The sequence below is a fragment of the Phyllobates terribilis genome, unplaced genomic scaffold, assembly GCF_046119375.1.
Source record: "Phyllobates terribilis strain yellow unplaced genomic scaffold, ASM4611937v1 Scaffold_9__5_contigs__length_417890890, whole genome shotgun sequence".
Classification (NCBI taxonomy): Eukaryota; Metazoa; Chordata; class Amphibia; order Anura; family Dendrobatidae; genus Phyllobates; species Phyllobates terribilis.
Window position 1 is genome coordinate 96,378,901 of NW_027362769.1, and position 144,179 is coordinate 96,523,079.

Below are 144,179 nucleotides of genomic sequence, written 5' to 3' on the forward strand. Positions count from 1 at the left end.
TGTAATTAAGTCGTCGAGAGTGGTAGGAATGTCCCGACCGGCGAGTTCATCTTTAATACGGCCGGACAGAACCTCCCAGAAGACGGACACCAGGGCGTCGTTATCCCAGGAAAGCTCCGAAGCAAGGGTACGGAACCGTATGGCATATTGGCCCACGGTGAGACTTCCTTGGCGGAGGCGTAGCAGAGATGAGGCGGATGATGTCCTCCGTCCTGGTTCGTCGTAGACCTTCCGGAAAGCCGAGAGAAAGGCTGGCAGATTGGACACCAGGGGATCTCCTCTCTCCCATAGAGGATTTAGCCAAGCCAGCGCCTCCCCCGTGAGATGGGACATGATGAAGGCTACTTTGGCTCGGTCGGTGGAAAACTGGTGTGCCAACAGTTCGAAGTGCAGAGTGCACAGGTTAATGAAGCCCCGTGCCTGACCAGGATCTCCGCCAAAATGAGGTGGGGCGGTGAGGCGGAGACCGGGAAGAGATGCCATGGAATGGATGGGCAGCGGCACTGCCGGGGTAGGAGTCGTGCGACTGGAAACCGGTCCCGAAGATGTAGTCAGTGTGTCCAGGCGGGAGTTAACACTACGCATGTGGCTCAGGATGGACTCCTGTTGAGACCTCTGACGGGACAGTTCATGGCATAGGTCCGAGAGTGAGGGAGCTTGGGTGCCACCGGGTTCCATGGCCCGAGCAAACTGTAACGGGTCTGGGAGGTGGAACCTCTGAGCAACTATACAAAGGGGCAGTCCTTGTAAGGAAGCGGGTGGCTCCCAGGGAAGGCGGGCAGGTAGTCACGGCAAGTGACAGGGACAGTCTCTGGGTAGAAGGGCAGGAAGTCACAGCAAGTGACGGGGACAGTCTCTTGACAGGCGGATGGTCACGGCAAGTGACAGCAGGGTATGAGTCTCTAGACGGGCAGGTGGTCACGGCAAGTGACAGCAGGGAAGAGTCTCTAGATGGCAGGTGAGCGCTCCCAGGTGAGCGGGCAAGAGTCTCTGGACAGGCAGGTGGTCACGGCAAGTGATGGCAGAGCCTCCAGGTAGGCTAGCAGGCAGGTAGCAGGTGAGCGCTCCCAGGTGAGCGGGCAAGAGTCTCTGGACAGGCAGGTGGTCACGGCAAGTGACGGAAGAGCCTCCAGGTAGGCTAGCAGGCAGGTAGCAGGTGAGCGCTCCCAGGTGAGCGGGCAAGAGTCTCTGGACAGGCAGGTGGTCACAGCAAGTGACGGCTAAGCCTCCAGGTAGGCTAGCAGGTAGGTAACAGGTGAGCGCTCCAAGGTGAGCGAGTAAGAGTCTCTGGACAGGCAGGCAGGTATCAGACAGGTATCTAGCAGGTACTTCCTGGTCCGCAGGCGGACTGATCCATAGACAGACTGGCAGGTGCTGGTAGGCAGACTGTCGGACCACAGGATAGCAGGCAGGTATCAGGCAGGTATCAAGCAGGAATCTGGCAGGTGACTGGCAGGTAACTGGTAACGGGACCTGAGGGCTGAAGCAGAGTTGAAAGGCTTTGCAACAGCATTGCTCGGGCACCTCCATTTTGGAGGAGGTGCCTTATATATGGTGAGGTCCTCCGGCCATTGGCCGGGGACTCCTTAGGACGGCGCGCGCGGCCCCTTTAATAGAGGGGGAACGCGCGCGCGCCCTAAACACAGAGGCCGGGAAGCAGCGCGCGCTGCCAGCAGAACGGGAGGAAGATGCCGGGCACGGAGCGGAGAGGTGAGGGGAACGGCGTCCCTGCCTAGCAGGAGGCAGGAACGCCGACGCTACAGTGACCATCAAGGTCGGTAAGGTTGAACTGCCGGCACAAGGACTGATCATTGTGGACATTGACCGTCGTGAGAGTCACCCAAAAATAACCCTAGGTACTAACGTAATCGAAAACTGTCTTGCAGAGGTGATTCTTATTTTGCAACAGGTTGCCAAGAACGCCAGTTCCAGCCAGCAGCGTGTCCTCCAAAAAGAGATCCGGGCACTGATGAAACGGCAACAGGTGGAACTATCTGGTGGTGAGATTGGTAGCGTGAGAATGTGTGACCCGTTCCCTATTGCCATGCCCCCGAAAAGTGAGATGATGATTTGGTGCCGGGCAGCTATTGGTCTAAGAGGTAGAGACTACCAAGCAATGGTAGAACCCGTCTACTCAGACAGTAGGACCACCATTTTGACAGCACGGGGGGTGGTCGATGTACGCCAAGGGAGGGTGCCCGTCCGCATCATAAATATCGGGGAGAGAGAAGTATACCTGCCCCGGTATGCCACGCTAGCCAAATTGTTCACCATCAACCAGAACTCTGTACAGGCCGTGGAACCCTTGCCTCCATCTCAACCAGAGGAAGGTAACGGCTCAAAGAAACCAATGGACGACTGGTGTCAGCAACTGCATTTGGGTACTGACTCCACTCCCTCACACCAAAAACAGGGAGTCTATCGGGTGGTTCAAGAGTACGAGAGAGTGTTTAGTAAACACCCGCTGGACTTCGCCTGAGTAAAGGGGGTAGAACATCACATCCCCATGGGAGACCATCCTCCCATAAAGGAGAGATACCGACCCGTACCCCCTGCACACTATCAACACGCCAAGGGGATGCTAAAAGACATGAAGGAGGCTGGGGTAATTAGGGACAGCTGTAGCCCCTGGGCAGCTCCACTAGTCCTAGTGAAAAAGAAAGACAACACCATGAGAATGTGTGTAGACTACAGGAAGGTCAACCGTATCACACACAAAGATGCGTACCCGTTACCAAGGATAGAAGAGTCCTTAGCTTCATTAAAATCTGCTAACTTCTTTTCTACTTTGGATCTCACTAGCGGGTACTGGCAGGTTCCTGTAGCAGAGGCGGACCGGGAGAAGACAGCATTCACCACCCCGATGGGACTCAGCGAATTTAACTGCATGCCGTTCGGGCTCTGCAATGCACCAGGAACCTTCCAACAGTTGATGGAATGCTGTCTGGGACACCGGAACTTCGAGACGGTCCTATTATACCTGGACGATGTCATTGTCTATTCCAAGACCTATGAGGACCATCTGGAACACCTGGCAGAAGTGTTTGAAGCCCTGGCAAACTATGGCCTAAAAGTAAAACCCTCAAAGTGTCATCTACTGAAGCCAAAGGTACAGTACCTGGGACACGTGGTGAGTGCTGACGGAGTGGCCCCCGACCCTGACAAGATCACCGTGATTAAGGACTGGCCAAGACCATCCAGCATAAAGGAAGTGCGGCAGTTCCTCGGGTTGGTAGGCTACTACCGAAGATTCATTCCCGGTTTTACCAAGAAGGCAGCTCCTATGCAGGACCTCCTGATAGGCTAGTCCAGGAAGGCCAAAAAACAGAAGCCACCCTTCAGATGGGAAAAGCTGGAAGAGGAGTCATTCCGCCAGCTGAAGATGGCCCTCACGGGGGATGAAATCCTGGCGTACCCTGATTACAGCCAGCCCTTTATCCTCCACACGGACGCAAGTAACATCGGGCTAGGAGCCATACTGTCCCAGATCCAGCAGGGGAGAGAACGGGTAATTGCTTACGCCAGCCGAAAACTGCGACCCATGGAAAGAAACCCTGAGAATTACAGCTCATTCAAGCTAGAGTTCCTGGCAGTGGTGTGAGCGGTAACCGAACGTTTTAAGCATTACCTTGCCTCTTCCAGGTTCACCGTGTACACGGACAACAACCCGTTGACACACCTGGACACTGCAAGACTGGGTGCCCTGGAGCAGAGATGGATGGCCCGCCTGTCCAATTATGAGTTCACGATCAAATACCGGGCAGGACGCTCCAATACCAATGCGGACGCCCTGTCCAGTATGCCAAACCTACCGGACGGAGGGGAAGATCCAGAAGAACTGGAAGAGGTCGAACTCCCTGCATTCCACCGTCATGGGATTACCCAGTATTCCCACCGTTTGAGGGGCCAGCGATCCGCTACGTTCAACCCCTTACCCCACTACAACTGGGCGGAGACGCAAGACAGTGACTCCGCAGTCCGTCTGGTGAAGGAGATGCTGACCCAGGCTGACGCCCGCCTGGACCCAGATGCTCCGGAAGAGACCAAGCAACTGTGGACGGAAAAAAGCAGACTGTTTCTCTACAAGGAGAAGTTGTGCCGCAGAGTGGTCAATTCCCGGACACATGAACTGATCTGGCAGGTTGTGGTACCGAGACGGGACGCAGCTATGGTGCTGGAGGCCTACCACAATGGGGCAGGGCACTTAGGATGGAAGAAGCTGGAGTTCCTGCTGCGTGAACGGTTCTACTGGATAGGCATGAGAGGAGCCATTGAGAGATGGTGTAGAGACTGTGGCCCGTGCAATCTAAGAAGAAGGGACCGTGCCAGCCAGAGGACTCCCCTGCAGCCCATCCTCACCAGGCAGCCGCTGGAACTGGTTGCTCTGGACCATGTTAAACTGGCTCCAAGCAGAAGAGGGTATGTCTACGCCCTAACCATCGTGGATCACTACTCCCGGTTCCTGGTGGTGGTCCCTGTCAAAGACTTGACGGCTCAAACAGCAGCCAGAGCCTTCCAGCTGCACTTCTGCCGCCCACACGGGTACCCGGACCAAGTGCTGACGGACCAAGGACCAGCCTTCGAAGCGGAGGTCTTCCAGGAGTTCTGCAACCTGTATGGCTGCAAGAAGATAAGAACAACGCCCTATCACCCCCAAACCAATGGACTCTGCGAGAAGATGAACCAGGTGGTGATAGATCTGCTAAAAACATTGCCCCTGGAAGAACGCAGTCTGTGGCCTGAGAAACTGCCCAATCTGGTGGACCTGTATAACCACATCCCGGTAGGTTCCACCAACTGTACCCCGGCTTACCTAATGCGAGCAAGACCTGGTAAGCTGCCTGTTGACCTGGATATGGGAGTCCTGACACCCGAGGACACCTCGCCAGAGGCAGACTGGGATACAGAACGGCAGCAGCAGTACTGGAAAGTACAGGAGAGCGTCGAGCGAAGTTTCTGTCAATCAAGAGAAAGGCAGGAGAGGACTTATAACCAACATGCTTCTGCTGTTCCCCTGGTACCTGGGGAGCAGGTCTTGAAAAGAAAAAGGTGGCTCCATAAGTTGGACGACCAGTGGGAGGAGGACCCGTACACCGTACTGCCCTCAAGCCACAATAATCCAAAGGTGTACGTCATCAGCAAGGATGGAGGAGAGACCACAGCCACTGTCTCCAGAGACCACCTGAAAATGTGCCCCGAGAAGTTGCAAAGCACGGATGAAGATCAGGAAGACCCTCAACCCGTAGAGGAAAAGGAGGAAATGATCAGCACCATACTCGGAGACTTTCCCCGGTCCTGGACACAAGTAAACAACGCTATCGTGGTGCCCGTCCTCACCTTTCTCCAGCCAGCTACTCAAGTGCCTACAGAAGACCAGGTAGAGCTGGAAGAGCAGCCGGCCCAGGAGGCAGAAGAGTCCACACCAGCAGCGCAGGAGGATCAACCCTCTGCTAGTAGTGAGCCTGACGTGCCCCTAGTGAGCCAAAGAGTACGCAGACAGCTGCCCAGCTTACCCATAACACCTCCTACACCCTGTAGTGCAGGACCAGTTAGTGAGCTCCGTAGGTACACTAGAGTCACTAGAGGTCAGATGCCCGCTCGCTGGAGAATATAAAGTAATGCACTGTAAATTTACCTGTTTCTTGAAAATGTTTATGGTTTTTGTTGTTGCCTGTTATTAATTATGTTTCTCAGTTACCCTGCAGATTTCTATGGACTAACAGGTTATGGACGCTGGATAACCGGAACAATCTAGTAGATAGTTGCACATTGTGCCTCTTGCGAAGATGGCCGCGGAAGAGAAAACCTGTCTGGCGTGGCCTCCTTGCGGCCTTGCTGCCACGCCCAAGGCCAACGCAAGGGGATTTCTTTGGACAGGTCCCCTACCTCTTTGCTTAAAACTTCACCTTGGGTGATATGGACACCCGGTTACGGAAACGCCGTGACCACAAAATGTACTTTTTCATGTTGTCTTGTTATTGTTATACCCTGTATTTATGTTTCTTTAAAAGTGTGTTTAGTCCCGGAGTACTAAAATTTTACTAGGGGGGAATGTGGCACCCCAGGGGTCTGGTTACCACAGTAATAGAAATATTACGTCTGAGAGCAAGTGGGAGGTTTCTCTGGTCAGGAGCCCTAAGCATGCAACACCGCCCGCCCAGGCCTGGGAGGGGAGGAATCTGCCCTTATAAACTGGGTCTGGGGGGGATTAAGTGAGTCAGAGCCTGGAGACAGTTCCAGACACAGGGAAAGTGTCAGCAAGGAGCTCTGTAGGAGCAGGAGCGAGTGCCAGGGGCTGGAAGCTAGATTGCTCGCCCTGGCTGAAGACATTAAGACCGGACACGGAGTCCGAGGCTGTGGGGACATCCAGGTCCAGCAGCAGAATCCAACCGGCAGGGGATTCCATGTCCTCTGGCCAGAGAAGCCCGGAGGCACGGTCACAAGCAAGGGACCAGCACCGCCATCGTGAAGCGGAGGCTAACAGAAGGGCCCAAGTCACCGGCCGTACGGGTGAGCACCACACGGTATACTCAGGGACGTGGGCTACTTCTACCTGCACACAGAAAGGTAGCCAGGAAAGAGTACAGATAGACGGGGAGGCCTACAACTCCACCTGGCCAGGGGAGATCCTGCTAGCTCTCAGACTGACCAGGCCTCTACTGCTAGCCAGTACTCCCGGGAGGGTCTGCTTTATAACATCAGTAAAGACCCTGAACTGCACTGCACGGACTCTGAGTTATTCCTGCTGCGCTCGTGCACCATCACTCCCATCATCCACACTAACTGCCCTGAGGCTATACTCCTCCCGTGGGGAGTCATCCCGTTCTTAGCTGCACACACATCAGCGGCCTCAGCGGTCTGCCTTGCAGCGGCGGTCCCCACTGACCGCAATCCACGGGTGGCGTAGTCGGACTATTATCTCACTAATAAGACTGCTACTGAATTGACCACCCTGGGCACGGACCGGGTCAGCGCCACGGAGACTACAACCCCCAGCGATCCGGATCCGGGTATTCCCTGCACAACACAGGCCCAGGGGGCGCGTCAATATTATAGTATATTATGTTACAGGGCTTATCCAGGCTTGTGGCTCTGGTCTGCAATCACTTTATGTGACTGTAGACTTCTGAATCCTCAGAACGCACAGTGTGCATGTTGTCAGGATTCTCAAGTAATGACGCAGGGAGCAGGCAAACGAGTGACCACAAGTATCTGATTTGCATACTTCCAGCCACGTTCAGACTAGACGTATCTGGCCTCACTCAATTCACTTGTATTGAGTGAGGCTGGACATGTCTAGTTGGCATGTGACCACATACATGCAAATTGCATACTTGCAGTTATGCACCCACCTGCTCCCGGCACAGACACTGGAGAATCCTGACAGCGAGCTCACACAGAGAGTGACTGTAGACTTGATCCCTAAGTCTGAAACACCCGTTTAAGCATTTTTTTTATATCTGAAAGGGAACCTGTTAAGTCCTCTAAACATTAGAAACCACCACTATATCATTATAATATGCCAAACGCGGCATTCTAATAAAAATAGTCTTTTATGTACCTCAGTAACATTTCCATGTTTTAAAAAATTATTTTTAATCTGCAGCATGTGCAAATGAGTCAGGAATAGTCTGCCGGGGCATTGCTTTCCCCATTCCTATCTCGGATTCTCTAATCATGCCCCTTTGATGTTATTGACATGGTAGATCAGCCAGCTGAGAAGATGTTACACACATGTTCAAGATTTATGGAGGATGTCAGGAGGGCATGATTTAAAGATCCTAGGCACGGTTAGTCTGGGGGAAGTGATAGCTTGCCGGACTAGTCCTGACTTATTTGCATATACCAAATTATAGAACATAGCAGACAGTGTTTGAACAGGTGAGGGATGTAAACTATTCCAACACTTAAAGTGTAACTTTCATTTTAATTTTTATTTCATAAATCAATAGTACACATAAAAATAAGCAACTTTGTAATATATCTTATCAGAGAAGTCGGCTTCGCTCTCTGCCAGTACTGATTATTCAATTTCAAAATTCTCAATTCACAGTTAAAATCTGTATTAAGAGAACACTGATTGTTACATTACTGAGATAGGAAATGACAGTTGGAGCTCATAAAGTTCTACTAGAGGGGAGGGACATGAGGGAGGAGCTAGAGGCAGAGGATTTCCTCCCCTCTACCACATAAAACTTTAGAAGCACCAACTGTCATCTTCTATCTCAGTAATGTAACAATCTGTCTTCACTGAATGCAGATTTTACCGGTGAATTGAGAATTGAGAATTTTGAAAATTAAAGATCAGTCTGGGAGAGGAAAGAAGCAGATCTGTCTGATAAGATATATTATGTTTCATATTTTTACGTGCACTATTGGTCTATGAAATAAAAAATAAAACAATGGTTAATCTGTAACCACTCTAAAAATCAATCATAATTGCATATGAATTTTGGTTTTGTGCTTTATTTAGTTAGTACTTCATTTTAATCTTCCAAAACCTTTTGAATTGAATTTTGGTAAATAATTTACCAAAAATCGACATGCTTGCAAAATATACAAGAATTATAAATGTGTTAATTCAAGGGCTATAAAATATGAAAATGTTGTAGGATGTTAACCTTTTACTTACAGGGGCTGTCAAGGTTTGGTACAAAAGTTAGCAGTAACTCTTTGTGACTGCAGACTGCAAATCATGACAGCGTGTGGTGCGCACACTGTCTGTTATGATTCTTCTGCATTTTCCATGCTAGTTGGCAGTCATATGTCTGCATGTATGTGATTTGCATACTGGCAGTCACATGCCAACCAGACTCATCCAGCTTCTCTAAATAGAAGAGAATGAAAAGAAGCCAAATTAGTCTAGTCGGCATGTGACCGCAAATATATAAATCACATATATGCAGCCACACGACCGCTGACTAGCATTGGGAATATTGGGGAATCAATACAGAGAGTGCACTGCATGCTGTCAAAATTCGGCAGTTTGCAGTCAAATAGAGTAACGGCAGACTTTTCCCATGCCCAGGCAATCCCTTTAAGATACTATTCACAAAAGACTCTGTCCATTTACAAAGCGCTACACGAGCATATAACTGGACTTACATAGGCTCACCTTAAAATCCTATGCCTCCGATTACATATTTCTTCTCAAACCCTAAAGATGACAGCAAGACAGCTGTTACTACTTTATAAATTCAATATGCATATGGCTATTAATAGATTTTTTTGCCTGAAACTTAAAATGGTCTATTCATTAAAACAGCTTTTGTGAAATATCAGTGGAATGAATAATTAATGTACGTAGTCAGTAGTCAGTTATAGTTCTTTATCCCATTTGGTTTAGCAAGCCAGATTTGGCTAAGTTGTGATTAAAAGTGCACCCAATCTTTTAATAGAAACATGGTTTTATTTGTTCATTTATTGAATGTAATCAGGTTTTGTTTTAAACTGACCTTTTAACAACTTTGCATAAATCAGTAGTAAATGTGAATATAAGAAACTTTGTAATATACACTACCGTTCAAAAGTTTGGGGTCATTTAGAAATTTCATTATTTTTGAAAGAAAAGCACATTTTTTTCAATGAAGCTAAGATTAAATGAATCAGAAATATTCTATACATTGTTAATGTGGTAAATGACTATTCTAGCTGCAAACGTCTTGTTTTTATTGCAATATCTACTACCCCTGGCAAAAATTGCCATTTGAAATGACTTTAGTTTTGTGCCATGTCTGTGATCTGCTTTTTTTCAACAACATTAAACAACTGAATAAACATCCTCCGAGCCCGGTGATTCCATAATTTCTGCCAGGGGTTGTACATAGGTGTATAGAGGCCCATTTCGAACAACCACCACTCCAGTGTTTTAATGGTACATTGTGTTTGTTAACTGTGTAAGAAGGCTAATGGATGTTTAGAAAACCCTTGCACAAGTATGTTAGCCCAGCTGAAAATAGTTTGGCTGATTTGAGAAGCTATAAAATTGACCTTCCTTTGAGCTAGTTGAGAATCTGGAGCATTACATTTGTTTGTTCTATGAAACTCTCAAAATGGCCAGAAAAAGAACTTTCATGTGAAACTCGACAGTCTATTCTTGTTCTTAGAAATGAAGGCTATTCCATGCGAGAAATTGCCAAGAAACTGAAGATTTCCTACAATGGTGTGTACTACTCCCTTCAGAGGAGAGCACAAACAGGCTCTAACCAGAGTAGAAAGAGAAGTGGGAGGTCCCGCTGCACAACTGAGCAACAAGACATGTACATTAGAGTCTCTAGTTTGAGAAATCGACGCCTCACAGCTCCTCAACAGGCAGCTTCATTAAATAGTACACGCAAAACGTCAGTGTCAACGTCCACAGTGAAGAGGCGACTGCGGGATGCTGGCCTTCAGGGCAAAGTGGCAAAGAAAAAGCCATATCTGAGACTGGTTAATAAAAGGAAAAGATTAATATGGGCAAAAGAACACAGACATTGGACAGAGGAATATTGGGAAAAAGTTTTATGGACAGACGAATCAAAGTTTGAGGTGTTTGGATCACACAGAAGAACATTTGTGAGACGCAAAACAACTGAAAAGATTCTGGAAGAGTGCCTGACGCCATCTGTCAAGCATGGTGGAGGTAATGTGATGGTCTGCAGTTGCTTTGGTGCTGGTAAAGTGGGAGATTTGTACAAGGTAAATGGGATTTTGAATAAGGAAGGCTATCATTCCATTTTGCAACGCCATGCCATACCCTGTGGACAGCGCTTGATTGGAGCCAATTTCATCCTACAACAGGACAATGACCCAAAGCACACCTCCAAATTATGCATGAACTATTTAGGGAAGAAGCAGGCAGCTGGTATTCTATCTGTAATGGAGTGGCCAGTGCAGTCACCAGATCTCAACCCCATTGAGCTGTTGTGGGAGCAGCTTGACTGTATGGTACGCAAAAAGTGCCCATCAAGCCAATCCAACTTGTGGGAGGGGCTTCAGGAAGCATGGGGGGAAATTTCTCAAGATTACCTCAGCAAATTAACAGCTAGAATGCCAAAGGTCTGCAATGCTGGAATTGCTGCAAAGGGAGCATTCTTTGACGAAAGCAAAGTTTGAAGGAGAAAATTATTCTTTCTAATAAAAATCATTATTTCTAACCTTGTCAATGTCTGGACTATATTTTCTAATCATTTTGCAACTCATTTGATAAATAAAAGGATGAGTTTTCATGGAAAACACAAAATTGTCTGGGTGACCCCAAACTTTTGAACGGTAGTGTATATAGTCAAAGAAATATGCTGCTTTCTCCACTTATTAGTCACTTCTTCTTTTCAGCTGCCTTTTGAACTCATTTACTTTGAAAAATGCTGGAAAAAATGCTTAAATCTATTTTGCTCAACACAAGATGGACTGCCAGCACTGTGAGGTGTCAAGTTTATACAGCATATTGAAATCTATGGAGTGAGAATGCAGAGGAGGAAGGAGTAGGGGAGCCACTGATGCAGACAGAGAAACATATCCTTGCTGAATCTTCTGTAGGCTATGTTCCCATGATCAGTATTTGGTGCGGTTTTGATGTTGCAGATTTTCGGCAGCATTTCTGTATCAATTAGCTAAATTAGGTTATTTGAGTGTATTCAATTCTTGTTTTCAGTGCATTTTTTTTTACATATTTTAAACACATGAATCCAAATTTCAATTATATTCAAAGAGCAACTTTGGCAGCGAAATAATGAAATGAAGAGTTGCTCTAGCATAAAGTGATATTTTAATTCATATCCAACCAATGTGTACAGATAACGTCCGATGTTTCGTCCATGTTGGCATTTATCAAGATATATCTGTGTGAAAACAATGTATACATTGTCAAAAACAGTATATACAAATTATTTACACATCTACACAGGGCTGCCACCAGGAATTTCAGTGCCCCATACTGGCAAAATTTTCGGGCCCCCTTGAGACTCCGCCTCCACCTTAGGTCTGCCTCCACCCCTTGAACCTTCCACAGTCAAACCGCCCACTCTTGGAAAAACTCCACTTCTGCACCACGTTCTCACCAATCACACAATAACAGTTCCCATTGAACACCATATCGCATATATAGCCAGCAGCTTTTGTTTTGGCCAAAAGATTTTTTAAGCCGCCACCACGACATGGTAGACTCCTCTGGCCGGGCCCTACTCTGCTCTAACCTATTAAACATTTCTTATAATACCTAATTTTCTTTTCAGGTATATTTTTATTTATTTTTCTTTAAGGGAATGTGTCACATAATTTTTTAAAATGACCAATAATATCACATAGAAGAGACAAATACCATCACACCATAGCCGGACTACACATATTATCACCACATAGTGACCAAATAATACCACATACAAGGGACAAATACCATCACACCATGATCAGACCACATATTACCACCATATAGTGACAGAATAATACCACATACAAGGAACAAATACTGTCACACCATGACCAGACCACATATTGCCACCACATAGTGACCGAATAATACCACATACAAGGAACAAATACCTCCACCCAGTGACCAGACCATATATTACCACCACAGTGACCGAATACTATAATACTGGTCATTAATAAAAGAACACAATACTAATATTACCATAAGTGCCATTATACACAGGAGTTCTGTATATAATATACAGTGTCAGTGAACAGATAACACACTGACTCACCAGTGACGTCACTAGTTGAAGTCCTTCATCTTCGCTTTTCGCCTTCATCCAGCGCAGACCGCCATCACTTCTTCCAGCCAGGACTCATCTCTGCATAAAATAACTGTTAGAACCTTGCTGTTAGGTTTTTTTTCCTTTGCTGGTCACATGACCTTGTTGACCTATTTAGTCCTGCTCCGCCCTTCTGGCTTTGCTGGACTTCATTGTATATCTACTTTCTAGCTAGCCTGTGCTCTGTATCTAACTCTGTTAGTTTGCTTGGTCTACGGACCTCTATGTTCTATCTATTTTGTTTGTTCGTCTGTCTGCTACTATTTCTGTTAGGAGGTGTCCCATATTCCTCCCAGTCCTTAGTACTTGTAGGGATTCCCTCCCCACATCTATAGGTCTTCGTACAGACTAGATTAGGACTTTAGCAGGTCTGATCGCAGGATCAGGTTCCCTGTTACATCGTAGGGATTCAGCTGAGTCTCATAGTAGGGACAGATCTCCTCTCTTTCCTTAGCTTTGGTAGCAGAACATAACAGTAAGTCCAGCCAGCAAATTCTCTAAGGAAAGATTTTTCTGTTCCATCATGGTGTCGGTTCAGGATTTGGCTCATCGCCTGCAGGGACTCTCTCTGGAGGTGGCCGAGCTCCGTCAGCACGTGAGTAACTGTCCTGGAGCACATTTCTTGGAGCCTAAGGTATGTTTGCCGGATTTGTTTTTTGGTGAACACCGAGAATTTTTTTCATTTAAAAATGCTTGCTTATTGTATTTTCGTTTGAGACCTAAGTCCTCTGGGGATGAATCCCAGCGCGTAGGGTTCATAATGTCACTTTTGCGCAAAGAGCCTCAGGAGTGGGCCTTTTCTTTGCAACCTAGTGATTCATGCTTCAGATCAGTGGATAGTTTTTTTTCTGCTTTGGGACTATTATATGATGATCCTGACCGTGTCGCATCAGCTGAGACTGAGTTGAGACGTCTAAAACAAGGATCGGGTAATGTGGAAAAATATTGTACACATTTTCGTCGTTGGTCCACTCAAACAGGGTGGAACGATTCTGCTCTGAAAAGTCTATTTCTTGCTGGGCTCAGTGAAAGGGTTAAAGACCTGCTAATTGCTTATCCTACACCTGAAGATTTGCAACAGGCTATGCAATTAGCTATACGGGTGGATAGAAGACTGCGTGCTAGGGTTAATGAGAGCAAATCCTCTGCTATGTCAGTTTCTGGTTATGATAATGTGTGTACTAACAGTGGTGAACCGATGGAGATTGGATCGGTGGCACCTCGCTCTCAAGAAAAAGACCGTCGTTTTTCGCAAGGCTTGTGTTTCTACTGCGGAAAATCTGGTCATTTGATTAAAGGCTGTGAGCTTCGTATGAAGAAAGAAAAAAAAATGGTCAGTCACGCCCGTATTGCCTGTTTAAATTCCAAGGGTATATTTTTAGCTGCTTCCACGATTGCTCAGGAAAAATTAATGGAATTTCGGGTGTTTGTTGATTGCGGGTCTACACTGAATGTAATTGATGGGGGATTCGTGGAAAAACTCAATTTAAAACCTGAACCTTTGTCATCCCCCATTGCTGTGGTTTCTGTGGATGGCTCCCCTTTGAAGAATATTACTCTCAAGGTCAGTGAATTTCCTCTCACTATTAATGGTGTTCACCATGAGAAATTGGATTTGGTAGTGTTGAATAATTTGCCTTCTCCAGTAATATTGGGTTTGCCCTGGTTAAAATTTCACAATCCTGTACTGGATTGGTCTACCAGTGAAATTAAATCCTGGAGCCATAAATGTTATGACAAGTGTTGTAACGGGCGTATTGCAGCTTTGGATAGGGGAGAATTGCCTGTTCCTATTCAGGATTTTTGGAGAGTTTTTTCTGAGAAGGAATCGCAGGTTTTGCCTCCCCATAGAGACTATGATTGTTCTATTGAATTTGTCCCTGGAGCGACTCTTCCTAAGAGTCGTTTATTTAACCTTACTATTCCTGAGAGGAAGGCTTTGGAGGAATACATACAGACAAGCTTGGCCGCCGGTCACATTAGGCCCTCTAAGTCTCCTGTGGCGGTTGGATTTTTTTTTGTAAAAAAAAAGGACGGCGGTTTACGTCCTTGTCTGGATTTTCGTGAGATTAACAAAATTACGGTACGCAATCCTTACCCACTGCCATTGATTCCTGATCTGTTTAACCAGTTATTGGGGGCCAAGTGGTTCTCTAAAATTGACCTTAAGGGGGCATACAATCTGTTGCGCATGAAGGAGGGTGATGAATGGAAGACTGCTTTTAACACTCCTGTGGGTCATTTTGAGAATCTGGTTATGCCTTTTGGTCTCACTAATGCTCCTGCATTTTTTCAGAATCTGATTAATGACATCCTTAGACCTTTGATCGGTAAAAATGTGGTTGTGTATTTGGATGACATTTTGATTTATTCGCCAGATCTGGAGTCTCATTGGCGGAGCGTGCGTGAGGTATTACAGTTATTAATGGACAATTCGCTTTTTGCTAAGCTGGAGAAATGTGAGTTCGCTGTACAGAGAATTAGTTTTTTGGGCTACATTATCTCCAGCAAAGGTTTTGAGATGGATCCGGTTAAGGTTCAGGCTGTGCAGGAATGGCCTAGGCCTATTGGTTTGAAATCGATACAGAGGTTTTTGGGTTTCGCCAATTACTATAGAAAGTTCATAAAAAATTTTTCTAGTATTGTCAAACCTCTGACTGATCTCACCAGGAAAGGTGCTGATGCGGTTCAGTGGTCTTCTGAGGCCATTGAAGCTTTTGAGTATCTCAAGGAGAGGTTCACCTCTGCTCCCATCCTTATGCAGCCTGATGTTACTAGGCCGTTTTTGGTTGAGGTTGATGCTTCCTCTGTGGGGGTTGGCGCAGTATTGTCTCAGGATAACGGGGATGGATTACATCCCTGTGCCTTTTTTTCAAAAAAATTTTCGGAGACTGAATTGAATTACGATATTGGTAATCGGGAATTATTGGCTATTAAACTCGCATTTGAACACTGGCGCCACTTCTTGGAAGGTGCGGAATTTCCCGTTCAGGTTCTTACGGATCATAAAAATCTGATATATCTTGATGCTGCCAAGCGCCTGAATGCCCGTCAGGCTAGGTGGGCACTGTTTTTCTCGCGGTTTAATTTCTCCGTTACTTACATCCCTGGTACTAAGAATGTTAAGGCGGATGCCTTGTCTCGCAGTTTTTCTCCCATAGTCGGTGCTGAGAAAGAGGAAAACATTTTACAAGAAGGTGTTGTGATAGCTGCTTTAGACTCCGTTTTGGAAGATGAGATTCTTAAAGCTCAGGAGAATGCCCCATCTAACACTCCTCATGGGAGGTTGTTTGTGCCTGAGACCTTTAGGAGAGATTTGTTTGTTGAGTGTCACGAATCTCGGTTGGCAGGTCATCCCGGAATCTCTGAGACCAAGAGACTGGTGGGTCGCAGTTTTTGGTGGCCTGGATGGCAGAAGGAAGTCATTAAGTGGGTGCGCCAATGTACTATATGTGCTAGATCTAAGTCCTCACATACTCCTGCTGCGGGGTTGCTTTGTCCTTTGGAGGTCCCCAGTGCTCCTTGGACACATTTGGCTATGGACTTTATAACTGACCTTCCCCCCTCTGAGGGTTTTACTGTCATCTGGGTGGTCGTGGACCGCTTTAGCAAAATGTGTCACTTGGTTCCCTTCGTCAAACTGCCCTGCGCTAAAACTCTCGCTAAGGCCTTTGTCAAGGAAATTGTCAGACTTCATGGCGTTCCTACTGACATTGTTTCTGATAGGGGTCCTCAGTTCGTGGCTCGTTTTTGGCGTGCCTTTTGTGACAGGTTGGGAATTCATTTGTCGTTTTCGTCCGGATATCATCCTGAATCTAATGGCCAGACAGAAAGGAAAAACCAGGATGTTGAGCAGTTCTTGCGTTGTTTTGTGGCAGACAATCAAGAGGGGTGGTCTGAGTTTCTGCCACTTGCCGAATTTGCTCTGAACAATCATACATCTTCTTCTGCTGGTTGTTCGCCTTTTTTTTGTTGTTCTGGGAGACATCCGTCGTTTGGGTCGTTCTCCAAGTTGGGATCTGCCGTGCCTGAGGAGGAGAATTTTTCCGGTGATTTGGAAAGAGTTTGGACGGATGTGCGTGGTAATCTTCAGGAGGCCAACAGAAAATCTAAAGACTACTTTGATAGGAAACGACAGGAGGTTTTGTTCGCTGTTGGTGACATGGTTTGGTTGTCCTCTAGGAATCTGCGGTTGAGGATTCCTTCTAAGAAATTGGGTCCCAAGTTTGTAGGGCCCTTTAAGGTGCTTCAGGTTGTCAACCAATCTGCTGTTAGGTTGGAGGTTCCTACCTCCTGGAGAATTAATCCGGTCTTTCATGTCTCTCTGTTAAAAAAAGCTGTTGTGTCGGATGGTGACGCCTCTGCCTCTGTTCCTCCGGTGGTGGAGGACGGGGAATATGAAATTTCTCGCAACCTTGACTCTAGACGGTATAGAGGTAGTTTGCAGTATCTTGTGGCCTGGAAAGGTTTCGGACCCGAGGATAACTCTTGGGTGAGGTCAGATGATGTTTCCGCGTCCAGACTTATCAGAGCGTTTCACAGGAGATTTCCTGATAAGCCTGGTCCTAGGGGATCCGGAGGATCCTCTTAGAAGGGGGGGTACTGTTAGAACCTTGCTGTTAGGTTTTTTTTCCTTTGCTGGTCACATGACCTTGTTGGCCTATTTAGTCCTGCTCCGCCCTTCTGGCTTTGCTGGACTTCATTGTATATCTACTTTCTAGCTAGCCTGTGCTCTGTATCTAACTCTGTTAGTTTGCTTGGTCTACGGACCTCTATGTTCTATCTATTTTGTTTGTTCGTCTGTCTGCTACTATTTCTGTTAGGAGGTGTCCCATATTCCTCCCAGTCCTTAGTACTTGTAGGGATTCCCTCCCCACATCTATAGGTCTTCGTACAGACTAGATTAGGACTTTAGCAGGTCTGATCGCAGGATCAGGTTCCCTGTTACATCGTAGGGATTCAGCTGAGTCTCATAGTAGGGACAGATCTCCTCTCTTTCCTTAGCTTTGGTAGCAGAACATAACAATAACACACAGTTATCTGGAGCATATTCCCCAACTTCTACACTACGCAGCTGAAATTGTAATCCACCACTGCGCCCCCACTAACTGTAAATAGCCACTTTCCTCACCTAATAAATATATAAATTATTTAGAACCTGTACTCTTTCCCCCAATTCATTACCAGTCACACTCTGTCATCCTCAACGGCCCTCTCTCCCAATTCATTATATTTACATGCCCCACTCTGACCCAATTCATTTTGTCATGTCCTCTTTCTCCCACCCCAACTTTATCATCATTTACTCTCCCCCAATTTATCATCATTTGTTGTCCCCCACCCCATTGGTGGATGAGTATTAGCTATTGACTGATGACTCTCAAAAAGGTCAGAATGTGATTGATAGTAGGAATGGTATCCCTGTAGAATAAAAGGAGAGGTAAGTATATTGTTATGTTCTGCTACCAAAGCTAAGGAAAGAGAGGAGATCTGTCCCTACTATAAGACTCAGCTGAATCCCTACGATGTAACAGGGAACCTGATCCTGCGATCAGACCTGCTAATGTCCTAATCTAGTCTGTACGGAGACCTATAGATTTGGGGAGGGAATCCCTACAAGTACTAAGGACTGGGAGGAATATGGGACACCTCCTAACAGAAATAGTAGCAGACAGACGAACAAACAAAATAGATAGAACATAGAGGTCCGTAGACCAAGCAAACTAACAGAGTTAGATACAGAGCACAGGCTAGCTAGAAAGTAGATATACAATGAAGTCCAGCAAAGCCAGAAGGGCGGAGCAGGATTAAATAGGCCAACAAGGTCATGTGACCAGCAAAGGAAAAAAAACCTAACAGCAAGGTTCTAACAGTACCCCCCCTTCTAAGAGGATCCTCCGGATCCCCTAGGACCAGGCTTATCAGGAAATCTCCTGTGAAACGCTCTGATAAGTCTGGACGCGGAAACATCATCTGACCTCACCCAAGAGTTATCCTCGGGTCCGAAACCTTTCCAGGCCACAAGATACTGCAAACTACCTCTATACCGTCTAGAGTCAAGGATGCGAGAAATTTCATATTCCCCGTCCTCCACCACCGGAGGAACAGAGGCAGAGGCGTCACCATCCGACACAACAGCTTTTTTTAACAGAGAGACATGAAAGACCGGATTAATTCTCCAGGAGGTAGGAACCTCCAACCTAACAGCAGATTGGTTGACATTAGCAGGTCTTTAACCTTTTCACTGAGCCCAGCAAGAAATAGACTTTTCAGAGCAGAATCGTTCCACCCTGTTTGAGTGGACCAACGACGAAAATGTGTACAATATTTTTCCATATTACCTGATCCTTGTTTTAAACGTCTCAACTCAGTCTCAGCTGATGCCACACGGTCAGGATCATCATATAATAGTCCTAAAGCAGAAAAAAAACTATCCACTGATCTGAAGCATGTATCACTAGGTTGCAAAGAAAAGGCCCACTCCTGAGGCTCTTTGCGCAAAAGTGACATTATGAACCCTACGCGCTGGGATTCATCCCCAGAGGACTTGGGTCTCAAACGAAAATACAATAAGCAAGCATTTTTAAATGAAAAAAATTCTCGATGTTCACCAAAAAATAAATCCGGCAAACATACCTTAGGCTCCAAGAAATATGCTCCAGGACAGTTACTCACGTGCTGACGGAGCTCGGCCACTTCCAGAGAGAGTCCCTGCAGGTGTTTAGCCAAATCCTGAACCGACACCATGATGGAACAAAAAAAAAAAAAAAATCTTTCCTTAGAGAATTTACGGGCTGGACTTACTGTTATGTTCTGCTACCAAAGCTAAGGAAAGAGAGGAGATCTGTCCCTACTATAAGACTCAGCTGAATCCCTACGATGTAACAGGGAACCTGATCCTGCGATCAGACCTGCTAATGTCCTAATCTAGTCTGTACGGAGACCTATAGATTTGGGGAGGGAATCCCTACAAGTACTAAGGACTGGGAGGAATATGGGACACCTCCTAACAGAAATAGTAGCAGACAGACGAACAAACAAAATAGATAGAACATAGAGGTCCGTAGACCAAGCAAACTAACAGAGTTAGATACAGAGCACAGGCTAGCTAGAAAGTAGATATACAATGAAGTCCAGCAAAGCCAGAAGGGCGGAGCAGGATTAAATAGGCCAACAAGGTCATGTGACCAGCAAAGGAAAAAAAACCTAACAGCAAGGTTCTAACATATATTCTGGAAGAGGTAGGTATCTGAAAAATAAAAAGGAATCAGAATAAATGAAGGTAAAAAATAAATGAAAAATGAGAAAAATGAAAAACTATAAAAATATAACACGAAGAAAGGGAAAAAAGAAAAAAAGGAAAGAAAATTTCAACTCAGATACAGTTGTTTCAGTATTTTTAAGCAACAACTTGTGCTTAAACAGTTGCTATGTATGCTGATAAACACTGTTTTCCAAAAACACGAAGAGTGCATATGGACAAGGATTGTCTGGTTGGAACAACCCTTTTAAAATAGTTTTGAAAATGTTTCCCCTGTTAGTTATCATTGACAATCTACATTTTGAATTTGTGAACAAATTCAATTTTTAATAAATTTTTACAATCCGTAGCACAAATAATTATTACTATTATTTATTATTATAGCGCCATTAACTCCATGGCACTTTACAACATTTTGGTCAATTAGAAGAAATATAATGGGCATACACCGGTCAAAACAAATTTTGTGCTATGTTGGTGAGGAAACTGAATATAATATATGGATATCACGGCACAGAGATAATTTCAAGTGAAGCAAACGTCTGTTGTTTAATCTCTGTAAAAGCCTGCTGTAAAAATTCAATATTAAGAAAAATCTGATCAAATTAACACTTATTAATAATGCTTTCAAACTTATCACAAAAGTCAGTGTTGTCGGAAAACAATGTTGGTCGTAGATTATCTCTGAGGCCTCTAGGAATCCACTGTAGTCTATGCAAGGGTTTAACAACCATAGTCACAGAGGTCATGACTGTGACCGGGCCCGTGCGGGCGAGGGACCCACCGACGCCAGCACAAACTTCAACTGGGTGTGCGTCCTCGTACGCACATTCAATTGAAGTGTATTGTGGTGCAGAGACTGGTCAGGTTCGTCTGCTGCAAAACATGCTGCCAGCCAATCAGAGGCCAGCAGCTGACGTCAGCGTGCACATGACTAGGGGCGCATGGAAGTGACCTCATGTGCTTCCATCGCTTGCACGCTGAAGTCAGCTGCCGGCTTCAGAAGATGAGGTTGTGTGGCAGGGGAGAGGAGGGCAGCTGAGTATAATCATTTATTTTTTTCTATGCATTAAAGAACAGTGACAGAATGGGGGACATATATACCAGGATGGGGGATATATATAGCAGAATGGGGAACATACAGTACATACCAGGATGGGGCTCAGGATAAGAGACATATATACCAGGATGTGCCCAGGATGAGGGATATATATACCAGGATGGGGTACAGGTTAAGGGACATATATACCAGGATATAGGGATATAAGGGATATATATACTAGGATGGGGTCCAGGATAAGGGATATATATGCCAGGATGGGGATATATATATACCAAGATGGAGCCCAGGACAAGAGACATATATACCAGAATGGATGACATTTTTTTAAGCAGTATAAATATACCAGGATGGGGCGAGGATGAAAGACATATATACCAGGATGTAGGGCATATAGTATTGGCACCCCTGCAATTCTGTCAGATAATACTCAGTTTCTTCCAGAAAATGACTGCAATCACAAATTCTTTGGTATTATTATCTTCATTTAATTTGCTTGCTAGGAAAAAACACAAAAGAGAATGAAGCAAAAATCAAATCATTGATCATTTCACACAAAACTCCAAAAATGGGCCAGACAAAAGTATTGGCACCCTCAGCCTAATACTTGGTTGCACAACCTTTAGCCAAAATAACTGCGAACAACCGCTTCCGGTAACCATCAATGAGTTTCTTACAATGCTCTGCTGGAATTGTAGACCATTCTTCTTTGGCAAACTGCTCCAGGTCCCTGATATTTGAAGGGTGCCTTCTCCAAATTGCCATTTTGAGATCGCTCCACAGATGTTCTATGGGATTCAGGTCTGGACTCATTGCTGGCCACCTTAGAAGTCTCCAGTGATTTCTCTCAAACCATTTTATAGTGCTTTTGGAAGTGTGTTTTGGGTCATTGTCCTGCTGGAAGACCCATGACCTCTGAGGGAGACCCAGATTTCTCACACTGGGCCCTACATTATGCTGCAAAATTTGTTGGTAGGCTTCAGACTTCATAATGCCATGCACACGGTCAAGCAGTCCAGTGCCAGAGGCAGCAAAGCAACCCCAAAACATCAGGGAACCTCTGCCATGTTTGACTGTAGGTACCGTGTTCTTTTCTTTGAATGCCTCTTTTTTTTTCCTGTACACTCTATGTTGATGCTTTTTCCCAAAAAGCTCTACTTTTGTCTCATCTGACCAGAGAACATTCTACCAAAATGTTTTAGGCTTTCTCAGGTAAGTTTTGGCAAACTCCAGCCTGGCTTTTTTATGTCTCGGGGTAAGAAGTGGGGTCTTCCTGGGTATCCTACCATACAGTCCCTTTTCATTCAGACGCCTACGGATAGTACGGGTTGACACTGTTGTACCCTCGGACTGCAGGGCAGCTTGAACTTGTTTGGATGTTAGTCGAGGTTCTTTATCCACCATCCGCACAATCTTGCGTTGAAATCTCTCGTCAATTTTTCTTCTCCGTCCACATCTAGGGAGGTTAGCCACAGTGCCATGGGCTTTAAACTTCTTGATGACACTGCGCACGGAAGACACAGGAACATTCAGGTCTTTGGAGATGGACTTGTAGCCTTGAGATTGCTCAAGCTTCCTCACAATTTGGTTTCTCAAGTCCTCAGCCAGTTCTTTGGTCTTCTTTCTTATCTCCATGCTCAATGTGGTACACACAAGGACACAGGACAGAGGTTGAGTCAACTTTAATCCATGTTAACTGGCTGCAAGTGTGATTTAGTTATTGCCAACACCTGTTAAGTGCCACAGGTAAGTTAGAGGTGCTGTTAATTAAACGAATTAGAGAAGCATCACATGATTTTTCAAACAGTGCCAATACTTTTGTCTACCCCCTTTTTTAGGTTTGGTGTGGAATTATATCCAATTTGGCTTTAGGACAATTCTTTTTGTGTTTTTTCATTGAAGACAAATTAAATGAAGATAATAATACCCAAGAATTTGTGATAGCAATCATTTTCAGGAAGAAACTGAGTATTATCTGACAGAATTGCAGGGGTGCCAATACTTTTGGCCAGCACTGTACATATGTACCAGGATGGAGGGCATATATAGATATACCAGGATGAGGGATATATATACCAGGATGGAGGGCATACATATATACCAGGATGGAGGGCATATATATATATATATATATATATATATATATACCAGGATCAGGGACATATATACCAGGATGGTATATATAAATAGATATACATATATGAAGATGGTGGGGGGCCTAATCCAAATTTTGCACCAGGGCCCATCGAACTCTAGTTACGCCACTGAGACTATGATACTCGGCAAGAGTAGAGTAGTGTAATTCATACAATATCAATTTGCAGGAGATTTGCTCCCAATCTCTAGTTTTGAGTTCGTTATTGTTAACATGTAGAAACTCACTTGGTGCAGAGACTTGTGAAAGAATGCGACTTATGGATGAATCATCATAAGAAAAAAACTTGGAGTTGGACGTCATGGAACTGGGTGCTCCAACACAGAAGTAATCAATAGAAGAAATATGGTGGGCATTCACCAGTCAAATTAAATTTAGGGCTACATGATAGAGGAAACTGAATATAATATATGGATACCATGGCACAGAGATATTTTTAAGTGAAGCAATTAGGTCAATTATACTTTCCTATACATGGAAAATGTATAAAGCAGAGAGAAACAGAATAAACATCTCAGCAGTACAGTGACCACCATCGCTATTGAGCTAATGGTTTAATTGACCAATACGTCATTATTTGCACTACGGATTGGAAAAATGAATAATGATTACATTTTTTTTTCACCTGTCTACAAGCGCTGGATTTCTTTACATTGATACAAATTGGGTTGGGCCCTAACAGACCAGCGGAAAAAAAATCCACGAGTGCCTTATTTGCTATTCATTTTAATTTTGATAAGTATAGTATATATCAGATTGAAATAATCTAAGCTGATTTATGATCAAATCAAAGTAGAAAAAGTGCTGTGTTTAAAAGCAAGCTTAGAATTATTCAGAAGAGAGTTAATGGTAACAGGTTCTTCCGTCAACGTGAGTTCATTGATGAATTTGACTGTTAACCCGTTCTACTGCCTTCTACCAAATGTACTGTGCTACACGGAGCCTGTAGAAGCCAATATTCCAAATTTGTTAATGAAACCCTTTTACAGAAATCCTTTATAGGCAAAAAATATATGCATTTAAGCAAAAATAAATGCCTCATAATATATCCATATTCACATCCTCCTCCTTTTGCTTAGTGGATGAAAAATTAGAGGGTACTCTACAATTATAGTTTGCCTAATGCTAATAATGCTAAGATACTGGAAAGCAGAATATTTCATGTCAACTTACTTTAAAATTTAGACAAAGTCTTTTTTATTTATACAAAAAAAATAACAAATCGAGCAAAAAATATTGAGAACTGTCTACTGAGAACTTTCTGTTCTTAATGACCTGTGTCTTAAATTACCATTGCAATCATTATGAAGAATATGCTGAAGTTAGTTTTTAGTGATGTCTCCAAAAATACAGCTGTTGTGTTTTTAGGGAGTATTTATCATGCGCGCAAAAAGAAAAACAAGAGAAAATTGAATTGCATCTCTTGTGTATCTTAAAGGGGTTTTCCCACGAACAAAAGTTCATTTTAATCAATGGCTGTGTCTGATCATGTACGGAACATGGTCTGCTCATACCACAGCTCCTGGGCAGGGAGGAAGCAAAAGAGTATACAGATAGGACAGCAGGGGATCACAGAGGATTCATTTTGTGAGGTAAAATATTGTTTAAAAACAGGCAGTGAAATGTTTTACCTCACAAAATGAATCCTCTGTGATCCCCTGCTGTAAGGTCTGTATACTCTTTTGCTTCCTGCCCTGCCCAGGAGATGTGGTATGATTAGTAATGAGCGAGTGTATTCGTTACTATTCGCTATTCGCACGGACAGTACGGTATTCGGGTTATATTGCTAGTATTTGTGTACTCGCCTCGCTATATTTGGATGTCCCGCCTTGCAGTTTTGGTGCCTTCTTTGCAGCCACTAAACATTCTGGGCTTCTTAACCAACCACAGTAATGCCTCAGACATCTTGGTTGTGGCATTACTATGATTGGCTGGCTGCCCAGCGTCATAGGGTCTATTTAATCCCTGCCGCTGCCATTTTGTGCACATTGCGTCTGGAGCCTGCATTCTACAAGCATAGGGAGAGATCGCTGAGCTGCTAGGGAGAGTGTTTAGGCCTCTTGATAAAGCAAAAGCCCTTTTCAGGGCTACCTGCAGTGTATACTAGTTCAGTGTACAGTAGGGAGGGAGAGAAACTCCAGCAGGGACAGTTTAAAGGAGCGGCTCACTGGCTCCATAATACCACCAAAAAATAGCTCTTTTCAGAGCTGAAGACACACAACAAAGTCAGAGTACAGGGAGGGAGAGATTGTGTATTAGGTAGGGAGAGGTTAAAGTGTTCTTCCAGTGTCCATCTTAAAACAGCTATTGTCAGAGGCAAAGCAATATTTCTCCAGCACACAGAGTAGTAGCATTTTGTGCTGCCTTTTTTTTTAAAGCACCGGTCTATTTTCCCTGCTGTTTTTGGGGTGACAGCCTGCCTTCTTTCCACTTTAATCCACTTAAAAAGGCGTTTAGTGCCCTACGCAAAGCTGTAGCCCAAACATTTCCTACTGCCTGCTACAAAGCACGCACCAGGCCATTTTACTCACTGTTTTTGGGTTGACAGCCTGCCTTCTGTCCACATTAGTCCACTTAAAAAGGCGTTTAGTGCCCTATGCAAAGCAGTAGTCCAAACATTTCCTACTGTCAGCTACATAGCACGCACCAGGTCATTTTCCCAGCTGTTTTTAGGGTGACAGCCTGCCTTCTGTCCACATTAGTCCACTTAAAAAGGCGTTTAGTGCCCTACGCAAAGCAGTAGTCCAAACATTTCCTACTGCCTGCTACAAAGCATGCACCAGACCATTTTACCCACTGTTTTTGGGGTGACAGCCTGCCTTCTTTCCACATTAATCCACTTAAAAAGGCGTTTAGTGCCTTAAGCAAAGCAGTAGTCCAAATATTTCCTACTGCCTGCTACAAAGCACGCACCAGACCATTTTACCTACTGTATTTGGGATGACAGCCTGCGTTCTGTCCACATTAGTCCACTTAAAAAGGCGTTTAGTGCCCTATGCAAAGCAGTAGTCCAAACATTTCCTACTGCCTGCTACATAGCACGCACCAGGCCATTTTCCCTGCTGTTTTTGGAGTGACAGCCTGCCTTCTGTCCACATTAGTCCACTTAAAAAGGCATTTAGTGCCCTACGCAAAGCAGTAGTCCAAACATTTCCTACTGCCTGCTACATAGCACGCACCAGGCCATTTCCCCTGCTGTTTTTGGGGTGACAGCCTGCCTTCTGTCCACATTAGTCCACTTAAAAAGGCGTTTAGTGCCCTATGCAAAGCAGTAGTCCAAACATTTCCTACAGCCTGCTACAAAGCACGCACCAGGCCATTTTACCTGCTGTTCTTGGGGTGACAGCCTGCCTTCTGTCCACATTAGTCCACTTAAAAAAGCGTTTAGTGCCCTACGCAAAGCAGTAGTCCAAACATTTCCTACTGCCTGCTACAAAGCACGCACCAGGCCATTTTACCCGCTGTTTTTGGGGTGACAGCCTGCCTTCTGTCCACATTAGTCCACTTAATAAGGCGTTTAGTGCCCTATGCAAAGCAGTCGTCCAAACATTTCCTACTGCCTGCTACAAAGCACGCACCAGGCCATTTTACCCGCTGTTTTTGGGGTGATAGCCTGCCTTCTGTCCACATTAGTCCACTTAAAAAGGCGTTTAGTGCCCTATGCAAAGCAGTAGTCCAAACATTTCCTACTGTCAGCTACATAGCACGCACCAGGTCATTTTCCCAGCTGTTTTTGGGGTGACAGCCTGTCTACTGTCCACATTAGTCCACTTAAAAAGGCGTTTAGTGCCCTACGCAAAGCAGTAGTCCAAACATTTCCTACTGCCTGCTACAAAGCATGCACCAGACCATTTTACCCACTGCTTTTGGGGTGACAGCCTGCCTTCTTTCCACATTAATCCACTTAAAAAGGCGTTTAGTGCCCTATGCAAAGCAGTAGTCCAAATATTTCCTACTGCCTGCTACAAAGCATGCACCAGACCATTTTACCTACTGTATTTGGGTTGACAGCCTGCGTTCTGTCCACATTAGTCCACTTAAAAAGGCGTTTAGTGCCCTACGCAAAGCAGTAGTCCAAACATTTCCTGCTGCCTGCTACATAGCATGCACCAGGCCATTTTCCATGCTGTTTTTGGGATGACAGCCTGCCTTCTGTCCACATTAGTCCACTTCAAAAGGCATTTAGTGCCCTACGCAAAGCAGTAGTCCAAACATTTCCTACTGCCTGCTACATAGCACGCACCAGGCCATTTCCCCTGCTGTTTTTGGGGTGACAGCCTGCCTTCTGTCCACATTAGTCCACTTAAAAAGGCGTTTAGTGCCCTATGCAAAGCAGTAGTCCAAACATTTCCTACTGCCTGCTACAAAGCACGCACCAGGCCATTTTACCCGCTGTTCTTGGGGTGACAGCCTGCCTTCTGTCCACATTAGTCCACTTAAAAAAAGCGTTTAGTGCCCTACGCAAAGCTGTAGTCCAAACATTTCCTACTGCCTGCTACAAAGCATGCACCAGACCATTTTACCCACTGTTTTTGGGGTGACAGCCTGCCTTCTTTCCACATTAATCCACTTAAAAAGGCGTTTAGTGCCCTACGCAAAGCAGTAGTCCAAACATTTCCTACTGCCTGCTACAAAGCACGCACCAGGCCATTTTACCCGCTGTTTTTGGGGTGACAGCCTGCCTTCTGTCCACATTAGTCCACTTAATAAGGCGTTTAGTGCCCTATGCAAAGCAGTCGTCCAAATATTTCCTACTGCCTGCTACAAAGCATGCACCAGACCATTTTACCTACTGTATTTGGGTTGACAGCCTGCGTTCTGTCCACATTAGTCCACTTAAAAAGTCGTTTAGTGCCCTACGCAAAGCTGTAGTCCAAACATTTCCTACTGCCTGCTACAAAGCATGCACCAGACCATTTTACCCACTGTTTTTGGGGTGACAGCCTGCCTTCTTTCCACATTAATCCACTTAAAAAGGCGTTTAGTGCCCTACGCAAAGCAGTAGTCCAAACATTTCCTACTGCCTGCTACAAAGCACGCACCAGGCCATTTTACCCGCTGTTTTTGGGGTGACAGCCTGCCTTCTGTCCACATTAGTCCACTTAATAAGGCGTTTAGTGCCCTATGCAAAGCAGTAGTCCAAATATTTCCTACTGCCTGCTACAAAGCATGCACCAGACCATTTTACCTACTGTATTTGGGTTGACAGCCTGCGTTCTGTCCACATTAGTCCACTTAAAAAGGCGTTTAGTGCCCTACGCAAAGCAGTAGTCCAAACATTTCCTGCTGCCTGCTACATAGCATGCACCAGGCCATTTTCCATGCTGTTTTTGGGATGACAGCCTGCCTTCTGTCCACATTAGTCCACTTAAAAAGGCATTTAGTGCCCTACACAAAGCAGTAGTCCAAACATTTCCTACTGCCTGCTACATAGCACGCACCAGGCCATTTCCCCTGCTGTTTTTGGGGTGACAGCCTGCCTTCTGTCCACATTAGTCCACTTAAAAAGGCGTTTAGTGCCCTATGCAAAGCAGTAGTCCAAACATTTCCTACTGCCTGCTACAAAGCACGCACCAGGCCATTTTACCCGCTGTTCTTGGGGTGACAGCCTGCCTTCTGTCCACATTAGTCCACTTAAAAAAAGCGTTTAGTGCCCTACGCAAAGCTGTAGTCCAAACATTTCCTACTGCCTGCTACAAAGCATGCACCAGACCATTTTACCCACTGTTTTTGGGGTGACAGCCTGCCTTCTTTCCACATTAATCCACTTAAAAAGGCGTTTAGTGCCTTATGCAAAGCAGTAGTCCAAATATTTCCTACTGCCTGCTACAAAGCATGCACCAGACCATTTTACCTACTGTATTTGGGTTGACAGCCTGCGTTCTGTCCACATTAGTCCACTTAAAAAGGCATTTAGTGCCCTACGCAAAGCAGTAGTCCAAACATTTCCTACTGCCTGCTACATAGCACGCACCAGGCCATTTTCCCTGTTGTTTTTGGGGTGACAGCCTGCCTTCTGTCCACATTAGTCCACTTAAAAAGGCATTTAGTGCCCTACGCAAAGCAGTAGTCCAAACATTTCCTACTGCCTGCTACATAGCATGCACCAGGCCATTTCCCCTGCTGTTTTTGGGGTGACAGCCTGCCTTCTGTCCACATTAGTCCACTTAAAAAGGCGTTTAGTGCCCTATGCAAAGCAGTAGTCCAAACATTTCCTACAGCCTGCTACAAAGCACGCACCAGGCCATTTCCCCTGCTGTTTTTGGGGTGACAGCCTGCCTTCTGTCCACATTAGTCCACTTAATAAGGTGTTTAGTGCCCTATGCAAAGCAGTCGTCCAAACATTTCCTACTGCCTGCTACAAAGCACGCACCAGGCCATTTTACCCGCTGTTTTTGGGGTGACAGCCTGCCTTCTGTCCACATTAGTCCACTTAAAAAGGCGTTTAGTGCCCTATGCAAAGCAGTAGTCCAAACATTTCCTACTGTCAGCTACATAGCACGCACCAGGTCATTTTCCCAGCTGTTTTTGGGGTGACAGCCTGTCTACTGTCCACATTAGTCCACTTAAAAAGGCGTTTAGTGCCCTACGCAAAGCAGTAGTCCAAACATTTCCTACTGCCTGCTACAAAGCATGCACCAGACCATTTTACCCACTGTTTTTGGGGTGACAGCCTGCCTTCTTTCCACATTAATCCACTTAAAAAGGCGTTTAGTGCCCTATGCAAAGCAGTAGTCCAAATATTTCCTACTGCCTGCTACAAAGCATGCACCAGACCATTTTACCTACTGTATTTGGGTTGACAGCCTGCGTTCTGTCCACATTAGTCCACTTAAAAAGGCGTTTAGTGCCCTACGCAAAGCAGTAGTCCAAACATTTCCTACTGCCTGCTACATAGCACGCACCAGGCCATTTTCCATGCTGTTTTTGGGATGACAGCCTGCCTTCTGTCCACATTAGTCCACTTAAAAAGGCATTTAGTGCCCTACGCAAAGCAGTAGTCCAAACATTTCCTACTGCCTGCTACATAGCACGCACCAGGCCATTTCCCCTGCTGTTTTTGGGGTGACAGCCTGCCTTCTGTCCACATTAGTCCACTTAAAAAGGCGTTTAGTGCCCTATGCAAAGCAGTAGTCCAAACATTTCCTACTGCCTGCTACAAAGCACGCACCAGGCCATTTTACCCGCTGTTCTTGGGGTGACAGCCTGCCTTCTGTCCACATTAGTCCACTTAAAAAAAGCGTTTAGTGCCCTATGCAAAGCAGTAGTCCAAACATTTCCTACTGCCTGCTACAAAGCACGCACCAGGCCATTTTACCCGCTGTTTTTGGGGTGAGAGCCTGCCTTCTGTCCACATTAGTCCACTTAATGAGGCGTTTAGTGCCCTATGCAAAGCAGTAGTCCAAACATTTCCTACTGCCTGCTACAAAGCACGCACCAGGCCATTTTACCCGCTGTTTTTGGGGTGACAGCCTGCCTTCTTTCCACATTAATCCACTTAAAAAGGTGTTTAGTGCCCTACGCAAAGCAGTAGTCCAAACATTTCCTACTGCCTGCTACAAAGGCCGCACCAGGCCATTTTACCCACAGTTTTTGGGGTGACAACCTGCCTTCTGTCCACATTAGTCCACTTAAAAAGGCATTTAGTGCCCTATGCAAAGCAGTAGTCCAAACATTTCCTACTGCCTGCTACAAAGCATGCACCAGACCATTTTACCCACTGTTTTTGGGGTGACAGCCTGCCTTCTTTCCACATTAATCCACTTAAAAAGGCGTTTAGTGCCCTATGCAAAGCAGTAGTCCAAATATTTCCTACTGCCTGCTACAAAGCATGCACCAGACCATTTTACCTACTGTATTTGGGTTGACAGCCTGCGTTCTGTCCACATTAGTCCACTTAAAAAGGCGTTTAGTGCCCTACGCAAAGCAGTAGTCCAAACATTTCCTACTGCCTGCTACATAGCACGCACCAGGCCATTTTCCATGCTGTTTTTGGGATGACAGCCTGCCTTCTGTCCACATTAGTCCACTTAAAAAGGCATTTAGTGCCCTACGCAAAGCAGTAGTCCAAACATTTCCTACTGCCTGCTACATAGCACGCACCAGGCCATTTCCCCTGCTGTTTTTGGGGTGACAGCCTGCCTTCTGTCCACATTAGTCCACTTAAAAAGGCGTTTAGTGCCCTATGCAAAGCAGTAGTCCAAACATTTCCTACTGCCTGCTACAAAGCACGCACCAGGCCATTTTACCCGCTGTTCTTGGGGTGACAGCCTGCCTTCTGTCCACATTAGTCCACTTAAAAAAAGCGTTTAGTGCCCTATGCAAAGCAGTAGTCCAAACATTTCCTACTGCCTGCTACAAAGCACGCACCAGGCCATTTTACCCGCTGTTTTTGGGGTGAGAGCCTGCCTTCTGTCCACATTAGTCCACTTAATGAGGCGTTTAGTGCCCTATGCAAAGCAGTAGTCCAAACATTTCCTACTGCCTGCTGCAAAGCACGCACCAGGCCATTTTACCCGCTGTTTTTGGGGTGACAGCCTGCCTTCTTTCCACATTAATCCACTTAAAAAGGTGTTTAGTGCCCTACGCAAAGCAGTAGTCCAAACATTTCCTACTGCCTGCTACAAAGGCCGCACCAGGCCATTTTACCCACAGTTTTTGGGGTGACAACCTGCCTTCTGTCCACATTAGTCCACTTAAAAAGGCATTTAGTGCCCTATGCAAAGCAGTAGTCCAAACATTTCCTACTGCCTGCTACCAGGCATGCACCAGGCTATTTTACTCACTATTTTGACTGTAAGAGCTAGCTTAGCTTGTGCCATCAACATCTGAAAATCTGTCAACAAAACCCAAAATGCCAAAAAATCATGTTGTTAAGGGACAGGGATGTGGATGTGGTGTTGTCAGTGGTGCGTGAGAAGACACTCAGTCTGTGTCAGGTCAGAAGAAGCTTGATGCATCCACTATGTTCCTGGAAAAATTTCCCGGTCTGGAACGTAAACGTGTGTGGGAGCTAGAAGAGCGAGAGCAGATTCTGTCTAGGATAGCAGACAAGGCCTCTACGCATTTGTCAAGCAGCAACAAATCTTCCAAGACCACAGAGTCTACTGTCGATACACAGAAGGCTGGCCCATCCAATCCTAAAGCTAGTTCTCCTTCCTCCTGCCATTATCAGTCACAGGAAACATATGACCCCAAGCTTGGCCACTCCGAGGATCTGTTTGGTATGTATCCTTTGGTTGGCTCTGGCCTATCACCGTGCAGCATTGAAGAGAGACAAGAGGAGGTGGCGTGCATTGATGCTCAAGTATTTGAGGACCTACGGCCGGAAGAAAGCCACTTGTAGGAATGTCATTTACTATCTCCAGAGGTGGAGGCTGATGATAATAAAACACAGTTGCCAACAGATCAGCCTTCAATGTCAACTGGGAAGGAGGATGAGATCAAAGACGAGGTGATCGATGATGAATCCACTGATCCGACCTGGACCATTGGCACGCACAGCCATGACAGCAACACAGAGGAAGATGGATATGTAGCACCAATACAGGCACCAAGGGGCCATGGTTTTCCCAAAGTGAGAACTGGGTCAACTGTTCCCAAGAGCACCCCCGCTGTGCGCCAAGTCAGGGTGACGCGCCCCCTGGGCCATATTCTTTAGGGGGAATATCCGGAGCCGGATCGGATGGGGGTTGTAGTCTTCCGAGTGGCTGTGACCCGGTCCGTGCCCAGGGTGTCAAACTGAGTTGTATGTGGCAGTCCTACAGATGTTACTAAGTTCTTAATGTCGACTACGCCACCCGTTGTGTTGCGGTCACTGTGGCCGCCGCTGCAGCAGGGTCCGCTGAGGCTGGTGGTGTAGGTGCAGCTTTGGTGATATAACCCCCAACGGGTGGGGTATAGCCTCAGGGGGATCAGGTGCAGAGGATGGGAGTTGTGGTGATGCAGTGTAGACGGCAATCAGAGACAGAGTCGGGTTATGCAGTTTAGGATGTTTACTCACTGCTGATGTTCTGGTCACTCCAGCTTCGAGTGACCTCCCGAGCCGTGCTGCGTCCACCAGGTTCTGGATCCAGCCAACTCCCAAATAAGTCCGGAGCGTGACCCTGAGCTCTCCTTCTGTCCTTTCTCTGGCCGTCCCCACTATTGATCCACCCAGGTCCAGCTCCCTCGGGCCTTCTGTTGGGAGACCCTTGGCCTTGGGTTCCCTGACCCTCCACGTGGTATGCCTTCGTGGTGGATGTGGTGGGTGACCGTGGCAAACGCTGCCCACGGTCTCCGGTCTCTGGCTGGGGAGTGTTTTTGCCCCCACCAGTTTGGGTTCCAGTACCCTGTGCCGACTCTTCACCCTGGGATTTAAGTTGGGTTCTTGGAGTCCTTTTCTTCTGTTCCCCCTCTGGGTCTCTCTTTCTCCTCTCTCACTCTGGGTCTCTCTTCTCCTCTGCTCGCTGACTTTCTCTCTGCAACTGACCCTGTTCTTAGTTGGTGCCCACCTTATATACACCCTCTATGTGTGAGCTCAGGTGACCAGCACCCAATGAGCTCCTATCTTTACCCAGGCTGCTCCCCCTATCTGCCCCTACACTACTTGGGATGTACCACCCCCCTCCCACTCCAGCCAGGAACAGACTCGGTCGTACCTGCACATTTCTAAGTGGGAGTACCGTCGGTCTGCTCCTCGGAAATGGGATGTGTGTAGTGCATGCAGCCTACCGAGCTCAGTTCCACACTCCATCCTTACCCGGGAGTGGAATATCACACCTCTGGGTTGAGGTGCAATACCCCTGTAGCAGCCGAATCCTCAGGGTGCTACATTCCTCCCTGGTAAATCACAGCACGTCCTCGGGCTGTAAGACATAAACAACACATAACATGCAAAATTTTTCATAAACATATAAAATATATAAAACATTATATATATAAAACTTTCTCGTCGCCTCTGGCTCCTCCTCCGGTCACTGTGCAACGTGTGACCGGGTACAGTGCGACAGTCTTTCTAGAAAACTGGTTTTCCTATAAAACCGGTAGGGGGCGCTTTAGGACGCGCAACTATATACAAGGGACAGTGTGGCCGCTCTCAGTCCTCGGCCAGGTAAGGAGGGAAAGGGAATGGCTGCTCACAGTCCTCAGCCTGTGGGATTAAGGTAAACGGGTAAACAGTTCACATCAGCTGGTCCCAACGGGGACTATTTTTGCAGTAACAGTTTCTTTATACCCCGATCGGGTAACTATTTACAGCACCTGCTCCGCTGTACTCAACAACGTCTTCCTCCTGCTCCTTCTTTGGGGATCTCAGCTTCAGACCCGTCCGGATCCTCTTGCTCTTCCTCCTCACATCGCAGCTCCTCCTCTGTCAGGCGATGCACATGGAGGGCGTAAGGTCCTTTGGCACACTTGTGCCGGGTAAAGGTGACCTCGTCCCCGATATAAAGGTCACGACCTCTGTGCCCCTCCGGCAGATGGGACTCCACATCTCTGCGCGTGACAAAGACGTCGCCGGGGGTGTTGTGGTCTCTGATGAAGCCCCACCCATGCTGCATGTTAAACTTTATTACAGTCCCGGTGGTGCGGGGACTGTGCGCTGCACGGGGGTCCCTCCTGGTTCGGCTCTTCTGCTCGGCGCTCCTTATTTGGGCCTGTTGTTCCCGGACCCGCCTCTCTCTCCGCTCCCTCGCAAACTCCTCGAGCTGCTGTCGGCAACACTCAGCACGCTCCGCTGCAGCTGCCCTGGTTTCCTGAGTGAACCCCATTAGGTCTTCTCCGGTGGGGTCCCACTCAAATTGGGTCTCTTCAAGCGGGGGCGAGATCCTTATCACGGGCTTCGGAGCCGGAATCAGGGGTGCACACATGGCCCCAACTCTCCTCTGGTGCTCCAGTTCATAATACCTCTGGGGCCAGATGAAAGGCTGCCCGTCCGGCCACGTGTGCTGGGCAAACAAGTCCTCTCCCAGACGCGGCACCCTTGGTTTTACGGGTGCGGGCGCGGTGGTGGTGGCGCCCGGGCTGCCCAGGCCTTGCGGCCAGGCCTGGGGCACCTGGAAGGTGAAGGGCACCGTTAGGACGGCGGCGCCCTGGGCTACCTGGCCTTGCGGCCAGGCCGGAGGCTCCGCGGAGGTAGGGGGCGCCGTTGGTGCTGCGACGCCCGGGAATTCTAGGCCCTGCGACCAGGCTGGTGTTACTTCCTGTTTTGCCACGCTCGGGGTCGTTGCGCATGGCGTCACAGGGGTCGCGGCGGCGGCTTCCGGTTGGGGCCTAGTCTGCGTCGGTGACATGGCGTTTTCGGGCACAGCAGGGGGACTTTCGGGCTCTGCGACGGGGAGCTGGGGCAGGTAAGCGGTGTCCTGGTTTGAGGTATAGACGTCCCCTTTACCTGCCTCCATGCGTTCGGCTCCCTTCTCGGCGCCGTCTCCGGCCTTGGGTCCTCCCGCGCCGTCCTCAGAGGCGGTCTGTCTCCTCATCTTGGCTGGCGTGCTCCGGGTCTTGGTTTGCTGGGCCATCTCTCGGCTCCACTCCGCCAATGTCTCTCGCTGTACCCGGGCCATCCTCCGTGCGAGGCCCTCCAGGGCAGTCTGTGCACACTCCCGGTCTCGGGGGAGTTGTGCAAGGACCTCCACTAGGCCTAGTGGGGTCGTGGTTTCCAGCAGGCTCCTGACCAACGGGTCGGTGCTGCTCTGCTCTTCTTCCAGCAGGCTCCTGGCCAGCGGGCCGGTGCTGCTCTGCTCTCTCGCCATCTCCGGGTGAGCTTCTCTGCTACTCTTCTCCAGGCTTCCTGCCTCCGGGTGCGCTCGCTCCAGACTCCTCCAGGCGGCACCCATCTTCCTTCTTTTCTTTCGTCTCCTCCCACTTCGAGGGCGGTCCCGGGGCCACTGGGTGACTGTCAGCTCCAGGGGCGGTTCTTTCACGCTGACAGACACCTCTAGCATCACAGTCTCTGTTGGTGGGGGCGGTTTCCACTTTTGGCGCCATTTTCGGTCCTGGCCCACGATGGGAGGTGGCCTCTCGCCACCCTCTGGCACGCCCATAATGGCGTCCGCTCTTCCAAGGCGGGAAACCTTTGGAAATGGCGGGAATCGCTTCCCAGTGGCGGGAAACTCTGCAGATGGCGGGAAAAAGTTGTTAATGGCGGACAACCGGCGGGAATCGATCTGTGATGGAGTCCGGTGGCGGGGACCCTCCGGAACCGGCAGGAGACTTCTTCTTGAGGTAAACTCGCACTTTCCTTCAGGCACGCAGTACCCGGTTGTTGTGGGCACGTAATCCTGCCGACTACGCCAAAGTTGACGCGCCCCCTGGGCCATATTCTTTAGGGGGAATATCCGGAGCCGGATCGGATGGGGGTTGTAGTCTTCCGAGTGGCTGTGACCCGGTCCGTGCCCAGGGTGTCAAACTGAGTTGTATGTGGCAGTCCTACAGATGTTACTAAGTTCTTATTGTCGACTACGCCACCCGTTGTGTTGCGGTCACTGTGGCCGCCGCTGCAGCAGGGTCCGCTGAGGCTGGTGGTGTAGGTGCAGCTTTGGTGATATAACCCCCAACGGGTGGGGTATAGCCTCAGGGGGATCAGGTGCAGAGGATGGGAGTTGTGGTGATGCAGTGTAGACGGCAATCAGAGACAGAGTCGGGTTATGCAGTTTAGGATGTTTACTCACTGCTGATGTTCTGGTCACTCCAGCTTCGAGTGACCTCCCGAGCCGTGCTGCGTCCACCAGGTTCTGGATCCAGCCAACTCCCAAATAAGTCCGGAGCGTGACCCTGAGCTCTCCTTCTGTCCTTTCTCTGGCCGTCCCCACTATTGATCCACCCAGGTCCAGCTCCCTCGGGCCTTCTGTTGGGAGACCCTTGGCCTTGGGTTCCCTGACCCTCCACGTGGTATGCCTTCGTGGTGGATGTGGTGGGTGACCGTGGCAAACGCTGCCCACGGTCTCCGGTCTCTGGCTGGGGAGTGTTTTTGCCCCCACCAGTTTGGGTTCCGGTACCCTGTGCCGACTCTTCACCCTGGGATTTAAGTTGGGTTCTTGGAGTCCTTTTCTTCTGTTCCCCCTCTGGGTCTCTCTTTCTCCTCTCTCACTCTGGGTCTCTCTTCTCCTCTGCTCGCTGACTTTCTCTCTGCAACTGACCCTGTTCTTAGTTGGTGCCCACCTTATATACACCCTCTATGTGTGAGCTCAGGTGACCAGCACCCAATGAGCTCCTATCTTTACCCAGGCTGCTCCCCCTATCTGCCCCTACACTACTTGGGATGTACCACCCCCCTCCCACTCCAGCCAGGAACAGACTCGGTCGTACCTGCACATTTCTAAGTGGGAGTACCGTCGGTCTGCTCCTCGGAAATGGGATGTGTGTAGTGCATGCAGCCTACCGAGCTCAGTTCCACACTCCATCCTTACCCGGGAGTGGAATATCACACCTCTGGGTTGAGGTGCAATACCCCTGTAGCAGCCGAATCCTCAGGGTGCTACAAGGGCATGGGGGCGTTCAGCTGCTGTGTGGAATTTTTTTCTGAAAGTCCTTCAGACAAAAACTTTGTAGTCTGTAGCATCTATCATACCAAGTTGAGCAGAGGCCAGGGCAAAGGCAACCTGAGCACCACCAGTATGCAAAACCACATGGCAGCTAAGCACTCCAGTAGGTGGGCAGAATACCAGGGTACCAAATCTTCGTCTGCAGGTCAAACCAATGCCATGTCGCCTGGGCTATTTTCTTCAGAATCTGCTGTTCAGCAAGCAGCTGCTCATATCTCCTGCCCACAAGCTGCAGTTGTTCACACACAAAGAAAATCAACCACATCCACTTCCTTGTCCCAGCGAAGCGTCCAATTGTACATGCCTGAGAGCTTGGAAAGAAAGCGTAAATACCCAGCCACGCACAGACAGGCACAAATACTAAACTCGCACATTGGCAAATTGATAGCTGTGGAGATGTTGCCATTTAGGCTTGTGGGACCACAGTCTTTCTGTGATCTCTTGGCTGTGGCTGCCCCACGATACAGTGTTCCCAGCCGTCACTATTTTGCCCGGTGTGCCGTCCCTGCATTACACAAGCACGTGTTAAACAATCTAAACTGCTCTCACCAACGCCGTAACCGGGAAGGTCCACCTAACAACAGACACCTGGACAAGTTGTTGTGGACAGATACATTTCTGTCATGGCGCACTGGGTGAACCTGGTGGAGGGTGGGACAAAGGCGCAAACTGGACCATCACACATCCTACCCATGCCAAGAATAGCAGGCCCAACTTCTGTCAGGGTTTCCGCCTCTTCATATTCAACTTCCTCTCTCCCCTCCTCCTGCTCCTCATCCTCTGCTGAATTACCCTCCACATCACTGCCAAGCTGGGACCTGTGCAGCAGCTGATCTGTTTAGGTCAGAAAGAACACACTGCAGCAGAGCTGTGGCAAGCTTTAAAACAACAGACCGATTAGTGGCTCTCCCCACTGCACCTCCAACCTGGTCTAGTCGTCTGCGATAATGGGTGTAACCTGGTGGCAGCTTCAAAGGTCATAGAGCTGGTACACGTGCCATGCATGGCTCACGTGCTGAACCCAGTTGTTCAGAAATTTCTGAAAACTTACCCTGACTTGCTGTACCCACTTGAGAAGGTGCGCCGTATTAGCGCCCATTTCCACCATACCGCTACCGCTTTTGCTGCTCTTACAGTGCTGCAAAAGCGCTTGAATATGCCAAGTCACTGACTCATTTGCGACCTGCCCACGCGGTGGAACTCAACCTATCATATGTTGCCGAGGATTAGTGAACAGCAGAGGGCAGTAGATGAATACCTGCTTCAACATGCCCGTCAGACAGAGAGTCAGTCACCACACAAGTGAGCAGATGTGGATCGCTGACATTTGTGAAGTTCTTGAGAACTTTGAGTACTGCACCAACCTCGTGAGATGTGATCAGGCTATTATCAGCGTAACAATCCCGCTGCTGTGTCTCTTGAAACAATCACTGCATAATCTCAAAGAGGAAGCTTTGAGTGCCCAGCATGTTGGTATGGAGCCAGGTTTCCCAATGGGTGATACTACCCAGCCCAGCCAATATTCTGAAGGAACATTGATTGATGAGGAGGAAAAAGAGGAGGATGAGGAGGGAGAGGACTTGTTTTTCTGTGCTACCGAGGGGACTCATAATGCTACAGAAGTGACACCCAACCCAAGCTTCATGTCTGTCCAGCCTGGATGGAGGTGGAGGAGAAGGAGGTGAGTTAGTGTGAGGAGAGGATGGGTACTGTTTCTACTGTTGGGGACACAGAACATTTGTCTTTTTGCGGCTTGGCCCACATGGCACAGTTCATGTGTAAGTGTCTGTGGCAAGACCCTCGCGTGATACACATTTTATCCAACAACCTATACTGGTTGGCCACCTTTCTCGATCCACGGTACAACAAGAAATTTCCTTCTCTCCTTTTGGAGTCACCAAAGAGTTTTACAATGGAATCGTTCAAGATCAGTTGTTGAAAATATCACCCTCAGTCAATGCTTGTGGCAGAGGTACCGGCTCTTTTCAACACCAAGGGATAATGGGGAGAGACACGAACACCAGCTCCAACAGAGGTAGGGGGAAAATGTGCCTAAATTGGGCAATTTTCAATAAACCAGCACAACATCAAGGGCTATCTGTGCCTGTAACAATGCCAAGGAGGGATAAGTTGCAGAACATGGTCAAGGGGTACCTAAGTGACCATACGTGCGTCCTTTCTGACACTTCAGTTCCCTTTAATTATTGGGTGTCTAAGCTGAACACTTGGCCCGACCTCTCCTTATATGCCTTACAGGTGCTTGCCTGCCAGGCTTCTAGTGTGATTTCAGAGCGTGTTTTCAGTTCCGCTGGGGCAATCATCACTGACAGGCGCACACCCCTCTCCACGGAAAATGCAGACAGACTTACTCTGTTTAGATTCAACAAGGTCTGGATATCTCCACAGTTTGTAATCCCTCCAGATGACAGCAAGCCAACCTAAATTCACAAAAAATGCAGATTCATGCTACTGCTATTAACGTCACCCCATTCCCATAGAAACCTGTTTCCTTCATTCATCAACCATGACTGAGCCCATAGGGCTAATTTTTACAAACCCTATGCAGATTGTGCAGTGGACAAATATGAAATGTACAGTGGTCCTACCAAACTAATATTTGTTATTGGAGGCCCTTGTCACAGGTTGTGCCACATTGTGACTGAGATAGGGGATACATATTCAATAGAAATTTACACTGACTGTTGATGACCGACTGATGGCCCTCTGAAAACTTGAATTGAGGGCCACAACTACTACAGTACTGCATTGTAGATAATGTTTGTCAAGGGAGGCCCTTGTCATGAAATCTTCCTGCACCTATGACACAGCCCCCAGGAGTAATGTTTGGAAATACGATGCACATTCTGCACTGGACCAAGTAGTACAGTATCAAGAAGTCTTCTCTTCCTATATAATCCTGGGAATATTGACAATCAAAATCTCTGAGCCATTTGGGGAAGCTTCTCCAACCCATCCTGGAGGGGGCAACATATATCCTTTGTCCATTGACTTGCACGAGTGATATATTTGAGCTTGTCATCCAGCTGACTAGTGCAGCTTTATTTTTCCGGTTCACAGAGTTAAGCCAAACCTGAGGATCGCAGGCCGCACTCACTGCTACCTTCTAGTACTCCATGTCTCTTGGCCTTTTTCTCTGAAGTCTCTGCCCTTAAATGAGTTAAATAATAGAGTGAGGGCCCTACAATATGAATGTGAGGGCACTCTCAAATGTACACAAGTGGGACCTCCAAAATCTCTAGAGGAGGGCACTTCAAAATGTATGTTTCAGGGCCACACGAGAGCTCTCACAAAACTCAGCTTTCCTGCCTACTGCAGGCCCTCTGAACATTTAAATGTAGGGCCGCAGTATCATATGGTGATGGAGGAGGAGGAGGGTCAAGCCCAACGCTACAATGGGCACATAGGAAAATGCTATGGAATATGTATTCCACTAGCTGAGTGTCAATGATGGAGGGACCGCCCAAATGTCTAAGTAACAGCTGTCCATCCAAAACTCATGTTACAGAGCCACCTGAGGCCTCTCAGGTCAAAGATCAACATATCTACTAGTACGTTCTAGCTGTGCTTGTAAAGTGCTGGGGAATAGTGAACTAAAAATGATGTATGACAGAGGGACCTACAAAATGTATAAGTCAGGGCCCTCCCAATTGTAAAAGGCGAAAAAAAGCCACACCAGTATGTGTGAACAAAGGCTAAAAGGGATATTTTTGGGGTTTCTCTGGTTTATTTAGCCTTATATATAAGTGATTGTGCAGGAAAAGCTGTTTCTTAACCTTTTTGGCCTGTTAAATGCAATTTAGGTTAGGTTTGGTAGTTGTTCTTGTGTGTCTGTAAAAGTGGTGTAATACTGCGACAAACTTATTCCCAAAAACCATATGTGAGTCAGAAATGTATGCAGGCATATTCTCCAGGCTCTTCCCATTTGGTTTCATCACTTTCCCATCCATTTCAGCCTTTTCCTCAGGCCCCCAGACCCCTTTGTAGGGTCCAGCAGAAAATTACTCGCATTTCCCATTGACTTACATTGTACTCGCTATTCGGAACGAATTCGCGATTATTGCAAAGTACTCGTTACGAGCATAGCGATTACGAATATTACAGTACTCGCTCATCACTAGCTATGATCAGACCATGTTCCTGTACCGTCAGATACAACCATTACACAGTACACAGCAGGGGCACATTTATAAGATTATCTCAGCACAGGAACATTTTATTTAACCCTGCTGTTCTGTTCGCATTTACTATACACTTGTAGTGTTCCGGGTCACTATGACCCGGCTTATTAAACCTTGATTTTAGACACTCTAACTCAATTTTTTTTATACTTTTTGCTTACTAGACTGTTTGTGAACATGTTTGGTAGTAAAAAAAAAAGAAAAATGAAATAGAAATGTTTTTTTTTTTTTTTATTCAGAAAAAACAGAGCAATGAGCAAAACGAAAATAGAAAACTACGCATATTTTGTAAAAAAAAAAAAAAAAACAATCAAATCAAACATTTTGTGATAAAAAATTAAAGATAATAAACATTACAATGTGAATATATTTACATGATCATATAAATTTACGGATTCTTGCATGAAAAACAATACACATGTTTTTTGCATAGAAATGTTTTACAGCCAGAACATGTTATACTCGTCTTGTTGTCACAAGTAGAAGGGCAATAGCTGCATCTTTTTCTTTTGATGCCGGAAGAGGCCATGGGGGTTGAAGCGTTTGTGGAGGCCATGGCTTCACTGTCCTGGGCATGTTGATGGATGCTTTGTACCTGGCCTGCTGCTGCTTCTGTTTTGGTGTAACTTTTCTGTTCTCAATATAAGGCCTAACCAGTGACTTCCCCAGTTCATCTATAAATAGTCTTCTTTTATGGAGTTTGTTGGGGTTCCAATTGGGATTGATTTCCCACCACAACACAAAAGAATTATAGGCTGACAAATCCAGAATGTTGTAAAAGAGAATCATTGGCCACCGATTTGATTTTCTTTTGCAGGAATATGTACCAATGAGTTGGTCTAATGTGTCTACACCACCTTTGGTTGCATTGTAGTCCAAGATCATATTTGGTTTTCTATCTTCCCGTGTACTTACTTCATTATCATGGTGGTTAGTACTCATTAGTATGACGTTTTTATTTTTTTTTGCCACATAAACAACAACTGTTGTATTTGGAGTAAAGTAAAACATAGAGCTATGTACACTTCTTTTCCCCAAAATACCTTGTGGTAGTTCAGGCTTGTTTCTTCTGATCGTACCCAACATGGTAAGTTGTCGCTTTAGTAACATTTGCCCTAGTTGGTATGAAGTAAAAAAATTATCACAAGTTACATTTTGACCTTTGAGACCATTCATCAAATCAAGGACAACTCTCATCCCCTGATTTTTTTCAACTCTTTGTCCTGGTGTTTTGCCAGTATACACCTGTGCATTATAAAGGTAAGAGCTTGTGCTGTCACATAATGCCCATATTTTTATCCCGTACTTCGCCGGCTTGCTTGGTATATACTGACGAAATGGGCACCTACCACGAAATGAAACTAGTTGCTCATCAACGGTTACTGCTTCCCCAACGCTGTACAAATGTCTGTGCTAGCATATGTGTACTGATAAGAGCAGAGAAGATAAGAACCCATCTGAAAACAAGCAGATAAGCCAGGAAGACAGACTTACTTAGCAAAAAAAAATTATTTGCAAGACTTTACAGCTCAGCTTTACAAAAAAAAAACGTCTTAGACAGCGCGTTCTGAGCAGTCCGTTCTGCGCATAATATACACGTGTAGTGCACACCTAGTGATCTCTCCGGATGCACTCTACATTTTAGAATAGACTGTGCACCAAAAATAATCAATATAAAGCCATTTTTATGGTGCGCAGATCTCAATGCATACCCCCGGTAGAGCGCGTGTACGACCCCATTGAAATAATTTAGGAAAAAAATCAATTGATATTCAATAGTAGATGCAATAAATAGACCCAACTGAGGTTATAACTCCTTTATTTCACTGAAAATATGGCCTCACAGCTGTAAAAAACGATGTTGGGTCACTATGACCCGAACACAACAAGTGTAACTTTTTGCGTGTAGCAAAAAGTAAACGAAAAAAAAAAAAAAAAAAAAAAATACTCATAGGTAGGTCCCCCCAAATGAGGAAAAGTCAAGGAGTCTGAATTTTTAGAGACTTACAGAAAAAAATCTACAGGGTCGCAAAAAGTCTGTTCGGGTCACTATGACCCGAACAGTACAGCAGGGTTAAATACATCCAATTGTGGAAGTTATTAGTATGCCAAGAACTATTGATTACAATTAAATTTTGTTCTTGGGAAAACCCCTTTAAGTCATTTAAATTGGAGGAACTATCATGGTTTGGAACTGGACTACACATCCTTGATAAATACGGTGGTTACTTGTAGTTTTGTTTTTCTAAGAAAGTGGTCCAGCAGTTTTTTAAACATTGAAAACTTAAAATACAAATTTGCCAGTGACCAGAGTTTTTTTCTTTATACGAACTTTAACTCAAACGCAATGATATCTGAAAGCAAATTACTTTGCAATGTACCTGCATTATGGAAAGTTACCACACAGTAATGTGATTTCGGCCCAATGGAAAATTTCAACTACCATGGATGCACTGCTCATCTTCTGTCAGTTCACCCTTTACGCAGACTAATTTGTAGGACACATCCATTCCCTGAGCATGCATGGTTCAATCGAAACCACAAAGTTTGCACCACTCATTCTCATATTTGATTAAGCCTGAGAGGATTAAAGAAGCACTGCCATCGAAGTTTTTATCCTCTTAAGATATTGCAGTCATCATATTATATAGCATTTTGTAATTATAATTGCTCATTTTGCCTTTCTACCCAGGTAATTATTCTCTTTTCTTTTTTTTCTTTCTGCTGTGTGTAGAAATAGGAAGTCTCCTTTCCCTACATGAATCACCAACCTCTTCAACTTTTGACCCGGCTGCTTTGCTACTTCCCCTGCCAGGAACTTTTGCAATCATGACTCAAGGAGGAAAAAGACATTTACTATTTCTACATAGAGCTTAAAAGGATTCAGTTAGTCAGTTTTTATTCCCCAGATTTCATAAACCTAATGGAAAAGAGAAGAATTAGCTGAGTAGAAAGGCAAAATGAGTAAGTACACAGTGTTATATAATATGATGATTGCAATATATTAAGAGGATGAAAATTTTGATGGGAGGATGAGTGCGTCTTTAAGTGGGCTTGCAAGGAACTGTTCCAGGATCATCAGCTGGCTTAGATGACCACGCTATCCAGTGTGGAAACTGCAAGCTATGGTGCCCGGACACAGTCATGGACTGTATGGTAAAAATATGAATAAAATGAAGGAAGACAAAAAAAATATCAAATTACTTAAAAAGGTATTTGAGCATTGTAAGAGTGTTTGGTGGGTGCTTTATTACACAACATGTTAGCTGTTCAGACCACTTTTAAATGTATGGACCTCAGGAAAAAATCTCATCATATCTATATAAATCCTTGTGAATTTGGCATAAGAACAGTATTTTTTTTAATTGTGGTTGGATGTCAAAATGCAACTCCTATTCTACCAAAGGATTGTAGTAACCTATGACCACGATGCTAGACTTTCAGGTGTTTCAAGCTCCCTCTGATACCTCTATATATTTTTCAACAGTCTTCAGCTCAATCTCAAACAATGACGACTTGATGGATAAAATATCTTAGGGTCTTCTCTGCTTAATAGTATCAAGTCATCAGGTTGCTGGTCTTCCTCTTCACCTTTTTCCTTCTATTCTTCCGATCATGATGTCCTTCTCCAGTAATTGCCACCTTCGAATGATGTGTTCAAAGTAGGCAAGTCGTAACTTTGTGATCTTTGCTTCGAGTGACATGTCTGGCTTGATTTCTTCCAAAATGTATTTGTTTGTTCTTCTTGCCATCCACAGTATTGATATCATCCTTCTCCAGCACCACTTTTCAAAAGTATTGATTTTTCTTCTTTCTTGTTTCTTTATCGTCCAGGTTTTGCATCCATACAGTATGTTACCACAAAGAAGATCAAACTAAGTACGAGCAGTGTCTTCAACGCCAGTGAAATGTTCCTTGATTTGCTTCCATCTTTTACCCAACTATAATTGAGAGCTTGACTCTGGTACGATAGGAACTAGACACATCTTATATTCATTTGGGCAACTCCTAAAGAATTTTTTTCAGTTATTTTAGATTTCTATTTTGCAAGTAGATCTCTTTTCTCTCAGTGCAATTGTTCTTCCTTTTTCTTTTTCCCTTTTGAAATACTGACATTCAGTGCATGTTCACTGAACTATTTGGTTGGTCTCAATGGCCCATGGGAAATTTCAATCACATGAAAACAAGGTCTTGACTAGACTGAATTGCTCAAAGAGGTGTAATAAGGGAGGAGGTGGCCTGATGTCACAAACATGATGATAGTGGCCATTGATTCTCTATGATAAATATAGATGTACGCTACAAAGCCAAGTGAAAAAAGACTTTAACCATCAACCCCAATGGTGCAAAAATGGGCTCCTAGTCCCTGAGGTGGTCTTAGGCTTCAGCCTAGTCAGCATTATGAATAATACATCCATGTTCTAACCCTAACTTTTCAATAATTGAAAATGTTTATACCAGATGACTCCTGTTTTGACTGCCATTAATACAGGTAACGTACAAACCCGGGAGACAATCACAGGAATCTGACAGTTTCCTGTTAAGACTAGGAAAAGCCCTTCTTTGACCCTAGTCTGTCCCTGTCTCACCGCGGAGGTTGGCACCCTAAGATAATGCAATGGCACCTAGGATTGCTAGACTAGCAGTTCCCTAAAAAGTAAAGGAATCACACCCAAAATAACTGCAACCAACACAAACTACAGCAAAGTGAATGAATCCAACAAAGTCTATCACCAGCAGGAAACACCAGTAGGGGAAGGTATTTAAAGCTGCACCCGAAAGGTGATAGGACAGACAAACAGAGTAAATTAAAAACAAACAAAAGCAAATATAACAGAACTAAAACACCAAAAAGAAAATGTGTATCTATTGTGGCTCAACGGAAAGAAAAAACAAAATCAAGATTCCACAAGCATGACAACTCCATTGTGATTTTAACTTCTAGAAACATCAAATCAATTCCTTATTTAAGTTTTTTTCAGTTTATTTTGTTGGTTTCATTTTCTATAAGCGAATTGTCTCATTAAAACATCATTGATGTGGTTGATCTGCTCAGGACCACTTTCTATTAGCCAGAATATAAAGAGCACTTTCAAATAGCAACTTTCCCGCTTGTGAACCTGACCCTCCCATGTCTCACATGAACACTTTGAATTTGGATATTCAGTATTAAAAATTATGTTTTTCCTTATCTTTATAGGTTTCGGAAGCCACACTCAGGATGACCAGCCTCAGTATAAATTATAGATGTTGCTATAAGGTAACTACTATAAATTATATATTTTCATCTAATAATTTACCAAGTGTTTAATAGTAATTTGTGTGGTAGATCAGTAAAGATCACCAATGATGGTGCTTTAAAGGGGTTGTCCGAACTTCTAAATCCTTACAGTGTGCACACTGCACACTATCAGGATTCTTCAGTGTTGCTGGTTTCCCGGAGAAAACGGGCAATCATGTGACTGCAAGCATGCAATTTGCATACATGCGGTCACATACTGAATAGACGTGCTCAGCCTCATTCAATACAAGTGAATTAAGTGAGGCCAAGCACATCTAGTCTGAATGTGCCCGGGGTATGCAAAACACATACTTGTGGTTACATGATCACCCACTCTCACCGGCAACACCAAAGAATTCTGATAGCGTGAGGTTCGCCCGCTGTAAGGATTCAGATTTCTGCAATCACATAGACAGACTGCTGTCTTTTTGCACAACACCGGAAAACCCCTTTTAAGAGGGATGTGAATACAAAATGCACTCATGTAAAGTACCAGAACACCTCAATGTATCTATAGGAAAAGTGAATATTTATAAATGTCAAAAAAACTCAGATCCCCTGAGTACTTAATTATTCTTCATATATTGTGTAACATATCTTACTTATGAAGATGTGTAAAAATTAATGATAATGAAATAGAAGAACAATGTTTTCTTTATTATGTGAATAACATCTGTGGTATATGTGACTCTGAACTGAATATCTTAGACATATGGAATGTATTGGGAACTAAGAAGCTTCTCTTCACTAAATCGTTCCCACCAAGAGATAAATCCAAATTTCAAGTGCTTCCTGTATAAGATGCCATGATGACTAGTCACAGAGCAAACACAGGAGCAGGCAATGGAGACATGTGCTTGGTTTAAATCTCAAAAATGTAACATAAATTAAGTCCAGAGTCAAGGAAAATAGATTTATTAAGTGAGAAATGCCTGGAAGGTTTTTTTAAGGAGCAAATGGGTTAAATAAAGGAGCAATAATCACCAAATTCTCACAGTGGTTGACTGCAGCAGTCATGTCCCAGGGATGGGACATCATCACTGCAGTCAGAAGTAGAGACTGGCAGGGCGCTCTGAGCTACACAGGATTTGGGGAAGTAAGTATTGGTCCTTTTTTCTGAAAAAAAAGCTCACTCCAAAAAAAACTCCTTACTTGTCAACGTAAGTAATATATAAAACCTACATAAATAATAATGATTAACAATGGAAGGGAGGCAGTTTTTAGGCCTTTGGACTTTCATACTGTACTCCCACATGACAATGGTGCAATAACACAAGTAGATTCTATTCTGGGTCAAACTAACAGAAACTTTACTCCAAGAGTGTGATAAAGCTTAATGATTACAAAAATATATGTGGAAAAATTCAGGATACCACTGCACTGTAAGCAATGCAATAATTTCCAAATGGTGAGTGCATAAAATCCTCGAACAATCAACGAAATAGTAAAGGTGTGAAAGGTAAGGGGAAACTTCCATTGCTGGTGTCATTCACTCTGCTTCTATCGCCGCCCCCAATGACATCATTTTTCACAATAAGAGGCTGTGATTGGTGGAGACAGAAGCAGAGTATGGCGTTTTGGTAACTTCTCCCACTTCTGTCATTGCCATGGAGTCAGAACATCTTCAGAGGGCGGCAGTGAAAGAATTGTAGTAAGTGACTGTAGTACCACCCCCTGATGTACTGTCCCATGCAGGTTGATAGACACTGCGGGAAAGCGAGTGCAGCCCCAGCCTCCTGACGCCACCTTGCAATAGGGCATTTAATAATAAAACAAATTACAGAAATACTTGGGGTGTAAAAATAGATACTGTATATGTAAAGGACATCTTAGGTATCAGACCACTCCTTTAACTTTAAACATTCCTCATCCTGTGAATCAAAACATGGTAACGGAACATTACACATAAAAAAATAATCACACAATATCGGCAAGTGACCCATTTACATAAGAATAATGTCCATTTAAGTTTCATTGGTGTCAAACATTCAGATCAGTGCACATTGGTGGTGTGTTCTGGATACATGCACTGTTGTAATGGATTAGCTACGCACAAGATGTAATGTGTATTTAGTGGCTTTAAAATGTGAATTGCTTCTCTGCATGAGGAGAAAATAAAGCTGTTTGAGTTTAGTTTAAACCATAAGCCTGTTCTTTAGACTGAAATTTTTGATGTTCCTGAGATTGCCCAACCCAAGAGACAGCAATGCAGTGAGCTAATGCCTTCTGAAAATGCCAAAGTCTGTACAGAACTTAATTCTGAGTCAGTGTAAGTAACATGATTAATGTCAGAGCTGACTGATAACATGATCTCATAGGGGCTTCCTACTGAAATAATAATTACATATAGTATTAGGTACTGAAGAAATTATTTTGCAGCATGTCTGGCAATTTCCGAGTTGAATTAGGCCTTGATTACTAACACTGGGTTCATGTCAAGGCCATAAAGATTACAATATCATGTCAATTGCTACTTAAATGGTGGCAATGTTATCTCACAGAGTTTTCTGAACCTCTGTCGGTTGTGGTATAATTTTTAAGGAGATGTTTAAAAGGGAATCTCTCAGCCGGTTTTTGCTATGTAATGTGAAGACAGCAGGAGATCGAGGCTGAAACACAGAATTCAGGGATGAGTCACTTGTCAAAGTGCCTGTTATTGTTTACTAACTGTGAAGGATTTATCACTAAGAGATTAACATTGCCCCTCACTGTTTATGCACTTTGTATATACAGAGTCTGGTGTGGGCGGGGTTAGCTGTGGTGGGGGCGGGGTTAGCTTTCTTAGCTCTGCTTCATTCTAAATCTAAAAGCTCTAATTGTGTCACAACGGCTGCACCCAATAATCTAAGTGATACATCCTTGGATTCAGCTTCTCTTTGCCTACATTATGCTGCTCTCAGATGAGGTAGTAAAAACCTGCTGACAGATTCCCTTTAAGCTCTTCTTGCACCATTGCAGGAATATCAATTGTGCCATACATCATCAGAAGCCATATAAACTTTTGTTTTCTTTCTCCATAGGGTATCATACGAATTCCATTTTTCTCCCGTGTAATATTGTCAAAGAAGAATAAGTAGGAGCATAATACAGAAATATAAGCTGAGTAGAACAGTCTGCACATCTGTATGGAGTGTTGATTGGTACCAATTTTTCATATGGATGTGTAGTGTATGTGAAGCTTAAATGGTTCCAATCTCAAAGATCCTATCCCAATATGTGGTAGGTATAATAATAATAATATTACCAAATACTTCCTATCAGCAATGTAGTATAGTTCTTCTGATGTACTATGTTGCTTACCCATGTGAAGGGCATTGCAGTAGCTTAGGTATCCATTGTTATGACCGCTGATATATTGACAGTTAGTTAGTTGTTAATGGTTGTAGCTATGGATACCTGAACTACTGCAATGCCCAGAACATGGGGTAAGCAACATAGCGAATCAGAAGAACTATACTACATTGCTGATTGGAAGTATTTGGTAATATTATTATTATTACACCTAGTAGATATTGTGATAGGATCTTGGAGACGGGAATACATTTTTAAGTATACATTCACATTAACAGTAGTCAGTAAAAGGCCTAATGCACACGGCTAAATTACAGCATGCACCATTTGTAAGATGTGCATTATCATAATACAGCAGTGATAATATAATTTCACTATTGTATCATGTTCATGAGAAAGCAACAAAACAGCATTAAATGTAAATAAAGCCTCATTCACACGTCCATTTTCATGTGCAACTTCTATCTGTATTTTTCACAGATATAACATGTATGCATTATATTCTATGGCCATGTTTACATGTCTATATTATGCAGAGGTAATGTCCTCATAAAATAAAATGAAGGCATGTCTGTTTTTGATCTGATTTTTGGATTAACCTCACCCCTTCAGGTAAAAGGGTTGGTCAAAAGTGGATAACACTCAGATGCTGTCTGTGTGTCATCCTAGTGCATTGTTTAAATGGAATCTGTCACCAGGTGTTTGCTACCCCATCTGAGAACAGCATAATGAAGAGACAGAGACCCTGATTCCAGCGATGTGTCATTTACTGGGCTGCTTGCTGCAGTTTTGATAAAATCACTGTTTGATTTGCTTCAGATCTAGAAGTTCTCTGAATGCTGAGCTCTGTATAACCCCCCCCCCCACACACACACACACACACCACTGATTGGCAACTTTCTGTGTATACTGTGAATAGGCAGAAAGCTGCCAATCAGTGGTGGGGGGCGGAGTTATACAGTGCTCATGACTATTGATGACTACTTGGCAGCAGATTTACTAGGCCTCTACTCTCCTATTGATAAAACAGGATTTTTATCAAAACTACAGTAAGCAGCCCAGTAAGTGACTCATCGTTGGAATCAGGGTCTCTGTCCCTACATTATGCTGCTCTCTGATTAGGTGGCAAAAACCTGGTGATAGATTCTCTTTAGTGGATAGGAGAAACTTGAATTTTTTTTTAATTTTTGCAAACTAGTAAAAAGTATGCCACTGATGGTAAAAACAGACACATGGACCAAAAAAGGACGAAAATTGAATCCAGCACAGTGATATTCATATGCAAAAAGAAATGTGCAGTGTGTCTGAGGCCTAATTAAGTTATTTTATGATGATGAAGGTATTGTGGCTCGATCAATACTTGTAGGTTTAATACTACACTGTGGGACTTCTTGGTCCTCTATATACAGCTACATAGAGAATGTATGGTGTCCAACTCTACATTCACTTTACTCCAGCAAGGCATAACAGCACAGCATTGATAGAAAGATCTACAGTTCCCTCTGTCACGTATCAATGGCGCATTTTCCCAGTATGGAGCACTATTAGTATAGAGATGATATGAAAGTAAACCTATTAATAGACATTAAAGCATAATGTTTATTTCCGGCTTTCCATTGTGTTTGAATATCCGCTCCTCGTGCCATCGATACCTATAGAAAAAGAAGTTAATAATAGAAAATGTTTTCTTGCGAATGAAAAAAAAAAAGTTTAACAAAACATTTTAATGTTTCATTACATTAGAGAGGATCATTAATAAAAAGCAGCAGATTAACAGAAATTAACAGAGAGAGAAGAGCTAATTTTCAGAAATTCCTACACAGACTCCGCCAGACTGACAATTAACTACAGATCAGAGAGATCTAGTTACACATCCTGTTAGGAGTCATCTCCCTCCATGGGTTACAGATCACAGTTGGCCATCCTGTTCAGCAGAGTCTCTCATGCAACATTTAATACAGTCATTATTCCCAGAAAATTGTCTTATTTGCAACTCATTGTTAAGAAAGGAAAATAAATGTCTAGAGGATTAAACACAGATATTTTTAGATCAGTTTGCACTGTGACTTTAAAAACAATTCTCATTGTCAGTGAATTTACGTCTGAGCTTTGGAAACCTTATGCAGAACATCATGCCGAGTCACCAATGTCATTTCCTATGTATTTGCATGAAAAAAAAAAAAGATTTTTGACTGTAATTCATAAAACGCTATAATCTTGGTGAAAAACCTTGAAATATATATTTGGTGTGTTTGCTTTTAAAAAGGATGTCTTTGCATGTTTCAATTGTTATCGCACAGGTAATTTATTCAGTATAATGATTGTGACTGGTTGCCAACACTTAAAGGGGTTGTCCGGTCTAAAATGATAAGTCTGCAGTCACTCTGTGTGACTGCAGACTTTTAAATCCCCACGGCACACGAATTGTGTGCTGCAAGGATTCACTGGTTTCTGAGCCGTTATACATACTCCCTGCCAGAACCCGACTAGTGGGCGTAGCCTTGCTCCATACACTTGTATGGAGCGAGGCCACGCCCACTGGACGGCCTAGTCACTAGATGGGGTGCGCCCTTATCACCAGACGGGGCGCGGCTTCGCTCAATATAAGTGTATGAAGCGAGGCCGAACCCACTAGTTGGGAGTATGCATAGCGCATACATACCTGCAGGTCCCGACTAAGAAACCGGCGAATCCTCGCAGCGCACAGTGCGTGTGCTTGGATTTATTCATAAGTCTGCAGTCACACAGAGTAAATACAGACTTATCATTTTAGACCGGACAACCCCTATAAAGGAGTTGTCCCTTTCTGAATAGTTTTTCCTAAAAGTTCCCTTCCCAATGGAGGGCTCATACCAAAATGCAGTGGTGTGCTGATAAGAGGAATAATGTACTGCAAGATGGGCTATATATATATATGGATCTGAAAGGAGAAATATACTTTAGTAGAAGGCTCTGTGAGAATAGTTGAGTTGTGATTGTTGCCTTCTGCTGAAGACCAGTGATATGAAACTTGAAATGCCACTCTATTGAAGCCTATGACAGAGGATAATCTTCTTTCATATGCATCAGCGAGGCAGCATTTGCAGTTTCACATCACTGATCTGTCAGCAGCAGGCAATAAAAAGAATTCGACACTGCTGTTATGGAGCTATGCAAAGAGTTCACCTCTGCTATGACCAGTTAATGATATTAACACTCACAGGCTGCTCTACCTATGTATATAGCACAAGATAATCATTTGCCATATGCATCATTAGAGCAACATCAGAAGTTTCAAATCACTGATCTGTCAGCAGCAGGCAACAAACATAGCTCAACTCTGGACTGTCTAGTTATTATGAGCTCCATTGTGGAGAAGTGCAGGACAGTTGAGCTCTGCTATAAAACAGCTTACCGTGCTGTAAAACAACAATGCAGCTACACTGATGTAGATGAATAAACAGTGACTGTGAAGGTAGAAGCGCACAATAGGGTAAAACCCTAATATAGGAGACAATAAAAGCAATAGGTTTGCTCACCTTGGGCGGTTGTGTGAAGTCACAACCACTATAAGGTTAAGTGCCCACATAGCATTTTTATAGCGTTTATGCGGCGTTTTTACGGCTGCGAAAACGCTTGTAGAACAGTCTGCCATGCAAAGCAATGTGAATTCGGATGTGCTGTGCACATGATGCCCTAATTTGCGCGCCGAATTCGCATTGCGTTGCAAAACGCAGCATGACCATTTCTACCGCGATTACGCTGCAAATTCGCAGCCATTGAGGAACATTGAAACGCAGCAAACCCGCAGGTATATGTGGATTTGCTGCGTTTCAATTAAATTCAATGGCCGCGAATTTGCAGCGTAATCGCGGTGCGTGTGGTACCCAGGATGAAGAAGAGGAGACTACAACTCCTCTTCATCCCGGCTACCACGCGGTGAAAAAAAGAAATAAAAAAGTTAAAAATAAACAAAACCTGTATATTCACCTTTCCGGCGTCCCCCGGTCTGCTCTCCAGTCTCCTCCAGTCTGCTCCCGGCCATGTCCTCTCTCCTTGGCGTCCCGCGATGTACTGTCAGGACCTGCAGTGACGTCATTTAGTCACCTGATGGTCACGCGACCGCTGACGTCGGCGGTCAGGTGATGGTCGCGTGACCATCAGCTGACTAAATGACGTCACCGCAGGTCCTGACAGTACATCGCGGGACGCCGAAGAGAGAGGACCGCAGGATCGCCGCCGGGAGGAAACTGGAGGAGACCGGAGAGGTGAGGTTTTTTTTTTATTTTTATTGTTTTAATTCTCTTTTTTTTTACTATAGATGCTGCATTTAAAGCATCAGTTGTTCACACATTATAAATCCATGCCGGTTGCATGGATTTATATAGTGTGACCAACTTGTCAAGCACTTATCCAAGTGATGCTCAAAATCGCTTGGAAAACTGCTTGAAAAAACGCATGCGAAAACGCATGTAAAAACACTTCTCTCTGGCAGAAAAAACGCATGTAAATCTGCATGCATTTTTTTCTGCCAGAGAGAGGCAAAAACGCTCTGCATCAAACATGTTTAAAAATTGGCCGCGTTGCTGGAAGTAAGTCTCTTGCTGCGATATTCATTAAAAGGTTCTTTAATGTCCACTACATGTTTCAATGCCGAACTGGAATCTTTATCAAGTGTAAAAAAACCAACAAGTTTTTAAAACGTGTTTTTACTCTGTTTTGGTAAACACTGATGTAGATAGCACAAAATAAGATTGGTCAGACAGGAGACTGTGCAGGAGCAGAGAGTGCACAGAAGCACATGTTGAATTCTATACTTAGATCAGCTTAAACATTATGCGGAGAGGTGCAGCCCGGGAGCATCACACAAGAGAGGTAGGGGTCTGCAGCACCGAGGAGAAGCAAATGCTGGGAAATGTAGCTTTAGCAGATTAGAATAGCACCATCCATTCAGTTATGTGATGCTGGATACACAGAGAGGCATATAGAGATGAAAAAGACAGGTACAAGAAATAATCTTTATGTTGAGCTTAGTCTATATATTAACAATAAGTATGCATTTATTGTGCTTTGGGAAAAATAATGTGATTCTGGGGAAAAAAAAACCTTAAACAAGAATTGTAGTCAGCTTTACTTTAAAGTAAGAAGAAAAGAAAAATACACCTTTCTATATATTTATAATGATATCATGTCTTCATATTTAAAAAGAAAAATCTGTTAGGAGTTGATATTAGATACAATAGAAACAGTGCCATCTACAGGTGACAGAGTCAAACACTTGAGAGGAAGTCCATTAACCTTGTCAAAACTTCTGTCTGAGAATTTTTTTCTTAAAGAAATTGTCTAGACAAAACTAATATATTACGCCTGATTTTACTGCTGGGCCTGAAATGGCAAACTATGATACAGGGAGTTAAAAAACAATAAAATCCCTGTGTCACGCTCCTTCTCCACCCAAGACCCTGTACTCAGCATTGCACGGTGTATAAATTATGCTTAGTTTTGCTTTAATGACCAGATATGGTTTAGAAACTTTACGTTGTGCTGTTTTAAAGATAACAATTCAATAGTGATGTTTGTACATTTGTTGGAGCTGATGGTGCTGAGATCCTCGATATACCCCATTAAGGATGACAGCAGAAAAGCAGTCGTAGCTTATCAATACCCGTTATCTATGCAAAAATTTTAAAAGGTTTGAACATAATATAGAAACATAATTTACACATGAGGCACAGGTTGCAATATATAGAAGGCACTGTTGCTGGAGATCATAGTAAAGACTCAAATTTGTAATGGTTACACTGTTAGAGGCACATGTGCTAGGTGATTAAAACACAGAAACAATGACAATAGCGCAGAGTTGCCAGTTCCTAAACAGTTAGTAAAAACAGGGCATTTTTTTCAACTGTCCGTGAAAAAAAAACTTGATGAGTCCATGATTTTTTTTTGCAGATGAAGGAGCGCGTACAGATTATTATGACTATAATTATCATTTTACAGTTGACCGTAAATGCTACAATTTTTTTTTCATATCAGCATTTGAAGCTTTAAACATACATTGCTTATACAGTGGGTAAAAAAATATTTAGTAAGCCTCCAATTGTGCAAGTTCTCCCACTTAAAAAGATGAGAGAGGCCTGTAATTGACATCATAGGTAGACCTCAACTATGAGAGACAAAATGAAACTAAGTATTTTGTCAATTACAAAAGTTCATCTCAATACTTTGTTATATATCCTTTGTTGGCAATGACAGAGGTCAAACGATTTCTGTAATTCTTCACAATGTGGGCACATACTGTTGCTGGTATGTTGGCCCATTCCTCCATGCAGATCTCCTCTAGAGCAGTGATGTTTTGGGGCAGTCGCTGGGCAACACGGACTTTCAACTCCCTCCAAAGGTTTTCTATAGTGTTTAGATCTGGAGATTGGCTAGGCCACTCCAGGACCTTGAAATGCTTCTTAAGCCCCCGTCTCACATAGCGAGATCGCTAGCGAGATCGCTGCTGTGTCACGGTTTTGGTGACGCAACAGCGACCTCACCAGCGATGTCGCTATGTGTGACACTTTGCAGCGATCAGGCCCCTGCTGTGAGGTCGCTGATCGCTGCAAAGTGTCCTGGACCATTTTTTGGTCGTTGCCCTCCCGCTGGTCAGCACACATCGCTTTGTGTGACCAGCGGGAGCAGCGATCTGGCTGGTAACCATGATAAACATCGGGTTACTAGGGGCACACGCGCACCTAGTAACCCGTTGTTTATCATGGTTACTAGCCTGCTAAAGTGAGCGGTAACCTCCCGCTCACCGTAGCAGAGTGGTAACCATGATAAACAACGGGTTACAAGGTGCGCGTGTGCCCCTAGTAACCAGATGTTTATCATGGTTACCAGCCTGCTCCTGCTTCAGCAGGCTGGTAACCGGAGCAGGACATCGTGGAAAGATTCTTTCCACGATGTCACTGCTCCCCTGATCGTTGGTGAGCCTGCTTGTTTGACAGCTCACCAGCGACCACATAGCGACGCAGCAAAGATCCCTGACAGGTCGTATCGTTGTCGGGATCGTTGCAGCGTCGCTAAGTGTGACGGGGCCTTTACAAAGCCACTCCTTCTTTGCGCTGGTGGTGTGCTTGGGATCATTGTCATGCTGAAAGACCCAGCCACGTTTCATCTTCAATGCCCTTGCTGATGGAAGGAGGTTTGCACTCAAAATCTCAAGATACATGGACCCATGAAACCAGTTCTACTTTAGTTTCATCTGACCATATGACATTCTCCCAATACTCTTCTGGATCATCCAAATGCTCTCTAGCAAACTTCAGACTGGCCCGGACATGTAATGGCTTAAGGAGGGGTACAAGTCTGGCACTGCAGGATCTGAGTCCCTGGCAGCATAGTGTGTTACTGATGGTAGCCTGTGTAACGTTTGTCCCAGCTGTCTGCAGGTCATTCACTAGGTCCCCCCGTGTGGTTCTGGGATTTTTGCTCACCGTTCTTGAGATCATTTTGACCCCACGGGGTGATATCTTGTGTGGAGCCCCAGATCGATGGAGATTATCAGTGGTCTTGTATGTCTTCCATTTTCTAATTATTACTCCCACAGTTGATTTCTTCACACCAAGCTGCTTGTCTATTGCAGATTCAGTCTTCCCAGCCTGGTGCAGGGCTACAATTTTGTTTCTGGTGTCCTTCGACAGCTCTTTGGTCTTCACCATAGTGGAGTTTGGAGTGTGACTGTTTGAGGTTGCGGACAGGTGTCTTTTGTAATGATAACAAGTTCAAACAGGTGCAAGTACTACAGGTAATGAGTGAAGGACAGAGGAGCCTCTTAAAGAAGAAGTTACAGGTCTGTGAGAGCCAGAAATCTTGCTTGTTTGTAATTGACCAAATACTTATTTTCCACCAAAATTTGAAAAAAAAATTCTTTCCAAATCAGACAATGTGATTTTCAGGATTTGTTTTCTCATTTTGTCTCTCATAGTTGAGGTCTACCTATGATGTCAATTACAGGCCTCTCTCATCTTTTTAAGTGGGAGAACTTGCACAATTGGTGGCTGACCAAATACTTTTTTCCCCACTGTATTTGTAATGAAGTATTATGATTTCCCAATGTATCCATATAAAATCTAGGTAGATTGTGAATTTTTAATAAGTTGTCCAGAAAAGTTGAAAAATCAAGTTGACTACCCTGCAATAAAGCAACAACGTGGAGGTACCTGATATTGGTCTTTGCTTGTGTTCCAGAAGATAGATCCTCCACTTACTATTAGCCAAATAATCACATTTGCTGGAGGTATTTCACTCTCTAATCTCTCCCCTGCAACAACTAAAAGTCCCTTCTTTGGCCTTTTTACATCGGCATTGGCATTGCACGGCCTCTCTGACCCCACTCCTGCTCACTTATTATCTCCAGCTTCTACTTCTTTATCTCTAACTCTTCTGTCTCACTGTCACAGTAGATCATATCGCAAAAAAATACTTAGATATTAACAGTTAAGTTTTGCTTACCAAAGATTCCTCCCCAATCATGTTGTGGTGCAACATTCAGCACCACACAGCTATTAACGCTGCTGTTTCTGTGTGTTATCGCACTCCGGCAACAAAGTACCTGATTGTCTAATCAAGTTTGTTGTGTCGGTCCTCTCCACAAATTTGTCTCTGCTTCTTCTAATTCTTCCAACTACTTTCCTGCATATCCAGCTCTACTGGTCCTTGCTAATCCACGTGCAGTCTGGCAAGTCCAGCTCTGCTGTATCAATGCCTCCAGTCCGTGATGCTCACCCTATCCTGTGGCTCAATGAATCCACGTCACCAGTTGAGTCCATAACAATTACATTTGTCATTGCTTTGTAATTTTTTACGTTATATTGTACTACAATAAAACATATTTGCTATTTTAAATTCTTGAAGCTATGTGGCTTAATCCTTAACTACATCTGCCAAAAAATAATGCAATAAGAAACTCTCTACTTCTTGCTGTGCAAGTATATTTTAGATTGTGCAATATAATACTGTAATTGTATACACTGCATATATAGTCGTGGCCAAACGTTTTGAGACTGACACAAATTTTGGTTTTCACAATATGCCATAGGAGCAGACGTAAGGTCTGACTAGTCTGCTGAGCCATTTGACATGGGTGTCCCTAATGTGAGAGGAGACCAAGTCAGAGGATAGCATGATCTTAAACAGCTAGAGAGAAAGAGAAGGGACTGAAGGACAGAGTGATCAACGGGAGACAGGTTGTGAAATAGGATGCCTAGCAGTATGGCCCCAAGTTTATAAGTCAGAGAGGTAACGGGCCAGGATGGAATAGAGACCATGAGATAAAGAGAGTTCCCCAGGGGAAAGTTCCAAGGTGTCAGCAAGCAGAGAAGCTAAGTACTGGCCATATTGGCAAACTAGTTCCTTTAAGAGCAAGAGAAGATGCAGAACCGTAAGTTCAGAATAGGACTCTCACTTACTGGACTGTACTGGGTAGTGGTGAAGATATAGGATGGAGTGAGATAGTACTGAGTCATTCTCAGAAGGACAGGGAGAGTTAACGTCAAGTTGTTGAATATGCTCCATGTGTTAAAGGAAATGTTCATGAAGTATTGTATCCACTATCTACTGTACATAGTTCCTACCAAGTTTCTGTTTAATAGAAGAAATGTTTATTTTTGAGTCATCGTCTCCCTCATTGAAGTCCTCAACATCTGGTCCTGGCCAATCAAAGTTATCGGTAACATGCGGCCTGCAATGGCGTAGCTCCCCCATAAACGAAGTCCACAAACTCAGCCAGGACCCCCACATTCATGTAACATGCTGAGATGAGTACCTTGCCCATGACTACTGCGCAGTGCTAGAAGACCCCTTTTATATCATATCATCATTTACCACACTCATTTGATTTGTGAATCTTACTTGACTCATCTCAGTGATGATAAATATTTGACAAGGAAGTCTCTCAACTAGATGAGCAAATTTTATGAAGTACGAATTTGCCAGCATCACCAATTTTTTCAAAAAAAATTCAATATGCGGCAAGTCAATTTGCGCCAAATGGACAGTACTCCAAAGCCTTCAATTACCCCGAAAATACATTTACTCTATAGCACATAAACTATAAATAGTCATGCTGTTTGTTGTGCTCACAGACTGCACAATGGAAAAAAAATACAGACGTATTAACAATGTGTTTGAAACACTCAGATCCATAAAGCCTTTAATATTTCTTATTTTATTCTACCTGGGCTGCCCAGTATTAAATAATTTTTCATGTGATTGATGATTAGTTTTATAAAAGTATGTGTTTTTATTAAAAGTACCCTACAATGGACGAAATGACACATGAACTACAGTACAAACATATCTGGTCGTGCAAACATCTGTAAATCAATGGAGCATTTTTCGGTCATCCATATTCCCATCAACCTCATATTGCCAAGAATTGCTACAAATTACTATTGTTCTACAACTGATATTTAATGTTAATAATAGGCTCATAGGAGGACTGTTTGCCTTCCATGTCTCGGAGACCTTTAGTTGTTTTCCTAAGGAGTATGTCCTCCATATGTTGGAACAGGTGGTGGGGAAAAGGAAGCTGTGCAGCGCCAATTACAAGAATCACTGCAGGAACAAGGAGTGTTCTGGTCAGAAGTCCCACTATCTGACACTTTGTTAAATTAAAAAAATATGTTTACTGTAGAAGATCATGTATTCTTGCTTTAAGAATCTACATAATATTAGTTTGACAGAATTTCAGAATTGCACTTCAGATGAGCAGCAAAAATGGAATTATTATTTAGTACTCTTTAAACCTGAATTTTAAAGAGTACCTAAAACAAGAGAGCTTATAAATAGGAACTTGTGTCTGTTATGTATTATATGTAGGCAACATTTTCCATTTTACGAACTTTGTGCTAGTTGCTTACATTTTTTCTGTGTCAGCCTTAAGATCTCTGCTTGCTATCATTCATTTATTCAACAGGGATCAAAATCTATTCAGGTCATGAGATGAAAACTGAAGAAATGTGAAAGGAGCAGTACAGGAAGTTTATAGCTCGGCGCAAAGATTTCAAAGCGTAGAGTCTAGTGTTGATCGAGCACTAAAATGCTCGGGTGCTCGAAGCTCGGGCCGAGCTCGCCGTGATACTCGGGTGCTCGACCCGAGCAACGACCCCAATGTTAGTCTATGGGAGACCCGAGCATTTTTGCGGTGGCACCCCCGGCAGTCTTTTAAAAGCCTAACAAATGCCCAAAACGATAGTGACAGTACTCAAATGACATGGGGACAGCATGGGGATCGCCCCAGGAAGCTTTTCTGACCCCTAGGTCACTGCTGTCAACAACGTGGTCAGAGGTATTAAGCCACTTTTACGGGCTCACAATAAAACATTCAAAAACAAAACTGAAACTTTTTTCCTGTGAAGTATGTTAAGGAATTTCTTTTCCAGGGTAAAGACTTGTGTATAAGGTAAAATAAATAACCAAAAACAAAAATTCTCCTCCACACCTTGGGCTATGTTCACAAGTAGCATTTTTTATGCGTTTTTGCACTTTTGTATTGCTTTCAACTGTGACAAATGCATTCACCGGGAAATGTCATTTTAACATTTTACAACCTTATCTGGCCATGTGCTGTGTCACACATGCATAAAGTGCTGAAAAGACATGGGAACAGCATGGGGAAGACCCCTGGAAGCATCTCTGACACCCAGGTCACTGTCTAAAAGTGTGCCCATCATAAGTGATCCTTGCCGCATCAGAAGATGCAGACTTGCAACTATCCCCGTGCAAGTTCTAGTCCCAGGGCAGTGTTCAATTGTACCTCCCCCATTCCTTACAATACAAGCGCAAGTATGCAGCCTGCCACCCACCCACCCCCAGGCTGCAATACTATACTGCTTGCTTGCACTTGAAATTGGGCCTTTTAGGCATGTGGAGGCGGAATCTGGCCACCACGTTATGGCTGCGTTGGCGGCCTGGAATCCATACTCAGTCCCCAGCCGCCCGGCGGCCGGGTGTCCATGCTCGGTCCCCAGCCGCCCCGAGGCCGGGTGTCCACACACGGTTCCCAGCCGCCTGGGGGCAGCCGGGTGTCCATAAACGGTCCCCAGCCGCCCCTATTTCTCCTTGGAACATCCCCCCACACACTTTTCTTAGCCCGGCTTGCTTTAGGGCAGCATTGGACGAGCCCACCAGAGAACCAGACTTCTCCGGTGGGCCCTGGCTTCTCCATCAGGGGAGTTGAGAGTGCCAAGGTGAGGAGCATGATGATGATGACAGAAGTTAGCATCTGCTTTGTTTTCTTTTAATGCAAGTGTAAGTGTGCAGCCTGCCACCCACCCACCCCCAGACTGCAATGCCATACTGCTAGCTTGCACTTGAAATGGGGCCTTTTAGTTTGGAGGAGGCCGAAGCTGGCCACTACCTCATGGCTGCTTTGGCAGCGAGGTATCCATACTCAGTCCCCAGCCGCCCCTATTTGTCCTGGTGTGCCTTATACATAAGATTAAGCGCGTATGCCAAAACATTACCTGGGGCCTCCCCAGTGCATTTAGTGGGAAGGAGAGCCTATTCCGCTGTAGTGTGTGCATGCCAAACCCCTGTTCATGGTACATGCGAAGATGCCTCCCACCTTGCACCTGTCGTTGCAGACTTGCAACTATCCCCGTTCAAGTCCTTGTCCCAGGGCAGTGTTCAATTGTACCTCTCCCATTCCTTGCAATGCAAGCGCAAGTATGCAGCCTGCCACCCACCCACCCCCAGAGTTCAATACCATACTGCTTGCTTGCTTGCACTTTAAATTGGGCCTTTTAGGCATGTGGAGGCGGAATCTGGCCACCACGCCATGACTGCGTCGGCGGCCTGGCATCCATACTCAGTCCCCAGCTGCCCGGTGGCCGGATGTCCCCTCTTGCTCCCCAGCCTCCAGGGGGCGGCCGGGTGTCCATACTCGGTCCCCAGCCACCCCTATTTGTCAGGGTAACCTTTCCCACACTTTTGTTAGCCTGGCCTGCTTTAGGGAAGCATTGGCCGAGCCCACCAGACAACCAGACTCCCCCGGTGGGCCCTGGCTTCTCCATCAGGGGAGTTGAGAGTGCCAAGGTGAGGAGCATGATGAGGATGATAGAAGTTAGCATCTGCTTTGTTTTGTTGGAATGCAAGCGCATGTATGTAGTAGCGGCTAGGCCTGAGGTGGTCAGCGTTTTGGCGCATATCCTACCTCCTCCGAGGATTGCTGGATGTTTTCCTGCTACTATCCAAGTTCTATGACTCCCGTTAAAACAAAGCTTCAGGTGATAAATGATGGATGAGGTAGTGGCAAAAGAGAAAGAGCAGGAGGAACAGGGACCATTCACATCAATATCAGGCCAGTCAACCAGATATGTCTTGTAGGATATGTTTCTGTAACAAAAGGAGCGGTTCGGCTACACAGTTATAGGGCATACAGTGAGTGCAATGCCTACCAAAAATTTCGAGGAACTCCAATGCCCCTTGTAAATGACATGGAGGTCAGAGGGCCTTAACTAAACCTTTTTTTCCATTTATAGCAACTGGGTCTCCTGTGCACTGTTGGCCTAAGCAGTGAATGGAAGGCTTTCCAAAAATTATGAGGAACTGCAATGCCCCTTACAAGAGCCATGCAGTACAGCATATTACAAACATAAGTCCCATTATTGGGGAGTGGGTCTCCCATAGGATTTGCTTATGCCTTCCAAGCAAAAGCTTCCAAAAATTAGGACGGAGCAACTTGCAATGCCCCTTACAAGAGCCATGCAGTACAGCATATTACAAACATAAGTCCCATTATTGGGGAGTGGGTCTCCCATAGGATTTGCTTATGCCTTCCAAGCAAAAGCTTCCAAAAATTAGGATGGAGCAACTTGCAATGCCCCTTACAAGAGCCATGCAGTACAGCATATTACAAACATAAGTCCCAGTATTGGGGAGTGGGTCTCCCACAGTCTTTGATTATGCCTTCCAAGCAAAAGCTGACAAAAATAAGGACGGAGGAGCTTGCAATGCTGGCACCCTGGTGGTATAGTGGTGGTGGAGGCTGAGGATAAGGAGAAGAACATAAAATGAGGAAGCGTATACCCATGTGTGGGTGTGAAGCGGTGCATGTGAATACACCTCCCGAAATAACACAGTGGATTTGACTTTATGTTACTCTGCTGTCATTTGGTGGTGATGAGAAGCCTGGCCCAATCCAGCCCTTGTTCATTTTGATAAGGGTCAGCTTGTCAGCATTGTCAGTTGACAGGCGAGTGCGCTTATCAGTTATAATTCCCCCAGTGGCACTAAAAACACGCTCCAATAACACGCTAGCGGCAGGGCAGGCCAGGACCTCCAAGGCGTACAGAGCGAGTTCATTCCAAGTGTCCAGCTTGGATACCCAATAATTAATAGGCACAGAGGAATCACGGAGGACGCTGGTACGGTCGGCAAGGAACTCCCTCACCATCTTTTGAAACTTTCCACTCCTTGTGAGAGTACCCCGCGCCTCAGGGCCTGTAAGCTGGGCGGGTGTCAGAAATCTGTCCCAGAACGTTGACAGTGTTCCCCTGCTGGATTGGAGTTGCATCTCTCTCGCCTGTACGCCTTGGTTGAGCAACGAACTGTGACCTCTGCCGCTAGCGTGTTCAGATGGGAATTTTTTTAAGAGTTCTGCAGCAAGGGCCTTCTGGTACTGCCCCATTTTTGTAGACCTCTCCACCTCAGGAATAAGAGAGTGAAAGTTCTCCTTGTAACGGGGGTCTAAAAGTGTAACCAACCAGTAATGACTGTCACCCAACATTTTGACAACGCGAGGGTCACGGTTAAGGCAGCGTAACATAAAGTCAGCCATGCGTGCCAGACTGGTAACGGGCAAGATTTCCGTGTCCTCACCAAGATGACGACTGACCATGCTCTCCTCCTCCTCCTCCTCCTCCCCCCTGTCCTCAGGCCACCCACGCTGAACTGACGGTATGACACTTGTACAGGTACTACCGTCTACAGCGTATGATAGCAGCTCCTGTTTTTCCTCCTCCTCCTCCTCCTCCTCCTCTACCTCATTGTCCCCCAATGCACGTTGGGATGAGATGAGGCTGGGCTGTGTGTAATCGCCCACTACGGCTTCTTGATCCATCTGATCATACTCTGGCTGCAATGCCTCCTCTTTAATTCTCTGCAGAGAGCGTTGCAAAAGACAGACAAGTGGGATGCTGACACTAATGATGGCGTCATCGCCACTCACCATCTTGGTGGCCTCCTCAAAGTTTGTCAGGATGGTACATATGTCAGACATCCAGGTCCACTCCTGAGGTCTTATGTGTGGAGTCTGACCTGAATATGGACGGCCTTGTTGCATCTGGTACTCCACAACTGCTCTCTTCTGCTCACAAATCCTTTGCAACATGTGGAGGGTAGAGTTCCAACGTGTGGGGAGACGGGACATCACACACCAGTCGGTGTGCCGGAAGCAGCAAACGCTGCTGCAACACAGCAAGGGCGGCGGAAGCTGTAGCCGACTTGCGAAAATGAACTCACAGGTGGCGTACTTTCACGAGCAGATCTGGCAACTCGGGGTACGATTTAAGAAACCGCTGAACCACGAGGTTAAGCACATGAGCCAGGCATGGTACGTGTGTGATCTCACCTCGCCTCAGAGCCGCCACCAGGTTACGGCCATTGTCACACACGACCATGCTGGGATGTAGGTTCAGCGGTCTCAGCCACAGATCTGCCTGCTCTTTCACAGCTGTCCACAACTCACAAGCAGTGTGAGGTTTATCACCTAAGCTTATGAGTTTCAGCACAGCCTGTTGCCGCTTGGCGGAGGCAGTACTGCAGTGCTTCCAGCTTGTAACTGATGTGGTGATATCTGAGATGGAGGCTGAACATGAGGAGGAGGAGGAGGATGATGCGCAGGAGCTATACACTGTGGGGGCATCTATGACTGATATAGGGCCCGCAATCCTCGGTGTGGGGAGGACGTGTTCCGTCCCAAGGTCCGACTGGGTCCCGGCTTCCACTATGTTTACCCAGTGTGCTGTCAGAGAGATGTACCATCCCTGGCCACAAGCACTTGTCCACGTGTCCGTTGTCAGGTGGACTCTCCCAGTAACTGCGTTATTGAGGGCACGGCAGATGCTTTGGGACACGTGCTTGTGTAGTGCGGGGATGGCACACCGGGCAAAATAGTGTCGGCTGGGGACCGAGTACCGAGAGACGGCCACTGCCATAAGATTGCGGAAGGATTCCGTCTCCACCAGCCTAAAAGGCAGCATTTCCAACGCAAGCAGTCGTGAAATGTGCGAATTTAGGACTGTGGCCTGTGGGGCGTTAGCTGTGAATTTCCGCTTTCGTTCAAAGGTCTGGGATATGGACAATTGAACGCTGCGGTGGGACGTGGACGTGGACGTTGATGCTGTTTCTTGAGAAACTGCCATAACAAGTGAAGACTGAGAGGAGGGGGCATCTTTACATGCAGTATGGACAGGGGATTGCCTTGCACACACAACAGGGGGTTCTATTGCACGCACAACAGTGGAAGAAGCAGTGGTGACACCCGCTGACACTGGTCGTGGACCCTGGGTTTCGCCCCACAAAGTCGGGTGCTTTGCTGCCATGTGCCTGGTCATGCTGGTGGTGGTCAGGCTGGTAGTTTTGTCACCCATGCTGATGCTGGCATGGCAGGTGGAACATATGGCCTTTTTGGGGTTATCAGCAGAGTCTTTAAAAAAATTCCAGGCTCTGGAAGATCTACCGCTTGTACTGGCAACGTCCCTCGTGTTGGTGTTACGGGGGAACGGTTTCCCGCCTTCTGTCTGCGGCCACCACACTGCTTCTTCCTGCCTGTTGGGGTACTCTGCCTCCCTCCCCCTGTGTGCTGCTGGCCTCACTCTGCATGTCCTCCTGCCATGTTGGGTCAGTTACTAGATCATCCACCACCTCCTCCTCTTCCACTTGCGCACCATGATGCTCCTCCTCACTTCCTGGCAATTGTGTCTCGTCATCGTCCACCTCTTGTGACAAATTGTCAGCGTCGACTTCCTGTGGCCGTGGCTGTTCAAATATTTGGGCATCGCTACATGGGATCTCCTCTTCCACCACTTCAAGCGTATCAGGTGAGGGGTACAAATATGGAAATGGACCAGTGAACAGCTCTTCAGAGTGTCCAAGTGTGGGATCAATTGCTGTCTGACGACACTCGGCATGGTGGGAGGAAGGAGCATCAGGGTGAGGAGGAGTATGCGGTCGAGACTCACAGCTACTAAGAGTTGACCGTGTGGAAGACCGACCGGAGGTGGTGGTGCCCAGGTAACTGGAAGTATTATCTGCTATCCAATTAATAACCTGTTCACACTGATCAGTTCTCAATACTGGTGTTGTTCTGTGTTTCCCTAGTAATTCGGTCAAGAAGTGGGAGCGAGAAGATGTGGCTGTTGGTTGTGGCACATTTTCACCTTGGCCACGGCCCCGTCCTCTGCACGAACCATCACCAGAACGTCCACTTCCACGTCCATTGCCACGCGCCTTGCCCATTGTAAAGGAAGTAAAATAGCTTACACTTGCACTATCAATTTCTCTGGCCTACACCCGACTCTTTTAAACAATCTGAACAATCAGGGAGAAACTATTACTGTTTTTCTTTACGTAAAAAATAACAAAACCTGAATAATAGCGATTTTTTACCGTGGGATGGTAAAACTACAGTTATTGTTTACTGGGGTATACCAGACTTTTTTAAATATATAGATTTGCGGCTGAACAGTGAGTGACACACTCAAACTGTTTTTTTTTTAGATACCAAAGGCCCAAAACTGGATAGTACAGAGATTTGACCCGTGGAACTGCAAAACCACACTGGGATTTGTCGAGCCTACACCAGACTATTTTCAACAGATATATTTTTGTGTCACAACAGTCAGGAGACACTACTGTTTTTCTTTACGGAAAATATACCAAAACCTGAATAATAGAGATTTTTTACCGTGGGATGGCAAAACCACAGTTATTGTTTACTGGGGTATACCAGACTTTTTTAAATATATAGATTTGCGGCTGAACAGTGAGCGACACACTCAAACTGTGTTTTTTTAGATACCAAAGATACAAATGGCCCAAAAGTGGATAATACAGAGGTTTGAACCGTGGAAGTGCAAAACAACACTTCTGTTTCTCTAGCCTACACCTGACTATTTTCAACAGATATATTTGTGTCTGAAAAATCAGAGACATGCTTTTTTTTTGGGGGGGGGGCACCAAAAGGTTAATAAGACGGGTATTTGTACAGTGTGAAGGAGGAAAAAAAAGAGGATTTAGATGAAAAAAAAAGGATTTTTTCTGTCCCCTGAGACCTGGAGCTAAGTCCAGCAATTTCAGCAACAGGAGCAGCACACAGGGCTGTAATGCAGCGTTTGCTGGTATAACCACTCCTATACAGCCTGCCTGCCTGATATCTGGGATGGATATTAGTCCTAAGAAGGACTGTTTGTTTGATCTGGCAGCCTTTACAGACCCTACACTAACTATTTCACAGTTTATTTCTCTCCCTAAATCAGCAGCGCTGTCCCTACACTGTCTGATCCGGAGCGACTGTGTCCAAGATGGCGGCGCCCGGTTTTAAATACTCGAGGTGACGCTGTGCTGCCAGCCAATCACTGTAATGCCCACAACCAACATGACTGCGGCATTACAGTGACTGGCTGGCAATCCCTGCATGTTCATTGGCTCTGTAAAGAGCGCTAAACATGCAGGGCGGAGACCCGAGCTCCCGCCCGAGTAACCCGGAAATGCTCGGTGCTCGCCGAACATCCCGAGTAGCGTGATGCTCGGGCGAGTACCGAGCAGTGTCGAGCATGTTCACTCAACACTAGTAGAGTCCAAAGGATCAGGCAAATAAAGTGAAAAAATGTAGATATGTTTCACCCATATTCTTCATGCAAAGTTTCAGCTCCGCATTGAAAATGGCTCCAATGTCACACCTTTTTCTAAGGCTAGCTTATACACTAGCAGATGCCCTTAAGGCTATGTGCCCACAATACAGATATGCTCCGGATTCTTCCTGAGGGTGTGTGCATCTCTCTGGCAGTAAAAACGCATGCGGATTGTACATGCGTTTTTTCAGCCAGGGACAAGCGTATATCACTCGTTTTGCACATACAATTTCGCATGCGGGTTGTCAAGCGATTTTATTATCACTTGGAAAAGTGCTTGATAACTTGGTCACACTATAGAAATCCATGCGACCGGCATGGATTTATATAGTGTGAACAATTTAATAGTTAAAAAAAGAATAAAAATGGTAAAAAAAATATATATATGCTCTCCTTCTGATGGCCCCTGGTCTCCTTCTCTGGTGCGTCCGGTGTCTTGGGTGGCTCGCGGTGGTGTAAAAGGACCTTCCATGACCGCTGGCATTAGCGGTCACGTGACCTGTCACATGACTAAATGATGTCATGGAAGGTCCTTTTACACCATCGCGAGCCACCGGGGAGCCAGGACACACGGGAGAGAAGACTGGGGGCCATCAGAAGGTGAGTATAATGGTTTTCTATTTTAAATTCTTTTTTTTTACAGGTACTATGGTACCCGGGTCTGGATGAGAGTCTCCTCTTCTCCAGACCCGGGTACCATCTGCACATTGAATCGCAGAATATCCGCATGTGCACATGTAGTCATGCGGATATTAAGCGATTCAATGCAAGTCAATGGCCGCGATTACGCAAAATTAATGGTAGTACTGCGGATTTTTCCACAATGGCAATCCGCAGCGGAAATTTCCGTAGCATGTGCACAGCACATGCGGATTATCATTGGGGAACATTGCAGATCTTCTACCAAGCGTTTTTCAAGCGTTTCCGCGGCAGAATTGCCGTTGCGGAAACGCTTAAAAAACGCATTGTGGGCACGCAGCCTTATCGTCAGCATATATCCCTGTCACAATTTCCAACCTTGGAATCAACCAAAAAAATATATGCTTTAACGCCTTAGGTGCCATCTTCACAGGTGCACAGGTTCCATGTTCAGTACCAAAAGCTCTTTGGAAGGAACACTCCCCTGCTTTTTCAAACTGATATGAGTGATGGCTGCTTCATTTAACCAGGAGACCCTATAGCCATTACGAAAAACAAAGGGGAGAGGCTACGCACTGAATATTAAAGGGGTTGTCCAATACTTGGAGATGGGCTCTCCCAGCAGCCACATGACATTTTTATGCCATGTTAATGCTGTAGCCAATCAGCCACAGCTTATGGGCAGTTTCCCTAACGCTTCCATTGTATGTTGGAGTTTCATCCAAGAGAAGTGTGACCACTTCTGCCCATCAGCACTCACTGACGCACTGCAGCAATCACGTGGCATAAAAATGTTATGTGAGTGCAGGGACACCCTGCACTGACATCGCTGGAACGGAGCCTTGGAACTAGTGCAGTGCTTGGATGAGCAATATATTAAAGAATTACTCCTTTTAAACAATTTATTGGCTAAACCAGAAAATGTATATGTAGTGTAGATGCATTAATATACTCATTAATCTCTGTCTTCAGTGGTTGCTCTGGTCCTCTTCTGTGTCATGTGACTTCTCTTCCAATTTGCTGGCTCACACTGGTGTGTATTTATGAGTCAGAAGTTGCTTTTAGGTTAGGTGCACACCACCGTAGGTTCCGTCATCTGAGAGACTTGGGCCGATTATGCAAATCATGCTCTGATCAAACTCTGATCAGAGTTTGATCAAAGTGTGATCAGAGTGTGATCCGATTTTCTCGGATGTGGAGAAAAAAAAAGTTTCTCCATCTTTTACATGCAGAATGTTTGTGAAAATCGGTGTCATTTGAGTGCAGTTCGATGTTTTCCACGGACCCATAGACATGAATGACCATCTTCTTATCGGAAGCAACTCGGTCATGCTGTTATATTTTTCTTAGAACGGATCGGTCCTATGAAAAAATCGGATATGTGCACTGCCTCATTAAATAAGATGGGGACAAGTGTTGTCTATCAAAACAACAGATAGCACTTGTCTGATTATAACGGTCGTGTGAATGAGCCCTTACAGTGTAAGTTAATGGAGTGTCAGAACGAGGCTCCGTAGGCGTACATTGTAAAAACTACTTCTGTCTCACACATAGAATCAGAGTGAGTTGAAAAGTCAGAAAAGAAGTCACGTGAGTAAAAAGAGGACCGAAGCGGTTATCCAATAAAAATAATAATAAATAAAAATAAAATTATTCATTAAAGTGTTTATTTAAGTTTGCACCCAAGATTTGTTTTAAATTACATGTTATCTAAGTATTGTGAAAATTCTGTAAGTGTGGCATAGGGAATATTGATGATGAAAATTATAGTAAAATGTAGATAACAAAAATAGAAATTCATAGCTTAAAGCGTTGTGAGAAACTGTGGTCAGGAAATGGATGACAGTCGGATAATATCTCCACTTTTGCAAATAAGCTAGAGATATAAAAGAAAGAAAGAGGAAGTATATTGAGTCTCTGCAAATACTCTCACAATGAAATTTTCCTGCACTGCAACTTACCAAAATCATTAAAGGAGTTCTCTAGCATATAAAACAGGTGCCTGTGAGCATATGCAGTATGAAGATTCACCCCTGCTCACTTCATGTGTAGGAAGATGTTCTTCTCCCAGCAGATATTTGGATTTAACATTAGAGATATTAAGGGTAATGAAGTAAGAGGAGGCCGCTTACACTGCTGTCCACCCTGTCATTATGTTATAATACTGGTGATACCAGGAGTGCTGAGGTAAGAAGAGGCTGCTCACACTGCTGTCCATCCTGTCATTATGTTATAATACTGGTGATACCAGGAGTGCTGAGGTAAGAAGAGGCTGCTCACACTGCTGTCCACCCTGTCATTATGATATAATACTGGTGATGCCAGGAGTGCTGAGGTAAGAAGAGGCTGCTCACACTGCTGTCCACCCTGTCATTATGTTATAATACTGGTGATACCAGGAGTGCTGAGGTAAGAAGAGGCTGCTCACACTGCTGTCCATCCTGTCATTATGTTATAATACTGGTGATACCAGGAGTGCTGAGGTAAGAAGAGGCTGCTCACACTGCTGTACATCCTGTCATTATGTTATAATACTAGTGATACCAGGAGTGCTGAGGTAAGAAGAGGCTGCTCACGCTGCTGTCCACCCTGTCATTATGTTATAATACTGGTGATACCAGGAGTGCTGAGGTAAGAAGAGGCTGCTCACACTGCTGTCCACCCTGTCGTTCTGACCAAATGCTATAGATACTTTGAGTGCTGAGGTAAGAGGGAGGACAGTATTGGGAACAGACTATTCTAACATCAGCACCCTGGTATCTCTAGTATTAGATCATATAGACAGTGAGGACAGCAGTGTGAGCAGCATGTTGCTTATATGATCTAATGCTGATGATATAAAGAGTGCTTTTTCAAAAAGAGCCTACTCTCACACTGTGTCCTAATCTATCTGATAAAATACTGGAGATACCAGAGCCGGTATCCAAGGCAGGAGGCCTAGCAAGATGGTCCCAAGATTGCAAGCCAGAGAGGTAACAGAAAGCATCAGAGCAGAAAACACAAGATGAAGAGAGTGCCCAGTGAGGTAGTTCCAAGGCATCGGCAAGCAGAGAAGCTAAGTAATGGCCATAGTGGAATAAGTAGCTCACCTAAGGGGAAAAGGACACAGAACTGCAGGTTGAAGTACAACCTTGCATACTGGACTGTAGTGTCATTGTGGGGGACAAGGGAAGATCCTGAAGCACTATGCTGGGCTGTGGTGAAGGCAGAGGAACTTACTGAGTGAGTTTAGGAAGGAGAGAGAGAGAATGTGTATGAAGATATTCTATATATTTAAGAGGAACGTCCATGAAGATTTGCACCCGCTACCCTTCCTTACGTTGTTGTTCAGTAAAAGACAGTTTATTTCTGAGTGGTGGTCTCCCTGATTCAAGTTGACAACATCTGGTCCTGGCCAGCCGAAGTCACCGGCATCATGCGGGCTGCAAGGGTGTAGCGCCCTCCGTAGAGAAAGTCCACATACCCAGCCAGTACCCCCATTTTCATGTAGCGTGCTGGGATGTGGAAGACTGGTACCTCGCCCACGGCTATCGCCCCACGCCACGTTACACTTGCATGGCCCTCTTTAAGACTTGTGTACAAGATGCTAGTCTCAATCAATCGGGGCCTTGGTGCTTTTTTTATGTAACTATCTGCATGCAAAAAAAAACAAAAAAAACTAATGCTGGCCAATAGAGCAGTCACACTTGCCATTTTTCTGTTGCTCACTTGTTAGTAGTGATGGGCAGTACGGCTCTTCTTAGTGATCTGGGTCTCTTGACTCCGCTCACCAAAAGATCCTAAATGGATCCCTGTTACATATGTGCTCACCTCAGATGAATAAAAATTTAAGATGAAGTCAACATGGCTGAAATCCCTCCCACCCGCGGCTGAAACCCAAACCGTGCTTTCAAGTAGGCGCGGTTTCAGCCACCGAACTCCATCATTTTTCGCTCAGTGAGAGCCATTTAGAGAATTTAGTGGCTCTCACTGGGGTGCCGGCTCCCATCATTACAAGCAGGGAGACGATTCTTTGTCTCAGCTTGGTTGTGAAAGACCCATCACTAATTGTTAGCTCTATTATATAGACTAGACCAGAAAGAGCAGATGTAGATCATTATTGTTATGTAAAGAACCACCAGGGAACTGTAGTGGTCACTGTGGGTATTCAGGTAAAGTGTCAAATGATGAAATTCTAAGTCATAGACGGCCAAGACAAATCCAATCAGAACAGGATCAGATAGAGATCGTTTAAAATGTAATGGCCTTTTTCACTAGTTTTTTCCTCAGAGGCACGTAGTCTTAATCAGGGGTGGACACGAACAGAAGAGGGCTCCTGTGCAAGAACAATATATGGGACCTTTGCAGTCCAATAGCTCATCATAACGCACAATTCCACCTGCTTTAGAGGTGGATATGGGCCCCCTTACATCTTGGGCCTCTATGCAGATGCACAGGTTGCACCAATGATATGCTTGTCCCTGGTCTTAATGATTACACTTTTAAAGCAGCACTAAAAGAACAGGGATTATATATCTGAAGAGGTACAATTTCTCAGGCATAACTTTTGCTTTCTCTTAGTCCTCTCTGTCAAGCGTCGAGACTCAATTATCTGACCTAGTGGGCCTCACAATCAGCATGCAGGGAGATTTGCTTCTACATATGTCTACCCTCTAAGTGTCACAGAGTGCATCTTCTTACAGTCACCGCTGTACTTACGAGAGCTTCAATCAGCAATATATCTTGAGTAAACAGTATTTACTTCATACTGGTTAAACATGAGATACAATTCAGTGTCACACAGTCCGTGTGCTGCTGACATAACACATTCAGGAAAGGAAAAAAAAACCACAGGAAGTAAAAACAACCAACAATTGAGAGCTTTTCTCCCCTCATTACAGCAAGCATATAACTTTACACTATCGCCATCTGCTGTCTGGTTAGTATAAAGTCCTCCTTTCACTTATAATAAGTCATAATCTGTTGTATATGCCAACACACTTTCTCAACAGTGAGGACTTATTCAATCAAACCCAACATTTTTATTAGTCTCTGGTGTTTATCAGCATTCAACGCCTTCGTGAAGATGTCTGCTATCATTTCTTCAGTAGAACAATACTCTAACTTCAAGACTCCTTGTTCCTGATGATCTCTCAAGAAATGATATTTCACATCAATATGCTTGGTTCTTGGATTGACTCTTTCCATCTGAGCAAGAACAAGACGTCCTTGATTGTCCTCTTTCAATTTTGTTGGTTCCAACTGTGGTTGTCCTAATTCTGTCAACAATTGTCTTAACCACAGTACTTCTTGACTTGCATGTGCTGCGGCAACATATTCTGCTTCTGTTGAAGACAGTGTCACAATTGACTGTTTCTTACTTGTCCAACTTATTGGTCCACCTGAGAGAAAAAAAATATGTCCACTGGTAGATCTTCTGTCAGTTGGATCTCCAGCCCAATCTGCATCAACATATCCTGTTAAAATGCAATTATCACTTGTGAGTAATTTCAGCTTAACATTGCTAGTTCCTTTCAAATAACACATTACTCTCTTCACGGCATTCCAATCAGCTTTATTTGGTTTTGATACCTTTCTACTCAGGATTCCTACTGCTGCTGCGATGTCTGGTCTTGTAACAGTCGCTAGATACAGTAGTTTTCCTATTGCTGTTCTGTATTCTTCATTATTTGGTAGAATTGTACTGTTTTACATTTCCCAAGTCTTTGATTTCGAAATGTTGCTTCAGAATTTTTAGAATGTTTTCTTTATCCCTTTCTTGTTTAAAAAAATCAAAATGTCGTCTACATATATGAGTACATAAATCCATCTATTAATCAGCCTTTTTGTGTACAAGCATGGATCAGCTTTGCTTCTTTGAAATTTTTCATTTGTAAGTACTTCCGTGATTTTGTCATTCCATGCTTTAGCTGCTTGCTTTAAACCATATATGTTTTTCTGTAGTTTGCAAACTTTGTTTGGATTTCTTTCATCTTTGAATCCTGGAGGTTGTTCCATGTAAATGTCTTCTGTTAAATCTCCATTCAGAAAAGCTGTCTTTACATCCAGATGTCTCAGTTCCATCTGTTTCATTGCTGCAACTGTAAGTAAAGATCTTATTGTAGTGTGTTTGACAACTGGAGCAAATGTCTCATCATAGTCTTCTCCATATTTTTGAGAATACCCTTTAGCTACGAGTCTTGCTCGGTATCTTTCAGCTGTGCCATCTGTTTGGTATTTTACTTTAAAAATCCATTTACATCCTATGGCTTTTCTTCCTTCTGGCAAATCTGTTAGTGTCCATGTATTTGAATCATGCATGGATTTAATTTCTGTTTCTGTTGCTTCTATCTATTTATTAGCTTCTTCTTCAGGAAGAAGGTAGGCTCATAGATTTTTCTTATGCTTGTCTTGAATGAGAGACGTTTTGGTGGTTTTGTTCTCTCTCATTGAACGCCTTGGTTCTGTGTCTGTTTGTAGTTGTGATTCTTCACTTTCAGTATTTTGTTCTTCATTAATTTCTACTTATTTCGCATCAGATATTTCGTCAGTTATGTCACTATTGTTTTTTCATTTTTTGTTTCAACTGAAATCATAATGTCTTCATTTAAATCTTCAATGAATGTCACACTGTTACTCACCGTAACTCTGTCTGTTTTGGGATCTAGGATTCTATATCCTTTACAATTTTCACTATATCCAATGAATATTCCTTCCATGGATCTGTTTTGAAGTTTGGAACGTTTTTCCATTGGAATGAATATAAAAACTTTACATCCAAAAACTTTTAAATGATTGACACTTGGTTTCATACCTTGCCACAGTTCATATGAAGTTTTCGTCAGGTTTCTGGAAAAAAGTCGGTTCTGTAGATATGTAGCTGTCATTGCTGCCTAACCCCAATATTTCTCTGGTAGTTTGGAATCCGTCAGTATACATCTTATCATTTCTGTTAGAGTTCTGTTTTTCCTTTCTGCTACTCCATTTTGTTCAAGTGTGTATGGAACAGTTTTCTGGTGTTCTATTCCATTTTGTCTTAAGTAGTCTTCTATTCTGTGACCTGTAAATTCACCTCCATTATCACTTCTGATGACAATTGGCTTCCTTTGAAATTTGTTACTTGATCTTGTTACATAGTCTACAAGTTTATCAAAAACTTCACTTTAGTTCTTAATTAAGTATGTGACTGTGTATCTTGAGTAGTCGTCTATAAAAGTCAACATGTATCTATTGCCTCCTGATGTAGTCACTTTCATGGGTCCACATACATCAGTATGCACCAAATCAAGTGGTCTTTCGCTTTTCATCTCACTTTCTTTTGGAATAGATATCCTTGTGGCTTTGGATTTTATACAACATTCACATCTTACAGTAATTGAGCAATCTGATATCTTTAAATCTTTTGTCAATTCTTTTCTCTGCAGTTCCCTTATACTGTCAGGGTGTCTATGTCCTAGATGTCTATTCCACATGTGAATACAGTTTTTGTGATCATGTGTACATACCTTCATCTGTTCCTTTGGTGTGTCAAAATGATATAATTGTTCATCTGCCTTGACTTTGGTTATCACCTTGTTTCCTGCAATAATTGCACACTCATTGTCTTTAAATTTTACTGTAAGTTCTTTTGCTGTTAAACGTTTCACAGATAATAATCCGTCTTCCAGTTTTGGAACATACAACACATCCTGTACAAGTATCTTTGAATCTTGTCCGAACTTGTTTGAACAATTTAGCATACCTTGTCCGATACCTTCTGCAGTTATTTTGCTTCCATCTGCAAGATAAATGGCTTCTTTCTTATCTAAATCAAGATCAGTAAAGAAATTCTTGTCACTTGTCATTTGACTCGTTGTTCCTGAATCAATAAACCAACCAAGTGATGATTTCTTGTCTGTTACTTTAAATGTGCTATTCCAATTATTCTCACATGAATCGGAAATTGTGTTTTTTACTTTCTGTGTATGCTTTTTATGTTGTCATTTTTGTTGTTCTGCTTTCCATATGGTACAGTTTTTCTTTAAATGACCTTTTTTCTTACATCTGAAGCATTCTCTTGTCTCTTTATTATAGGGTTTTTTAAATTCTGTAGCTTTAAGAGCGTTTTCACTGTCCTTTTCAGTAGAAGAATAATTTCTTTGTTCTTTTCTTCTCTGATATTCATCTATTAGTCTTGTTTTCACAAAATCTAATGTAATGTCAGTTTCTGGTCTTGTCTCAAGGGCATTTATCAAGGCTGTATACGAATCTGGTAAACTGCACAATAATATAGCTGCTACATGACTATCTTTAATGTCTTCACCAATAGATCTTAGCTGTGATATCACTTCCATCATTGAGAATATGTGCTTCTGCATGTCGTCATTTGCACTCAATCTCATACTGTAAAGCTTTCTTAATAAAAATAACTTGTGATTCAAGCTAGGTCTTTCATACAGTTTTCTTAATTCTTCCCACATTCCTTTAGCTGTTTCTTCATTTCTTATATGTATTAATTGAGCATCATCCACTAATAAGCTAATGGTGGCTCTCGCTTGTCTATTCTTCTTATCCCATGTCTGATTATCTTGATCTGGTCTTTCCGTAACAATTACTTCCCATAAATCATCCTTAGATAACAACATCTCTACTTTGAATTTCCATAACTGATAATTTTCACTATTCAGTTTAGCTACTGTGAATTTCAGTTCTGTGTTACTCATCATCTTTATATAGTCTTACTTGTTTAGAGAGTTGTACTGAAGATATTTTCCTGTTTTTTTTTTCTTTCTTGCTGATAGTTCCTGTATGTCCTGCCTATGTTGAATTCTCTGTAATTATATCCAGCTCCTGAGATCATGAATTCCTCTGTCACTCTGTATCTGGATTTATTTCCTTCTGTTTACAGAGCTTATCTGTATGCTGCGTTATCTGGGGTTATAAACCAGGATCCTGCTGCCTGGGCTTGTAATGTCTGGGCTCCGGCCTGGGCCCATAACCTGTCGCAGAGTGCATCTTCTTACAGTCACCGCTGTACTTACGAGAGCTTCAATCAGCCAGATATCTTGAGTAAACAGTAAAAACAACCAACAATTGAGAGCTTTTCTCCCCTCATTACAGCAAGCATATAACTTTATACACTATCGCCATCTGCTGTCTGGTTAGTATAAAGTCCTCCTTTCACTTATAATAAGTCCTAATCTGTTGTATATGCCAACACTAAGCACCAGGGCCCTACTAATTCAACATGATGATCTCTATTCTCTACATAATTAAGTTGCACTTGTAGTTGTCTTCCCATGCTACATGGGAACCTGTGTTTTTTTTTAGATCTCTGAAGAAGGTGCTCAACAACAAGGGATCACATCACACTACAGGATAATGCCCAAATCTACTTTTGCATGCTAGCCAGTGTGTGTCTAACTGGCCCTATATAGTGTCATTAATCCCAATATCCCAGGGCTAGGCTACAATGGATCACTTCTTAGAAACATATGAACTCAGTAATCTCAAGTAATATAGCATCAGGGCAACTTCTCAAACGTGCCATGTGACATATTACAATAAGACCACCATGATCACCACTTAAGCATTTTCCTAATTCATCGATTGGTCGCTGGCCCATGGTAATCAGCCTGTGTAAATCCAGCTTTACACAGGAGCCCTCCATAATTGATATCTCTAACTGAACTGCATATCACTAATATTGCCATTTTTTTCTATCATAGCCTTTCAAGTCCCCAAAAATGGTTCCACTGCCCCTTGACGGTCTTCATTTACTCAACTGTATCAATGATTTCTCAACAAACAGATGACCATAGTAGTACACTGGCCCTGGAGTTGATATCAGTGGAGAAAAGGAGACATAAATCCAGCCCAGTTAGTATTGACGGGACTATGGAAACATTGGTGCAAGAGGTACATTTGTGACTAATTTTTGTTTACAGTGAAATCCTGAATATGCTCTATAGAGCTGTCAGAAAAACTCTTTGCAATATATCTATGTCTTGCGGCGATGTATTAACATTTACATTTCAAAAGCAATCTGTAAGTAGACAGAATGATACAACTGTATGAGTACAGTCAGTAGGATTATTGGCAAGTAAATTGGCAGACGTATGTGCTGTTCTGGATACGAGGATGACAAGAGGGTGCCTGTTGCCAAAGGTACTCTCTGCGCTTGTCCAATCTGTCTATTTTCATGCTTTCCAAGCAATTTCCTTTAGTTTCAGTGTTTTAGTTTAAAAAATGGTTTATAATAGAAAGATTCTCAAAGTCAAAGAAAGCAAATCAAGGATTTGTTCTAATAAAATTAATGGAAAGACAGCAAAGAGGAAGCTATAAAGCCAATAAAAACTTTAAGTTCTGATCCACCTTGGGAAGTACTTCAAAATATATTGAAAACTTACATAAACGGCTGTTTGTCATGCCATACTTATGAAATTGTTTTCTTGGAAGTGTTCGAATGTAACATACAGAGTTGAAGAGCGTTTTTACATTTTTCCACAGTTGCCTTCAGGAGACACACATATCCTCCAGTAGTCTGATATTGCAGTTTACAATCTTTAATGAGGATCTGGTCCCGGCTTTGATGCCAGTCATTCTGTATTTTCTACTTATGTGGCTAACGTGTGGGGTACCATTGGCTCACATATCCTGATTATCTGTTGGGTTGTATTGTTACATAAGTCCTGCTTTCCATCACAACTACGCTGACAAATGTACCTTCAACCTAAGTTTCACATGGATCTGGTAAATGCTAGTAGGTTTGCTATGCAGGTCAGCACTAGAGATGAGCGTTGTTCTACTCGAACTGTTCGCCAATCTCAAATTCGAGCTGTTTTGGGCGGTGTTCGAGCCGTTCGGCGAACACGAACAATTTGATAAAAATTCGGCTGTTCGAGGTTATGTTCGATAACTGTTCGTGCACCAAAATCATAACTGGATTTTTTCTCAGTAATGATGAAAATTAATGTTAATACGCAGTTTGAGTGTACAGCGGGGTGGGGGGAGGGGCAGGGGATGGATCTCTGCAGGAACAATGAAGATCTCCATTTTTTTTTCTCTTTCCCGCATTTGCAGTGGGGAGGTGCAATCTGTCAGCCTATCAGCAGCGCACACACGGAGCGAAGTGCTTTTTTTCACACAAGCAAGGGCATGTGTCATTGGCAGTGTATGTCACATGTCCTTGCCCTATAAGACCAAGCCATTTTCCCCGTCGCCACCATTTTCTCACTGCTGCAGCTGCGTGTTAGACGGCACCGCTGTTGCTGTGTGCGCTATACCTTGTTAATTTCAAGCCAATTTTCGCACAAATATACAGATAGCTTGGGAGTAGGGAATAGTTGTGATTGCAGTCCTTTTAAGGACTAGGTTACAGCATTTCCTACGACTTTTATCAGGGAGGTCTGTGCTCTTAAATAGATAGGTTGTGGGAGTAAAGACTAATTGTAATTGGAGTCCTTTTCAGGACTAGGTTACATCAGTTCCTATCAGTTTTTGCCAGGCAGGTCTGTGCCAGTGCTGTGCAAGTTTTTTTCACAGCATTTGGCTGAATCTAGCAAAGCTAATCCTTTTTGGCCTATTGCAGAGTGTGTTAGTCAGTGGAGTAGCCTATCTGTGCTGCAAGATATACCACCTGTGTATAGAATACCAATTTTGTTACTGCACCTAGTGAAGTAAAATCTTTTGGGCATAGCATCATTCTATTAGTCCATCTATACTGACCTCCATCAGGTTGCAAATTAAAACTAATTTTTATCTGCATCTACAGTACCTCTGAAAAAATATTTGGGCTTCTAGCTGTGTGTGGGACTTGTTCTATTAGTCCATCTATACTGACCTCCATCAGGTTGCAAACTGAATATATTTTTTTCTGCATCTACCTCTGAAAAAATATTTGGGCTTCTAGCTGTGTGTGGGTCTTGTTCTATTAATCCATTTATACTGACCTCCATCAGGTTGCAAACTGAATATAATTTTTTTCTGCATCTAGCTCTGAAAAAATATTTGGCCTTCTAGCAGTGTGTCGGACTTTCTCTATTAGTCCATCTATACTGACCTCCATCAGGTTGCAAATTAAAAATAATTTGTATCTGCATCTACAGTACCTCTGAAAAAATATTTGGGCTTCTAGCTGTGTGTGGGACTTGTTGTATTAGTCCATCTATACTGACCTCCATCAGGTTGCAAATTAAAAATAATTTTTATCTGCATCTACAGTACCTCTGAAAAAATATTTGGGGTTCTAGCTGTGTGTGGGACTTGTTGTATTAGTCCATCTATACTGACCTCCATCAGGTTGCAAACTGAATATATTTTTTTCTGCATCTACCTCTGAAAAAATATTTGGGCTTCTAGCTGTGTGTGGGACTTGTTGTATTAGTCCATCTATACTGACCTCCATCAGGTTGCAAATTAAAAATAATTTGTATCTGCATCTACAGTACCTCTGAAAAAATATTTGGGCTTCTAGCTGTGTGTGGGACTTGTTGTATTAGTCCATCTATACTGACCTCCATCAGGTTGCAAATTAAAAATAATTTTTATCTGCATCTACAGTACCTCTGAAAAAATATTTGGGCTTCTAGCTGTGTGTGGGACTTGTTGTATTAGTCCATCTATACTGACCTCCATCAGGTTGCAAACTGAATATATTTTTTTCTGCATCTACCTCTGAAAAAATATTGGGCTTCTAGCTGTGTGTGGGTCTTGTTCTATTAATCCATCTATACTGACCTCCATCAGGTTGCAAACTGAATATAATTTTTTTCTGCATCTAGCTCTGAAAAAATATTTGGCCTTCTAGCAGTGTGTCGGACTTTCTCTATTAGTCCATCTATACTGACCTCCATCAGGTTGCAAATTAAAAATAATTTTTATCTGCATCTACAGTACCTCTGAAAAAATATTTGGGCTTCTAGCTGTGTGTGGGACTTGTTGTATTAGTCCATCTATACTGACCTCCATCAGGTTGCAAATTAAAAATAATTTGTATCTGCATCTACAGTACCTCTGAAAAAATATTTGGGCTTCTAGCTGTGTGTGGGACTTGTTGTATTAGTCCATCTATACTGACCTCCATCAGGTTGCAAACTGAATATATTTTTTTCTGCATCTACCTCTGAAAAAATATTTGGGCTTCTAGCTGTGTGTGGGACTTGTTGTATTAGTCCATCTATACTGACCTCCATCAGGTTGCAAATTAAAAATAATTTGTATCTGCATCTACTGTACCTCTGAAAAAATATTTGGGCTTCTAGCGGTGTGTGGGACTTGGTCTATTAGTCCATCTATACTGACCTCCATCAGGTTGCAAATTAAAAATAATTTTTATCTGCATCTACAGTACCTCTGAAAAAATATTTGGGCTTCTAGCTGTGTGTGGGACTTGTTGTATTAGTCCATCTATACTGACCTCCATCAGGTTGCAAACTGAATATATTTTTTTCTGCATCTACCTCTGAAAAAATATTGGGCTTCTAGCTGTGTGTGGGTCTTGTTCTATTAATCCATCTATACTGACCTCCATCAGGTTGCAAACTGAATATAATTTTTTTCTGCATCTAGCTCTGAAAAAATATTTGGCCTTCTAGCAGTGTGTCGGACTTTCTCTATTAGTCCATCTATACTGACCTCCATCAGGTTGCAAATTAAAAATAATTTTTATCTGCATCTACAGTACCTCTGAAAAAATATTTGGGCTTCTAGCTGTGTGTGGGACTTGTTGTATTAGTCCATCTATACTGACCTCCATCAGGTTGCAAATTAAAAATAATTTGTATCTGCATCTACAGTACCTCTGAAAAAATATTTGGGCTTCTAGCTGTGTGTGGGACTTGTTGTATTAGTCCATCTATACTGACCTCCATCAGGTTGCAAACTGAATATATTTTTTTCTGCATCTACCTCTGAAAAAATATTGGGCTTCTAGCTGTGTGTGGGACTTGTTGTATTAGTCCATCTATACTGACCTCCATCAGGTTGCAAACTGAATATATTTTTTTCTGCATCTACCTCTGAAAAAATATTGGGCTTCTAGCTGTGTGTGGGTCTTGTTCTATTAATCCATCTATACAGACCTCCATCAGGTTGCAAACTGAATATAATATTTTTCTGCATCTACCTCTGAAAAAATATTTGGCCTTGTAGCAGTGTGTCGGACTTTCTCTATTAGTCCATCTATACTGACCTCCATCAGGTTGCAAACTGAATATATTTTTTTCTGCATCTAACCCAGCCAATAGTTTTGGCCTAATACCACAGTTTGGCCACTCAGCTCTTCTCGGTTACCATCCATTGTTTTCTTGTGCAAACAACTCCAGAGTTGTGAATTAGTTAACCACCAAAATGAGTGGAAAAAGGCCTGCTGCTGGTGGAAAGGGGAATAGGCGTGTTGGGAAGGGGAAAAAAGGTTGTGTCCGTGGGGTAGGTGTTAAAGCAACAGTAACATCTGCAGAAGAAAGACCATCTTCCAGCCAAACTAAAATGTCTACTTCTTTTAGCGGACAATGTGATAAGATCCCTTTCTTACGGCCACGCCAATCGCTACAAATTCCAGATGAGGCACAAAAACAGCAGGTGCTTCAACGGATATCAAGTGCTCCTTTAAGTGGGCTCTCCTCCACATCAACTTCAACATCACAAATACTCCAGTCCTCAAAGGTGTCACCCAAATCGCACTTGCTTCCTCACAGCTCCCAAATCTCCAGCTGCCCGTCTGAGTATGAGGTAGAACAGATGGTTGAGTCTGCAGAGCTGTTTACTCATACTATAGCCTGGGAATCAGAGGTCGACTCCAGCGCTTCTGTGAATCCAGACGAGGAAATGATCTGCACTGATGCCCAGAATCTTTATGAGTCGGATCCAGGACCAGACGCAGAAGGTTCTGACCATAATGTAGACCCTCATTCCCAAACTGTAACTCCTGTTGGTGGAGACAATGAGGAAGACGATGATAAGACTCAAATACCTGATTGGAGCGACAACTTTAGTTTTTTGTCAGGGCAGGAACAGGTTGGCTCTGAGGACGACGGGTGTGATAACACACAGAGTGATGATGATGAGGTTGGAGATCCCACTTACTGTCAACCCACAGTCAGCCAAGAGATGAGGTCAGCAGAGGAGGTGGAGGAAGATGCTAGTGACGACGAGGTCAGGTTGCGCCTTCCTGGACAGAGACGTAGTACTGGAAGCACGTCAACAACTGCATCCTCAAACACAACTCTGCCTCTCACCACAAGTCGTGGTGGCTCTTCAGGTCGCATGGGTGCTAAGCCGTGCATAGCCTGGGCATTTTTTCAGATCGATAAAGATGACCCAACTCGTGTTATCTGTAACATTTGTCAGCAAAAGCTAAGTAGAGGCCAAAAAATACATAGTTTAAGTACTTCATGCATGAACCGGCACATGGACATGAAGCATAAGTTGCAGTGGGAAGCTCAGTGTGCTACAATGCGGCCTAGCCGGCCGGGCCAACCACCGTCTGCCATATCTTGTGCATCCGCGGCCTCTTCATCCTCTGTGACTGGGGGGACAGCAGTCACACCTGTTTTGGGGCGCAGACCTGCCACCTCTTTACCCGCAACAGCCAGCGTGATTGGCAGGTCATCATTTTCTTTGGAGGTGGTAACAGCAGCTGGTGTTGAGCGCTGTCCGACATCGATAGCACCACCTTTGGATCAAGGCAACCTAACATGTCCGCCTGCATCTTCCTCACAGACCGGCAGTTTGCCGGGGACACCCTTACCAACCCCGTCTAAGCACAATAGCCAGCCCTCGGTCCCTCAGATGTGGACAAGTAAAAGACCATTTCCTCCTAGCCATGAGAAAGCTAAGAGGTTGAATTTCACCATCTGCAAGCTTTTGGCAACAGAAATGCTGCCTTTCCGCCTGGTGGACACAGAGGATTTTCGAGACCTTATGTCCGTCGCAGTGCCCCAGTACCAGATGCCCAGTCGGCACTACTTCTCAAAGAAAGGTGTGCCTGCGCTCCACCAGCATGTCGCACACAACATCACCGCTTCTTTGAGAAACTCTGTGTGTGACAGGGTGCATTTCACCACAGACACTTGGATGAGTAGGCATGGACAGGGGCGTTACATGTCGCTGACTGGGCACTGGGTAACTATGGTGACAGCAGGACAAGGGGCTGCTGTCCAAGTCTTGCCGTCCCCACGAGTTGTGCGTCAATCCTCTTTATGTCAAAGTTCCTCCACTGCTTCTGCCTCCTCAACCTCCTCTGGGTCTTCCACCTGCACCCAAAGCCTGTCTGGTCATGCCACAAGCTTTCTAACTGCGCAGAAGGGATCCTGCACACCTCCTTACTATGCTGGCAGTAGGGCTCAACGTCATCAGGCGGTTTTTACATTGAAATGTCTGGGAAATGTGAGACACACAGCTGAGGAGTTGTGGTCAGCTCTGGAGAACCAATTTCATGAATGGTTGTCTCCACTGGACCTGAAACCAGGGAAGGCCGTGTGCGACAATGCTGCAAACCTGGGTGCGGCCCTTCGCAGGGGCAATGTCACACACGTGCCTTGTATGGCTCACGTGTTGAACCTGGTTGTCCAGCAATTTTTAGCCCACTATCCCAGACTAGATGGCCTTCTGCAGAGGGCACGGTCGCTGTGTGCTCACTTCTGCCGTTCGCATCCCGCAGCTCAGCGACTTACATCTCTACAGAAGTCGTTGGGCCTGCCACTTCACCGGCTAAAATGCGATGTGCCTACCCGGTGGAATTCAACTCTGCACATGTTGCAGCGACTGTGGCAGCACCGACAAGCCCTGGTGCAATACGTTCTGACGTATAGCCTGGGCCAACGAGATTCAGAGGTGGGGCAAATCACGCTGGAGGAGTGGTCTCAGATCAGGGACCTATGCACCCTTCTGCACAGTTTTGAAATGGCGACGAAGATGTTTAGTGCTGACGATGCCATTATCAGCATGACTATTCCGGTGATTTACATGCTGGAGCACATGTTAAACAGAATTCGGAGTCAGGTGGTGGCACAAGAGGAGGTGGAGGAAGTAGAGGAGTAGGAGTTGTATGCGGAAGGGCTAACATCTGCAAGGTCCAGACGGTCGGCAGCACCAAGGCGCTAGGCATGTGAGGGTGGGGGAGATGGTTTTACCAGGGCGCATGGTAGCAGCCAAACTAGTGAGGAAGGTGCAGGAGCCCAGGAAGAAGTGGAGGACGAACTGATGGAAGACTCATCAGATGAGGGAGACCTTGATCACATTTCTGTTGTGCGAGGTTGGGGGGAGAGGACAGAGGAAGGAAGCATGATTGTTACCTCGCCACCAACACAACAGGGACTTGGTGCTCCTGGATGCGCAACACACATGAGTGCCTTCTTGCTGCACTACCTGCAACATGACCCTCGAATTGTGAGAATTAGAAATAATCCTGACTACTGGGTTGCCACACTGTTAGATCCCCGGTACAAAAGTAAATTTGCAGAAATTATTCCTGCCATAGAAAGGGATGCACGCATGCAGGAGTATCAGCAGAGACTGTTGCAGAATCTTACATGTGCTTTTCCACAAAATACCAGTGGTGCACATAGTGAATCTCACAGTTCCAACTTGCCAACCGTGGGACCGTCAAGTGTTCAGCACTCAAACCGTAACAGAACCACAGTATCTGGTGGTAACATCAATTTTGCGGAATCATTTCACCACTTTTTTAGCCCATCCTTTGCAAGGCCACAGGAGACAAGAAGTCTGACACATAGTCAACGCCTAGAGACGATGGTACAGGAGTATCTCCAAGTAAACATTGAAGCCACGACTGTGTCACTGGACCCTTGCTCTTTTTGGGCTTCCAATCTGGATAAATGGCCGGAGCTAGCCACTTATGCCTTGGAGATCTTGTCATGCCCCGCAGCCAGCGTTCTGTCTGAACGTGTGTTCAGCGCTGCTGGTGGTGTGCTGACAGATAAGCGCACGCGGCTCTCCACTGATAATGTAGACAGACTCACGTTCATAAAGATGAACAAATCATGGATCCAAAACGACTTTTCTACCCCTGTGTCATCCTGGGGAGAGTAAAAGCTTGATGATTGTTTAAAATCACCCTACCAACCATTTTAAGCTTTCAAATTACTAATCATGTTTATCTGTATCTTGACTGGAAAATAATTTGGGCTTTGTAGCAGTGTGCAGCACTGATCCTATTAGGCCATCTATAATAAGCTCCACCAGATTTAAAATTAAAAATAATTTTTAGCTGCATCTAGCCCGGAAAATAATTTTGGGGCTCCGAGATGCGCAAGACACATAAGTGCCTTCTTGCTGCACTACCTGCAGCATGACCCTCATATTGTCAGAATTCGAAGTAATCATGACTACTGGGTTGCCACACTCTTAGATCCCCCAAACTTTTCGATCAACCTTTTCATTTTAATAAAGACCAAAAAAATGGTCATTTTTGAAATTATAAGCATTAGCAGGTTGTTAGAAACTGAAATCAAACAGTTTTCAACTCAAAACTTTATTCTAGGTGATGTTACATTTTCACATAGGACCCCTTGTTCGAAAGGAGCTTCTGAACTCTCTCGTCCATTGAATTTGTCAGGTTTTGGATGGTTTCTGCTTCAATTGTTTTGCATGAGGACAGAATACCCTCCCAGAGCTGTTGCTTATATGTGAACTGCCTCCCGCCATCATAGACACTCCTTTTAATGATGCTCCAAAGGTTCTGAATGGGGTAGAGGTCAGGGGAGCATGGGGGTCACACCATAAGTTTGTCCCCTTTTATGCCCATATCAGCCAGAGATGCAGATGTTTTATGTGCAGCATGAGATGGTGCATTATCATGCAGAAAAATGATCTTGCTGTGAAATACACGGTTCTTCTTCTTGAACCATGGCAGGAAGTGCTGTTTGAGAAAATCCACATACATTATGGAGTTCATCTTTAGCGCCTTCAGGGATCCTAAAGGGGCCGACAATCTCTCTCCCCATGATTCCAGCCCAAAACATTACTCCACCTCCTCCTTGTTGACGCTGTAGCCGTGTTTGCGTGGGGTGTCCATCAACCAGCCATCCTCCACTCCATCCATCTGGACCATCGAGCGCTGCACGGGACTCATCCGTGAACAAAACAGTTTTGAAATCAGTCTTCATGTAATGTTTGGCCCACTGGAGCTGTTTCTGCTTGTGTGAAGTGGATAGAGGAGGTCGACAGGATGGCGTATGCACAGCTGCAAACCTCTGAAGGACCCTGCATCTTGTTGTTCGGGGGACGTTGGAGGCACAAGCAGCTTCAAAAACTTGTCTGCTGCTATGACAAGGCTTTTTTGCCGCTGCTCTTTCAACCTGACGTAATTGCCTGTAGGAAAGAGTCCTCAATTTGCCCTTATCAGCACGCACACGTGTGTACTGTGAATCAGCTACATACTTCTTGATTGCCAAGACACTTCATCCTGATCATCGCACCATGTTGATTGTAGTCATGCCTTGACCTAAACACTCCACAATTTGTTGCTTCTCAGCAGCCGACACATCCTTTTTCTTTCCCATTTTGGCAGAAAATGTAGGCTGCTGAATAATGTGAGAGAGCCTTCTTAAGTAGTCTTGCCTTTCATTGGACACACCTGACAAACTAATTAGCACTGGTGTCTGCAATTGCTTACAGTGATATAAAGAGCCCTGACACACATCACCATCAATGAGTTTAACTGACAAACAAACAAATTCTTCCCTTATCACTCCTAAACACTTTTTGCATAATAATTTGGAACACAGTGTACATGTGCTTTTCCACAAAACACCAGTGGTTCACGTAGTGAATCTTACAGTTCTAACTTGCCAACCGTGGTCTGTATGGAGTTGTTCAATAAAGGGCCCAAAATTAAGATAACATAGATGGGAGAGGTCTCTATGAATAGGAATTCCTAAGTATTTGATACCCTGTGAGGGCCAGGCAAAGGGAAAGTTGGACTGGATGGAATCCTATATTGATTTGGGGAGGGAGACATCGAGGGCCTCAGACTTCGCTGCATTGATTTTAAAATTTGACCATGTAACAAAGTGATCTATTTCAGCCATAACAGCATGGATGGATATATGTGATTGAGTGATATATACTAGGACATCATCAGCAAATAGAGAGCACTTGTACTCGGTGCCTCCCACCTCAATCCACCTAATATTGGGGTTATGGCGAATTGATGAGAGCAGGTGCTCCGTCACTAGGATGTATAAGAGAGGGGACAGAGAACATCCCTGCCTTGTCCCATTGGTGATTGTGAAAGGTGATGAAAATGTTCTGACGTGCCCCCTGGGCCTTGGGACACCCGGAGCCGGACCCTTTTTGGTGGATGCTGGTGGTTGTAGTCTCCGTGGCGGCAACCCGGTTCCGTGGCTCAGGGCGGTCAAACCAGTGGCGGAACTATTTATGTGGTTTTGATGTTTAAATGTCCGACTACGCCACCCGTGGATTGCGGTCAGAGTGAACCGCCGCTCCAGGGCAGACCGCTGAGGCTGGTGTTGTGGGTGCAGCAGAGCATAGCATAACTCCCCACGGGAGGAGTATAGCCTCAGGGCAGTGTATGCGGAGGATGGGGGTGATGGTGCAGGGCAGCAGCAGTTATGACACGGAGTCAGTGATGCAGTCCAGGGCCTTTACTCACAGTTCTTATTATCCAGACCATGTCTGCAGGTAACGGCTGCCCACGTCGTACTGTGCTCACCAGGTGAGGGGCTCAGACAACTCCCAGATAACTTTGGAGCGCTTCACAGGACCCCCTTTGTGTGTCCTTTGTCTGGCCTTTCTTACCAACCCTTCTGTCCGGCTGCCTCGGGCCTCCTCTTGGTAAACTTGGCGCCAGTTTCCCTGACCCTATGTGGTGCCTTCCTAGCGGGTGTAGTGAGGGGCTGCGCCACATAAAATGTCACAGCCTCCTGTTTCTAGCTGAGGGTCGTTTCCTGCCTCCATTAGTTTCGGGGACCGGTCTCCCCCTTTGGCCTGACCCCTCCACGCAGGTGGATTCTGGCGTGCGGTGGCGACTCGCCCGTCCGCACCCCTGAGATCCCTTCGTTCCTCGTTCCTGGAGCCTTCTCCGCTCCTCTTCCTTCCTTCTCCCTCTTCAAGGCCTGGGCCTCTGTTACTAGGCCCGCCTCCGGAGCAGAGCTCATGCAGAGCCCCTGCTCCCTGCCACTTCTGCTCAGACTTCTCTGCACTGAACTAAGATGGTGCCCACCTTTTATACTCCCTTCTCAATGCACCCAGGAACTGCTTCCTCCCTGCTCCTGCACTACAGGGTTCCCCTTCCTCAGTGTTCCCTCCCCTCACTCCAGCCAGGGACAGGGACTGTCGTGCCCATCTCAGGGGCATATTGGTCGCCCTGCCCCACGGCAATGTGGTGTAATGCATGCAGGTGTCGGGTCCTGATCCACACTACATCCTTACCTGAGAGTGAGATATCACACCTCTGGGTGAGGTGCAATACGTCTGTAGCAACCGAGCCCTCAGGGTGCTACAGTTCCATTTATCTTCAGCCTAGGTGACGTATTGCGATACAGGGCCGTGATTTTGGCTATAAAAGGGTCCCCTAGACCCCTACCCCAAGCTTTTTAAGAGAATCATATATGGCGTGCCAGGAGACTCTATGGAATGCTTTCTCAGCATTCAATGAGAGTATCTAATTACAAATTTTTAACTGCATCTAGCCCAGGAAATACTTTGTGCCTAGTAGCAGGGTCTGCTAGTCAGCGGATTATCCTGGCTGTTAAGCAAGCTACACCACCTGTAGTTTGGACACTTCATTTTTTCAAAGGAAATGCTTCGGGACCACGGGATACTCAGTGAAGAGCATCAGGAGGCACCCCAAGGCATAGGGGCTGGGACTGGCAGTAGGATGCCTTGCGGTGGACAGCCGAGCTCGATCCTTATAAAAGCTTTTTAACTGCAGCAGCTTTAGTGGACGCTACTGGAGCTGGAATTACGCGGCTGCTGGCATGAGACTTGCCCTCCAATAGATCCTTGTAAATGGATTTAAAGTGTATTCATTCAAATTAGAGAGACAATTTAAATTAAAAAGCTTAGAGCTGCCTCCACCACAGGGGGGCGCGCTCGACCCACCAGCGGACAGGCACCAGTATTGGGAGAGGGGGGCTGGCCATCAGGGTTCACCGCGGCTCTGGCACAAACCCGGCGACACGGAGGTGGCACGGGCAGGAGCGGACTGGCCGTGTCGGCTTCTCACTTTTTGGATTTTAGAAGGGCATGACATGCCTATATCTGTGTCTCCCCCTCCTTTTACTCCTCCACCTCTTTTATTTTCGCATGACTATATGTACTTGTCACTTTTCCATGTGTTAGTTATGTCTTCTGAGCAGTTTGTCAGCTTTTGGACACCTTTGAAGGTGTTTTCTATGTGTTTCTATGTGTTTTTGTTTGCCTGCCATTGGTTTTAACGGTGTTCGAAGGTGTTCGTCGAACAGTTCGACGAACAGTTCGGCGAACACACGGGTGTTCGACGAACCGAACCGAACTCGAACACTACGGGGGTGGCTCAACACTAGTCAGCACTTTCTTGTTTAAGGCGTTGTCCGGTTCTTTTAAAAAAATGCCAGTGTGTTTTAATGATAAATACAACCTTCTTTCTAATTACCTTGCGCTGCTGATACTGCCTGTGAGTGGCGCTATCGGTGGCCTGTCACAGGCCTGTCACGCTGAAATAACAAGTGAGGCGTGACTCAGCGCTGGGGTCCCCGCGGTGGCTGCTGGATCCACCGCACGCTTTCCCAGTGAATGAGGACAGGGAGAGCGCACGGTGGATGCCGGGTGTGACGCAGGGGAATAACTCCACCCACAACCCAGCAGCCCCTGGTGGAATGCCGAAGAGGGACTTCCGGCTGCAGCCACAACTTGTTGTGACGTCAGCGGATGTCAGAGCCGGCTGCAGCTGGGGGTCATGTGCTGCCTGTGAGCGGCCACCGATAGCGCAGCTCACAGGCAGTATCAGCAGTGCAAGGTAATTAGAAAGAAGGTTGCATTTATCATTAAAACACACTGGCATTTTTTTAAAAGTACCGGACAACCCCTTTAAGCCTATGGCTAAATTGTGCAAAAATATATTTTAAACCTTCTCAAAAATATCATACTCTTTTATTTTAAAAGAAAAACTCAATAGCATGTTCTGTTGGACAGAGATATTTGACTTTATTAATGCATATAATACATAGTTTTGACACTGCTTCAAAAAGCAGAACTTTATTATCTTGGATTTGCGTGGTTATTCCTGTACTTGTTTTATAGCAGTCCACACCCTATAGATTTATCATTTCAGATGTCTTAATTCTCAAAGTTAAAGAAACAAACCACATTGTTTTTCAACTATTTCCATTACAAATTTTCACTAATGTGAAAACCTGTGCATCTGACTAAGGGATATAAAATCCTTTAGTGATTGATAAGATAGATGAGATGTACGCGTACCAGCAGAACCACAAATGCAAAATATATGAGAAGGAAATCCCTGCCTTCACCCTTTAACCTCGGTACAGGAATCTAGACTTACAAAGGGGTTCTCTGCGTTGCTTCCACAGAGTGGCTGCTGCCTGGAGGAGCAAGCCTGAGGCAAGAGAAGTCTTACTAGGTGGGAAAGTAACAGGAGTGACAAGATAAAGGGCAGAAACATAAATAAAAAGCTGAAGTCAGAGGAATACCCAGTTCAAATGCCAGATAATCAAAAAGAATGTGAACAATCAAGTCTTGGTCAGGATAGGAAAAAGAACATATTCAGAAGAGATCAGGTAACAATCCAAGTCTATATCAAGATTCAGAACACTAAAACACCAATTTCCAGGGAGCTTCCAGGCAAAGCATATGGTAACTACATCAAAAAGCTGGGAGTTTAAATAGGGTGTGGTACTGACCCATTGATCACAATAGGGAGAGGATTATACCCTCTGGGTTGCTGGATAGTACACGCCCTTTATCCTGGTTGAGCAGAACCTCAAATGTCAGCCAGACTAATCCCTGGTGTCCAGAGATACTGACTATAATGTTTCTGGTAATTGAAGTAGATGCAGATGCCGCAGATAAGAGTAGAGATAGTTTTTGTACTGCACAAGACAGGTAATGTAGTGAATTGATGAAGTTACTAAACTTTTCTATACAGTATATATATATATATATATATATATATATATATATAAATTCTATGAATTAAATACAAATGCAGACACTTTTCATAGACAGTTTTAATGAGGGCTGGTTAAATCATATTTTTTGTTAACTCATAACCCAGTCTGATCATCATAACCCAATTAATTGCAATGACATATTAGAAAGACCCAGAAGGAAAAACTATTTTATGCCTTGTAAGACTACATATTCCCTGCAGTGATGGTTGAGTAGCTGCTCAGAGAGTTAAGATATCCATATACATTGGAATAAAGTTGTCGAAAGTGACACTTTCAACTATTATAGCCTTTCATGGAATTTTAACAATAATTGTTTTAGCTGACCGTTGACACACTGTCATCATCTGGAGCGAAGGAAGATGAGTGAAATTTTCTATGAACACAAGATTGTTCCTTCAAAAATATTTTGTGTGAAAAATATTTTATCTTTCTATAATGAGCATTATTTTACGCGATACATAAGTCATCAATTGCTTGGTGACAGTATTATATGGCTGCTGTGAACAACTCTTGGCCAGCGGCCAATATTAATCAATATCAGCATGATTGGCCAACAGTCTAATGTGTATGAGGCCCTCCAGACTCTCCCTGAGATAAGTGACTCGCCCCTAGGACCGTGGGGTACTCGGCAGCCTGGCCTATGGATGCCAGTGGGGGAAATATCACGGTGGCTGGCCCGGTCCGTTTCCCAGGGCGGTCACCAAGAAGGGGGGCTATTTACAGGGGATTTGTGAAGTGTTCGTGATGCCACCTGTGGAATGCGGCTGAAGGGAGCCGTCGCTGCGGAGCAGTCCTCTGAGGCAGATGTTAGGGCAGCTTACGATGGAACGGCTCCCCACAGGTGGAGCGGGCCTCAAGGCAGCATGGGGGTGATGGATGGGGAGAGACGGCCAGGATGGTTCAGGAAGAAATGACAGACACTCACACGGGGGTGCGCTTCGGTACCTTTACTGGTGTAGATGCAGGTATGGTCCAGGGTACTCGGTAGGCAGGGTGCACTTCTGGACTCTCCCCAGTGAGTGTGTATAGGGCCTCCTGATCCGTTGCTTCCACTTGCTAAGCTTCTGACCTGCCTGGAGCTAGCCCTGGCTTAATTACTGTCTCTCTCTCTTGCACCTGCTAACCTGGTGGTAGGGCTTTCTCTTGGAGATCACTCTCCCTGGACGCTGGGGCCTCCATGACTCCTAGCCCTGGTACTGTAGTCAGCGTTGGTCGACCTGGGACCTGTAGTCCTTCAGGTGTCCGGTGGTCCCTACTGGGTATTAAGGGACCCAGTAGGCGTGGACCCGGTGTTCGGTGTATATTTCGGGGTGAGCCTGGTACGCTCCTCTGCCCCCTCTCTACTCCTCTCTCGTGCTGTAGGCCTTGGCTCGCCTAAGCACAGCAGCCAGCGTGCTGCCTCTTCACTGGTCTAAGCGCCAGCACACTCTCCAACAACTAACCACTATCTGAGCTGCATGGCTCCACCCTCTATATATATATCCCTAACGGGCTCCCTCTGGTGGTCTGAGGTGGTAGGGTGGAGGTGTGTGAATGTGTGAGGGCCTCTTGTGGAGGAGTCCATCAATGCACCCTACTGGGTTCTGTGGCACCTGTGCGTAGCAGGGCGCCACATAAGCAGCCCGGAGTCAGGCAACAACTTGCTCATAGAGAATACTAGAGTGCTCAGTGGAGTGTGGAGGAGTCAGGAGAGATAATGGCCGGACAAACGATTGCCCAAACCATCATTCGGCTGGCAGCTACTTATTGTGTATAGGAAGGGGGCTTTAACCCGGTGTTGACCTGTTGAGTGTTTTCATTGTAAAAATTTCTTAAACCAAACAAAACAAGTTGAGTATCTGTATAGAGTATGGAAGCCTTGTGACATTCTCCCAACAAACGATGTTAGTTGAAACAAAAATCAGTAATGGAGAATGATAACAGAGATGTTTTCCATCTCCCCTTTAAGAATTAAGAACACATACACTTCCTTCAATCAAATGTGCATATGTATAGTGAAGTCAGGAGAAATAGCTGTTGAATGAACAAGAGTTTAACAAACATTTGTTGAAAGTGAATGGACACCTTAAAAAGAGATTGTCAAATAGGACATACCCTTTATTATCTGAATTTTAGTACTTTGTTATAGATAACTCTTTTAGGGGTTTTCTGTTCTGGGGTTTACCATTTTCCCAACAATCTCTTTTTCCTGGTCAGCTCATTCTATCTTCCCAAAACAGATTACATGTGTGAGTGCGTTATAAGGACACTAGTTGCGCAAATTGCCTCTACAGAGAGGAAGAAGGCTAGAACTCTAGTGCCACTTATCGGAAGTAGCAATCCTCTTTATCGAGTCTTGCCACATGATTTAGGATAAATGCCAAACCAGAATCTCAATTTGCAGACACATGTTTCAAGGTGTTGCCCTTCAACAGTGTAAAGTATGAAATCTGGTTTGGCAAGGTGAGAGGCATCTGACTGGGATCCAAGGGGTTACGTTTCTCCTTGTAAAGAGTGACATGCCTAGCCATTTATGCCAATGTGAACACAAGTTAACCCATACCATTATTAAAAACGATGCTCTGTTGCAGAGGTATCCACTCTAGAAGTGAAATGCAAACAAGTCTGCAAGTGCTTTGGGAGGGACGGAGTTCTTCCACTGCCTCCACCTCCAGCTCCATTCTCAGCCTAAGAGCTCATTCAAACTTCCATGCCAATTGGTCCAAGCTCGGACCTCCAATGTGCTGACTGGTCGCAGCTCTCCCTACCTGAGCGTAACAGCTTCATATAATTATATTAAGCTGTCATGAACGGGTTGACAGACCCATGGCCAGTCCATGCATTGCGGTCCGATCTCAGACTGATCTGCACAGAAGTCTGAATGAGCCCTAATTCCACCTTTCACTAGATGATTGACATGCTGCAAGAGTACTTGCTATCTGACAATTCATACTGCTGTGGTTTAATAACAGTACTTTCAAATAACTATTGTAGAGGCTATCCTTAAGATAGGTCATCAATATCTGATCGTTCGGGGTCCGACACCCAGCTCCCCCACCGATCAGTTGTTCTCGGTGGCGGCAACGGCCAGAACAGTTCAATTTCGGAGCTGCTCCATCTTCTGATAATGGCTGCAGCTGGGTACTGCACATACGTCTCCTACTCAAATCAATAGGAGGTGGATGTGCAGTACCCTGCCGTGGCCACTATCAGAAGATGGAGCAGCTCGGCAATTGAGCATTTCCGGCCAGCAAGCACCGCCACCGACACTGGGAACAGCTGATCGACGGGGTGCTGTGTTTTAAACACCGACCGATCAGACATTGATGACTTTTCGAGAGGATAGGTCATTACTGATAGAGTAGCGGACAACCTCTTTAATACCAACCCTTACCCCTCCCATTTCTCCTCTCATAGTGTCCCCCTGAGCAAGTATGTGATCAGTTTTTTCATCAGACCTTTACAACAAATAGTTAAAACTTACAGCCCCTTTAACAACTATTATAGACTGGATAACAATTGGCTGAAATTTTTCACCTTTGTCATGAACTATATGTTTAAAAGGATCGTTTGCAAATGTTCCCATCCTTTGCTTTAATTAAAATAACTAATTAATTAGACTTAGTCAAAGGAAATAATTAGTTCTAATCTAATTTTAATTAAATCAATTACTTAATGAATCACTTTTAATTAAGAAAGACATGACAAGGTGCATGAGAAAACAGTGTATAAAAGAGATGCTTTTTTATTTTATAAAATAGTTAAACTCTAAATTCAAATTTTTATTGAAAGAAATACAAACTGGATATTCTGTATTTATTAATTTGGATCCTGTATAATTCAGTTAATTATGAAAGAGAGACACAGAATTGGCCTAGTACAGAACATTGGCATTCTTCCATTCATAGTGGACTGGCATCTATGTGGACTGACTCTACTTGATTATTGATGTCATTTTTCCAGAAACACATATAACACAATTTTTCTAGCTACTTGCTTGTTTCTCTGGTTATTTTTGCATAAAATGAGGAATCTGAGATTTCTTTGTGAAAACAAAATACTTTTAATGAAAGAAATTGACTTAATGTTGAAATGTGTGATTGCTTCAGGCATTATTTCATCACATAAAATCGGGTTTTCACTGACGCATTAATGGAATTTAGTTTTATTTTTACCACTTCATACATCTGTTTGCAATAATGATTTTTTTATAGGCCCTCACTGATATAGCAAATGGTTTCTGTAAGGCCTAAGCCCTCTATATACTTTAGATAGCTGTCAGCTTAACGATGGCTCAGCCGATCATTTATCCGGCAGATATCTTGCCCAACTCATACACAGGAGCACTCTCTCTTCCGAGTGCTCCTGTCTTCTCTATGAAAGCCGTTGCCAGACATCTGTCTTATTTTTCTTATATTTAAATAAGTTGTTATGATCTATGGGCTGGACAATGATCTGCATGAGAATCCGCCAGAGCTTATTTTATATAAAAGGGGTCATTACTAGTGTGATGTGTAATGGCCGCTCTCCGCTCTCCTGATCTCACTGCAGAGCTGTGTGTTATTATACCTGACACATCTGCAGGTTCCTCTCAGCTTCAGCTTCCAGCTCACAGGCAGACAGGGGTGCAGTACAGCAGATCCGTGAGAGCTGCAGCAAATGTGTTTGTAAGGAGACAAAGTTCAGTTCTCCTGTTCCTGTCCGGCCCATAGCTTTTAACAGCTCATTTATATGTAAGAAAAACATGTATGTGTGTGTATGAGTATGTCTTTATGGGAGTATGTGTATGTGTGTTTATTTATTGGATTAAGTTTTTAGTTACTTGTGCTACCTGGTATATGAGCATTGTGTAGCACAATCTGCAATTAGTGACCAAGCGCTCATGTGTCTTTTATATGTCCAAATGATAATCCGCAAACTTTTTCTGGAAAAAAAGTACTCCCTTTATTCTCACCCTAAACACCCGCTTTAGTTTGATTGTCAAACAATATTTTTTGGTATATACAGTTGTGCTCAAAAGTTTACATACCCCGGCAGAATTTTTCCTGTCTTGGCCTTGTTTCAGAGAATATGAATGATTACAAATAAACTTTTTCTCCACTCACGGTTTTTGGTTGGGTTTTTTTATTTATTGTCAAACTACTGTGTTTTCTCTTTTTAAATCTTAATGACAACCAAAAACATCGAAATGACCCTGATCAAAAGTTCACATACCCTGGTGATTTTGGCCTGACAACATGCACAGAATTTGACACAAATGGGTTTGAATGGCTACTAAAGGTAACATCCTCACCAGTGACCTGTTTGCTTGTAATCAATGTGTGTGTATAAAAGCTGAGTGACTTTCTGGGATCCAGACAGATTCTTGCATCTTTCATCCAGCCACTGACATTTGTGGAATGTGAGTCATGGGGAAAGCAAAAGAATTGTCAACGGATCTACGGGAAAAGGTAGTTGAACTATTTAACACAGGAAAGGGATACAAAAAGATATCCAAGGAATTGATAATGCCAGTCAGCAGCGTTCAAACTGTGATTAACAAGTGGAAAATCAGGGGCTATGTAAAAAGCAAGCCACGGTCAGGTAGACCAACAGAAATTTCTGCCACAACTGCCAGGAAAATTGTTCGGGATGCAAAGAAAAACCCACAAATAACATCAGCTGAAATTCAGGACTCTCTGAAAACTAGCAGTGTGGCTGTTTCAAGATGCACAATAAGGAGGCACTTGAAGAAAAATGGACTGCATGGTCGAGTCGCCAGAAGAAAGCCCTTACTACGCAAATGCCATAAAGTATCTCAACTACAATAGGCCAAACAGCACAGAGACAAGCCTCAGAACTTCTGGAACAAGGTAATTTGGAGTGATGAGACCAAAATTGAATTTTTTGGCCACAACCATAAACATTACATTTGGAAAGCGGTCAACAAGGCCTATGATGAAAAGAACACCATTCCTACTGTAAAGCACGGAGGTGGATTGCTGATGTTTTGGGGATGTGTGAGCTACAAAGGCACAGGTAACTTGGTAAAAGTTGAAGGAAAGATGAATGCAGCATGTTATCAGCAAATACTGGAGGCAAATTTGCACTCATCAGCCCGGAAGCTGCGCATGGGAAGTATTTGGACGTTCCAACATGACAACGATCCAAAACACAAGGCCAAGTCGACCTGTCATTGGCTACAGCAGAACAAAGGAAAGGTTCTGGATTGGCCATCTCAGTCTCCTGACCTCAAGATCATTGAGCCACTCTGGGGAGATCTCAAGCATGCAGTTCATGGTAGACAGCCCAGGAATTTACAGGAACTGGAGGCTTTTTGCCAAGAAGAATGGGCAGCTTTACCATCTGAGAAAATAAAGAACCACAAACTACCACAAAAGACTTCAAGCTGTCATTGATGTTAGAGGGGGCAATACATGGTATTAAGAACTGGGGTATGTGAACTTTTGATGAGGGTCATTTAGATGTTTTTGGTTGCCATTAAAATTTCAAAAGACAAAACACAGTAGTTTCACAAGTGGAGAAAAAGTTTTTTTTGTCATCATTCATATTCTCTGAAACAAGGCTAAGAGAGCAAAAATTCTGCCGGGGTATGTAAACTTTTGAGCACAATTCTATGTTAAAATCATATAAGCATAAACAAGAGTTTACCTTGTTCCTAATGCCCCTTAAAGGGGTATTTATATACTTTATTTTCATTTATGGCACATCTACAAGACAGTAGCCTATATTATTTTCTGAATGTCTATAAAAGTATCATCATCACAGACTGTGATTATTTACTTTACAAGCAGTGAGACTGTGGAACTCTCTGCCTTACAATGTTGTATACATTGAACACATTCAAGGTGGGCCTGGATGACTTTTTTTTTTTAAAAAAAGTATATTATGACATTATGGGTACTAGATTTCTTTGATGGGACTCTGATCCAGGAATTAGTCAGATTGCAATATTTGGAGTCGGGAAGGAATTCTTTGCCTAATATGGGGCAATTCACATCTGCCTCACTGGGCTTTTGCTTTTCTCGGGATCAACATATTAGGCTATAGGTTGAACTTCATTGACCTGTACTTTTTTTCAATCTTAATAATTAAAAAAGTAAGAATAAATAAAATAGCTGCACATCAGCAGCCACCTCTCCAGTAACAGCAGCTGCTTCACCAGGGTTTGGGGGACCCTTGTTCTGAAGATATATGTTGCTTCCAAAGGAGAGACACACATTTGTCAGATATTGGTGGCATATCCTGTGGACTTTGTGGTATGGTTGGGATCATTGTCCTGTCAAGTTAGAAGGTAGATATACCATAAATGTCCAAGACAGGAATACCCCTTTAAAATTTTGCTCTACATTTCCATCTCAACTCCTCCATAATGACATTTTGTCTGCTTCAACAATGTCCTTTACAAGCCTTATGTACAACTTACAATAACATAGCAAGCTATGCAAATGCTAGAAAGAGCGGCCAAATATCCCATTGTTTACTGAAATAAATCAACTTCAAAGGAGACTTTTTGTTTATAGTTACAATAACAAGCCAAAGTCTGAATGCAAAAATGACGGAAAATATGAAACAGTGCATGGCCCAGGATGACTGCATCAAGTATTCTTCTTGAAATGGAAATGTTCTGAGCTTTGCTTAATGGGTAAGGTCTGCTTGTTCTTCTCCCACTTGTCATTATCGAATTCTAGTCAGAAGAGCTCTTTGTCGATCCTAACCTTTTCAGGTGTTTGTCATGTTCGCGAGATTCCAGAACAAGGAGATCTTCACACTTCTGCTAAACCTTGTTGATTTTTCTGTTTAATTAAAGTCTATGTTAATAGTATCATTTTTAAAAAAAGGTTACATTGCAGTTTAGCTCATTTGCACTTTAAACAAGTCTTTTTATTGCTTCCAATTTTCACCTCTTATGAAAGCCTTCCAGATAATTTGTTAGATGAGCCCCTGTGTTAAACGAAGGTGTTATTAAGTTTGAACCTGAGAAACAAGTTACTATTTTGTGCTTTTCTGGAAAACAAGCAATATGTTTAAACTTCTGAAGAAGACATATTACTGTATTTTGTTATTATACAAACTGCATCCTAAAAATGATTTAAAATACAGTATTTCTCAATGTATGACCCCTGTATCTACTAATCAATTGACTGGAAGGTAAATAGCAGTAGCTGGCACTGGCCACAAAAGGGGTTTGCTTTATCTGCCCCTATTATTGCTTTTATCCAGCTGATGGTAGAGCAGATTTTAATTGATGAGTGGGAGTGTTGTATTTTGGACCCCCATGGATAAGTCATCAGTTGCTACAGGGAAACTATCATCAGAAAATGACATATTATTTAAAACAAGTTTATGTATTGTATATATTTTAATAAAAAATAAAATTGGACATTTGTTTTTTATTATGATGATCGGTATTAAAATCAAAACAAAATTAGTAATCTTGCCAATTTCACACTTGCCACTGGGGATTTTTTAGACCCATACTTAATGTCCTTCAGGAAGAGTTTTCAGCAAGGTTCCTTATCATCAGAGGCAGGGTTATAATAACAGATAATAGCTCTATACACAGCTGATAACATAGGATCCACCATTCACAATAGGCGAGGTCACAGTTTACATTGGTCCCCTTGGTACCATTGTGGCTATGTACATGTATTGTTTCCTGACACAAGTTTGTTCATGTATTGTTTCCTGAAACAGGAAATTTGAAACTAAAAGAGCCCAGCGGCCAGTGTGAAAATTGCAAGATTTCAAATTTTTTTTCAATACAGTTGATAAAAAAAACATTGTCAAATATTTGTAAAAAAATAATTTAACATAAAAACCTGTTTTAATCCATATGATATTTTCTGATCATCGCTTCCCTCTAAGTCCAACACAACCCTTTAATCTATTCTTCAGTATATCATGTATTAATACAAATCTAACTAGCTCTAAGTGGACTAAAAAATATGTTAAAAATTATATGTTTCTAGTTTCATAAGTGGGAATAGATTATTATAAAATGAAATTACTTTGTGGATATCATTGATTAAATATATCATACAATTTGGCGTATACAGCTCCTATGTAGACCTACTGTATGTGCATCTGGTTGATTCTGTGGTTTCTCTTTGATTACAGGCTATGAACAAGCTCTATGCAGAGCTTAATCTCGGAGGTGTCACATCTGTCAGAAGCCACAGGCTCAAAAAGGCTATCTCAGACAGACTTGGCACAGGCCACAGACTTGGCACAGGCCACTCACTCTGGCAGATTCCAGAGGAACCTCAACCTTCACTCTTTAACCCTTGTACATGGATCTGGTCTTACAATAGTGTCCAGTGGATTGTTTCCACGGAACGACTGCTGTACGGAAGAGTGAACCAGAAGTAGGAAGGGTCACCAAGCAGGGTCCAATCCAAGAGGTCAAATCAGGAAGAGAATAGTCAAGATTCAAGCCAAGGTCAGAAAACAGGAGGAATCAGGAAAACAATACAATAAATGACTAGCAGAAGCCAGGTGGCAAAAGTAATTGAATGTCAGTGGAAGTCAGAGACCCAGAAGTTTTAAAAATCAAAGAACCCTGTCCAATGCTCTCACGAAAAGAGCAATGAAGACCAAACAGTTAACCCCATAGTTCCTTGATAAAGTGGCACCAAAATTCCCAGCAATAAAATCAGACCGATGGTGTCAAGCATCACCTGCAATAAAGGCTACCTGTCCGCCGGAGCTGAAACCAGCACAGATGTTACAGCAGGCATGTCTTACTACCTTGCTTCTTGCTAACCTCCTCCTGGACATTGTGGAGACATGAGTGGAAACACTGCACTTCACCCTGAAAACACCACTGTGAAGACACGGGGTCTTCCATGGGCATAATACTACTCAGACAACACAGGGTGAGGGTAAAACAGTGTGGCAATATAGTATTGAACCACCAAACAGACAATAAACATAAAGAACAGCCCCAGAAAATACCCAAGATGGTGCAAGTTTACACAGTCTCGCCCTTCTGCTGGCCTGCCTAGAATAGATCAGCTGCGACTTTGGGACTTCCAGGGCCAACTGCCTCAACCAGTGGCACCCCATTTTGGGTGGACAACTTAGTGGTTGTTTTAAGAGCAGTTTTTAGACTTAATGGTTACAGTTCTATTTAGACGTACTAGGTTTGATGATTTACCACTAAAGTCACATGCCTGGCTGTTAACCCCTTCACGACACATGGCGTAAACTTACGTCATATGTCGTGTACCTGCTTTCGAGGTGGGCACACCGGAGTGCTACTTGTAGCTGTTAACCTGTTAATTCCCGTTGTTAATCTCTGAGGCTTGGTGCCCACGTAGCGTTTTTCAAGCATTTATGCTGCGGAATTTCCGCAGCGGAAACGCTTGTGAAACGCTAGGTAATCCGCACCCCATGGTCCCCAAGGGGATTCCGCATGTTCTATGCACATGCTGCGGATTTTTCCGCAGCGTTTATGCTGCGTACAAAAATCCGCAGCATGTCATTTAATTTTGCGGAAGCGCAGCGGAACTCCCGCCATTGACTTGCATTGAAACGCATGGAAACCGCGACTGTACATTCGTACAAGCGGCTTCTATGCGTCTCTATGTGCGGATGGTACCCAGTTCTGGAGGAGAGGAGACTCTCATTCAGACCTGGGTACCATTGTACCTGTAAAAAAAGAATAAAATAACAAATAAAGTTTATACTCACCTTTCCGAAGGCTTTTCTCTGAATGCCGGCATCGCTTGAGGACCTGCGGTGACGTCACAGTCATGTGACCGCAGGCCCTTCACCGCTCTGTCTCGCGATATGCCGGCAGCCGGGAACCAGACAGGAACGAGCGCTGCTGCACACACCGGGGCCTCGGGGGTGAGTATAGCTTTATTTGTTTTAATTTTTACGGTTCACACTGTATAAATCCATGCCGTTTGCATGGATTTATATAGTGTGACCTAGTTGTCAAGCACTTTCCAAGTGATGCTATCGCCTGGAAAGCGCTTGTCAATCTGCATGCGGAAAAGCATGTGAATCCGCATGTGGATCCGCATGTATTCTGCAGGAAAAACGCATGCACAATCTGCATGCGTTTTTTCTGCCAGGGAGATGCAGAAATGCTGCAGAAATTTTCTGCTTCATTTCTGCATCGTGGGCACATAGCCTGACAGCGGCATTTAACACGTGCTGGCAGGGGGGGTGTGTCATTCCACGCTCTCATAGTCATGCCCTTGAGGTGATCGCAGGGTGCCGATGTTTGGCTATGACAGCCGGGGGTCTGCTGAAGACCCCTGTGCCTGTCATTATGATACTCCTGTGAAAGTCAGTGTTTCACTTTACATAGCAGTGCACCAGTATCAGACGATTGCAGCTTGAAGTCCCCTAAGAGGACTATTAAATACAGTAAAAAGTGAATTTAAAAGAAAAAAAAATTAAAAAAATGTAAAAACAGAAAAGTATCATAAGCCGAGTTTTTCAGCACATTTTTTGTGCTGAAAAAGCCCCCCTCGGCTTATACTCGGGTATATCCGAGTATACAGAGATTCCGTTGGTGGATAGCGCTACTAAAGTGAATGCATATTTTATCCTCTCCACGCACATGGTCCCGGCATGGGGAGGAGTGAATATGCAGGCAGCAGCAGCTCACATCAGTGTCTGAGAGCGTGCGCTGCACCTCAGATACTGACATGAGCTGCTGCAGACAGAACACAGCGCTGGAGCAGAGGTGAGGAAAGAAGGTGAGTATAAGTGTTTATTTGTTTTAATGTGCTGTGATGGGGCCACACATACCAGGATTGGGGGATGAGGGGGTCATGCATACTATGATTGGGGGATGAGGAGGCCATACATACCAGGATTGGGGGATGAGGAGGCCATGCATACTAGGATTGGGGGATGAGGGGGCCATGCATACCAGGATTGGGGGATGAGGAGGCCTTACATACCAGGATTGGGAATGAAGTGGCCATGCATACCAGGATTGGGGGAGAGGAGGCCATGCATACCAGGATTGGGGGATGAGGGGTTCTATGCATACCAGGATTGGGGGGATGAGGGGGGCATGCATACCAGGATTAGGGGATGAGGGGGGCATGCATACCAGGATTGGGGGATGAGAGGTCCTATACATACCAGGATTGGGGGTGAGGGGTCCATGCATAAAAGGATTGGAGGATGGGGGGTCCTATACATACCAGGATTGGGGGTGAAGGGGTCATGCATACCAGGATTGGTGGATGAGAGGTGCCATACATACCAGGATTATGGGATGAGGGGGCCAAACATACCAGAATTGTGGGATGAGGGGGCCATACATACCAGGATAAGGGATGAGGGGGCCATGCATACCAGGATTGTGAGATGAAGGGGCCATGCATACCAGGATTGGGGATGAGTGGGCAATGCTTACCAGGATGGGGAAATTTACCAGTAGCTGCTGCATTTCCCACCCTTGGCTTATGCTCGAGTCAATAAGTTTTCCCAGTATTTTACGGGAAAATTAGGTACCTCGGCTTATACTCGGGTCGGCTTATACTCGAGTATATATGGTAATTTTTATTAGCACAAACAACAAAAAGGATAAAAATACTAATAAGTCACAAAGGACATAAATAACGTTAGCCCGTAATGAGGCTTAAAACCGCCAAATTAGCAGCCATGTAAATCAAACCAACAAAAGCACCATAAATCTATAATTGTATTTGCATGTGTGATTGTGGCTGGAAAAAATTGGACCAAAATACAATACACTGGTTATGATATAGTGGTCTGGTCTTGTAATAAAAAGTACTCAAAGAAGTAAGTATATCAACATGCACAAAGTATATAGGTCCCGTTCATTACGTGATGCCCTCTTCACATTTTTTGTTGTCCAGAGGGATTAGCTACAGTGCCATGGGTTGTAAACTTCTTCATTGTGTTGCACACCGTGGACAAAGGAACATCAAGGTCTCTGGAGATGGACTTGTAACCTTGAGATTATTTACATTATTCAACCATTTTGGTTCTCATGTCCTCAGACAGTTCTCTTCTCCTCTTTCTGTTCTCCATGCTTAGCGTGGCACACACAGACACTCAATGCAAAGATTCTGCAAAGTCAACTTCTCTTTTTATCTGGTTGCAGGTATGATTTTCATATTGCCCACACCTGTTACTTGTCACAAGGGACTTTGAACGAGCATCACATGCTTGAAACAAAGTTGTTTACCCACAATTTTGGAAAGGGGCCAACAATTTTGTCTGGCCCATTTTGGGGGTTTTGTGTGAAATTTAGTCCGATTTGCCTTTTTTTCCCTGTTTGTTTTGTGTTGTTACAATACACACAAATAAAATAAACATGTGAAAAACAAAATATGTGCAATTACAATAATAATTTTCTAGAAGAAATACTTCATTTTCTGGAGCAATTTTAAGGGTGTCAACACTTTTGGCCATGAAAAGAGAGGAAGAGAGAGACAGAGAGAGAGATAGAGAGAGAGAGTTGTGTATGTTTGCATTCCGTTTTCTTTAAACAATAGTTAATTGGTACCTGCATTTATTGTCTTATGAAACAGAGAGCTTCATTTATCATTAAGAGAATTGTGCTACAGATGTTGAAATATTGCACTTGGCATCATTTTCTTTTGTGCTTCGCTATTTCATCTAGTACATTTGCATTACATAATTATAAGGTCTGCACTATCAAAATGATACAATTGCAAGAAAGTCAGAGAACAAAAAAACATAAAGGGCAGATGGTATGCTAGCATTACACAGCACTTAACCATTCTTCAAAGATGTGTTTACCAGCTCAGGTTTTATTAAAGAATGAACACTGTGCAGGAACACATATGGTTCTCTTCATGCCTTGGAAACAATGCTGAGCTTCTATTTTATTTGTGTTATACTTATTATTATATGTTTGATTATATTAGATTAGTGATGCTGAACAGATCAGGTATGAACTTAAAATGGAATCTGTATTGGGAATATGTTAGTCTTCCATTCATCATTAATCATGCCATGTAGCCCAGAGTATACAATAACCTTGCCAAGTTCATTTAATAAGAGAAATATGTTACTTATGAACGACTACTTCTCCCCCCTCTGCCTTCTGATCTCATCAACTGGACATGATGGCGTGCCAGTTCACTGAGGGAGCAGATCACAGCTACCTACTGAAACTTTGGATAGGTGTCACGGGTGTGTCGCCACGAAGATCGTCACGATTACACAGCCTGACTTCTCGCAGCTGACTTTTTGGTGCTTTGTGTTTTCGGCAGTGAGGGAGTTAATTCTCTCTCTCTCTGTGCTAGACGAGGTCCAGCCTCGCCCAGCTGCAATCAATGCTGCTGTAGTGAGTCTCCTTCAAATGCCTGCTGGTCTGTTTGGGAAGTGTCGGTGAAAGCATTTCATACAGACTTACAGAGCGGATGGTGGTATTTGGAGTTTCTGAGATAAGTGTATTTGGAGTGTTTTTTCCCTTCCTCGCTTTATCATTTATCTCCTTTCCCGTTGGTGTTCCCTCTGTTGTAGTTGTGTAGTTTTTGTATGCAAGGTGGTTTTGGTTTTTCCCTTGTACTGTCTCGTTCGTCTAAGTACTGTGTGTGGGCATATTATTACTTGTCCTCTTTTGTTGTGATCGGGGTCCTTCTCAGGACTAGATTACTTAGGTGCAGGGATCCTCAGGAGGTAGGGGTTACGCTGGCGGCCTGGACCTCTGTACCTTTAACAGTACCTCCAGGTTGAGGGATTAGTCAGGGCCCCAGCTTAGGGTCAGCTTAGGCCCCCTACCTCCAGTATACAGAGACAGCGTGACAATAGGCAAGGAGAAGAGTAAGAGAAAGATTGGCCTACAGCTTTCTAGTAAGTGTTTTATGTCATTCCAGAGCTGGATTCCTAACTACACTGCTCCGTAGTGCTGTATGATGTTCTCCATACTGTTTCTGAAATTTGCTAATGAGAGACAAGGGTGCAGAAAGCCCTAATTTCTGGGAATGCAGTCAATGGAAGATAACACAGTAGCTAGTCTTCACCCACTGGCTCAGAGATAACTGTATATTTGAAATAGAACATGACTCGCCCCCTGGGCCGTAGGGCACCCGGAACCGGGCTTCTATGCGATGCTGGGGGTAGTAGTGGCAACCCAATCCCGTGGCTCAAGGTGGTCAGACCAAATTGTGGCAGTCTATTTATCAGTGTTTTGAATGTCCGACTACGCCACCCGTGGACTGCGGTCAGGGATGACCGCCGCTGCAAGGCAGACCACTGAGGCTGGGGTTGGTGTGCAGCATAGGGATAGGATAACTCCCCACGGGAAGAGTGTAGCCTCAGGGCAGTGTAGTTGAATGCTGGGGGTGATAGTGCAAGCCGCAATAGTAAGAGTTCAGAGTCCGCTTCAAACAGTCCAGGGTCTTTATTGCAGATGTTATTACTGACCCAGCAGGAGTACCAGTTAGGAGTGGGCCTGGGTATCTGAGAGCATTCGGGCGAGCCCCACTGGTCAGGGTGAGTGTGTAGGCCTACCGTTCTCTCTATGCTCTTTCTGACTATCCCCCTCTTCGTGGTGTAATAGCCCACGTCCCTGAGCTGGCCGTGTACTTTGCCTGTATGGCTTGCGACTCAGGCCTTAGGTACCTTTTGCTTTCTCCTGTTGTACTGGTCCCTCTGTGTGGCGGAGCCTCCAGGCTTCTTAGGCCAAGGGACCTGAAATCCCTCGCGGGTTGGTTCTCTGCTGCTGGGCTTGCAACCCTGACAGCCTCGGACCCCAATGTCCGGTGGTGATTCTCTCAGCCAGGACCGGCTCTCGTCGCCTCTGTCCCTGGCTCGCAGTCTCTCCTCTGCCTCACGGACTCCTCAGCTGCTGCTGACCTGTCCCTTCCTCTAAGGAACCCTTCTGGTCACTTCAGAAGTGGGTTCTGGTCTCTCTAACCCTTCCCCAGTTCCAGCTTTTATAGGGGCAGCCTGCTCCCCCTACTGGTCTGGGACAGGAGGTGCTGCATGCTAATGGTCCCTGACCAGGGAACCTCCCTCCTGCTCTCAGACACAGCCTTTAATATTTGTGGCATCCAGGCCTGGGGTGACACAGAACATACATAGAGGAAAACTAATGGAAAATACAGGATACAAGTCATGTCCTGGTGTTATTCCTCATATACACACATATGATAGCTTATTCTGAAAAGTCACCTAATATATGTACGATTTAAAGAGAACTTGTCATGTCAAAAAATGCTGTTAATCTGCAGATATGGGATTAATCTGCAGGTTAATAGTGTTCTAAAACTGAGTGGCCTCCAAACTGAAAGCTTGGCTATCAGGAGAAAATTAAATTTATTTCTCCCAGCAGCCTCTGGCTTTCAGTCACCACTCAGGGAGCAGTAGCTGTAACTGTGCCCCAGCACTGACTGACAGCTGGCTCAGCACTGATTAGCTGCTAAGCCGGCCGTAAGTCTGTGTCGGAGCTTGGTTATAGCCACTGCTCACAATATATGGAGCATTGACTGAAGACGCACCTCTATGACTGAAGACAGAAAGACAGAGGTTGCCGAGAGTATTAAAGTTAATTTCCTCTTGGTAGCCAGGCATTCAGTGTGGCAGTTGCACTGTTCTATTATTTGCAGATTAACTCTATATCTGCAGGTTAATAGTGTATTTTGACATGAGACTTGCCTTTTAGAGGGGTTGTCTGGGAATTTGTAAAAAAAAAAAGTGCCTAAGTGCCTAAGCACTAACAGGCAAGTATTTGCTACCTGCCTATTGTGCCCGGCACCATTCTTCACCAGCAGACAGAGGCCACAGAAAGCCCCTTCTGGGGATTCAGCTGCCTCTGCTGACATCACATCGACAGAGTGGTGGCTTTTTTTCGGCTCTGCTCTGTTGACAGGACGTGACTGCCGAGGTCATGCTGACAGTTCAGTTAGGCAGCGAGGAGCCGGCTGTCAGTCAGTGTGATGCCGGCAGTCCCGCCCTGTTAACAGAAGCAGCTGAACATCCGGCAGGAGTGGTCTGTGACTGCTCTGTTCTGGTGAATAAAGCGTCTGGGCACAACAGGCAGGTAGGGAGAACCACCTGCCTGTTAGTGCTTAGGCCATTTTTTTTACAAAGTACCAGATATCCCCTTTAAGTCTTTCAATCATTAAAAAGCTAAAAGTTCAGTTTTGGTGAGATTTTTTCTTTAAAACTGTGTTCCCAAAAGTCTTCTAACCAGGAAGGAACACCAGCAATAGCCAATGTCCCCAATTTATCAAAACCAATGTTGTTCACGCCAGTGTTGATGAGGGAGCTTGCTGGAGTCAGATGCTTCTGATTTATTTTGTGAACCTGACGCGCCCCCTGGGCCGTGGGGTACTCGGTAGCTGGGCCGGTCGTTGCTGGGGGATGTCACAGTGGCAGTGACCCGGTCAGTGACCCAGGGAGGTCAATAAAAGGGGAAAAATAAAAGGGGAATATAGTTTTTAAAGATAATGTTTGTGACGCCACCTGTGGTATGCGGCTATATGGGGCCGCCGCTGCGGTGCAGATCCTCTGGAGCTGATGGTGACGTAGCAGAGTTGATTCAGCTCTCCACAGGCGCAGCTAAGCCCCAGGGCAGGAAATAGCGATGTGATGAGGTAGATGTTGCTGGTGCTGTGTAGTGCAGGGGTGGTGATGGCGCAGCAATAATTCTAGGACACAGTGGGGTGCAGTCTCCAGATTTTACTCACAGTTGTTCAAGACTCCAGGTTACCAGAGTCAATGTGTAACCTCCCACGTCGTCCTGTGTTCACCAAGGAAGGGGTTCAGCAATCTCTCAAGTATCTCAGGAGTACTTTAACGGGACCCCGTTCTATGTGCCTTCCTCGGTCATCTTCTGAGCTGGCTCTCACCTTCCTGCCCTGCGCCTCACAATCAGTGTCCCAAGCCAGTAGCCTCGGATCTTGTCGGGCGACGTGCAGCCCCCTGAATCCTATGCTGCCACCTTTTCAGCGATATAATTGTGGTTTTGGGCAGCTGCACCTTGAAAGTACAGTAACCTCCGGTTATCTAGCTGAGCCTTGTAGTTCTCCACTAGTTAAGGGCCGGTCCCCTCTGCGGCCTGATCCCTCCACGTCCGTGTAGATTCGGGCGCACGGGTGGCTTCCTGCACTTACCATGCCCCTGGGATCCCCTCTGTTCCTCTTGGAGCCTTCCCTCTGCTCCCAACTCTCTCTCTGTCACTCTCTCCTCAGACTGAACTGACTCCTTCAAGATGGTTCCCTTCTTATACTCCTACTGACAGTGCTCGCCTGATCTACTTCCTCCACCCACACCCACTACATGGTTCCCCCTCTCTTGGTTCCCCCCCTTCCAGCCAGGGGACAGGGCTCAGCATTGTACGCGTGCATCTCGCCCTGACTGCTGGTCTGGAATGGTGTAGTGCTGGATGCAGGTGGGTGGGTCCCGGGCAGTACACCATCTTTACCTGAGAGTGGGGCACCACACCTCTGGTTGAGATGCAGTACCTCTGTGGCGACTGAACCTGCAGGGGCACCACAAACCTAGCAACAAATCCTACTCTAGTCAGGGACAGGAATAAAGCCCCCGTCTCACATAGCGAGATCGCTAGCGAGATTGCTGCTGAGTCACGGTTTTGGTGACGCAACAGCGACCTCACCAGCGATGTCGCTGTGTGTGACACTTTGCAGCAATCAGGCTCCTGCTGTGAGGTCGCTGATCGCTGCAAAATGTCCTGGACCATTTTTTGGTCGTTGCCCTCCCGCTTGTCAGCACACATTGCTGTGTGTGACCAGCGGGACCAGCGATCAGGCTGGTACCCATGATAAACAGTGCGTTACTAGCGGCACACGCGCACCTAGTAACCCGCTGTTTATCATGATTACCACTCTGCTACGGTGAGAGGTAACCTCCCGCTCACCGTAGCAGAGTGGTAACCATGATAAACAGCGGGTTTCTAAGTGCGCGTGTGCCCCTAGTAACGCGCTGTTTATCATGGTTACCAGCCTGCTCCTGCTTCAGCAGGCTGGTAACCAGGAGCAGGACATCGTGGAAAGATTCTTTCCACGATGTCGCTGCTCCCCTGATCGCTGGTGAGCCTGCCTGTTTGACAGCTCACCAGCGATCACATAGCGACGCAGCAACGAGCCCTGACAGGTCGTATCGTTGTCGAGATCGCTGTAGCGTCGCTATGTGTGACGGGGCATTAAGATTTCTCATGTAAGGAATGCGACAAGTTGTCCTGAATTATACGAGCTGTGGCGTCCCACCCCTGTTTTGCCCCATCCCGTCCATTTTGGTGGAACTGGGTGAAACTGGCGCAAAAATCTCAATAGTCGCAGGTTTTTTGCACAACTCCATGTTGCAAACATTTTGTAACTTTTCAAAGTAATTTAGGCCAGAATTCTGGTGTAATCGCTTTGATGAATCAGGGGCAATGTTTACCTGTCTGCTCTTGTTGTACAACTTGTGCTACAGAGAATAAAAGAAGTAAAATTGATTTGACATCCCTAGAACACAATGGAATTATAAGATACCAATATATAAATTGTCCGTTTCGGCACTATGTATAAAAGAAACTTGTACTGTTGAGTGTTGTATGCTAATTACTGTTGAAGAGTCATTGGGGTAGGGCTATTACCCACAAGAGTCACTTAGTCCAGACCTTAATCCCTCTCTTCCAGACTTGATTGACATTCTTTTTGCCACACTACTAGCTTTCTCCAAGTTTCACAAATGCCTTCAGCATGCCTAGTACAGAAAGGTGTATCTCCCAGGCATGCGAGGTGCAGCAATGAAATCAGGCAGAATACACATCTGTGCTTTGCGCATGACCACTATAGCAATAAAGCTGGGGAGAGTAAACCTTGCTGCACTGTGCATACCTGGGGAGTGTACGGCAAAAATTAATCTTCAAGAATTAGAAGAGGTTGGAAGCTGCCAACAGGATGTCAATCAATAATCAAGCCTGAAGATATGAAAACCAGAAGGCATGAATGTTGGGGCAAGAGGCACCGCCCCAATGACTCTTCAACATTAATTAGCATATAATGAGTACAACATTCTAAATTTATCATATTATATACAAGGAAAAAAAATAGACAAATTCTAAAGGGACATCTTTATAAAACTATTAACACTGTGATAGCTGTTTAGAGGGCCTCAAAACAAGTGACAGATTCCCTTTAACATCTTTCTCTTCCTCTAAATTACTTTTCAATTACGTACAAAAAAAGGAGAATTCATTCTCCACAACCTCACAAACAATTAGTCTGATGAGAATGGCAGCAAAAAGCTAAATCCTTTCAAACAGATGTTGTCAGATTTTGACTAGGACAGTTGAGGAGCTTATACAAATTGGACAATGTATTTTTGTTACAAACATCCCTAAGCAATATTTGGTAGCAATCCTGCAGCTGGTGTCACCAACCAATCGGGTGTAGTCTGGAGGAATTGGCATAGCTTGGGGAGGGCCACACGGATGGTTGCTCCAGGTGCAAAATCTATGGGGGTGTAAAATTTTGAGCCCACTTCAACTTTACTGCAAAATGGTACAGGAGGTCTTCCGATGTAGATGAGATGTGCTGGTAGAGGTGCTTACACAGTGAGTGCCCATCCGGCAGTCAGCAAGTTGGATAAGACAAGTAGTTGCTTTGTCATCTGGGTCACTGCAGATAATTTCTAGGCAGACTTTGTCATGATGGCTGTGCTCTGCATAGGCAGCAAACAAGATGACCATGCTCTTAGTATAATGAAGTGTGCTTTGTCATCTCAGTTGCTGTCAATGCAGAGTGCGGCAGCCGATGACAAACTTGATTTGACTTCTGCACTCTGCATAGGCAAAGACCAATAAGACAGAGGTTGAGCTACCAATGAATCCTGTGTATTGCACTTGGAATTTTGTCAGAGAAGAGGCAGAGACTTGCTGGGAGAGCTGTTCCAAGTTTAAAAAAAGTGGAAAAACTGTTCTCTTTAAAAAAACAAAAAAACACTAACATTATAATAAATTTGATGTGTTTTCACCTTTTCTTTTAAACCTTAACTAGTGTTAGGGCTAAAGTTAGTGTTAACCCTAGAGTAATAAAAAAGTTATATAACAAAAAAAAAACACAAAAAAGTAAGAAAAATATATAGAGATGTAAACATTTTTATTTTTAAATTGTTATCTTCGATTTCAACAATAAGGAGAAAAAAACTACAGGGCCAAAGGCAAACTATAATTAAATCAGTAGTTTATTAAAATACAGTATATGTACTTATGAGATAAGTACCCAGCAGATTGGACCGGTCTGATAGTAAACACTCTTCCAAACAAATCTAATACCCAAAAAGAAAAGGAAGTAAAAGCGACTAAGTAAAATATAACAAATCTTTATTGAGAATCAATGTTAATAAATAAAATCCATAAAAGGATTAATCACAAGTAGTGATGAGCGAATATGTTTGAAATCCGATCTCAAATGTTAAGTTCGACACGAATGTGGCACATTCGGATTCGTGATAGGAAAGGCGAGCAAAATTTGTTAAATTCGGTAACGTTTGGCGAATTTACGTAGTTACGCGATTGCGGGCAAACTGCAGTGTTTTTTACAGTTTTGCTAGCATAGTGCTTGTGTATGATGAGCGGAGAGATGAGGCAGATGAGTGATAGCTTGTGATAGCTCTCTTCTTCCTGTAGGCTGTAACTTTAAGTCAGGAAAACGCGGCTAGCCAATCAGAGTGCAGGAAGCATCCACAGTGTCCTAGACACAAGGGCTTCTGCAATTGGCTGCTGAAATCACATGTCCTCCCTATATAAAAAGGGGCCATGTTCCCTCAGCACCATTTTATGCATGTCATTGAAGGAGATAGATGCTGCTCAGTGTTTTGTGTCCTGTGTAATGAGAGATATTAGCTAGATAGATGGGCGCTTCTGTGGAAGTCAGATAGTATAGATAAGTCCTGTGCTGTGTACCTGTTCAATCGACCTTGCAGCCCTTTTTTTGGTGTTTTTGTGCAATTACTGAGATTCTGACACAAACGGCAGAGTCTATGGCTCAGAACAGTGCTGTGCACTGGTTGTACTGTCTGTGCTCAATGCAGACCTTCAATCTATTTTTGCATTTGCTAATGTGATAAAGCAAGCAAGCCATTGTAGGCCAATTTTTGTTTTCGTGGGTTTGAAATTCAGCTATCTGCAGAGCTTGTTAGTGCAGTGCTTGTGAGTAGTGTTGAGCGAATTTGTTCGTCATTTCAAATTCGGGTTCGTGTTCGGAGTTCCGGCTTGTTCGCGCCAAAAAATCGGCTCCGCCCATGAACATCCCTGATTTGCCATGCTTTCTGCATGACAGCATGGCAAATCAGGGATGTTCATGGGCAGAGCCGATTTTTGGCGCGAACAAGCCGGAACTCCGAACACGAACCCGAATTTGAAATGACGAACAAATTCGCTCAACACTACTTGTGAGTGCAGAGCACAGAAAACTTTTTTTTTCAGTTGCTAATATGATAGTAAAAGCTGAGTTAGCCCAGTTTGTCATTTTTTTGGTGGATGAACTTCCGCTTTATGCACAGTAAAACAAATATTTTTTTTCTGTTGCTAGCCACAGTTCACCAAATATTTGTTTGTGTCGCAGACGTGTTACACTCTGCTATAAGCTACCTATTGCTTTTAGTGGCGGTGAAATTCATCTGTTTTTTGAGTAAAAAAATAGATTTTTTTCTGTTGCTAGCCAGTGCCACAGTTCACCAAAGATTTTTTTGTGTTGCAGACGTCATACACTCTGCTATACCTCAGCTACTACGTTAGTGGAGGTGAACTTCAGCTGTTTTCAGAGTAAAGTAAAAAAAAAAAAATTTTCTTTCGCAAACGTGTTGCACTCTGCTATAAGCCACCTAGTCCTTTTAGTGGTGGTGAAATTCAGCTGTATTCAGAGCTTGTGCAGTCAAAAAAATCAATTTTTTTGCTGTTGCTAATGTTATACAGCAGCCTAGATCTGAGTTTGAAATAGTTTGGAGAAAATCTCCTATGTTATACAGGCCTCATCCACAGTTAAAAAATACTTTGTTCGGTTAATAAGGTTATACAGCAGGGACATCTCAATTTGAAATAGTTTGGAGAATATCTCAGATGTTATACAGGCGTCATCCCCAGTAAAAAAAAAAAATACTTTGTTCGGTTTTTAACACTATACAGCAGGAACATCTCAGTTTGTAATAGTTTGGAGAAAATCTCCTACAGTGCTGGCCAAAAGTATTGGCACCCCTGCAATTCTGTCAGATAATACTCAGTTTCTTCCTGAAAATGATTGCAATCACAAATTCTTTGGCATTATTCTTTTCATTTAATTTGCTTGCAAGGAAAAAACACAAAAGAGAATGAAGCAAAAATCAAATCATTGATCATTTCTCACAAAACTCCAAAAAAGGGCCGGACAAAAGTATTGGCACCCTCAGCCTAATACTTGGTTGCACAACCTTTAGCCAAAATAACTGCGAACAACCGCTTCCGGTAACCATCAATGAGTTTCTTACAATGCTCTGCTGGAATTGTAGACCATTCTTCTTTGGCAAAATGCTCCAGGTCCCTGATATTTGAAGGGTGCCTTCTCCAAACTGCCATTTTGAGATCTCCCCACAGGTGTTCTATGGGATTCAGGTCTGGACTCATTGCTGGCCACCTTAGTAGTCTCCAGTGCTTTCTCTAAAACCATTTTATAGTGCTTTTGGAAGTGTGTTTTGGGTCATTGTCCTGCTGGAAGACCCATGACCTCTGAGGGAGACCCAGCTATCCCACACTGGGCCCTACATTATGCTGCAAAATTTGTTGGTAGTCTTCAGACTTCATAATGCCATGCACACGGTCAAGCAGTCCAGTGCCAGAGGCAGCAAAGCAACCCCAAAACATCAGGGAACCTCCGCCATGTTTGACTGTAGGGACCGTGTTCTTTTCTTTGAATGCCTCTTTTTTTTTCCTGCACACTCTATGTTGATGCTTTTTCCCAAAAAGCTCTACTTTTGTCTCATCTGACCAGAGAACATTCTTCCAAAACGTTTTAGGCTTTCTCAGGTAAGTTTTGGCAAACTCCAGCCTGGCTTTTTTATGTCTTGGGGTAAGAAGTGGGGTCTTCCTGGGTATCCTACCATACAGTCCCTTTTCATTCAGACGCCGAAGAATAGTACAGGTTGACACTGTTGTACCCTCGGACTGCAGGGCAGCTTGAACTTGTTTGGATGTTAGTCGAGGGTCTTTATCCACCATCCGCACAATCTTGCGTTGAAATCTCTCGTCAATTTTTTATTTTCCGTCCACATCTAGGGAGGTTAGCCACAGTGCCATGGGCTTTAAACTTCTTGATGACACTGCGCACCGAAGACACAGGAACATTCAGGTCTTTGGAGATGGACTTGTAGCCTTCAGATTGCTCATGCTTCCTCACAATTTGGTTTCTCAAGTCCTCAGACAGTTCTTTGGTCTTCTTTCTTTTCTCCATGCTCAATGTGGTACACACAAGGACACAGGACAGAGGTTGAGTCAACTTTAATCCATGGTAACTGGCTGCAAGTGTGATTTAGTGATTGCCAACACCTGTTAGGTGCCACAGGTAAGTTACAGGTGCTGTTAATTACACGAATTAGAGAAGCATCACATGATTTTTCAAAGGGTGCCAATACTTTTGTCCACCCCCTTTTTTAGGTTTGGTGTGGAATTATATCCAATTTGGCTTTAGGACAATTATTTTTGTGTTTTTTTCATTGAAGACAAATTAAATGAAGAGAATAATACCAAATAATTTGTGATTGCAATAATTTTCAGGAAGAAACTGAGTATTATCTGACAGAATTGCAGGGGTGCCAATACTTTTGGCCAGCACTGTGTGTCATATAGGCGTCATCCACAGTAAAAAAAATACTTTGTTCGGTTATTAATGTTATACTGCAAGCCATATTTTACCTTGTCATTTAGTGCCGCTGAAATTCAGGTGTGTGCAGAGCTGTTGCAGAGGAAAAAAATCTAATTTTGTTTTGCTAATAGTGTGCTCCTACTACAGTATCTCAGCAAGATGAGTGGGAAAAAGAGAGGTCGTGGTGGAAGGGGGAATAGGCATGGTGTTCAAGGTATACATGGGGTTGGTGGTAATGTTAGGGAACTAGTGAACCAACACCGTTATGTCTAATCCAAAGACAACTGACAACTCTTGTTACTGGACGGGCTACTCCATTTCCTTTCTTTGGCAGCCGCACAGCGATACGCCTTGTTGATAAGGGCCAGAAAGAGCAGGTGCTCCAGTGGATGGCAAACACTGCTTCAAGTGGTCTCTCCTCTTCTTCCTCCACCTCAACATCACACACAGTACAGTCCACAGAGGTGGCACCCCAATTACCCTTGCTTCCCCCTGTGTCACAACTGTCTAAGCACCCAACTGACCGTAGCGAACCACAGATGGGTGATTCTGTAGAATTGTTCACCCATTCTTTACCATGGGCATCAGAAGTGTACTCCAAACATTCACAGAGTCAAGAAGAGGAGGAAAGCATCTGCACCGACGCCCAAATTTTTTTTACGTTGGATTCGGGGCAGGACGGAGTAGGATCCGAGCAGGTTCCTGACCCTTGTCACCAGATGTTGACCATCGCGGAGGGAGGTGATCCTGATGAGACTCAGATACCTGAGGCTCATGCGGACTGTACTGTGCTGTCAGGACAACAAGAGGAGAAGGGTCACTCTGAGGGTGAGGAATGAGATAACATAATGGATGATGGCGAGGTTGAAGATCCTACTTGGTGTGAACCCAGAGTCACGCAGCCAAGTAGCTCCTCTGAGGAGGTGGAGGAGGACGACAAGGAGGCTACCTTCCACCCTACGGAGCAGACACGTAGTGATGCAAGCATGGGGAGCACTGCATCCTTAGTCACAACCGTGGTTGTGGACTGCAGCAGTCGTGGGTCTGCAGCTCGCAGGGGTGTCAAGGGTTGCCTAGCCTGGGCCTTTTTTGAGGCCGCAAAGGATAAGCCAACTCACTTTATTTGCACACATTGCAATAAAAAAACTCAGTAGAGGGAAAAAGTGCAATAATTTGACTACTACATGCATGAACCTTCACATGCGTACACAACATGTGTTATTCTGGGAATCTCATTGCGATAAAATGCAGACCAGCGCACCTCAACAACCATCAGCTGCCCCATCAACCACATCCGCTGCTTCTTCCTCCTCCTCTGTTACCGTGCCAAGTATTGGCATGCAGATCTCCCACCGCAAAACTTCTGGTTCTCTACCCGCTTCAGTCAGGCTGAGTGAGAGCCCGTCAGCTGTAACGGAAGCGGACATGTATGCTGTGTTTGTTTCACCAAACACACCAAATGTTTCTCAATCCACCGTAACATCTGCGCCTGCACCTCACTCACAGTCCAGCAGTTTGTCCATTTCACCATACTTTGCCCTCTCTCAGCAGCGCAGCCAGCCTTTGGGCCCGCAGTTGTGGTCACGTAAAAGATTGCTTCATCCTACGCATGACAAAGCTAAGAGGTTGAACTCCACCATCTCCAATCTGTTAGCCACGAAAATACTGCCTTTCCGCCTGGTAGATACAGACAGTTTCTAAAAACTGATGGCCATCGCAGTCCCCCAGTACCAGTTGCCCAGTTGCCATTACTTCTCTAAGAAAGCTGTACCTGCGCTACACCAGCATGTCGCAGACAACATCACCCGTTCCTTGACTAAATATAAGTCTGCCAGGGTGCATTTCACCACACATACCTGGACGAGTAAGCATGGCCAAGGGCGTTACATCTCGCTGACTGGGCACTGGGTGACTCTGATGGCTGTGGGAACAGGTGGGGAAGGGGATGCTCCACAAATCTTGAAATCTCCAAGGCTTGCAGAACAAACCTCTGTATTTCACACTTCCTCCACTGCTTCTGCGTCCTCCACCTCCTCTAGAGCCTCCACTTGCGCAATCAACCTCTGCCTTAACGAGGCACACGTTCCAACAGTGCAGAGCGAATCCACACCACCTCCGGACTGCACTGCCAGGGCTCACAGCAGTCTTCAAATTAATATGCCTTGGAGATCGCAGTCATACAGCTAAAGAGTTGTGGACAACTCTCCAGGCTCAGTTTCAGCAATGACAATCTCCGCTGAACCTGAAGCCAGGGAAGGCCGTGTGTGATAATGGTGCGAACATGTTGGCGGCCCTACGACGAGGTGAACTCACACACGTGCCTTGCATGGCTCATGTCCTCAACCTGGTGGTACAGCGATTTCTCCGCCACTATCCTGGCCTGGATGAGCTGCTTCAGAAAGTATGGAAGCTGTTGGCTGTAGGGGAAGAGTTGTCGTTCATAATTGTACAATTTCGACTGTACTGAAATTGATGGCACTTTGTTGGTGTCTGCCAGTAATTTTTGGAAATGTGGGGAATCCTGATTGGGTCGCCATCTACTGGGTTGGCTGTAGTGGAAGAGGTGTCGATCCCCATTATACTACTTAAACTCTAGTGATATTGATGCCACTTTGGTGGTTTTAGGCCTAAATGTTTTTAAATGGGAACAGTCCTGATTGGATCTCCATCTTTTGGATTAGCTGTAGGGGAAGAGGTGTCGTTCCTAATTGTACAATTTCTACTGTACTGAAATTGATGCCACTTTGTTGGTGTCTGCCAGTAATTTTTAGAGTTGTGGAGAATCCTGAATGGCTCTCCATCTATTGGGTTGGCTGTAGTGGAAGAGGTGTCGCTCCCCATTATACTACTTATACTCTAGTGAAATTGATGCCACTTTGGTGGTTTTAGGCCCAAATATTTTCAAATGGGAACAGTCTTGATTGAGTCTCCATCTACTGTGTAGGCTGTAGGGGAAGAGGGGTCATTCCTAATTGTACAATTTCTACTGTACTGAAATTGATGCCACTTTGTTGGTGTCTGCCGCTAATTTTTGGAAATGTGGGGAATCCTGATAGGGTATCCATCTACTTGGTTGGCTGCAGTGGAAGAGGTTTTGGTGGTATTAGGCCATAATTTAGGGAAATGTGAACACTCCTGATTGGGTCTCCATGTGCTGGGTTGGCTGCAGTGGAAGAGGTTTTGGTCTCCTTTACAATAGTTATACTCTAGCGAAAATAATTTTTTGGTGCAGGTATTGTTCTCCACACAGGGGTACACAGACCTGATAAACTCAACATAGGTATATAAAGCAGACTGCATCTCAGCTTAAAATTGTTTGGGGCAGATATTGTTCTCCATACAGGGAAAAAAAAAAAGATTGGGTCTGAGAAGATTCCTGATCCTCGACTGTACTGTGCTGTCAGGGCAAGAAGAAGAGGAGGGTGACTCTGAGGGTGAGGAATGGGATAACACATTGGATGATGATGAGATTACACATCCAACTTGGTGTGAACCCAGAGGCACGCAGCTGAGTAGCTCATCTGAGGAGGTGGAGGAGTGACAGTGACCCATCAGTGGTCTCGGGTCTGCAGCTTGCAGGAGCAGCAAAGGTTGCCTAGCCTTGGCCTTTTTTGAGACCGCAAAGGATGAGCCAGGTCACGTGTCTGCAAACTTTGCGATAAAAAACTCAGTAGAGGGAAAAAGTGCAATAATTTGACTACTACATGCATGAACCTTCACATGCGCAATCAACATGCGTTACTCTGGCAATCTCACTGAGATAAAATGCGGACCAGCGGACCTCAACAACCATCAGCTGCCCCATCAACCGCATCCGCTGCTTTTTCCCCCCTCCACTGTTACCATGCCAAGTATTGGCACGCAGGTCTCCCACTGCAGAACCTAGGCTTCTCTACCTGCTCCAGTCGGGCTGAGTGAGAGCCCCCTGTCAGCTGTAATGGAAGTGGACATGCATGCTGTGTTTGTTTCACCGAGCACACCAAATGTTTCTCAATCCACTGCAACATGTCCCCCTGCACCTCACTCACAGTCCAGCAGTTTGTCCATTTCACCATACTCCGCCCTCTCTCAGCACCGCAGCCAACCCTTTTTGACCATTTGTGGTCACGTAAAAGATTGTTTCCTTCCACACATGACAAAGCTAAGAGGTTGAAATCTACCATCTCCAATCTGTATGGCTGCTTTTTTACTGAGGAGGTAACCATAGAACCTGGTGGTGGTGCACGTTTTGCGTTAGCTTCTTCAGGGGGGCATTTGTTTATGAGATAAGGCGTGCTCACAGGAAACTGGTATCGGGGGCACAAAATACTTATGTTGCTCGAGGCGATGGTAAGCCATGCTATGCGTCTATCTGGAGGGTAATACAGCAGTAAGACTTTAATCTCCCTGCAGCAATACTACAGGTGATTCACCTTTTTGGCTGAAATAATAATAGTCTTTCAGAACCAAAGATAAAAGGATCCATATCTGTGATGTAAACCTGCATCACATGGAACAATACTGAGATAATAAGTGACAGTCATTTTTAATTATTGCCAATGTTACATCCTTAACTGCAATGTTCTAGTAGCTGAAAGCTAATTGAAACTTGTTGATATTATTTTATCATCTCAAGTATAAAAAAAAGAATGATGTACAAGGATTTACAACAATCATATCTTGAATACAATGAAAGCTAATTGAATAAATGAATTGTTTTGTATAAGGTAATTAAATCTCACAATCCTGAGAACAGAAGACAGAAAATTATAGAGTATGATTTGTGGCTAGTTTTTGCTCTCATTTTATTTCTGCTACTCCCCTGAGTTTTTCTTTTTTATAAATCTGCCATATGGTTCAAGAGATATGGGCCTTTTTACAAAGTGCAAATTTGTATGGTCTCTATCAAGGGGGTGTGGTTCAAAGGGTAATAATGCAGAGCAACTTAACATCCCCCACCCCCAGAGGATCACACCTTCTTCGTAAAGACCAGAGATGCCAATATTTGGGGAATCATATAGAGGATTAATAATAAAAATAAAAAATGGAATTCTCAGCAGAGCATGATGAATAAAATTATTATTATTTATTATTATAGTGCCATTTATTCCATGGCGCTTTACATGTGAAAGGGGGTGTACATACAAAAATAATTACAATAATCTTGAACAAAACGTGACGGCGACTGGTACAGGAGGAGCGAGGACCCTGCCTACGAGGGCTCACAGTCTACAAGGGATGGGTGAGGATACAGTAGGTGAGGGTAGAGCTAGTCGTACAACGGTATTGTGGAGCGAGGATTACTGCAGGTTGTAGACTTGTCGGAAGAGGTGGGTCTTCAGGTTCCTTTTGCAGGTTTCCACAGTAGGCGAGAGTCTGATATGTTGGGGTAAAGAGTTCCAGAGTAGGGGGGATGCACGGGAGAAATCTTGTATGCGATTGTGGAAGAAGGGGAGTAGAGCAGGAGGTCTTGTGAGGATCGGAGGTTGCGTGCAGGTATGATAAGAGAATATAAGAGAAAATAAGAGAAAAAAATGGCCACTTTTGACCTGATGATACAGACTCCTCTTTAAAGGGAGTCTGTTGAAAGTGTCCTATATGAAGCTGCACCTTCCACACACAAAACAACTTGACACAGACTTCAGCTACCCTGACACATGCTGCAAAAGTTTTCTCCAGCAGTTCTCCAGGAACGCAGAGCATCTGTAGAGAAAATCCTTTTTGGCCGAAGATTTTATCCATTATATGTTTATGCTTAAAACATATAACTCAGCACTTCACCTCTCGATAAAACATCTCTTGGTCAGAACTGCACTGCTAACTACAGACCTGTCTCTAGTCTCCCCTTCATTTATAAACTCCTGAAGTTTATCTCTCTGATAACGCTTTTCTTGACCCTTTACAATCCGATTTCCGTTATTACACTCTAAAGAAACTGCCCTTACTAAAGTCTCTAACAATCTAATAAAAGCAAAATCTAATAGACACTTGTCCCTGCTGATTCTCCTAGATCTCTCTGCAGCATTCGACACTGTGGATGACCTGCTCCTCCTCAGTATGCTCCACTCTATCGGCCTCAATTATTCCGCTCTCTCTTAGTTCCCCTCCTACCTCTCTGACTGCTCCTTCAATGTATCAATTGCTGGCTCTTTTTACTCTCCCCCTTACTGTTGGGGTTCCTCAGGGCTAAGTCCCCTCCTCTTCTCTCTGTATATTGCCCCTATTGGACAAGCCATCAGTAGATTTGCTTTTCAGTACCATCTCTATGCTGATGACACCCAATTATACACATCACATCACCCCCACATTCAGGGCTGCCATCAGGGCATTACTGCCTTTATTGGTGTGTTGGGCCCAGTGAGCAGAAGCAAAGAGGTGGAGGGCTTACCAATTCTGGGCCCCCTCTTCTTTTGCTTCTGCTCACCGGTCCCCAGGGACAGGGGTGGGTTGCGGTGCACATCTTGGCGGAGGGAGCATACCTGGAGCTCCACAGCCGTCAAATCAGAATGGCCTCCGCCTCTTCTATGACGTGCTGTGATGGCGCCTACGCGATGACGTTATCGCGCAGGCAACAGCACCTACATGTACGAGCGCTGGATACAGGAAGAGGAGCTGCAGGGGATCGTATGAGAGGTAAGTATGAAAAACTTTTTTTTGTTTTTGTTTTAATAAAATAAATTAAATGGGTGTGGGGGGGAGCAAGTGATGATGAATTTAGGGTGGGGGTGGAAGACGGTAAATGATGATGTATTGAGGTGTGGAGAGCAAATAATGATGAATTTGGTATGGGGGGAGCAAAAGATGATGAATTGTGGTTCGGGGGAGCAAATGATGCTATATTGAAGGTGGGGGTGGGGAAGAGCAAATGATGCTATATTGAAGGTGGGGTGGGGAAGAGCAAATTATGCTATATTAAAGGTGGGAGTGGGGAAGAGCAAATTAATTGAAGGTGGGGGGTGGGGAGAGCAAATTAATTGAGTGAGAGCAAATAATGATGAATTGAGGGTGGGTGAGGACAAATAATGATGAACTGGGAGTGGAGGAGAGTAAATGATGATCAATTGAGACTGGTGGATGGTGTACAGCAAATGATGATGAATTGAGACTGGGGCATGGGGGAGAGCAAATAATGATGACTTGAGGGTGAGGTGTGGGGGAGAGCAAATGATGATGAATTGAGAGTGGGGGAGGGCAAATGATGAATTGAGGAGGGGTCTTACTGTGCAGGGCGGCACTGTGTCACTTTTTTCTTCATCTGGCCTAGTGTAGAAGTTGGGGGAAAAGTGGGAAATGTGCTCTGGAAGTGGTGCTCTAGATAACTGTGTGTTATTTTCTGCAGAGATGAGTACTGGCTAGAAGAAGTGATGGCGGTCTGCACAGGATGAAGAAAAGCAAAGGACTTCAGCTAGAGATGTCACTGGTGAGTCACGGTGTTACGTGTACACTGACACTATACACTGTATACTATGTACAGAGCTCCTGTGTATAATGTCATTGGTGATCACTGTATTACCTGTATACTGACACTATATAGAGAGCTCCTGTGTATAATCTCACTGGTGAGTCTCTGTATTACCTGTACATTATACACTATTCACAGAGCTCCTGTGTATAATGTCACTGATGATCATTGTATTACCTGTATACTAACACTATATACAGAGCTCCTGTACATTCACACTAAAGGCATCAAAACTATGAATTAACACATGTGGAATTATATACTTAACAAAAAAGTGTGAAACGACTGAAAATATGTCTTATATTCTAGGTTCTTCAAAGTAGCTACCTTTTGCTTTGATGACTGCTTTGCACACTCTTGGCATTTTCTTGATGAGCTTCAAGAGGTAGTCACCGGAAATGGTTTTCACTTCACAGGTGTGCCCTGTCAGGTTTAATAAGTGGGATTTCTTGCCTTATAAATGGGGTTGGGACCATCAGTTGTGTTGTGCAGAAGTCAGGTGGATACACAGCTGATAGTCCTACTGAATAGACTATTAGAATTTGTATTATGGCAAGAAAAAAGCAACTAAGTAAAGAAAAACGAGTGGCCATCATTACTTTAAGAAATGAAGGTCAGTCAGTCCAAAAAATTGGGCAAACTTTGAAAGTGTCCCCAAGTGCAGTTGCAAAAACCATCAAGCGCTACAAAGAAACTGGCTGACATGAGGACCGCCCCAGGAAAGGAAGACCAAGAGTCACCTCTGCTTCTGAGGATAAGTTTATCCGAGTCACCAGCCTCAGAAATCGCAGGTTAACAGCAGCTCAGATTAGAGACCAGGTCAATGCCACACAAGAGTTCTAGCAGCAGACACATCTCTACAACAACTGTTAAGAGGAGACTTTGTGCAGCAGGCCTTCATGGTAAAATAGCTGCTAGGAAACCACTGATAAGATCAGGCAACAAGCAGAAGAGACTTGTTTGGGCTAAAGAACACAAGGAATAGATATTAGACCAGTGGAAATCTGTGCTTTGGTCTGATGAGTCAAAATTTGAGATCTTTGGTTCCAACCACCGTGTCTTTGTGCGACGCAGAAAAGGTGAACGGATGGACTCTACATGCCTGGTTCCCACCGTGAAGCATGGAGGAGGAGGTGTGATGGTGTGGGGGTGCTTTGCTGGTGACACTGTTGGGCATTTATTCAAAATTGAAGGCATACTGAACCAGCATGGCTACCACAGCATCTTGCAGCGGCATGCTATTCCATCTGGTTTGCATTTAGTTGGACCATCATTTATTTTTCAACAGGACAATGACCCCAAACACACCTCCAGGCTGTGTAAGGGCTATTTGACCAAGAAGGAGAGTGATGGGGTGCTACGCCAGATGACCTGGCCTCCACAGTCACCAGACCTGAACCCAATCGAGATGGTTTGGGGTCAGCTAGACCGCAGAGTGAAGGCAAAAGGGCCAACAAGTGCTAAGCATCACTGGGAACTCCTTCAAGATTGTTGGAAGACCATTTCCGGTGACTACCTCTTGAAGCTCATCAAGAGAATGCCAAGAGTGTGCAAAGCAGTCATCAAAGCAAAAGGTGGCTACTTTGAAGAACCTAGAATATAAGGCATATTTTCAGTTGTTTCACACTTTTTTGTTAAGTATATAATTCCACATGTGTTAATTCATAGTTCTGATGCCTTCAGTGTGAATGTACAATTTTCAAAGTCATGAAAATACAGAAAAATCTTTAAATGAGGTGTGTCCAAACTTTATTTAAAATATTTACTGTATTGATAGCTGGACCTTTATTTTTACCTTTTGTGTCACCCCTATTTCATCATAGATTGAAGTTTGCAAGCAGGGCCCTCATTCCTCTTGGTATATGTTTGACTATTTGTTACTCTGTAATGTGTTATCTTATTTGTACAAGTTTCCTCTGAATTATAAAGTGCTTGCACAATATGTTGGCGCTATAGAAATAAAAAACATGATTATTAGCGATGAGCGAGCATGCTCACCACTATTCGTTACTCGCCCAAGCATCACAGTGCTTGAGATGCTCGTTGCTCGAGTTCCCGCCCAGCATGTTTGGCGCATATTAGGCAGCTAATTACTATGCAGGGATTGCGTGACAGTCACTGTAATGCTGTAGCCATGTTGGTTGTGGCATTACAGTGATTGGCTGGCTGCATAGCGTCAGCGGGTCTATATAAGACCCGGGACCCTATGCTCGTCACAGTCTACCGGTCAAAGAGGCAGAGTAGGGAGAGCTGCAGTTACGCGAGAGAGAGAATTGGTGGTTATTTTAAACAGAGATTCCACACCATAATTATTAATCTGCTGTAACAGTCCTTGTAAGTAGTGTTGAGCCACCCCCGTAGTGTTCGAGTTCGGTTCGGTTCGTCGAACACCCGTGTGTTCGCCGAACTGTTCGTTGAACTGTTCGTCGAACACCTTCGAACACCGTTAAAACCAATGGCAGGCAAACAAAAACACATAGAAACACATAGAAAACACCTTCAAAGGTGTCCAAACGCTGACAAACTGCTCAGAAGACACAACTAACACATGGAAAAGAGACAAGTACATATAGTCATGCGAAAAGAAAAGAGGTGGAGGAGTAAAAGGAGGGGGAGACACAGATATAGGCATGTCATGCCCTTCTAAAATCCAAAAAGTGAGAAGCCGACACGTTCAGTCCGCTCCTGCCCGTGCCACCTCCGTGTCGCCGGGTTTGTGCCAGAGCCGCGGTGAACCCTGACGGCCAGCCCCCCTCTCCCAATACCGGTGCCTGTCCGCTGGTGGGTCGAGCGAGCCCCCCTGTGGTGGAGGCAGCTCTAAGCTTTTTAATTTAAATTGTCTCTCTAATTTGAATGAATACACTTTAAATCCATTTACAAGGATCTATTGGAGGGCAAGTCTCATGCCAGCAGCCGCGTAATTCCAGCTCCAGTAGCGTCCACTAAAGCTGCTGCAGTTAAAAAGCTTTTATAAGGATCGAGCTCGGCTGTCCACCGCAAGGCATCCTACTGCCAGTCCCAGCCCCTATGCCTTGGGGTGCCTCCTGATGCTCTTCACTGAGTATCCCGTGGTCCCGAAGCATTTCCTTTGAAAAAATGAAGTGTCCAAACTACAGGTGGTGTAGCTTGCTTAACAGCCGGGATAATCCGCTGACTAGCAGACACTGCTACTAGGCACAAAGTATTTCCTGGGCTAGATGCAGTTAAAAATTTGTAATTAGATACTCTCGTTGGATGCTGAGAAAGCATTCCATAGAGTCTCCTGGCACGCCATATATGATTCTCTTAAAAAGCTTGGGGTAGGGGTCTAGGGGACCCTTTTATAGCCAAAATCACGGCCCTGTATCACAATACGTCACCTAGGCTGAAGATAAATGGAACTGTAGCACCCTGAGGGCTCGGTTGCTACAGAGGTATTGCACCTCACCCAGAGGTGTGATATCTCACTCTCAGGTAAGGATGGAGTGTGGATCAGGACCCGACACCTGCATGCATTACACCACATTGCCGTGGGGCAGGGCGACCAATATGCCTCTGAGATGGGCACGACAGTCCCTGTCCCTGGCTGGAGTGGGGGGAGGGAACACTGAGGAAGGGGAACCCTGTAGTGCAGGAGCAGGGAGGAAGCAGTTCCTGGGTGCATTGAGAAGGGAGTATAAAAGGTGGGCACCATCTTAGTTCAGTGCAGAGAAGTCTGAGCAGAAGTGGCAGGGAGCAGGGGCTCTGCATGAGCTCTGCTCCGGAGGCGGGCCTAGTAACAGAGGCCCAGGCCTGGAAGAGGGAGAAGGAAGGAAGAGGAGCGGAGAAGGCTCCAGGAACGAGGAATGAAGGGATCCCAGGGGTGCGGACGGGCGAGTCGCCACCGCATGCCCGAATCCACCTGCGTGGAGGGGTCAGGCCAAAGGGGGAGACCGGTCCCCGAAACTAGTGGAGGCAGGAAACGACCCTCAGCTAGAAACCGGAGGCTGTGACATTTTATGTGGCGCAGCCCCTCGCTACACCCACTAGGAAGGCACCACATAGGGTCAGGGAAACTGGCGCCAAGTTTACCAAGAGGAGGCCCGAGGCAGCCGGACAGAAGGGTTGGTAAGAAAGGCCAGACAAAGGACACACAAAGGGGGTCCTGTGAAGCGCTCCAAAGTTATCTGGGAGTTGTCTGAGCCCCTCACCTGGTGAGCACAGTACGACGTGGGCAGCCGTTACCTGCAGACGTGGTCTGGATAATAAGAACTGTGAGTAAAGGCCCTGGACTGCATCACTGACTCCGTGTCGTTACTGCTGCTGCCCTGCACCATCACCCCCATCCTCCGCATACACTGCCCTGAGGCTATACTCCTCTGCTGCACCCACAACACCAGCCTCAGCGGTCTGCCCTGCAGCGGAGGTTCACTCTGACCGCAATCCACGGACATTTAAACATCAAAACCACATAAATAGTTCCGCCACTGGTTTGACCACCCTGAGCCACGGAACCGGGTCGCCGCCACGAAGACTACAACCACCAGCATCCACCAAAAAGGGTCCGGCTCCGGGTGTCCCAAGGCCCAGGGGGTGCATCAGAACATTTTCATCACCTTTCACAATCACCAATGGGACAAGGCAGGGATGTCCTCTGTCCCCTCTCTTATACATCCTAGTGACGGAGCACCTGCTCTCATCAATTCGCCATAACCCCAATATTAGGTGGATTGAGGTGGGAGGCACCGAGTACAAGTGCTCTCTATTTGCTGATGATGTCCTAGTATATATCACTCAATCACATATATCCATCCATGCTGTTATGGCTGAAATAGATCACTTTGTTACATGGTCAAATTTTAAAATCAATGCAGCGAAGTCTGAGGCCCTCGATGTCTCCCTCCCCAAATCCATATAGGATTCCATCCAGTCCAACTTTCCCTTTGCCTGGCCCTCACAGGGTATCAAATACTTAGGAATTCCTATTCATAGAGACCTCTCCCATCTATGTTATCTTAATTTTGGGCCCTTTATTGAACAACTCCATACAGACCACGGTTGGCAAGTTAGAACTGTAAGATTCACTACGTGAACCACTGGTGTTTTGTGGAAAAGCACATGTACACTGTGTTCCAAATTATTATGCAAAAAGTGTTTAGGAGTGATAAGGGAAGAATTTGTTTGTTTGTCAGTTAAACTCATTGATGGTGATGTGTGTCAGGGCTCTTTATATCACTGTAAGCAATTGCAGACACCTGTGCTAATTAGTTTGGCAGGTGTGTCCAATGAAAGGCAAGACTACTTAAGAAGGCTGTCTCACATTATTAAGCAGCCTACATTTTCTGCCAAAATGGGAAAGAAAAAGGATGTGTCGGCTGCTGAGAAGCAACAAATTGTGGAGTGTTTAGGTCAAGGCATGACTACAATCAACATTGTGCGATGATCAGGATGAAGTGTCTTGGCAATCAAGAAGTATGTAGCTGATTCACAGTACACACGTGTGCGTGCTGATAAGGGCAAATTGAGGACTCTTTCCTACAGGCAATTATGTCAGGTTAAAAGAGCAGCGGCAAAAAAGCCTTGTCATAGCAGCAGACAAGTTTTTGAAGCTGCTGGTGCCTCCAACGTCCCCCGAACAACAAGATGCAGGGTCCTTCAGAGGTTTGCAGCTGTGCATACGCCATCCTGTCGACCTTCTCTATCCACTTCACACAAGCAGAAACGGCTCCAGTGGGCCAAACATTACATGAAGACTGATTTCAAAACTGTTTTGTTCACGGATGAGTGCCGTGCAGCGCTCGATGGTCCAGATGGATGGAGTGGAGGATGGCTGGTTGATGGACACCCCATGCAAACACGGCTACAGCGCCAACAAGGAGGAGGTGGAGTAATGTTTTGGGCTGGAATCATGGGGAGAGAGATTGTCGGCCCCTTTAGGATCCCTGAAGGCGCTAAAGATGAACTCCATAATGTATGTGGATTTTCTCAAACAGCACTTCCTGCCATGGTTCAAGAAGAAGAACCGTGTATTTCACAGCAAGATCATTTTTTTGCATGGTAATGCACCATCTCATGCTGCACATAAAACATCTGCATCTCTGGCTGATATGAGCATAAAAGGGGACAAACTTATGGTGTGACCCCCATGCTCCCCTGACCTCTACCCCATTCAGAACCTCTGGAGCATCATCAAAAGGAGTGTCTATGATGGCGGGAGGCAGTTCACATCTAAGCAACAGCTCTGGGAGGATATTCTGTCCTCATGCAAAACAATTGAAGCAGAAACCATCCAAAACCTGACAAATTCAATGGACGAGAGAGTTCAGAAACCCCTTTCGAACAAGGGGTCCTATGTGAAAATGTAACATCACCTAGAATAAAGTTTTGAGTTGAAAACTGTTTGATTTCAGTTTCTAATAACCTGCTAATGCTTATAATTTCAAAAATGACCATTTTTTTGGTCTTTATTAAAATGAAAAGGTTGATCGAAAAGTTTGGGGGATCTAAGAGTGTGGCAACCCAGTAGTCATGATTACTTCGAATTCTGACAATATGAGGGTCATGTTGCAGGTAGTGCAGCAAGAAGGCACTTATGTGTCTTGCGCATCTCGGAGCCCCAAAATTATTTTCCGGGCTAGATGCAGCTAAAAATTATTATTAATTTTAAATCTGGTGGAGCTTAGTATAGATGGCCTAATAGGATCAGTGCTGCACACTGCTACAAAGCCCAAATTATTTTCCAGTCAAGATACAGATAAACATGATTAGTAATTTTAAATCTGGTGGAGCTTATTATAGATGGCCTAATAGAATCAGTGCTGCACACTGCTACAAAGCCCAAATTATTTTCCAGCCAAGATACAGATAAACATGATTAGTAATTTGAAAGCTTAAAACGGTTGGTAGGGTGATTTTAACCAATCATCAAGCTTTTACTCTCCCCAGTATGACACAGGGGTAGAAAAGTCGTTTCGGATCCATGATTTGTTCATCTTTATGAACGTGAGTCTGTCTACATTATCAGTGGAGAGCCGCGTGCGCTTATCTGTCAGCACACCACCAGCAGCGCTGAACACACGTTCAGACAGAACGCTGGCTGCGGGGCATGACAAGATCTCCAAGGCATAAGTGGCTAGCTCCGGCCATTTATCCAGATTGGAAGCCCAAAAAGAGCAAGGGTCCAGTGACACAGTCATGGCTTCAATGTTTACTTGGAGATACTCCTGTACCATCGTCTCTAGGCGTTGACTATGTGTCAGACTTCTTGTCTCCTGTGGCCTTGCAAAGGATGGGCTAAAAAAGTGGTGAAATGATTCCGCAAAATTGATGTTACCAGCAGATACTGTGGTTCTGTTACGGTTTGAGTGCTGAACACTTGACGGTCCCACGGTTGGCAAGTTGGAACTGTGAGATTCACTACGTGCACCACTGGTGTTTTGTGGAAAAGCACATGTAAGATTCTGCAACAGTCTCTGCTGATACTCCTGCATGCGTGCATCCCTTTCTATGGCAGGAATAATTTCTGCAAATTTACTTTTGTACCGGGGATCTAACAGTGTGGCAACCCAGTAGTCAGGATTATTTCTAATTCTCACAATTCGAGGGTCATGTTGCAGGTAGTGCAGCAAGAAGGCACTCATGTGTGTTGCGCATCCAGGAGCACCAAGTCCCTGTTGTGTTGGTGGCGAGGTAACAATCATGCTTCCTTCCTCTGTCCTCTCCCGCCAACCTCGCACAACAGAAATGTGATCAAGGTCTCCCTCATCTGATGAGTCTTCCATCAGTTCGTCCTCCACTTCTTCCTGGGCTCCTGCACCTTCCTCACTAGTTTGGCTGCTACCATGCGCCCTGGTAAAACCATCTCCCCCACCCTCACATGCCTGCCGCCTTGGTGCTGCCGACCGTCTGGACCTTGCAGATGTTAGCCCTTCCGCATACAAGTCCTCCTCCTCTACTTCCTCCACCTCCTCTTGTGCCACCACCTGACTCCGAATTCTGTTTAACATGTGCTCCAGCATGTAAATCACCGGAATAGTCATGCTGATAATGGCATCGTCAGCACTAAACATCTTCGTCGCCATTTCAAAACTGTGCAGAAGGGTGCATAGGTCCCTGATCTGAGACCACTCCTCCAGCGTGATTTGCCCCACCTCTGGATCTCGTTGGCCCAGGCTATACGTCAGAACGTATTGCACCAGGGCTTGTCGGTGCTGCCACAGTCGCTGCAACATGTGCAGAGTTGAATTCCACCGGGTAGGCACATCGCATTTTAGCCGGTGAAGTGGCAGGCCCAACGACTTCTGTAGAGATGTAAGTCGCTGAACTGCGGGATGCGAACGGCGGAAGTGAGCACACAGCGACCGTGCCCTCTGCAGAAGGCCATCTAGTCTGGGATAGTGGGCTAAAAATTGCTGGACAACCAGGTTCAACACGTGAGCCATACAAGGCACATGTGTGACATTGCCCCGGCGAAGGGCCGCACCCAGGTTTGCAGCATTGTTGCACACGGCCTTCCCTGGTTTCAGGTCCAGTGGAGACAACCATTCATGAAATTGGTTCTCCAGAGCTGACCACAACTCCTCAGCTGTGTGACTCACATTTCCCAGACATTTCAAAGTAAAAACCGCCTGATGACGTTGAGCCCTACTGCCAGCATAGTAAGGAGGTGTGCAGGATCCCTTCTGCGCAGTTAGAAAGCTTGTGGCATGACCAGACAGGCTTTGGGTGCAGGTGGAAGACCGAGAGGAGGTTGAGGAGGCAGAAGCAGTGGAGGAACTTTGACATAAAGAGGATTGACGCACAACTCGTGGGGACGGCAAGACTTGGACAGCAGCCCCTTGTCCTGCTGTCACCATAGTTACCCAGTGCCCAGTCAGCGACATGTAACGCCCCTGTCCATGCCTACTCGTCCAAGTGTCTGTGGTGAAATGCACCCTGTCACACACAGAGTTTCTCAAAGAAGCGGTGATGTTGTGTGCGACATGCTGGTGGAGCGCAGGCACACCTTTCTTTGAGAAGTAGTGCCGACTGGGCATCTGGTACTGGGGCACTGCGATGGACATAAGGTCTCGAAAATCCTCTGTGTCCACCAGGCGGAAAGGCAGCATTTCTGTAGCCAAGAGCTTGCAGATGGTGAAATTCAACCTCTTAGCTTTCTCATGGCTAGGAGGAAATGGTCTTTTACTTGTCCACATCTGAGGGACCGAGGGATGGCTATTGTGCTTAGACGGGGTTGATAAGGGTGTACCCGGCAAACTGCCGGTCTGTGAGGAAGATGCAGGCGGACATGTTAGGTTGCCTTGATCCAAAGGTGGTGCTATCGATGTCGGACAGCGCTCAACACCAGCTGGTGTTACCACCTCCAAAGAAAATGATGACCTGCCAATCACGCTGGCTGTTGCGGGTAAAGAGGTGGCAGGTCTGCGCCCCAAAACAGGTGTGACTGCTGTCCCCCCAGTCACAGAGGATGAAGAGGCCGCGGATGCACAAGATATGGCAGACAGTGGTTGGCCCGGCCGGCTAGGCCGCATTGTAGCACACTGAGCTTCCCACTGCAACTTATGCTTCATGTCCATGTGCCGGTTCATGCATGAAGTACTCAAACTATGTATTTTTTGGCCTCTACTTAGCTTTTGCTGACAAATGTTACAGATAACACGAGTTGGGTCATCTTTATCGATCTGAAAAAATGCCCAGGATATGCAAGGCTTAGCACCCATGCGACCTGAAGAGCCACCACGACTTGTGGTGAGAGGCAGAGTTGTGTTTGAGGATGCAGTTGTTGACGTGCTTCCAGTACTACGTCTCTGTCCAGGAAGGCGCAACCTGACCTCGTCGTCACTAGCATCTTCCTCCACCTCCTCTGCTGACCTCATCTCTTGGCTGACTGTGGGTTGACAGTAAGTGGGATCTCCAACCTCATCATCATCACCCTGTGCGTTATCACACCCGTCGTCCTCAGAGCCAACCTGTTCCTGCCCTGACAAAAAACTAAAGTTGTCGCTCCAATCAGGTATTTGAGTCTCATCATCGTCTTCCTCATTGTCTCCACCAACAGGAGTTACAGTTTGGGAACGAGGGTCTACATTATGGTCAGAACCTTCTGCGTCTGGTCCTGGATCCGACTCATAAAGATTCTGGGCATCAGTGCAGATCATTTCCTCGTCTGGATTCACAGAAGCACTGGAGTCGACCTCTGATTCCCAGGCTATAGTATGAGTAAACAGCTCTGCAGACTCAACCATCTGTTCTACCTCATACTCAGACGGGCAGCTGGAGATTTGGGAGCTGTGAGGAAGCACGTGCGATTGGGGTGACACCTTTGAGGACTGGAGTATTTGTGATGTTGAAGTTGATGTGGAGAAGAGCCCACTTAAAGGAGCACTTGATATCCGTTGAAGCACCTGCTGTTTTTGTGCCTCATCTGGAATTTGTAGTGATTGGCGTGGCCATAAGAAAGGGATCTTATCACATTGTCCGCTAAAAGAAGTAGACATTTTAGTTTGGCTGGAAGATAGTCTTTCTTCTGCAGATGTTACTGTTGCTTTAACACCTACCCCACGGACACAACCTTTTTTCCCCTTCCCAACACGCCTATTCCCCTTTCCACCAGCAGCAGGCCTTTTTCCACTCATTTTGGTGGTTAACTAATTCACAACTCTGGAGTTGTTTGCACAAAAAAACAATGGATGGGAACCGAGCAGAGCTGAGTGGCCAAACTGTGGTATTAGGCCAAAACTATTGGCTGGGTTACATGCAGAAAAAAATTGTATTCAGTTTGCAACCTGATGGAGGTCAGTATAGATGGACTAATAGAACAAGTCCCACACACAGCTAGAAGCCCAAATATTTTTTCAGAGGTAGATGCAGAAAAAAAATATATTCAGTTTGCAACCTGATGGAGGTCAGTATAGATGGACTAATAGAGAAAGTCCCACACACTGCTAGAAGGCCAAATATTTTTTCAGAGCTAGATGCAGACAAAAAATTATTTTTAATTTGCAACCTGATGGAGGTCAGTATAGATGGGTTAATAGAGAAAGTCCCACACACTGCTAGAAGGCCAAATATTTTTTCAGAGCTAGATGCAGATATAAATTATTTTTAATTTGCAACCTGATGGAGGTCAGTATAGATGGACTAATAGAAAAAGTCCCACACACAGCTAGAAGCCCAAATATTTTTTCAGAGGTAGATGCAGAAAAAAATATATTCAGTTTGCAACCTGATGGAGGTCAGTATAGATGGACTAATAGAGAACGTCCCACACACTGCTAGAAGGCCAAATATTTTTTCAGAGCTAGATGCAGACAAAAAATTATTTTTAATTTGCAACCTGATGGAGGTCAGTATAGATGGACTAATAGAGAAAGTCCCACACGCTGCTAGAAGGCCAAATATTTTTTCAGAGCTAGATGCAGATATAAATTATTTTTAATTTGCAACCTGATGGAGGTCAGTATAGATGGACTAATAGAGAAAGTCCCACACACTGCTAGAAGGCCAAATATTTTTTCAGAGCTAGATGCAGAAAAAAATTATATTCAGTTTGCAACCTGATGGAGGTCAGTATAGATGGACTAATAGAACAAGTCCCACACACAGCTAGAAGGCCAAATATTTTTTCAGAGGTAGATGCAGATAAAAATTATTTTTAATTTGCAGCCTGATGGAGGTCAGTATAGATGGACTAATAGAGAAAGTCCCACACACTGCTAGAAGGCCAAATATTTTTTCAGAGCTAGATGCAAACAAAAAATTATTTTGAATTTGCAACCTGATGGAGGTCAGTATAGATGGACTAAGAGAGAAAGTCCCACACACTGCTAGAAGGCCAAATATTTTTTCAGAGCTAGATGCAGACAAAAAATTATTTTTAATTTGCAACCTGATGGAGGTCAGTATAGATGGACTAATAGAGAAAGTCCCACACACTGCTAGAAGGCCAAATATTTTTTCAGAGCTAGATGCAGATAAAAATTATTTTTAATTTGCAACCTGATGGAGGTCAGTATAGATGGACTAATAGAGAAAATCCCACACACTGCTAGAAGGCCAAATATTTTTTCAGAGCTAGATGCAGAAAATAATTATATTCAGTTTGCAACCTGATGGAGGTCAGTGTAGATGGACTAATAGAACAAGTCCCACACACAGCTAGAAGCCCAAATATTTTTTCAGAGGTAGATGCAGAAAAAAATTATATTCAGTTTGCAACCTGATGGAGGTCTGTATAGATGGATTAATAGAACAAGTCCCACACACAGCTAGAAGCCCAAATATTTTTTCAGAGGTAGATGCAGAAAAAAATTATATTCAGTTTGCAACCTGATGGAGATCTGTATAGATGGATTAATAGAACAAGTTCCACACACAGCTAGAAGCCCAATATTTTTTCAGAGGTAGATGCAGAAAAAAAATATATTCAGTTTGCAACCTGATGGAGGTCAGTATAGATGGACTAATAGAGAAAGTCCCGCACACTGCTAGAAGGCCAAATATTTTTTCAGAGCTAGATGCAGACAAAAAATTATTTTTAATTTGCAACCTGATGGAGGTCAGTATAGATGGACTAATAGAGAAAGTCCCACACACTGCTAGAAGGCCAAATATTTTTTCAGAGCTAGATGCAGATATAAATTATTTTTAATTTGCAACCTGATGGAGGTCAGTATAGATGGACTAATAGAACAAGTCCCACACACAGCTAGAAGCCCAAATATTTTTTCAGAGGTAGATGCAGAAAAAAATTATATTCAGTTTGCAACCTGATGGAGGTCTGTATAGATGAATTAATAGAACAAGTCCCACACACAGCTAGAAGCCCAATATTTTTTCAGAGGTAGATGCAGAAAAAAAATATATTCAGTTTGCAACCTGATGGAGGTCAGTTTAAATGGACTAATAGAGAAAGTCCCACACACTGCTAGAAGGCCAAATATTTTTTCAGAGCTAGATGCAGACAAAAAATTATTTTGAATTTGCAACCTGATGGAGGTCAGTATAGATGGACTAATAGAGAAAGTCCCACACACTGCTAGAAGGCCAAATATTTTTTCAGAGCTAGATGCAGATATAAATTATTTTTAATTTGCAACCTGATGGAGGTCAGTATAGATGGACTAATAGACAAAGTCCCACACACTGCTAGAAGGCCAAATATTTTTTCAGAGCTAGATGCAGGTAAAAATTATTTTTAATTTGCAACCTGATGGAGGTCAGTATAGATGGACTAATAGAGAAAGTCCCACACACTGCTAGAAGGCCAAATATTTTTTCAGAGCTAGATGCAGAAAAAAATTATATTCAGTTTGCAACCTGATGGAGGTCAGTATAGATGGACTAATAGAACAAGTCCCACACACAGCTAGAAGCCCAAATATTTTTTCAGAGGTAGATGCAGAAAAAAATTATATTCAGTTTGCAACCTGATGGAGGTCTGTATAGATGGATTAATAGAACAAGTCCCACACACAGCTAGAAGCCCAAATATTTTTTCAGAGGTAGATGCAGAAAAAAATTATATTCAGTTTGCAACCTGATGGAGGTCTGTATAGATGGATTAATAGAACAAGTCCCACACACAGCTAGAAGCCCAATATTTTTTCAGAGGTAGATGCAGAAAAAAAATATATTCAGTTTGCAACCTGATGGAGGTCAGTTTAGATGGACTAATAGAGAAAGTCCCACACACTGCTAGAAGGCCAAATATTTTTTCAGAGCTAGATGCAGACAAAAAATTATTTTTAATTTGCAACCTGATGGAGGTCAGTATAGATGGACTAATAGAGAAAGTCCCACACACTGCTAGAAGGACAAATATTTTTTCAGAGCTAGATGCAGATATAAATTATTTTTAATTTGCAACCTGATGGAGGTCAGTATAGATGGACTAATAGAGAAAGTCCCACACACTGCTAGAAGGCCAAATATTTTTTCATAGCTAGATGCAGACAAAAAATTATTTTGAATTTGCAGCGTGATGGAGGTCAGTATAGATGGACTAATAGAACAAGTCCCACACACTGCTAGAAGGCCAAATATTTTTCAGAGCTAGATGCAGAAAAAAATTATATTCAGTTTGCAACCTGATGGAGGTCAGTATAGATGAACTAATAGAACAAGTCCCACACACTGCTAGAAGCCCAAATATTTTTTCAGAGCTAGATGCAGAAAAAAATTATATTCAATTTGCAACCTGATGGAGGTCAGTATAGATGGACTAATAGAATGATGCTATGCCCAAAAGATTTTACTTCACTAGGTGCAGTTAAAAAATTGGTATTCTATACACAGGTGGTATATCTTGCAACACAGATAGGCTACTCCACTGACTAACACACTCTGCAATAGGCCAAAAAGGATTAGCTTTGCTAGATTCAGCCAAATGCTGTGAAAAAAACTTGCACAGCACTGGCACAGACCTGCCTGGCAAAAACTGATAGGAACTGATGTAACCTAGTCCTGAAAAGGACTGCAATTACAATTAGTCTTTACTCCCACAATCTATCTATTTAAGAGCACAGACCTGCCTGATAAAAGTCGTAGGAAATGCTGTAACCTAGTCCTTAAAAGGACTGCAATCACAACTATTCCCTACTCCCAAGCTATCTGTAGATTTGTGCGAAAATTGGCTTGAAATTAACAAGGTATAGCGCACACAGCAACAGCGGTGCCGTCTAACACGCAGCTGCAGCAGTGAGAAAATGGTGGCGACGGGGAAAATGGCTTGGTCTTATAGGGCAAGGACATGTGACATACACTGCCAATGACACATGCCCTTGCTTGTGTGAAAAAAAGCACTTCGCTCCGTGTGTGCGCTGCTGATAGGCTGACAGATTGCACCTCCCCACTGTAAATGCGGGAAAGAGAAAAAAAAATGGAGATCTTCATTATTCCTGCAGAGATCCATCCACTGCCCCTCCCCCCACCCCGCTGTACACTCAAACTGCGTATTAATATTAATTTTCATCATTACTGAGAAAAAATCCAGTTATGATTTTGGTGCACGAACAGTTATCGAACATAACCTCGAACAGCCGAATTTTTCTCAAATCGTTCATGTTCGCCGAACGGCTCGAACACCGCCCAAAACAGCTCGAATTTGAGATTGGCGAACAGTTCGAGTCGAACAACGCTCATCTCTACTTGTAAGGGCTCATTCTGATGAATATTAATCCTTCTGACAGCACTAGTTAGGCAGAGTTTGTTGAGAGCTAGTATAGTACAGAATAGGGTCCATTGCACGTTCTTTCTGTTGCTGGAACTCCTATCAATAGCCCTAGATATTAGGGCTAATAATATTCTTTCTGCTCTTAATCCTGATAATTTTGGTGCAAATCAATATAATATACCATTTTAATGCTCCATTTGCTTGTTAGCAGCATACAGTCAGATTTGGTTGATTTGAATAGCATTGCTGTATTGTGAAAGTAGAGAAACTTGTCCATCATCTCAGGTGGTCAAATATTACGGCACTATTAATCCTGATTTTTTTTGGAAGCTGCAAAATATTACACTCCATTTAAAGTCTGCTACTTGTGTGTCCAAACTACAGCCACACTTGTTCGCTGACCGATAGCATTGGTATACCGTCACTGGCCAAAAGAATTGGTCATCAGACGTGATCAAATACTGCGGTATTAATCCTGACATTTTTTTGCAAGCTGCAAAATTTTATACTCCATTTAAAGTCTGCTACTTGTGTGCCCAAAATATATCCACACTTGTTTGCTGACCAATAGCATCTCTATACCGTCAGTGCCCAAAAGAATTGGTCATCAGATATGATCAAATACTGCAATAATTAATCCTGACATTTTTTTGCAAACTGAAAAATATAATACTGCATTTAAAATGGGCAAGGTGTGTGGTAAGGGATGGGGAAGTGGAGGTGATATTGATGGCACATGCAGAGGCCGAGGCCATGGGCAAGATGAAATTGTGCCTGCTTAGGGAGCACAACAAGCACCCTCATCAGTTCGACCTAGATTCCTGTACCACTTTCTAGGGGGCCGCAGAACACCACTCTTGAAGCCAGACCAGTGTGAAAAGCTGTTGGTTGGATAGTTCCAGTTTGCCACCACCACCCTGTCTTTCACACAGTCCAATCTCAGTAGCTGTAAGTCTGGACCACATATTCCTCACCCTGATCTTCCTTTCTCCCACCATGTCGAACGCCTGGAGACAAGTGATCCCACACTTGGACACTCTGAAGACCTGTTCACATTTCCATTTATAGATTCTGGCCTCTCGCTCGGTCCGCTTCAGACAGGGCAAGAGGAGATCGCATGTAGCGTTACCCAAATATTTGAGCAGCCACGGCTACATGAAGGTGACGGTGGGAAAGTGCAATTACTGTCGAAAGAGGTGGATGATGATGTTGAGACACAAATGCCAGCAAGTCATAAGGAGGCCCAGGGTTCGTACGTGGAAGACGAGGTGGTGGACGATGAAGTCACTGACCCAACCTGGCAAGGTGACTTGCATAGCAAGGACAGAAGTGCAGAGAGGGAGGCATAGCACCACAACTGGCAGGAAGAAGCAGTGGGCTGGCCACAGACACAAGGCGGATAACTGTTCCCCAAAACACCAATTTCAGGGAAGTTGCCAGTCCAACTGTTAGGTCTTTCCGAGTATGGCTTTTATTAAAGACTGTCCAGTTAACCCAAAAAACATCATTTGCAACATCTGCCATGCCAGCATCAGCAGGGGCAGAAAAACTACCAGCCTGACCACCACCACCATCATTCTCAGGCACATGACAGCAAAGCACCAAACTAGTTGGGCTGAATGCTAGAGTCCAGAAGCAGTGTCTGAGGGTGACACCACTTGCTCTTCCGCTGTCCATGATGCAGGTAAAGATGCCTCCCACCCTGCACCTGTCATTGCACACTTGCAACCATCACCGTCAGCAACCACGTTCACGTCCTTGTACCAGTGCAGCGTTCAGTAGTCCCTACCCCAGTACTTGGATCGCAAGCGCAAATATGCAGCCACCAACTCACAGGCCAGAATACTAAACTGGATACAGAATCTTTCAGAAACCTCATGGCGGCGGCTGTCCCTCGGTACTCGGTCCCTAGCTGCCACTATTTCTCCCAGTGTGCCATCCCGGCCTTAAACAGGCATGTGTCTCAGAATATTAGCTGTGCCCTCATCAACGCAGTCACTGGGAAGGTCCACCTAACCGTTGACAAGTGCTTGTGGCCAGGGACAGTGCATTTCACTGACGGCACACTGGGTTAATATTGTGGAAGCCAGGACCCAGTCGGACCCTGGGACGGAACACATACTCCTGACGCACAGGATTGTGGGCCCTGGGTCAATCAGGCTTGCCCCCCCATTTTACAGCTCCTGCACCTCATCCTCCTCCTCTTCAGCCTCCATCTCAGAAATTACCTCATCAGTCGCAAGTTGGAAGCACTGTAGCACTGGCTCAGTTAAGCAGCAACAGGCTCTGCTGAAGCCTATCTGCTTAGGCGACAAACCGCACACCGCTGCAGAGTTGTTGAAAGCTGTAAAAGAGCAGGCAGATCTGTGGCTCTCGCCTCTGAACCTACAGCCAGGCATAGTCATGTGTGACAATGACCGGAACCTGGTGGCGGCTCTGAAGCTTGGCGACCTCGCACACATACCATGCCTGCCCCATGTGCTCAACCTAGTGGTTCAGCGGTTTCTCAAAACATACCCAGATATGCTTGAGCTGTTTGTGAAAGTATGCCGCGTGTGTGCCCATTTCCGAAAGTCAGCTACAGTTTCCGCCACCCTGACTGTGCTTCAGCAGCATTTGCAGCTTCCAGCTCACTGACTCGTGTGCGATGTCACCATGCATTGGAACTCAACGTT

General features: G+C 44.6%; 1 long non-coding RNA gene across 1 annotated transcript; it reads left to right on the top strand.

The window, feature by feature from the left end:
* The first annotated feature begins 44,790 nt into the window (after positions 1-44,790).
* LOC141160851 (uncharacterized) lies at positions 44,791-104,117 on the top strand. The gene is made up of 4 exons (XR_012250546.1): positions 44,791-44,895; positions 45,766-45,895; positions 47,132-47,191; positions 103,239-104,117. It is a non-coding gene; the product is annotated as an uncharacterized lncRNA (long non-coding RNA).
* The last annotated feature ends 40,062 nt before the right edge of the window (positions 104,118-144,179 follow it).